Genomic DNA, 142,041 nt, shown 5'->3' with positions numbered 1-142,041 from the left:
TAGTTGACATCATTTGAAAATTAATTTAAATTAAAAATGTAATTAAAAAAATAAGGCCTTTCCTGTTCTGCCAGGCTTTAGGGATACCTGTCCGGCTTGATTCACTTTTTTTAAATATGGTCCCTTCTGTTTTTCCGTACTTTCCTTAGCCAATGGCTTGCTTCATTCTTTGCATAACAGAAACTTTACTCCACCCTTGGCAACCCCATTCCAGGGCACTTAGGAAGTGCAATACATTGTTGTCATGCCAAATCTTTTACTAACAAATCTCCCAGACTGTCTCGAGAAGACAGTGAGTCAACACCACAACACCACAACAAAAAGCTCACCTACGGGGAATTCCCCCTGCTCTGATTTACATCCCGATGTTGATCACTGACAGATTTGTTACACTTGCCACTGAGTTTCAGACTCAATTCTGAAGGAATGAACAAATTCAGATAAAATGAATTCAATGCTGTAGAATGTCTAATAAGATCACTGTGTAAAGCTGGACTCCAGTGGCGGTCAGGCTGATGTTCTTTTAGATCAATTGCATTTATCCAAGATGCAGTTCATGCCCTTAAATGTGAGATAAATACTGTATGTTTACATATACATATATAAGCATTTCATGGCTTTCTTTTTCTCAAACCTAGGAGCTACGGGTTTCCAGTCCAAACCATCTTCCTACCGCTACCATATCTGACTGTTCTTATGCGTGGTTTCATTTGACACCTATGATGACATCATTAAGTGAATGACAAGATTTTATAAAAAATGTATTTTTTAATTGTGTCTCAAAAACTAATGTTGGACCTTCTATGTATAATTAAATTTTGATACTGTTTATCTTCATGGATACACCTTTTGTGATTTCACAGTAATAAACACTTTCATTCAGAGCAAATTTTAAAATAAACTTTTCTGAAAACTGCTTTGCAGTTGGTGCAGTTGGGCTCTCTGGATCTATCTAATCCCTAAATCCCTTGCTGCTGTAAAAAAAGAAAACATTCACCGAAAGACACCCTTCCCATGTTCTCTGCTAGTGAAACAGGAGTCAGACGTCAGAATTCAGCTTAGACTGAGCCGAGCACCAGCCGCTTCTGCCCCAGTGTATTGACATAACCTGTGCTCTGCATGGCAAAAAAAAAAAAAAAACTTGTGTAAGTTTGTGTGCTAGCTTTGTGTCAGGGTCACAGCCTTACTGACCCACCTCTCTATGTCCTCATTGGTTAGATTAGACAAATCCAGCAGCTTATCTGGGACCTGGACGCCCAGTTTACTTTGACCTTCACCTCTCTGCCCCACCCTGACTCATCATCAACACACACACACCGAGGTGTGTTTAGAAACTTAACACAACGACCACGCCCCCGTGACACACCTGTAGGGTACAGGCAGCACAAAAGAAAAACAATGCCTCTGAAAAACCACAAAACCAAATCTGTCACAGAAAATGATGAAGACTTCAGGGATTATTCACGTGCAGGTGTCAAGCCATCAGTGAAGAGCATTAAATGATCTTCTCCTGCCCTAGCTCCACCCACCACACTTTTGGTCACGCAACAGGGATTACACTTTAAGTAACCCAAAATACCCCTGTTTTCACCAGGGCTCATCAAACTTCTAGGAAAACACAATTAACTGCAAAACGTTTTTTTCTTTTTAACGTCCTGCAGCAGTTCTGGACTGCAAGGACCAGGTTTTTACAATTCTTCTTTCTTATTGCACCTTTTGGACAAAACATATTCAAAAACTCACCAAAATTTGCATGCACCTGGTACCCAGTGAAAATGAATTTTGGGCAAAGTCAATGACACCCCCCCCCCAATAAAAGGTGACATCACAGCGAGTGAAACCATCCCAAAAAAAGGATGGTGATTTCATTTTTATCAAAATGTTTCAACTTTCATTTCTTTATGATTTTTAATGTTAATAACACATTTACATTTTCTAAGTATTTTCATTGATGTTATTTTCTTTTGTTAGGATACAGGATTACAGTATTCAGATACGCTACAGTAACACCAGAATTTCTTACAGTAAGATTTAGGCTGACAATTTAGGCTTCAAAAAGGGAACTATAGAAGTCAATGGGTGACGTCAGAGATGCTCAGTCCAGTAATATATTTGTCTATATGTATACCTATGATGACAATTGCAGGCCCCTCTCATCTTTTTAAATGGGACCACTTGCACAATTGTTTGCTGACTAAATACTTTTTTGCCCCACTGTAGACCTGTATGTCATCCCCAGGTGACCAAAAAAATAAAACAGTTGCTATGGAGATGAAACCACCATAAAAGTTGCCATTTTGAAAAAAGTACATGACCAGGCTGGGAGAGGCAGAGGGGCCTGTAGCATTAGGGGCAGATAGAAAGGGAGTAATGGAAGGGGAAGTGAGTGCTCATAGCGCCTGCGGGCCATACAGCATCATTCGTGGCTTGAATTTTTTATCATCTCTTTGGATGATGTACAAAGCATGTGACATCTCCTCTTCTCTAGGATGAATAAGATTGAGAACAAATGGCTATGAAGCAAACAGCAGTGTATTTGTGTAACATTTTCCTGAAGTTCTATTGCTACACACTGTAAGTCACATGACTGACTAAGAAGAAAATTTCCATCCAAGCTGCTCGACTTCATCTCAGCTTCCTTTGATTTCATTGCCAGCCTGCTGCAGCACGACTCTGAGATCTGAGTGACACGATCGTCTCCCATCACAGCTGATGGATTAGATCAAGGGATGAAGATTGGAGCACGAGTATGTGCGAGTCTGTGCGGACAGATGGAGATCTCTGTGTGAGGGAGGGAGGCCTCCGAGGAGGCCAGAGTGAAGAGAGCCCACCACTAAGGGGAACTGTAGACAGAACAAAAGCAAGGGAGCCGAGCCGCCAGGAGCAGAGTGGCGAAGCTCTTCTCACTGCCCCCTCATGAGTAACAGCTGGCATATCAAAGCACCAAAGAGAAGCAGTTTCAAAGCAGCAGGGCTAATGGAGAGAGCATTTTGATTCTGTGCTTCCATGGAGATCTGGGATTTCAGAGTCAAAGAAAGCCATGAAATGCACAAAGCACCACCAAACCATTTAGTTCAAAATATTGCCTTGATCAGAGGGTGATTTACACAGGTTAAGCAGGCCTCTAGACTTACTCTTTGCACTGGTTGCACCGGTGCGCCTAACTTTTTTTCTGAAGTTTGGTGCACCCACTTTCTTGACCATATTGCATCAGTAATTTCACATAGGCATTTGCCTTTTTATTCGCTGTCAATAGTGGCAGTCAGACTTCTACCATCTTCTAACATCTACTCAGGGACTGCAGATGAAAAATAGCCCTTTGGCTAACTCTTGCATATTGACAGAAAAGTGTATTAATATGCGCTGTCCCCTATATTAAATATTAAATAAAAGACTTAAATATGGTTTACTTACAAAACAAAACGTCCTTCATTTGAAAAAAAGTTCTACAATAATGAAATATACCATACCATACCATACCATACCATACCATACCATACCATACTATACCATACCATAACTGAAGTGGCTGATATCAAGAAGTCCTACCAATGGTTAGAAAGGGCTGACCTACAGGACAGTACTGAAGCGCTCATCCTGGCAGCTCAGGAACAAGCCCTGAGCACCAGAGCAATAGAAGCTCAGATCTACCACACCAGACAAGACCCAAAGTGTAGGCTGTGCAGAGAGGCGCCTGAAACAATCCAGCACATAACTGCAGGGTGTAAGATGCTGGCAGGTAAAGCATACATGGAGCACCACAATCACATGGCTGGAATAATATACAGGAACATGTGTGCAGAAAATGAACTGGAAACCCCAATGTCAAAATGGGAAACACCTCCGAAGGTGGTAGAGAATGAGAGGGCAAAGATCCTGTGGGACTTCCAGATCCAGACTGATCGGATGGTAATGGCGAACCAACCATTGTAACCATGGAACAGAGGAAAGCCGTTGTGGTGGATGTGGCAGTGCCAAGCGATGGGAACATCAGGAAGAAGGAACATGAGAAACTGGAGAAATACCAGGGACTCAGAGAAGAACTGGTGAAAACCTGGAAAGTGAAGGTGACAGTGGTGCCTGTGGTAATTGGAGCACTCGGGGCAGCAACCCCCAAGCTGGAGGAGTGGCTACAACTGATACCTGGAAAGACCTCAGACCTCTCAGTCCAGAAAAGCGCAGTGCTACGAACAGCTAAGATACTGCACAGGATACTCAAGCCCCAGGCCTCTGGTAGAGGACCCGAGCTTGTGTGAGTGACCACCCGTGGAAGGGTGAGAGGGGCGTTTTTGTTTTTAATATATGAATTTACAATTAAGATATGGAATGTAAGTCAGTTCCTCTTAAAAGGCATTTTTAAATAGTTCAGTAAACCCAATAATGTAGCCTATGTTCATTTCAATAACAAAAAATACATATATTCGTGTTTTTTGTTTTTTTTAAACTGTTATTTATTTTGGGCACCCCCTACGAGATTGCCCGTACATCTGGCTCCAACTGTCGGGCACGTGCGCATGGTCCCAAACTGAGCGACTCAAATGTAATTCTCATAAATTCTCAGAATGACTGGGTGCACCATTGTGACCATGGATTTTTTAGGCACACCATTAAAAAATCCAGTCGCACATCCTGACAAATTGGTCGCGCTCTAGAACCCTGTTAAGTGGTTTTTTTTTTGTGTTTTAAAGGACATTTCTTTTTAAAGGCATGCAGTCCTAATGTTTGAAGAAGTGATTAATTGGATTGTTTGTGTTCTCAGAGTAAAAGCCATTTTTTGCAGATTTAAACCGTTTTAGGTGATTATTTAACTTAAATTTGCATACCAGGACAGTGGTACACAGACCCAGAACACAACCCTAACATTTATTTGGATTTTTGTTTCACCACAAACATTGTATAGACACATGTACATTTATTTATAGAAATATTTTAAACCATCCTTCAGACACAAATGATGCAGACATGCATATTTTTTATTCCTCTAGAGGTTGGCAACAATAGTAACAATGAGACTTCAGGAAACTGAGGAGCAGGGCAGCAAGCCAAGGCCTGACAGCATAGGTCTTTGATCCTTCAGCTTATGCTACATCACAAACCATCATCATGATTAACTGGCACTAATTGAGCTTCATCTGGGTGAAGTTCATACCAATGACAATGTTCTCCACCTCTCTCCTTGTCCTCCAGAGATTATATATAGTGTAAATATAAATCCTCAACCCTTCCCCGGGTGGTTTCTCATACCAAGCTCGGGTCCTCTACTAGAGGCCTGGGAGCTTGAGGGTCCTGTGCAGTATCTCAGCTGTTCCTGCCACTGCGCTTTTCTGGTTAAATGTGATCATTTTTCTTTGGTGTCAATTCAGCGCCTAAAGTATTGCGCATCAAAACCGTAAATCCGCGAATCAAAATGCATAAATTGAGAACCAAAACCCACAATTTGCAACCTAAAGCTATAACACAAAGCACAATCCTATTTCTCTCACCATACTTTTCTCTTTAGCTATGGACACAAATCCTGCAAGCTGAGTTTTTCATGGTAAAACAGCGCCCTCTTTTGGATTTTCTTTACACCAACCACATCCGTTGTCCTTTTTTTCTGTCTGGAGAATGTTTGGGATGGCCTCGTAGAACCAAACAGTTGTTTGTTTGTGAGGCTTCTGTGAAGTTTGTTAGGGCTGTTAGATTCACAGAGGATTTCTATGACACAGGTCTTTTCTAAAGCTCTAAAGATGTAGTATTTCCATGATTTTAGCTGCCTCTTCCCTTTTTTCTTTTTTGTAACTTGTGATGCTCTCTTCAATTCTTTGGTTTGGCTTCCTTTTTGCAATGTTTTTACCTTACGTCTGCAGCTCTCCATGTTTGTCCTTCTTTGCCCCACCCACTCCTCCTCCCCTCCACCTTATGAAGCAAGCAGACTCATATTCAACACTGCAGCAAATCTCCTGCTTTGTGTGGAGCTGCTATTCCTTGTGTTTTTTAACAAGAGTAATGTCTAACGTGTTTGCTTGGGTGGAAAGTTGGTCTGTAAGGCTCCAATCTGGTGTTACACTGATGGGATCGAGTAAATGCAGGTTTGTGCTCGCAGATGCCACCCTTGACAGGATGCTCCCAAAAAAAGCAAATGAAACAAAAGAGGAAGGGTAATTGTTGCTTCATTCAGCTGTTGTATGCAGCGGGTGAAGAGGCTGAACTGAACGCTTGATGATGGGAATCAGACGCTTCTGGGTACCTATTATTTCACACTGAACTTCCTCCCCAAAAGGGTCTTATTAATGCAATCAAATGCAGACATGCATTGAAAACAAAACTGTGTTTGTGTTTAATTTACCTGTGTGTTTTAGTTTTACTTTTCCTGATTGTAATGGGTTTTGGTGTAAGACAAGACACCATGTTCCCTTCTTCACATGTATCACCATCAGCTCAGCTGGTGTATTACTGGTGTTTTAGCGCCCTCTGGTGGTTGTAAAGAGTTCTGTCTGCATGTGTTCGTTCGTCTTAAGCAGAACAACTTGAAAAAAAAACCATATACCATACACTAGGGCTGCACGATATGAGGAAAACTCACAATTTGTGATTTTACTGATCAACATTGCGATGATGATGTTGATATCACTTATGATACATAAACAAATAGCAAAAAGCAAAAACATAATTTCATTTCACTGCAACAGTTTTATTTCAATAAGTCAACATAACTTAAATTACACACCAAATGACCCTAGTCCTCATGGGAGGTGAGCATCTAGCATTAAAGGTTGACAAACCCCTAAAGGGATATACCTAACGGTAAACAACAACAGACATTTTAAAGCTAGATTTTCAAAGTTTTTCCTTTTGTTTTGCCCTTAGCAAGGGGTTTTGGTGGAAAATGTGTGCAGCTGTTCACTCTTTGGTTTTTGGATTTTGTCTAAATGAGTACAACAAAAAACAATACTAGTAATACTATTAACAATAAGACAAAGACCAACTTGGGTCAAATGTTTTTTTTTACATTTGATAGAGTGATTGATAGTAGTGATAGAAAGGTAGTAATAGTAATAGTAAAAGTGATAGATAAGTTAACATAGAAACCAATCAATAAAAGCTTGAACTTCAATATGCTATCAGATTTAACACATTCTGATATGTTGCCTGAAAAGCTGCTTAAACTATTCTGCAGGCCTCTTTTTCTTCTGACTGTCACTTAAGTTACATGTATATTACAAGATTTATCAGTTATTTTTATCTAATTACTAACAGTTTTGTTTTATTTTGATAATGCTTCAAAAAAAAAAGAAATACATTTTATGTATATAATGTTTTTGATCATTAGAGAAAGTCTCATGTGTGCCGTTACTGTTTATGCTGTGCTAACAGACAACGCAGGGCAATAAAAGACGCCCTGGTTTCTCATGAGGCCATAAGCTTTATTAAGTATGCCTTGGTGGAGGCGGTGCAGCAGTTGTTTACTGTGTGGGCTGCATTCCAGACATGCCCCGTGTTTTACAGCGGTGGAGGCGCCTTGTGTGGTGTTGGGAGGGGGAGAGGCTGCAGCCCACTGAGCCTGAGAGGCCTCTGCTCAGAGGCGTGGTCCTGAACCCGGATCAGCACCAAGGCCAGCGACACGTTGAATGCTGCAGAATCACAGCTGATTCGTGTTTGTTTTTTAGTGCATGGGGATTTGGACTGCATTAATCTCCATAGAGAATCCAACTTTTGCTTGTTAAATGATGTGCAGATTTGAGCCATAATCATTAACTTCATTTTTTTGTGAGGCAAAATCCTCCTTTCCTTTGTGGTCCGTTCGTGCAGAGTCACGACCCATCATGTGCTCACACAATGCGGAGCTAAGGGAAACGAGAGCGTCTGGATGCAGACTGCAGCACCAGCTCCGCACATCGATCCCATTGACCATTCTGCTTGCACAGCAGAGACAGCTGCAGTGACACAGACAGCGCGCACACGAAAGTTTTGATCCGTACAATCTGGAAAAAAGTCCTATGATCGGTGCGCAAATGTATTAAGATGTGGGATTCATCAAATGTGCACCTTAGGAGCAGTGAAGGTGAAACAAAACTCCAAACACAGCCGTGTTCGGCACTGGAATGCAGGACAGAGATGAGCTGCATGAGTGAAGCCGTGTCTCCCCAGAGGGTGGAGGCTTTTTTTTTTTTTGCAAAAGCTTGCAGGTTTCCCCTGATCTTGTGTTGTTGCTGCGTCAAATGATGCGCCTCGGCGCCCTAGCTATAAAAGCACCTGTCTTGGCCAGACATCATTCGCATCTCACTTTTCTCTCTGTCACGCACTTTCACCCTCACGCACACCTAAACTCCACACTGTCCCTCAGACGGGTTCCACCAGCGCAAGAACAACCATGAGTTTCTCCAGCGATGTTTACAGCAGCAGCTCCTATCGGAGGCTCTTCGGAGAGGCTCCCCGGTCCGGACGCGTGGCTCTGGGCAGCAGCGGCGGGAGCAGCCCGTCCCGTCTGCACTCCGCAGGGTACCGCAGCGGGCCCCGCACCTACGGCTCCCCCTCCATGATCTCCTCCTCCACCTACAGGAGGACAGCGGCACCCGGCCGCGTCTTCTCCTCCATCCCAGACCCCTCCATGGACCTGACCCAGTCCACCGCCGTCACCAACGAGCTCAAGATCATCCGCACCAACGAGAAGGAGCAGCTCCAGGGCCTCAACGACCGCTTCGTGTCCTTCATCGAGAAGGTTCACAACCTGGAGCAGCACAACAAAGTCCTGGAAGCTGAGGTGACGCTGCTGCGGCAGCGCCACAGCGAGCCGTCGCGCCTGCACGAGCTGTACGAGCAGGAGATCCGCGAGCTGCGGGCGCGCGTGGAAGAGCTGACGCACGAGAAGAGCCAGATGCACCTGGACTGCGTGCAGATGAACGACACGCTGGAGCGAGTGAGGGAGAAGCTGGAGGAGGAGACCAGGCTGCGGGAAGAGGCGGAGAACGCTCTCAAGGGCTACCGGAAAGACGTGGACGACGCCACCCTGGCGCGCCTGGAGCTGGAAAAGAAAGTGGAGTCTCTGCTGGATGAGATCGCTTTCCTCAGGAAAGTTCATGAAGAGGAGCTGCAGGAGCTGCAGACGTCGCTGCAGGCCACGCAGGTAACGTTTGACAGGTTTATGAACCCTTAAGCAACATTTGCAAAGTTCAAACAACAACGAAAAGTCCTAAATATCACACAAAATACGTACGCACGTGACCAAAATAACAGATTTGGCTTTTGGGGTTTTTCTCCTTACACTTGTTAAAGTTTCCCCAAAAGATCAACTACAAAAAAACACATTTTAAAGAGTTTTTGTCCCACTTTTTTGTTTTTTTCTGCACCATACCCAAATCCACAGTGGCAGAACCGAACACTGCGTCTGGAAAATTGATGGCACTGCAGTTCCGTCTGCGCCTCGGTCCCTCCCTCCTCTCTGCAGCTACCGCGCAACTACAACGTTTATAGTGCAATATTTCACAAGTCATTTAAAAAAAATGTTGTAAGATATTTCACAATCTCCCCTAATCCTTAAAAATCTTTCTGTGTGTTGTTTGAAAATACTTAAAGGTTCTTGTGAATGCATTTCTGGGGAGTTTTCTTGAATGGCGCCCTAAAAAGAAGGTCAGAGGGAAGGGCAGAGGAGGGAGAGAGATGCGGAGTACTGACGCATATTGGTGATTCAGGGTGTGGTCGTCCCGTAGCAGGAAAGACTTTACCACTTTGTACAATAACTCACATTTTTAGTTTTTTAAATGCAGCAGGACTTTGGAAACATGATTATCAGTTTAACTTATCTATTTACATTTGAAAATGTATGTTTTTATTTAAATATCAAATTGTAACATTTCTTGAGGAAATTTGTAAGGCTGGATTTCCTGTACAAAGTGATAACATTTTATAGTTGCCAGGTAGATTTCTCCAAGGTCCACCTACTATCCTGCAGGGAATCTTCCCGACACGCAGGTATTGACAGCACGGCTTTCTGCATCAAAAAATCCAGAGACAGCAGTCCATTCATTAGCCTCTCGGGCATACGTTAACTTATGCATTAGTTTATACCAACTGTAGCTCAGCAAGGACAACAGTGTTATTGAAAGGGCCTGCAGCTGATATGTATATTTGTACAATCCTCCTTCAGGGTTTCAATTGCATATCAAAACGCTTGCATTTTTTTTCCAGATAAGTTCATCCAAAGTGGACAGAAAAGTCCAAAAGTCACCAAAATTGCATCTCACTTTTGTGTCAATAAGGTGTCCAAGTACTAAAATCCCTAAATGCCTTTCACTTCCTTAATTAAGGTATCAGTGGAGATGGACTTAAGCAAACCTGACCTGGCCGCAGCCCTGAAGGACATCCGGGCCCAGTATGAGAACCTGTCTGCCAGAAACCAGGCCCAGGCAGAGGACTGGTACCGCTCCAAGTTCGTCACTGTTACTGAGGCTGCTGCCCGCAACCAGGATGCCATCAAGCACTCGAAGGAGGAACTGAGCGAGTACCGCCGGCAGGTGCAGGCCCGCACGCTGGAGATCGAAGCCCTCAGGGGCCACAACGAGGCCTTGGAAAGGCAGATTGCTGAGATGGAGGAACGTCACAACAATGAGACTGGAGACATGCAAGTAAGAAAGAGAAACTTTTCTCATTAAAAAAGAGCATTTAAGGAAAGTTTCATAATTAATGATGTATTCTGTGTTTTAGGACACCATTCAGCAGCTGGAGGCCGCCCTGCGCAGCACCAAAGGGGAGATGTCCCGTCACCTGCGTGAATATCAAGATCTGCTCAACGTCAAGATGGCTCTGGACATTGAAATTGCTGCCTACAGGTCTGTTTTATCAGAATCAACACAGTCAGAATCACCAGTATGTATTAAACTTACCTGAAGTTATGATAAAAAGTTATCCGTTTTAACAACAACCAACTGATAAAGCAATGTTATATTGCCTTAATTTGATTTTTAAAAGTTAGAATTTGTATACCTGATATAATGCAGTGACATGTTGGGATTTAAAGTTGAATTCAATAATTTAAGAGCGATTTAGAAAGACATGCATGAACGCCAGCAAAGTGTTTAAAAATGACATGTTTCGTGCTGAAGAAAATACATTTATTGCACAGTTTAGAGTAGCCATTGTTGGGCAAAATCATGGGAAGTGTTAAAACCTAAAGGAGAAGATTGCCAGCCTCTGTCAATAGTTCTATATTGGAATCTCATCAACTTCATTTATTGATATTAACACAGATTTTATTTTAAATGAAATAGACAAGTGATCGTTATACTACAGAAAAGTAATTTATTTAAACAATATATTTGTAGCCTATTTCTTGGAATAGATGGTGTGACCCTGTAGTGACCTAAAGCTGATAGTCTTTGTTTTGCTGTCCCTAGTTAAGCAGATTAAAACTTAAATTACATGAAGCAAAACTGGATCTTTTTGGAAGCTTTAGGAAAATAATCATTAATTCACAAGAACTTGGTCACTGATCTGAAAAAATCCTTGTATTGTGGATGCAATAAAATTATTAGTTTCACGAATCCAAAAAAGGAAAAAACGCACATTGCTAAAACAGCAGTTAACCACAGAAAATATATTTTCAATATGGATTTTGCTCGCTATTGTCCAGTTTTCTTAAATATTGTTTTAATTTTTGTCAACGTTTTCTTTCTAGATGTGTATATTTTTCAGGAATGCTTCATCTCAATTATTTAAAGGCAACAAAATAGATAAAGCTAGTTATTTTAACATGAACTAAGTACTAGGAGCACTAAAAAGTTGTAGAGCTAGTTCACTGCCCTGAATTAAATTAAACTTTCATTAATTTGATGACCTGAGAACTCATGAATTATAATAAATAAGCTTCAAGGTCAAACAACTGTTGATGATGTTTTTGGTCACTTTGTTTCCTGCTAATGGTTCCTGATCACTGTGCTAACAGCTAACATGGCTAACTGCTTACATTGTAGGCATGCTTCAAAAGATATGACTGACACATTTTTAAAACAGTCTTAAACATTGAATCTTTAGACCTAATCAACCTCAGACAGAGGAAGAAATTCACCTAAAAAATTAGATATCACAGTGTATAAGCAACCAAAAAAAGATTTACTGGTAAAAGAAATAACCCCATACAACCAAACACTAGCCTTAGAATGCTAGTTTACTCTCTTCTGCCACTTTCTAGTGTTTACTGGAGGTATGCTACCAAACACTGGCGTCAACCACTAAGAGCAATGTGGGGTTCAGTATTTTGCCCAAGAACACCTCAAACACATGGGCAGACAAGGCGTGAACTGGACCAGAAATCTTCTGATCAGAGATTGACCGCTCTACCTCTGCACCATGGTCACCACTCTGTGGTTTTAAAGGGCCTATACCATGCAAAATCAATTTAAGCTTTTGAGTGTATTATTATGTTAATTCCTCACACAAAAAAAATCCCAAAGTGGTATTTTGATCCATTCACGCATTTCTGGGCATTCCTCTGAAACCCTGCGCTTTGAGCACCAGCCCCTCCTAATCCACGAAAACTAGCAGGTTTTCTGATGTAGGTCAGTGAGAACAGCCCCTTCCAGGAAAAGTCTGTGCTGCCAGCACCGCCCCCAGGCTAACACACACACACACAACATTCTCCACGGGGCTAGCGGTGACTGTCAAAAACGCTCTCATCTTTGCAAAAGTTTGGATGTTGCTTGTTTTTGTGGGGGAAACACAGACATGCTGCCAACTGTAGGTTGACAGGCGGCACCCACAAGGAGAAAAAGCCAATGCCTCAGATATCAAGTCGTCTCACTTCCTAGTAGGAAAATAAGCACCTGGAAATAACTAATATTTCATAAAATATTGTTCTTTAGTGTGCCAAAGGTAATATATGATCATATGCGTGAATATAGTTTACTCTGAAAGGCTTAAGAATAGCATGATATTGGCCCTTTAACATAGCAAAGCAGCCAAAAATTGAATGTTTTCAGAAGTAATATACTTCTAATGATAAACATTAACTTGAAATGGCTCCACCAAGCTGAAACTCCAGTACAGAAACTTTATTTTAGTATTTTTAAAACAAAGGCTTTTTGGAAGGATCTACTTTTGTGCCCCTCTTCTTCTGTCTGTTTAGGAAGCTGCTGGAAGGAGAGGAATGTCGCCTCAGCTCTATTGGTAGCGCCATGGTCCAGTCTGGCTACCCGGGATTCTCCTATATGTCACCCCGCACCTACTCCCTGGGAGCTTACAGGAAGGCCAAGCCCGAAGAAGAGGAGGAGGAGGCAGAGGAGGAGAAGGAGGAAGATGGAGAAGAAGAAGGAGAGGAGGAGGGTGAAGATGGAGGAGAGGAAGCAGAGGAGGGAGAGGAAGATGAAGACCAGGAGAATGGTGAGGGTGAGGGAGAGGAAGAGGAGGAGGAAGAAAAAGAGGAGGAAGAGGAAAAGCCAAAGAAAAAAGAGGAGAAGGGAAATGAGAAGGAGAAAGAGAAGGAGAGCTCCACCGGGAAGACCAGCAAGAGCTAAACCACCTGCATCATCATCATCACTATCTTCATCAGAAACTCATCCCACCAATCATCGACAGTTCTGGTTCCTGTTCACGTCACCCATGTGTCTCACACACACTCTAACACACATCTGCACACTCCAGATGCATCACCCCTGTTTTTTTTTTGTCTCTGCAAATCAGATTACTCAAAGTTTTCTTAGACAAGGAACTCCAGACAGGAACAGACACAGCAGCGGAGGAACGTTTCGGAACTCTGTCATCTTGTCTGTACATGTAAAAGATGCAGAGGGGGAACGTAAGCACGGTGCCACAAAGTATAATGAGCCTCGAGTTATGATGAAGCTAAGTTGAATGATTCTTTCTCACCCTGAGCAAATGTGCCATCAGTGATTGACATTCTCAGCAAGAGCAATCCAAACCCAGAAAGTTACAATTCTGTCAGCACACGGACTTCCAAACAAACGCACAGAACCTGGAGCATGAGAAACGGCCAGACCAACTTTTACGGTGCTATTTGATTTTTACATATAAAAGTTGGGCATCCCTGCAAGTTGAATGTTTTATCGCAAAGCAAAGACACACTAGCTTAAGTAGCCAGAAAGAAAACTGTCCACCACCCTGTTTTGCACAGCAGGTGAATGCCTCCTCTGCTTTGCATTTTGCTCTGTTTATTTTGACACTTCCTCCCCTTTTATGCAACCCTGCAACACAAACAATGACAAAAAGATTCTGGAAAGATGGAGAAACGTGGCTTAGTGAATGAAAACTGTCGAGCTGAAATTGCTGCTATGTGTAATTTTGGGCTTATTATCAACCCTTTCCTTTGATTCATTTGTCAAAGAATTTTTCTTTCATTTTAGAACCTTTTCAGCTTTTTTTTAAATCCCGTATTTAGTCATGATGGCCTTTTTTTAAATTTCGTTTAAAACAAGAAAGTAGGTAATAATGAACTCTATTGTAAGCATTTCCAAGTTTCTGGACATACGGCGGGTTCTGAATTATTATGCAAATTATATTTTTCTATATTTTTTTAAATACTCCATGCAAATGACATTCAACATAGTTTTGAAGTCACTAACAATTAGAGTATCTATTACTGTATCTGTCAGGGCCTCCTAAAGATAACAGTACTTTAAAAAAAAACAACCTTCAAATGTACTGGTCCACATTAGTACCCAGAACAGAGTTTCACAATATTTGATAGATTCTAAAGACCTGAAAATGGTCATTTGTTGAATTTGCGGCATTAGGAGGTCATATTTACTGAAAACATAAGCTATTCCAATCAAAAACATTGTAATAGGTCAAGTTACATTTTAAAAAAGGACCCCTTATTTTGTTGAAGCTTCAGAATTCTTTCATCCATTGAACTTGTGAGTTTTTGGAGTTTTTTTTTATTTGCAGGAAGTCAGAATAGCCTCCCAGAGCTGCTCTTTGGATGTAATCTGCCTACCACCCTCATAGATATTTTGCTTGAGGATGCTCCGGTTCTCAATGAGGTTGAGGTCAGTCGAGGATGGGGGCCACACCATCAGTTTATCTCCTTTTATGCCCGTAGCAGCCAATGATGCAGCGGTTTTCCTTGCAGCATGAGATGGTGCATTGTCATGCATGAAGAACATTTTCTTACAGAACACAACGTTCTTTTTGTACCACGGAAGAAAGTGGTCAGTCAGAAATTCCACATACTTTTCAGACGTCATTTTGTGAAGTATCCAAAGTATTTCATACCGTGTCCAAGGCATTGAACTAGTTCATGCTCTTCAGCAGCAGAGATATCTTTTTTTTTCCTTTCCTATATTAGTTGAAAACGTGGAGTGTCCTTCTTTAGTAGTTTTTTCTTAAATTGAACTCACCTGGCAAACTAATCATCACAGGTGTCTGAGATTGATCTGATTGATCCAAAGAGCTTCGAGACACAATATCATTCATACGTTTATTTGAAAAACAAAGAATGTTATCTTAAATATACTTTGCATAGTAATTTGGAACACTGTAAACGGTGAAGGGTAACATAAGGGCTGTTTAAGGACATATTTACTCTTTTGCCCTGAAGAGTCTCATTTCCTCCTGGTGCTTCACTCATCACTCCCTTTGGCCTTGGAGTTTTGACCAATGAATCAAACAATGGAGAAGAATGCATGGCCTGATACCTGAAGCTTGAATATTTGCTGGATGGGATAGATTTGTGCTTGCTGTGTGTTCAAAAGAGAAAATGTAAAAAAAAAAAAAAAAAAAAAAAAAAAAAAACTTGCCTTAATTATGAATGAAAAAAAAAACATGTTTCCATCCGCTACCCACTTGTTCCGGAGAGACAGAGGAGAACCGCCACTTTCCACATTTTTCTGCTTTAAAGCTGTGACTTTATGTGCTGCTGTCTCATGCAGTGATGTTCCTCTCAAAGCCAAATAAATACATTTATTAACCAAACATTTACTGTGTTTCTGCTTCCATCAATTCTAACCCTGAAACTTGTTCCCCATTCGGCATATCCCTTCACAGGTCGCCACAGCAACCGCTCAGCTTTCACTGATTCGGACATGTGGTTTGGCTGAGAGTTTCATGCCGGATGCCCTTCCTGACACAACCTTGTATTTTATCTGGGCTGGGGACCAGCACAGGGGGACCCAGATCCCCTGTGGCTACATGGGCAGTAGTGGTCTTGCCCAAGGGCCCACACTGGATGAAGCTCATATCGCCCTCTGGGAAACAAACCTTGATTTCCCAAGTGGCAGTCCTACATGCAGCCAACTGAGCCATCCAGCTGAGTGTATGACTGAAACAGTTTCAACAAAATCAGAAGAATTGCATGCCTAAAAAAAGGTGTGTTTTCCAGAAACGTTAGGGGAATAATAAAACCTGGTTTCTTATTTGTGGCATTTTTGGGGAATGAGGGAAAAGACTGGTGGTTGAGTTTTCATCGCTGCATTTTCAAATTAGGAAGGTTCTGTTGGATTAGATATTTTAAAAATACAGAAATTACCAAAAGATTTGCAATTCTGCTCATCATAGACTGACAAGTAACTCCAAATTGTCCCTCAGGGGCATACAAAATCTTGCTCTACGCATTCAAAGCCTTTCACAACCTTGCACCTCCATATCTTTCTGACCTCCTTCATATCGCCATACCTGCTTGCTCCCTCCGCTCCTCTTCCTCTATCCAGTTTTCTGTCCCTTCCGCCCGTCTTGTCACCATGGAGAGCCGGGCATTCAGTTGCTCTGATCCCCGGCTTTCGAACTCACTCCCCCCTGACCTCCGCAACACTGACACACTCCCACATTTCAAATCAAAGCTAAAAACTCATCTTTTCCAAATGGTCTATTCACTTTAACAGTGACCTTTTTATGTTTTTATATACATTTTATGTATTTAAATTGTTGTTGGTGTTTTAACTGTTTTTTGTATTTTTTTTATACTGTATACATGATGTGCGGCGACCTTGAGTGCCCAGAAAGGCACCTCCTATGGTTGCCGTATGGAGTGGGCCCCCCCTCTTTCGGTTTTATTTGCACCTTAGACATGTAGGGTCCTTGGTAGGGGGGGTGCTTGGACATCACTGCCAGCAAGCAGCAGATGTCCTCCTAGCACCCTACCCGCCAATTTTAACCGCACCTTAGACATTTAGGGCCCCTTGGTGGGGAGGGTGAGGGGACGTCACTGTGAGTAATCAGGAGATGTCCCCTTAGTGCCCTACCCGCCAATTTTAACTGCACCCCCCTTAGTACATACACCCCTCCCCCCTCAATATATACATCCCAACATAAACACACACACATGCACACACACACTCTCTCAAACACACATACACGCACACACATTTTGCAAGGAAGGTGGGACCTAGGACCATCTGTCCCCTGCCTCTTCCCTGGTGGGGGGTACGGGCCCCTTTGCAACGGCGGCTGTGTCCCCGGGGTGCCGGCTTCCTGGGCCCGGCGGTGCTCTCTCCGCGCGGTGGGGGGTTTCACATTACATCTGAGCCGGGGGTGTTGGTGTCCCTGGGGAGTGGGTTCTGGTCCTTGCTCCTGAGTGCTGGGCCCCGCCAAATTTCCAACTGTGGCCGAGCCTGGTCGGGCCATATTTACAACACCCCTTGTGGGCCCTCTTTTTTCCCCGGGGTTCCCCCCTCCTGGGCGGGGGCGGCGGGCCCCTGCCTCGCTCCTCCCTGGACCAACCGTGGGCCGGGCGGATGGCTGCCTGGAGTGCGGAGTGGGTCTCCCTTGGGGGGTCCTGGTTCGTACCTGGGGTTGGGGCGGGGGGATGCCCGGAACTCCTGGGTGGTGGTGGGGTGCTCGTCTGGGGCTGTGGGCGTCCTTCTCCGGTGGGGCCCTGCGTTGGGTTCTCCCGGCGCGGCGGGGGGAGGCTCTCCTGGTTGGGCTGGGGCGGCGCCCTCTTTCCCTCCGTGCCTCCCTGCTCTCTGGCTCTGGGGGCCTTGCGGCGGCCCTGCTGGCCCTGGCCTGGGTGGCGGGCTTGGTCGCCCGGGCGGCGGTTGTTCCCTGCCGGTTCCCGTGTGGCGTTGGGGGGATTCCGGCTGCCGCTGCTGGTGCGGTGGGGGTCTTGGGGTGGGGATGGCTGGGCACTCTCCCTCCTTCTTTTCACGTTCCACCATCCATTTTAGAAGAACATAAACACTCACCTGAGCACAGGTGTTAGCTCAACAGACTGAATGACTGAAATATTTCACACTAGTTGGTTTTAAGGCATAAGTATGCGTGTGAACACTATCTGTTTTGTGTACATGTCGACAGGTGGACATTTTTGCAACTAACAGGTGTGTTTATAACATTTGAGTGTGTGTGTGGACAGGCTCCGCCCTTTTGTTTTTTTTTTTACATTTAAACCTTACCATAATGATTAACAACCAGTAAACTTGTTGCTTTATGCTGCTTCATGGTCTTATCCCCCTTCCCCTCCTATTATCACCCCCTACCCCCCCTCTCTCTAACGTCCCTCTCTCTTCTTCCCCTCTTTCCTTTTCCGTCCGGTCCAACACCAAAGATTTTCAGACATGTTTGAAATTAATAAAGTTTGGCCTCAATTACAAAAGGGGTTTATTCATACATACCTTTGGTTTGTCTGAAGATTAATAACCCCTCTTGTTAAAGTAAAATATGTCCAACCCAAGAGGCCCTCAGCTCTCATCTGACTGCCCAGCTGTTGGACAGGACAAGTTAGAAAAAAAAATTAAAAAAAAAAAAATAAATAAATAAATAAAAATAAAATGTAATATTATTTATTATTAACCCTTTGATGGACAAGTAAACTGGGCCCACCCTGATGTCACGATGGCTTCAGGAGCCATGTGGGAACAGAACACGAATGGATAAAATATTACTTGAAATGGAAGGGAGAGCACAGTCTATCCACAACACACAAAGTGCTGTACAGAAAAGAGAACTAATTAAAAGCACATACACAAAAATTATAATTAAAACACTAAACTTGTAATCATCAGCAAAAATCCCTGTTAAACAAGAGTAATGTTAGTAAGAATGAGTATTTTTCTATAATCAGAAAGGCATTTTCAGATTTTAGCTCAATGAAACTGAGACGCTGCTTCAACATGTTTAGTTCTGGCTCTGGGCACCAGCAAAAGGCATTTCCTTACTATGGGACCAACATACCAGACATGTACTTTAGTTCTAAGCCACGAAAAGAGTTGTACTCTTTTACGCAAGCAGAACTATTTTGAAGCATGTTGTTTTTCTGTATTCTGAGGAACGGGAAACTAGTGCAAAAACTGAAGGACAGTACTGTTGTGATCTAACTTTCTCTGTCAGGACCTGGATGAACTACTACAGCCTCTCATCTGAGTCCAGGGTGCAGACCATTACAAAAGCCTAACATGCTTGAGATAAATGAGTGATTAGAGCTTCTATAGGTCTTGGGGCGGCCGTGGTGCAGCGGTAGGGCGGTCAACCCATGATCGTAAGATTGCAGGTTCAATTCCCGCCTTGCACGCCCATGAGTCGAAGTGTCCTTGGGCAAGACACTGAACCCCACCTTGCCTCTGGTGGTAGGCGGGCGCCTGTGTTTGGCAGCGGAGCGACCACCAGTGTGTGAATGTGTGAGTGAATGTGTGTGTGACTGGGTGAATGGGTCTGTGACTGTAAAGCGCCTTGTCCTTGTAGGAAGAAAGGCACTATATAAGTATACGCCATTTGGTAGAACAGCTTGCCTTTGCTTCTGGCAATTTTCAAATGTTGATCCTGTAATAGATTTGATGTGAGTATTGAAGTTGAAGTGTTAGTCCATAATAACCCTTTTACTTCTAATCTGATTTGCAGATTTTATAGACATTGAATGTTAACATTGTTAACATTTCTCTTCGTTTCTCAGTCAAAGATGATCTTCTCAGTCTGTTCTGTGTTTAGCCAAAAAAGGCATTGCACCAAAGCATACCTGTGCCTAATTGTGGTATGGTAGGACTGCACAGTGGTGTAGTGGTTAATGCTCTTGGCTTACATCGAGAAGACTGGTACTTTCTGTGTGGAGTTAGTATGTTCTCCTTGTACATGTTTTAGTTTTCTCTGGGCACTCCAGCTTCCTCCTACAGTCCAAAAATATGCATTTTAAGTCAGTTGGTCACTCTATATTTCTACTATACTTAGTCCCCTAGGTGTCAATGTGCATGTGTGTTGTTGTGCTCCTGCAATTGACTGGAAACAGGGTGTACTTCCCCTGCACCCAACAGTGGTAGGCTCCAGTTTGACCCCAAAAGGGATTTAGCAGATTTAAAAAATAGATGTAGTATCATATACTAAAAAAAATCATATTAAAGACAACAGGTCCGAAGATGCACCCCTGGGGGACACCACAGGTTAAGGTCATTTGGTAAAACCATTGGATTTTAATAAAGTACTTTCTGTCAGGATGGATCTGAATGGAGCAAAGCAGGGAGCGTGTGGCTGTCAGTCGTAGTTTCTACATAACGTCACAGCTACATTTTTCAAATGGCATTTTGTCTGTTCCTGATTCCAACATTTTTAAATAAAAATACTCACAAATTCAATTTTTTGTTTAATTTTCTTTATATATTTCTTCCATCATGAGAAAAATGACACAAGAACATAGTTAAAACACCATTTTCATTGGAGTGGGTCTTTGAAGAACACAAAATGATTTTAAAGTTCATGAAAGTCATGGAACAACATTGTTACAACTACAGGCCTCATAATTCATTCACAGTCAGAGTTCATGAATTAACAATGAGAAATAGACTGAACCAAAGTAGTCCACAGAAAAGTAAGCAAAGACTCAGCTCATGATGAATCATTTTAACAATAAAACACAGTGGTGGTGTTGTGACAGTCCATGCTGCTTCTGTTCTTCTCCAGCTCAAAGTGATTTGAGTTTTGCAGATGATTCAAACTAACCAGTGATTCATATGGAATCAAAAGAAATCATTTAGATCTGGCTGCAGACATCAACGGCCAGAGCCAAAAGTCGTTGACCGGAACTGAAAGTCTGCTCTAAAAAACCTTTATTTTAACTGGTAATGATAACAGTTACAATTTTTCCCAATTTTAAGCTCAATCAATGTTATTTTTATTTTTATTTTTTTATTTTTTTACAATTCTGAATATTTTGGGGTTAGGGTTTAGGTGTAAACAGTAACAGTTTACCTCAGGTACCATTTTGTCTGCAGCCAAGTCCCTCTCAACGAAATCCAGAAATGGTTTTAGGTGGTCAATCATAGCCTGGACAGAAGATAGACTGACAGGCTTTGTCATGGCTTTATATACATTAATACTGATGGTGCTATTGAATCATTTCTTGTGGTGGATTTCAAACGTTTCTACACTCCCCTTGGGTTTCTGTTGGGTTAGGAAAATATATTTTAAAGGTCTGAAGGAAGGAAAAAGACGAGTTTTTTATCATTACTCTGCCTGCTTCAACAGTCTAATAAGCCTCTCTGCTGCAGTCGATTTCTCCTGGGGAAGCTGGATGAAGTCTTTAAGGTGTTACTTTGGATTCCACATCACATGCCTGAAGCCAGAGGAGAAAGATGTCTTTGGCTGGGATGGATGCCAGGTGCCGTGCAGGTCCATCTGTTTGCTTCCCTACTTGCTGACTGCGGTATTTTTCGAGTCCCAGAGCTGCCTCGGGGCAAATGTGATGTCTGAACTCCCGGCCAAGGATTAAGAGAGTGTAGATTGAGGATAGGATGTGGCCATTTACAATCAATAATACACTAAATAAGGCATGGTGGTGTCCATGTGTGAATGTGTGGGAAAGGAAAATATTGGCAAAAGTAATATCAGTACTGAGAGACAATCAATATAAACTGTCAAGAGTCACACATTGCTGCAGAAAGCTTTAAAGGATTTTTGTAAGAAAGAAGTTTTAATATCCACATTTCTTATTTCCACATTTTGCAGTAATTCTACAAACGTTGAGTGAAATAAACCTCTGATTTTTTTCTAAACTCCAGGCAGTATATTTTATTACATTTTTGTCATATGAACGTTTTCTTAACTGTTAGTTATAAAACTGTGAGGTTCCAGAGTGAAACCTGATCATGGTCTTTCCCTGTGGAGGGTTTTCTCCGTGCACTTCTTCCAACAGTCCAGAAACATGCATGCTTGAGGGATTTGTAATGGTTGTTTATCTTGTTTGACTCTGTGTGGGCCTGGGATAGATTGATGACCTGTGTGTGATATCACCACCCCTCTGGGTTATATTGAACCCGGCACGATTGATGATCATTTGTCCTCAGAGGCTTGCGGAGTTATAACTCAGCATATTTGCTCTGAGGTGAGGAGTGGGGTGGAGAGCGGGTCACGTGCTGGATTTGTTGTAAATTTTTAAAGTGTGATCCATCAGCAGCAGCTCTGTGGGTCAGCGGACGGTGGACCCTGCCCTTCATTTGGCCGTGAGGCTGCTACCTGCCTGTGTGCTGAGCTGTGCTGTCAGCAGATTCTGTTGTTGTGGAGATGCATACATAATTTAACCGCTCCTCTCCACCTCCCTGGCTTGCGGCTCTCTTGGGAGCTTGTGTGATAAAGCAATAAATCTTAAACTACAGCATTTAACAACCACTCTGTCCTTTTCTGGTTATGTATGGTTTGCAAACATGTAAAAGTTAAACACAAATAGTTCTGGTAAAGACTTTTCTAAGGGCCCTTGTTCCAAGTACCTTCTTCCTATGAGTACTTTCAATGGTAGATTGTTGATTTTAGTGGCTTTTAATGAGAATTTTTTTTCATTTAGTCCAAAATAAAAGTTCACTGCTGTGACATAACTTATTTTCAGCCTGTGGACAACTCTTTCATTGATTGTTTTTTTTTTGTCCTCCCTCCATCCTTCCGTCTGTCTGTGTCTCCCACCCTCTCCCTAAAACTCCACTGCTATATATAGACTTCTGCATTGCAGATGTCCCAGAGCCCTGCAGCTCTGGAGCAGCCACTGAAGAGTCCCAGCCAAAATTTGGGCTGCCTGCCTCAAGAGCAGGCGAGCATAAACAGCATAGCAGACTCAGGACGGTGGAGTCACAGATAGCATGATGGGGCTGATGGCAGTGTCTGTGTCCCTGCTGGCAGCGTCTGCACTGCAGCAAGGATGAACCACTCACATCTACTGCAGTCCTAATCCTTGGGTGGGTGGCTGTGTAAGTGCACAGTGCCATGATAACTTTATGAGCTGTTTCACCTGCAACTCTGCATTAAAAAATACACTCAACAGACTCAGCTTGTAAATAAAGTTCATTTCTGGCCATAATGAAAGAAAGAAAAGCAGAAAGTGCTTTCTTTAGCCGATTTGATTTAAAAGTCATGTAATATGACTCATTCTTATTTATGAGGGCGTGGCTACTTTTTTGAGGGGGGTTAGAAGGAAGCAACAGTGCAAAATATATAAAATAAATTAAAATAAAATCTAATACTTAGTTATTCAGGGAATATTTCAGGAACAACAGAAGGTAGATTACTTTAAAGGTTAATTGAGAAAAAAAATGTGGAATGAAAAACAAGACATACCAGGTAGCCTATTTTAAAAAAGAGAAATAAAAAAGATAGAAAGAAAACTTAAAAGAATAGAAAATGATCAATAAAAATTAACAAAAAGAAAATAAAATTAAACAAAACAAATAAAGAGAAAAGAAAAGACCAGAAAAAAAGAAGAAATTAAGAAAACTAGTGAAAGAAAAAAAAAGGGGGGGGGTTAACAAAACCAAATCCAAAACGCCCCCCATCACCGTGGCAGAAAATTCTACAAAACTCTTACATTTGGGCTGCAATACTAACCGTTTTTCTATGCTTGCTGCAACAACTGGGTTTCATTAAATATTTAGAAACTGGATGCTGGCAGAACTGGAGCTGACTATGCAAATGCAGGCCACAGTAAAATGGGCTTTTGCTGACATCTACTGGTGGAAATGCAAACTGCAAAAGCATTTGAAGCTTCACTCTTTGGTTAAAAAACACTTATCCTGCATTTAAGAAAAAGCTGGACATTTGTAACCATTGTGCTATCCTAGGCACTTTAACATTGGGAGTTGGGTCATCTAGACCCACTAGACAGGGCGCTGAACCTTTTTTCTTCAATAATTTGTGATTTTCATTGGTCTCCAAGGACATGAAATCTTTCCACCTTTATCCACCTTTGTCATGGTAGGGAGAACACGTCAATGTAAGGGTGGGGTCATCTAAGATAGCACATGGGTTAACATAAAAATAAAATAGTTACACTATTATCTATATTGATTTAAATGATATGTGAATTTTGGGTATATTAGTCTATGTGGGAGTGAAAGACAAGGACCAAAGTATGCCTTCACTCCAAATGAATTGAGTTCATGTGATCAAAAATTTCCTTAGAGACAGATAAGACATGTATGAAGATTACAAGCATGTGCCCGATGTGGTTAAATGTAAATCAATTGTAGATCAAAGAGAACTGTTGTCAGCATCTTGTAACCTGTAATTCAAGCGAGATCCATATGGAAAAAATAAAAAGCTCTGTTTATCTACACAGAGCATTCGTTGAAGTTGTTCACATTTCTGAATCAGCTGTTTCTATCTTTATTGGTAGGGTGTGGCTGCGGCTCAGCTGCAGTGGAGGGAGGAGAAGCAGCAGGGAACCAACCTGCTGATCACAAACAAACCTCATCCTCTTATCATCAGCTGTGTTGCTAAGATCCTGGTCTAACAGACAAATGAACAGGATGTTTCCTCATCTACAGTAACAATTCTTTCTGCTTTCATGTTAAAGAGCCTGATGTTTCTACTTCCTGCTGATCTTTAAGTTGTTAGGATGTCCAGAGTGTAAATTCTATGCCTATAAAAAGCCAGATATACAGTACCAGAAAACAAAAAACAATAGCTTCACTAAAATTATTTTGAATATCTTACTGTGGCAATCAAAACTTCGTAACCCAGTAAACAGGAATGTAAAAAGGGACATTGTTTGACCCTGGAAGTAATTTTTATCAATATAATTTTGTTTTTTTTACAGATATCCACCTCAACTTACTTAACCAGGAAATGTTTGAGTTTGTTTACCTGTTCCTCTGGGCTGATTAGTCTAAACATTTCGGCTTCTAGTTGGGGTTACAGATGCAACCAGGTTAGATTAAGGTTAAAGTGGGTCTGGAAATGTTGTTAGCTAATATTTCCTGTGCTAGTCTTGCCCTCTAGGGTTGTTTACCCTGTAAAGTTTACTACATAAAAGAATTGACGGAAAAATCTAAGTTTTTGAAATTAAGATGAAATCTACACAATGTGTTGATATACCATTTTTTATTAGTAATAGATAGTATCAATTATGATGATTTGTTACATTTTTGCTGACAATAATGTTAGTTTAAGATGCAAAAATATTGACATGAGTGTCTAGGAAAAAATACCATATTTACCCACTGTCCCAAATTTGATTTTCACAGTTGTAACATGGTGTGACTGTATTTGAAATGATTAGATATCAACAAAATTTGCATTCTTGCAATACAAAAAGGAGTAATTTAAAATTATGATGAACAATAGAGAAATTCTTCTCACCATAAAGTTTTTCAATTTACCAAAAGTGTTTCCTCTAAAAGTTTTTTTCAGATTTCATGGAATCAGACATTTTAAAATGAGCAGGAAAAGGCCTTCTGCTGTCTCTGGAATGATAATCCACTGCAGGGCATATAAACATGGAACAACAATGGGTTTATAAGGAAAGTTTTGATCATGCTGATGAAAGAGAGGTCTCAAAAATGTGTGTACCAAACATGATATAAAAGGATAAAGGGTTAATCTAAACTCTAATTCTGTTCCTATACCCGGTTAGATATGCAGCTGTGCCCAAGCAAAGAGAAGATAAAAACCCAAACTCCAGACTTAGTGGTTAAATAAACAAACTTGTTTCAGTGGTTACTCCTATCAGCTCAGGATGTAACCTGTTTCTGTTTGACCTGTAAATACAAGTAACCTATCATGCAAAGTTAAATCAACAAAATGATGTAAATAAAGGTAATTGTGTAGACTGCTTTGGCTTAGGTTAGAAGCCAAGATCTCTGAAAGTCATAATACTGATAGCTCAAACTGGACTATGGATGAATAGGACACAGTCTTAAAGCCTGTGTTTCATAGTTATGAGTGGGAAAAAAGTGACATATTTAGTGTTACCGAGTTTTTCCCTCTGCAAATTCTGCATAATCTTAAAGTTGAAGAATAATAAACTTTACAATTTGGAAATTAAAGGAATCAGTTGAATTTGTCTTTTGTCATTGCCTTTATATTGATGTACAGTATAGTGAAACATTAGGGGGATGTCTCAGCTTTTATTTATCCTCCCTGACCTCTCACATTTGTTGATGACCTCCAGAAACCTAAGAATGAGAAAGTGCATCCAGGTAGCTACACCTTTCCATCAAAAAGTTAACAAGAACTTTCTTAACCCAAAGGGTCTTGAAGTCCTCACTTGAGTTTTTTTGAAAAACAGTTAAATAGGGTTTGTACTTGAGATGCCGGAATGTGTTTTGGAGACACAGGGAGCTTCAGGACTCACAGATTGCCAGAAAATGCCTTGAGGAAAATGATGACTGGACATACAGGAATGGGATTTGTCTATTGGATGGTCTCTACCTTTTGGACTTCAGCCAAAATCAATATTGATCAAACACTTGTTGCTCTTTCTGTTGAGGAAGTATGTTTGTTGGGGCCAGTTCTAAAGATGTACCCTCTTAATCTGCAAGGGTTTGTTCAATGATTGCATGTTGTTGTGAAAGATGCAGTTTGTAAAAATAAAACAAGGTTTCTACTTTAGTAATTCTCTCTGAAATAAATACTTTTGTATAGTTACAAAAAAGGACCACATGTTTGACTCAGAGCAAACATGCAGCATTTTGAAGGTTTTGAACTAATTTAAAATAAAAATTACTTTTTCAGATTATATCGTTATTTCAATAGAATAAAAGTATAATGAGCAACAGATAAAACGATTTAGTAATTTTGTAAGGATATTAGTTGTATTAAGACACTTATTTTTTCGGGGTGGCACGTGATCAACTGTTTTATTTTGAAAAGCGGAAGTCCTCCGTATAGTTGATTGCTGCGAGACACTGTCTGGTCTGTCATCGATTTGATATTGGAAGTAGGGTAAAAAAAAGTGTTGCTTTCAACATCTAGCTCAGCTGAAGATTACCCATCCCGGTTGGAGCCTTGTAGACACTTCCGTTGTTCTTGTCGGGCTTCCATCCGCTAAGATGTCGGAGCTCAGGCACCGCGTAGCCAAAGAAACCGAGTCAACGTTACAGCAGCAGCCGTCAGAGGACAAGGTAACGTTAGCCAGACGTGGTCCTGACATCCTAAGACGATGCTAACGCTAACAGAAACGGAGCAGTCCGTATTAGCTGTAGATCAAATAATTCACCCCTCGGTCTTGTTCTAACAGTTGTTTTGAAGGTTGTGTCATAAGTCACAAAAAGGGTCTGTTGATTTTTATTTTACCACCACACGAATCGGACGGATGCTCAGTCTGTTCTGACGGGCTGTTGCATAAAAGTATAGCGAAAATCGATTTTTAGAACCATGATGTTTCATGGAGACAAAACTATTTTCCTTGTAAATATTATAATATGTTCTTTATTGTCCGTTTAGCCAGGTAAATAAGAAAATGGGTTTTCCATGATGAGTTGTGACGCGTGTTTGTTTCTCATAGAAAACGTTGAAAAAGTCCATCATGATAATCGATTTAATTTGTCACTTAGTTCATAATTTTCTATCCTTTTTTGTGTCGCTGCAAACCCGTTAGCCTGCAGATGTCGTTCCCGCCTGTGAAGCAGCATTAGCTTGATTTTGGTTAATGCTACAACAACAACAATAACAACAACAACGACGACACTAGTGTGGGAAAAATTGGGGCAGCAACAGTGTTTTGTGTTTCGTCCACTGGAGGGAAGAGAAGCCCCTGGCTAAAACAAAAATGGAGTCTCGTTCATTCAGGATGATCCAAATTACCCATAAAGCACTGGACTAATTTGTTTAAAGCAAAGCCTTTTGATTTATGTTGATTGATTACTCTCTCTTTCAGATTGAAGGAATACGTTTGGTATTTAGCAGGTACTTTGCAGTAAATGAAAAGCACAACTTTTTGTTGTTAGTCTTAGTGTAGCTACTCATACACAACAGTTATTCCATTATATTGTTTTTTCTTTACCTGAATTTCAAATCCATTTAATTCCTAAACTCCTTTATGCAATGCATAAAAAAGAAATGACAATAATCAGTATTTGTACAATGATTTTAGGAGAACATACTGCTGATGCTCAAAAATGTTCTTTTCTTAATTATACTTTTCAGTCCATACTAAGGGATGCCACAATTCTGGGTTTAATACTGAGCTGTTTGTTGCATAATTGTGGGGAATGTGAATCGTTGTATCTCTACTGTATACCACTTTGGTCACAATCAAAGTGTCAAACAATTGGTTTGCTTATTTTAAGAAGGATTTATTATTTATTGTTTTATTATATTACACAAGGCTTAGTATGAGCCCACCGAAAGTTTTTTTGGTCATTATTTGCTTATTAGCAAATAAAATAAAATAAAAATAAAAAGATTTTCTAAATTCATAGTTTTTTTTTAGTATACACATCATATATTGAACCAAAACAGAACCATGACCCTAAAACTGAGGTCTGAACTGAATTGAAAAGAGAATGGTTGCATCCCTACTGCATACATGCTAAATCCTTTCAACACACATACTGAATGTGAAGGGCGATCACTGGTGAACCTCTGTCCCCCTATTGGTTTTAGAGAGTGATGGTTATTGTAGGTGTGTTGGATCCATGAACAAAGCGTCTCCTTGTTCATTTGGATTAGGACGGAAACCCACAACTGATTGGGGATCATATTACATCTGAGCTAGAAGGGTGTTTCTGCACCATTGAGGGGCTGTTTTCAGATCCCTACATCTGCATGACGTGCCACGGTGCCACTCAGTTTTTCTGCCAACAGCGTGATGACTGGAGTTCGACCGGTCTTGGTTTGTCGCTCTTTCTTCCTTCTGAGGACTTCTGGGTGCTGCCAGGGCCCTCTTCCTTGGGGCAGGGGTTTGGCTCTTGCCTCTACTCTAGGCTAGATGGGGCTGGATGGTGAACTGCCTGGCGGATGCCTTTGATGTGGCCCCAGAACACTTTTGAAGGGAGTGATGAGAGATGCTCAGGATTATTTGTTGGTTGCGGGTAGGCGCCTGCACAATATACCGCAAATTTATCGTTATCGCAATATCAAACAGTGCTATATCCATATTGCAAAAGTCAGCTAAAATCGCAATAAATAGTCACCTTAAATGTGCTAAAACAATCCTATGGCAACTTGAAGCATATAACAAATCAAATAAATCCCTTTATACATTTGACCATTCGGTTGGCCCCGTTTACGTTGTTGATCAATCAGATGAGCCCTTTTATGTTAGATGTTTGCCTCCTACGTCAATGAGGATCATTTGTGATTTGTTTGTATACCGCAAATTATATTGTTATCGCAATATTGATCACTAATATCGCGTATCACAAGTTTTGCTCATATCGTGCAGCCCTAGTTGTTGGCCTTTTGTTGAGGGTTAGTGGGGCTTTGGACAAGACCTCCGGCATCTGGGGGCAATGGTATCATTGGTTACAGTTTAAGTTTACTGTTGAAGTTGTAGGGAGGGAACTCCCACTTCTTTAAAGTGATGTCTCCTGTTTTATTTTGTAGTTTTTTTAAATCAATGAAGTTGGGTAAAAGTGCTTACTGCTTGGTTATTTCCCCCCCCTTTTTTTACAGTAGTGTAAGTGGCACTTGTGAGTATAGGTAGTTTATTTTATATACTGTTTTGGTCTCAAACCCCAGCATAAATTGGGGGCTTGTCTAGGAATAAAAAAGACTCAATCTCAGATTCTCTAAATCAGGAAGGTCTAAGGGCAGGGATGCCCAGTTTAGCTTAGTCTGTTTGGTTTAGTTTAGAAATCAGCTATTGTATTTTATGACTGATTTTAGATTTCTGTATAATTTTCACTTTGTGATATTAGGCTATATAAATACAATTGAATTAAATTGAATCAACTTGTCTTTTGCTAATGGTACTTATTTGCTGAAAATCAAAAGCCTGCAAAGCTGGAAAGCTGTTCAGAGTGAAGCCTCTGGCCCCAGCTTTCAGGACTAGTGGAAGTGATTTCCGAGATGTGCCCAAGTTTTGACCACAAATGGGTGTGGTGACGGTTTGATGGATGCGTGGCTCTGTCTGGGGTGAGACGACTTCTCATTACCGCAGAGTAGCTTAAAGCAGATTGAAGAGCAGTGAACGCATCATCTAAAACACATCGCTGCAAGACTGAACACATCCCCCAGAGACTGCCGGTATATTCCTTCCAGTTTATTTGATTGATGTTTGTGTGTTGTAATCCCTGTGATTCACAACACAAACTCAAACACTAGTACTACCACTGAGGGTTTGACTCACCCATTCTGAAGGGATTTGATCACATTTGCATGTAGACTGAGAGATTGCTGAAACCTGATCTTTGTTTCATGGTGTTAGCAGGTGAAGTAAATCAGAAACTGTAGATCAGTGACAATAGAGTGTTAATAAGGTTAATAGGCGATCGACACCTAAAGTATCTGAAGAGGTCTGAAACTTTTTCTAAAAGTAAAATGTTATTAAATTTGCTGAGAAAGAATACAAACGCGGAAAATAAGACCTAAATGAATCAATGTTTGTCCTTGTCATATGTTTTTTGATGTGATCGCTGTTGTTATCACTCAGTCTAGCTTTAAACTTGCAATATTTGTTGTGTAAAACATCTCAGTTGTCACTACTTGACTACGGTAGATTAGTTTGGTTTAATCTGTGAATGTCTCTCCCTCTGAGTGTCAGAGCAGAGTCTGGTGTCAGACTGATCCCGTCAAGGCCTGTTGATATTGTGTCTGTTCAGAAACCCACAGGAGATGGTAAAGTTGCAGCTGGTGTACAACGCAACACGAAGAGGGAGGAGCCTAGAAGTGAAAAGCGCGCCTATTTTTAACCCAAGCATCCTGGATGACGGAAACTGTTTCCATAGATACCAGCTGACAGAAAAAGGCTTTGTGTGTGTGTGTGCTTCTGGATTCCTCCTGATAGTGTTTCATGTAGAAAAAAGTAAATATGTTTTGGAAAATACAGTTTTGTATCTTAAATACAATTTGGCTCATCAAAGATTTCTTGTTTTACAAATTAAAAGGTTCTTAGCACAAACTCCATTAGCTGATAATAAATATGTTTGCTGGGACTGATTTTTCATGTCTCGCTATAGATCTTATAATTCAAAAGTAGCATATTTTTCACATGGAAACGGTATCAATCTTTGTAAACATTAAAGGTTGAGCACCATATACTTTTATTTTGTTACTAATGTTATGTGGACAAATAAAGCACAGGCCATAACTGAAGACAGGGTGTTTTTATTTGTTGGAAATCTGCAGCACATGTTAAGGTTTGTTAACCTCTCCGCGTGAGAGTCATAAAACCACATGTCAGCCATCTGCTGGATGAATGCAAGCCGACAACTCCAAGCCTTATTTGGTCACAAGGACTAAAGGGACCAGAAGGGGAGGCAATAGGTGAAAAGGGGGGAGATGGAAACCGTTTTGTAACAGTAGATGTAGCTGCCACCATCTGATGAGACCTGCTTGTCCTCGTTACCATAGAGATCAAGCTATTTCAGGAAATCCCTCAATTAGTTAACCTTTGCTTGTGAGAAAGTAAAGAGGTAATCAGAAGTAGTGCTCTGCCTCCCACGCACATCCCAGCATGCGCTGTCACTTTTGTTCCAGTCTGCTTCACATGTAGTACTAAACCTGATGTTTGTGCAACACATCCAATCACTGTTAGTGATTGTCTTTCATACCATGTTCACAAAAATTTTGTCTTTTGAGTTTAATTGTTTCACAAACAATTACCATTTAAATTAAAACATCTTTTCGGTTGTTGTCATTGACTTATTATTTATCTTCTTGCTTTGCCCATTTTTGAACAAAAATCCTCTTAGTCACATCTGCCCTACGGATACAGGCTTTTTAATACAGGCATGCAGCAGGCGTAAGGTTGTAGTGAACATTTAAGCAACACGTAAAGATGAGTAGGCGAGATGCAGGCATGCATACGGACTTTAAATAAATAAATCAGAAAGAAAGCAAATGAAGAGACATTAGGATTTTTTTGGTCAGAGCTACACTTGTTAATTCACTTTGATCTTTACAGGTTTGTAGAGGTTGTGTGTTTTTGTACTTACCGGTACTAATTTAATGCTGAGTTTATATGTTGCAGCTGTTACTCATTTACAGACCAGAAATCTTTATTTTGAGCACTGCTTGCTTATGAAGTTGATGAACAGAAACAACCATCACACATCAGAGTTGGTCTGGGCATCCCTACCAAATTCACATCTCAAATGTGCAATGCAAATTTTGTTAGGTTAGGAAAATGTTTTTCACAGAAGGGATTTAAACTAAACAAATATAGATCCCTTAAAAATTAACCTGCTGCATTTTTGCATTTTTTTCTGCTTGTGGCGTTTAGACTTCAGACAGCGAGCTGAAGGCCGAAAAAGATGGAGTGTCAGACAGCGAGTCCAAGGTGGACTCGGGAATCCCAGAAGTGCCGGTCTCTGCTGATGACACACCCGAAGTTCTGAACAAGGCTCTTTCTGGACTCTCCTCTAGGTAGGCCAACGATCCAAGAACAGTTTAAATGTGGGTTATCGATCCACACAAACACGTCTTTGCCTCCAGACTACTGGATTTACGTAATACTTAATTTAATGCCTTCTCTGCTAACGGCCGCAACTGTCAACACATCCAAAAATATGAAGAAAAAAAACCCCATCTTGAATTCTTCAATACTTTTTATCTGTACAATTCTAAAAAGAAATGTAAAAACCAATGTAGTTGTTTAAAGGAAACAGATCTTGTTAGTGCTAGCGGCAAAATAAGTTTATAATGGTAAACAATAGTGTTTAAGAAGAAAGACTGAGATAAAAGGAGGGAAGAAAGATGAAATGAGATACATTTCAGCAAATGGTTGTAAATTTATTAAAACTAAAATTTGGGACAATTAGATAAAAACGTTGTTTTGACATTGTGCAGGAAAAGATTAGCATTTTATTGTGTTCAGAGGGTTATGTGGGGGTCAACTAAAGCCACAGCAACCTCTAGTGCAACTGAGGCACTGAAATGGTTCTGATGTCAAGTCAGACTGTCAGAAGACAGAGTTTGGCCATTATTAATATTACTGGTTTTATTTTGATAATTACTGCTGAATAATTATTACAACATTATTATAAATTAAAATGGATTACACCCTTGTTTTAAGGTAGTTTAGGCTGGTTCATACTCATAATTAACAGCGATGCTGACAAACTTGCCAGAACATCCAAAAACCAAATTAAAAAAAACCTAAAGATGAACCTTTAAAAAAAACGAGAGAGATTTTTCTGCTGCAGTGTTGAGACTCCTGCTGTTTAAAGGAACTCAGAAACATTTTGGTTTTTTATTTGGCACCAAAATTCTGAAGCTGGAACAGATGCCACCAAAGTAATTTTGATTTATCTGAATATTCAAAAACAATATTCAATAGATATTTTCTTAAGCAAAAAAAGAACTTCACCCCTGTCTGAAATGGACGTTTAGCCAGTAGCTGCTTTTATTGTTTATGGTGGCCTTCCTTACTTGTACAGCTGCCTACACTAGCCCAAATCTCACATAGTGGCTGCATCCCGTAGTTTGAGAACCCTACAGCTAAATGTAAATTCTAAAGAGAAAAGTAGATATTCTTCTGTTCTCAAGGACTAAACATTCTTTGTACAATATGTGCAGTATCTATAGAGATTTTCTTACATCCAGAGGTACTGTTCCGAGTTGTGCAGCAGGTTTTCTCTATTCAAAACCAAGAAAAATGGCCTTTCTTTTCTTTTAAGCAACATGAGAGCTCTGCTGCAGATGTGGAAGAGATGTGAGTCACACAAATGCATCGCTCCTGCTTCCTTAAAAAGCTAATATGACTCACACACATCTAGATCTGAATGTGTAGACTGTCGATATCAGATGTTTTGTGTGTATGGCCTCGGGTACTACTGCAGCATGAATAAACGCCTGTGTGAAAAACAGATGCAGAGCATTAGCAAAAATAAAAAAAACTGCTGTAAAGACATGTTAAAAAAATCAATGGATGTGAGAGACATTTTTTAGAATTCATTATTGACTGATTTAAATTTCAAATATCGGGTAGTATTCTACTGATTCCTGTGGTTACTTTGGGCTTTCTTTAGATGGAAGAACTGGTGGGTGAGAGGCCTATTCACCCTCGCCATGATCACTTTCTTCTTCTTCATCATCTACCTGGGCCCCATGGTGCTTATGATGATTGTGAGTACAAACGGAGCCCATCAGGCAGCACAAACACTTCCTGAGTAACTGCTACACAATCCCTAAGGAATAAAATCCAGCTGGAAAATGTGATCAAAAACAGCAATGAAGTAATTGGTTTAACAAATGAACAGTAAATTCTGCACCTAGTGCTGCTGTCTCGCCTTTTACAGGTGTATTAATCGTTGACTGTATATGAAAACTGGACTGAGTGATCCCTCTCCTCTGGCTTTCCAAACTGGAAGTTCCCGCTGGCTCCAAGAAACCAAAATCCCATAGACTTCTGTTGAGAAATAAACCGCTGTTATTCAGTCAATAGATTTGTCAGAGTAACCATTCTTGCTACTACCCTAGGAGTACCTTTACCCCTAAGGTAGTAGTAGGGTACTACCTTTTTCAACATATTCTTGCTTATCCTAAATTTTTTTCATTATATTTTTTTCTGTCGTGCAAGTTATTCAAGTTACAAACTGACCAATCAGATGCCTCAATAAAAGTATGTTGTCTCACGTCAAACGATTGAAAAGTTTGATTCTTCAGAGCTCGCTTTCAAGCTCACTTCTCGTTGATGAGATTGGTTGCCACTGAAACGCTGACTTAGACCGATTTGGACCAATTACTGCTTACTTGCTCACTTCCAATGTGGACGTGTCCATATTGTGAAAAATGGCAAGTTAATTGATTTCATTTGGTTGGAGCCGGAAGTAAGTCATTTCCCACGGTCCAGTTCTCGTATCCAGTCAATGGCATGTCCACCTAAACATACCTCCTTTTCTTAAAACCTCTACCAAGACTTTTACGTTTGTAGTTTGAAATGTTTTCATAGTTTTATCCTGTGCTAATGTTGTTTGTTTCTCGCTGTAGGTCCTCTGCGTTCAGATCAAGTGCTTCCATGAAATTATCATGATTGGTTACAGTGTGTACCACTCTTACGACCTGCCCTGGTTCAGGACGCTGAGCTGGTAAGGCCACGCAAATCTGCGTTGTTGTCTCATGACTCCAGCATGCGCGTCTGATGCTGCAAATGTTCATGGTGGCTTGGCTCTCACAGTGTTTCATGTTTGTTTCGTTGCAGACGTCCTGAGGTTTGTTTTCTGGTCTGTCTTAGTTTAGCCTGCATAGTTTTGTAGATTATTTCTCTAATCAGCAGATGAATGCAGGAATCGTCAAAGCTCTTTGAGTTTCAGCTGCTGTAGTCTTGATTGTAGCGTGAAGCATAGAGTCCTGATTTAAACCGTCCTGTGAGACTAGAAATCCTGATAAACACAAACTGTGTCTATAAACACGGAAATTACTCTTTAACTCTTTGGTTTTCTCTCAATCAGTTTTCCAGGATTTCTATAGCCATGTTCATTCAGTCTGTTCCAGTGAGGACTTTTCCTTCAACCCTGCAGGTACTTTCTGCTGTGCGTGAACTACTTCTTCTACGGAGAGACGGTGACGGATTACTTTTTCACGTTGGTACAAAGAGAAGAACCGCTCCGCATCCTCAGCAAATATCATCGATTCATTTCCTTCGCCCTCTACCTCACAGGTAAACGCAGTAAACATATTGTGAAATGTGGGGTGCATGTAAACATGGAGAAGTTCTTCACTCTTGATCGTTTCGTCATTTTCTTTCTGATTTATCGACAAAAATTTAACACAACTTTGCGGCCTATATGCAGAGGTAGGGCGGTCCATCTCTGGTCGGAAGTTTTCAGGTTTGGTTCCTGCCTTGCCCGCCCATGAGTCGAAATTGTTACGTCGTGAGGTTGGTGAAGGACCCAAATGCAGGTGGTTCCAAGAAACCAGGGATTTTTAATATAACAAAAGGAGCTGCCAAGCAGAAACAACGGGGTACAGAGAGAAACGGGGTAGCAGACAGTAAGGACCAGCACAAGAGGAGGGTAGTGACAAGACATATATACTCACAGGACTGACTAGACACAGGTGCAAACAATCCGGGGAGAATGGGAAAGGGAAGGCAAACTCAAACTAAGTATGGCAGGGAGAACTTTCAAAATAAGACAGGAAGTTGAATTAAAGGAAAACAGAACCCAAACCACAACAGAAATGTCTTTGGGCAAGAAGCTGAACCCCACATTTCTCCTGGTGGTTATAGGTTGGTGCCAGTGTTTGGCAGTGGAGCTGCCATCAGTGTGTGAATGTGTGTGTGAATCGGTACATAGGACTGTGACTGTAAAGCAATTTGGGCCTTCTAGGAAAGTAGTAAATAGCTATACAAGTATACGCCATTTACTATTTATTATGTCTTCACTACAATGTGTTAAGCAAAAGTATCAGTAGGTGCAAAGACTAAAGTAAAAAAACCTTCATCCCAAGAACATTTTTAGAATGCAAATAAAAATACAAGGAGTTTGAGAGTCTTCTGTAACACCGTAAAGTTATCTAATGTAATAGTCTGTCTGAACTGTGAGGTCGAATTGGATTAGAGCTGGCTGTGCTGTGTTATCTGCTTGGAACATCAGTGGTTTCATTGTTCCTTTTGCCCACATAGATCTAACTAAATGCAGCTGTTTTATAGAAATATTAGACACAGCTTCTTTTTCCAAGTTAATCTAACTTTTGAGTTGGCTTGGTTAAAATTGGAAAATGTAACTTTATAATAAGTTCAACTGCAGTTTACAACTAAAGGCTAGAAAAGTCTTCACTCACCTGGACCATTTAAAGTATAACTTGTTGAAGCTATAGTAATGTTAGTCTGTTAAGATTGTTTTACCTGTTTTCCTAGCTGTTTACTAGTACTTTTATGTGCCTGTTTAAACAGTTATGTCTCACTTCCTGAGTGGCAGGATGTCAGTTGTAATGTAAAACTATTTTAACTTTTGAGTGAAGTCAAACAGGATGTGGGGAGGAAGACTCCTACAAATTCTCTGTCTCTTTCCTCTTGACTAGGCCCCGCTTTCTTATTTCTCTTCAGCTTAAAAGAAACTCATTTAAAAGTCTTCAGCCCTCCTATTTTTCCACTTGGCTGTCTTTATTAAAGCAAAAACAAAAAAATTCTCCATCTGAATTTTCCATTTCCTCACCGTCTCCAGTCATCTGTGCTGCACTCTAACCTGAGCTTTGTTTAAAATAGGTTGAGCTATATTTAATCAGTTTGACCAAAGATGACCCACTTTCTGAATGATTCCACCTTCCTATTTCAACCGATATGACGGACCTCAAAGTGCTCTCCTCTTGCAGGTTTCTGCATGTTCGTGTTGAGTTTGGTGAAGAAGCACTACCGTCTTCAGTTTTACATGGTAAGCGGCTGCCTGCTTCCTCCTGGCTTCCTGCCTCGAGGCTGAGTTATGAATGAGAGGAGCAGATTCTTTAGGAAATGGAAAAGTAGGACATTCACAGTTCTAATATGTCTTCTATTCTAAATAACATTCTAAATAATAATTAAAAAGACCTACAAAAACCATATTTTTCGAAGCAGAAGTCTCACTTATTTTTGTATAATTAGGCTACGGGTGCGACTTATACTCAGGTGTGACCTATATGTAATATTTTTGAAAGATAAATAAGCTCATGTTTGTGTTCCCACTAACAACCACTAGAGGGCACTGTAGGTCTATGTAGCAGGTATGCTACTGACAGCAGCACAGAAGACGCAGCGCCGGCCCGGGGGAGTTGTTGAAAAGCAAAGAAAATGAAGACCTCAATGGATTTAGTGTTTTGAAGTGATTATAAAGAGTTTAGTTGACTTGTTAGCATGTTTTTATTCTATGATTGTCTGAACCATTGTTGGTGTGCATATATATTAGATCTCTCTGATGTTTTATCAAGCTAAATAAACATTGATGTGTCTGTAGTGAAGCGTGCATATATTTAGTCTATTATTGTTATCAATTCTATTATTATGATTTGCCTTTCAACGTGAAATGTCCGCTCTTGTTCCATTGTTTTGTTAAATACATTTCTTCCAAAGGTGCAACTTAGACACCAGTGCAATTTAGAGTCTGAAAAGTTTGCTAAATCCCACAGAATCCAGGATTTTATTGCAATTACTGTAATGTTTCCACCACGGAGGTTTTATCAAGAGTCTAAACTTCATGTCACTGCGTCATTTAATTCATGATGTTTCATTTACTTTTTGTGCTTCTTCTGAATTACTATAAAGCTCTGCTCTGAACAGAGGTTCTAAACTTAATGGTTGATCTTCATGTCTGCAGTTCGGTTGGACCCATGTGACTCTGCTGATTGTTGTCACTCAGTCTCATCTAATCATCCACAACCTGTTTGAAGGAATGATCTGGTGAGTGAGGCGTCCTCTGGGATTCCACATTGAAATCCAGTCATTTTGAAATGAGATCATCTTGAATTTTTTCCCAGCAGTAACAGGGTTATAAAATCTGACTTTTTTTCCCCTCTGAAAGGTTTATTGTCCCCATATCCTGTGTGATCTGTAATGACATCATGGCTTACATGTTTGGCTTCTTCTTCGGCCGTACCCCCCTCATCAAGGTTGGGTTCCTCTCTTTAAAACATGCAGATTCTGTCAAGTTTTTCTATTTTCTTTTCAATCTCATTGAATGGAAAGTGGTAAATAGCAGTTTAAGAAGCAATCAGATGTAACACATTTTTTATTAGAGATCCATTTGTAGAGGAACTACAGCTTTGCTTAGTGGGTCAAAGTACCACTCAAGAAAATCCAGACCTTCAAAAGTCAATGAAGGATGGATTTTTCACCAATTGCTTCTGCATTCTGCTAACTTTAGTTGGGTAAATTGGCTATGAAAATGGCTTACTAACAGTAAGATCTTGGAAAAATATCACATTTTAGGAACAATTTAGTCTACACCATTTTTTCATTAGTTATCCAAGAATGAACACACTGAGCTGCGTGTCATAATGTAGAATCTTGCTTTTACAGCTCTCGCCTAAGAAGACGTGGGAGGGCTTCATTGGGGGTTTCTTCGCTACTATAGTGTTTGGCATCGTGGTAAGAAGCACAGAGTTTGTCTGAGGAAGAACAGAAAAATGAGTGAAAGGGCTGTGACTGACAGAGACTTTCTCTCGTAGCTCTCCTACTTCATGTCTGGGTACCGCTACTTTGTGTGTCCAGTGGAGTTCAACAACGACTCCAACAGCTTCCAGGTGGACTGTCAGCCTCCGGAGCTCTTCCAGCTGCAGGAGTACACGCTTCCCAGCGTCCTGGAGTCTGTCACCGGATGGGTGAGACTCGCCTAAAGTGTTTTTTTTATTCACAGACTAAAACAAATGTTATATTTTTGGTCAAATCCATTTTAGAAGCACAATTAAATGATGCTGGTAATCATGTCACACAAAGTTTAACAGTTCCAGAATTGTTCTCCGTTGAAACAACATTTTCAGAGGTCCTTTAAAAGGAACATGAGAGGAAGATCAAATTTGTTAGTAAAAGCAGTCCTGATTTTATTTAGGAAAAGCTTTTACATGTTCAAATCATTAATAATACCTTTACCTATAGAACACTTTATCACTTAAGAGGCTAGTAAATGATAAATGGCGTGTACTTGTAGAGCCGTTTTTTGTTTCGATTAAGGCCCAAGCTGCTTTACAGAAACTGCTTGAATACAACTGCAGTAGTTTAACAATTTAGGATCCATAATATTTCTATTTCCAAAGTTATTTGTCATAAAATGCCACCTCTGAAGATGGTTAAACTGAGAAGCACAACATGATGCACATCTGTTATCTCAGCTTCACAGCAGTCAAAATGACACCAAAAAGTTTGCAAGAGTCAACGATGTCCAGGTTTTTTTTTTTTGGCCTTTTGGGGATTTGGTTGCTGTTGAAATGCAAAGTCTGTTGGCACAAGAATATTTTTATCCATCATTGACTTATGCAGTTTAGACTTGACTGACAGTAACGCAGATGTTCACTGGTGGAATAAGTGACTAAAGGAACTCTACCATGGAGTTCCTTTAGAGTTTAAAAAGAGTTTAATGCTGTTATAAGATGGAATGTGAAGCACTGCTCCTGTCTAAAATACAGTTTGCAGATGTGCTGATGGATTGACTGTCTCCACAGACCACGGTGCACCTGTATCCCTTCCAGATCCACAGTGTGGCGCTCTCCTCCTTTGCCTCCATCATGGGACCATTTGGTGGATTTTTTGCCAGCGGCTTCAAGAGAGCCTTCAAGATTAAGGTACTTTTTTTAAACAATGATAGATTTTCCTAAGTTTATTTTTTAACCACAATCGCTCCAAGTGAAGTCTTGAAATCAGTAGCTTAATATACCTTTATGACAATCTACAAAAAACTCCATCGCTCATTCACAGGTAAACATTGTGAATGAGAAGTGTTATCTACTGGCCATTTTTTTTGGCTTTACTTTAAACAAAAATGTTGAGAGTCCACAGAAAAGGTTGTTTCAACAACTGAATAAAAAAAAATAATCTGTGCTAATCCTGCCTTTTTGCACCTCCTCCAATAAAAGCCCATCTCTAAGAGTTGATTGACAAAGGCGAATGTCGTGTTTGTGAAAACATTCAGTTCACTCTGTGTTGCTCACTAACATCCTATACCATGTTTTGTAGAAATTCTTGTTTTGATTTGGTTTTTAAACTGTTGCTTTTGTAATCTACTTTTGTAGTAATTAATTAAAAAAAGCAGAAATCTATCCCATTACAGACACTTTAGTATGTATTTAGTTTGCGCTAACTTTTACAAGTTAGATGGAAAGAACAAGATGTCAGTTCGATCTTTTAAATGACTGAACTCAAAATCTAATAAAAAGGATCAATTTGGAGGATTAACACTTTTTACCACTTTTTTTTTACCATAAAGAACTATTATTATTTAAGTAAGATGACTGTATTTGTTTACATTATTTTATGAATGCAGTGCAGATATCAATGGCTTGTTTTCCTTTGCAGGATTTTGCCAACACTATTCCCGGCCACGGCGGCATCATGGACAGATTTGACTGCCAGTACCTAATGGCCACATTTGTCAATGTTTACATCGCGAGTTTCATCAGGTGAACCCACACGTTTCATTTATGGGGTTGTGAGAATCGGCTTCGGTTTGCAAGCTCCTTAAGAATCAGATGATTTCAGATATTTAACCATTTTTTTTGTATTTTTATTTTATACATGCATGGACCTTTCTGTTAGTGACAGTTGTCTGGTGTGACCTATTATCATTTGTCAACAATTGTCATTTAACCCTTGTGCTATCTTGTGGGGTCCAGATGACCCCACTCCCAAACGTTAACGTGCCTCCGAGGCACGTTAACGTTTGGGAGTGGGGTCATCTGGACCCCACAAGATAGCACAAGGGTTAAGAAACTGGCAACAGTAAAAAAGAAAGAATTACTAAGAAATAACAGAACCAAATATTGCTTTTGCATACGATACTCGTTCAGAAGAATCACTTTAAGAAACAAACAAATGAAACGGACAGAAAGATAGTCCCTAGAGAAAAGATTGACACTGATTTAATCATTGACACACCAAAAGTCACAGTTTTAAGTTCAAAATGTCGTCAGTTGCATACAAAATGTTCAGTTTTAAAACCGAAACTTTCAAAGTTGCAAATAAAAATATTAAAAGTTTGCTTTTAAAATCCTTTTCTCTGCTTTCAGACCACATTTTTGCGATTGCATGGGCGTTGTCCCTCATGTCACTTTCTTCCATCTTTGATTTTGGATTTCGGTTTAGTGTGACGTATGGCCACCAAACAGCCTGCTGACTGGTCTAGGTTCTATCCAATCAAATCGCTGTATTTTTATAACATGGTGTCTGCTACCAAGGCTCAGAAGCCGAACCTTCTGTTAGCATTGATTACATTTTATTTAGTCAGAGTTATGAATTTATGGCTGAGGATCTCCGGAAACCTTAAAATAAAGTGTATAAAGTTTATCTGCTGACATTACACTAAACAGGCCTGCGTGATCTTTAAATCCCCCTGAGCAAAATATTGGTAAAAAGTTTGGTTTTCTTTAAGATCTTAAAAAAAAAAAAGATTTAAAGCATCTCATGCTGGTGTGCTCATGTTTGCTTTTGACTAAAGTAAAAAAACGAAATTATTCATACAAAATGCTATTTTTTCTTTGTATTTCAACATTTTAATCATAAAGAAACCTATAGTTCAGATATAAATCATAATCTTAACATAATGGAATGTCCGGATGGACAGAGCTGAGACGGGTTTTTGTCTGCTGCAGAGATTTTAAACACGCTGGTCGCTACGATAACATAAATAAACACAGAACCCTGTTTTATTCTGGCTTCGCCGCTCCTTCTGGGATTTACTCAGAGAAACGGGCCAGAATGATTGAAGACTGTAGAACTGAAAAAAAGTCTAAAGTCCGTGTCTACCTCCAGGCACCGGCAATGTGAAGCTAAGACATTTGATTGGATAGAACTTAGACTAATCAGCAGGCTATTTGGTGACACATCTGTCACACTAAACCGAAACAAAATGCAAAAATGTAGTTTTAAAACAAAACAAAAAATGTTGAAAACAAAAATTTAATATTTTTATTTGCAACTTGAAATTTTGGTTTTAAAACTGAACATTTTGTTTGCAATTGACAAAATTTTCTTCTCATACATTTGACTTTTGTTTGTTATGTGGTGGAAGAAAAATGTTATGAATCAGATTTTTGAGGTTTGGATGTACTCAATGTTTTAGGGTTGAAGTTCTTCACAGTTTTAGTTTTTGGAATGTAAAACCAAGATTTAGCAATGCTGACCTTAATGACCGACTCCCATCAACTTTTGATGGATGTTAAAAGCATTCCCAGTGGTCTTTTAGATATGATTATGCTGTTTCTGGACAGAGCGGCAGGAGTTCATCAGAAATTCTCCTCTAAATTGTGGGGGGGACTAGCGTGGAGTAAGCCCGCTCCCACTTCCCAGCAGCCACCTGTTTACCTACCTGTTTGCTTTCCCACTAGCTTACAGCCCCTCACACTCCCAAGCTAATATTACTGTAACAACAAAAACAGCGAGCAATGTTGGAGCCATGCAGCCGTGCAGTTTTGATCCAGATTCCAGTTCAGACGTACATGGACCTATTTGTCTATAAGTGGATGCGTCAGAATGAAGCGGACTGGGGAGCTTGTGGCTCATCCTGCATATTTTCTGTGTCACATCGACATTTTTCGTCTGCTATTGATTCACAACGATTTGAATAAAGAAATACTCAGAAATGTAATTTTAAGCTTCATTTGCCTCATATTTGTCATCCATAATGGGGAAAAATGACACAATAACATTTTAAAACTCACTTCTGCTCATCCTACAAGATCTGTGACAGATTAACTTCCCTTTCTTTTGTTTGTTTGCTTGTTTGTGTGTGTTTAGGGGCCCGAACCCCAGCAAGGTGATCCAGCAACTCCTGGCTCTCCGCCCTGATCAGCAGCTGCACATCTTCAACTCCCTGAAGGCTCACCTGGTAGAGAAAGGTCTGCTGCCGGCTCTGGAGGGAGCGGCTGCCTAGAGTCTCTGCTTGAGAGGGTGGGGAGGGCAGCACCAAACAGCTGGGATGGGTTCGGTGCTCCATGTTTTCACATGAAGAACAGAACCAAGAGGGTCATTCCATTTTCTTTTGGGTCATGTGTGTTTGTGTTCCTGCCGTCTGTGAATTTGTTTCTGAGTTGATGTTTCGGAGACGAGTTTGTGGATCACTGTGGTCACACACACGCCAAACACGCCGAAACTAAATGTTGGTCAGATGTACATTTTTACCTGTTTACAGATTATCTTCTATATATATAGATATATATATATATGAAATATTATTGTGTCAAACTTTTATTGTACATTTTTAAATGTAATGCACTGCTCTCAGCCTCGTCAACATTGTATTGTTACATCAACAACTTTCAGTTTCCGTTTGTGATTGTATTTATACAGAAATGGTTTTTATATTTGGTTTATTCCCTGTGTTCTTACGGCTTCATTGGAGCCGTCATTCATTCTCGTCTGTTTTTTTTTAAATTCATCATTTCAAAGCCTCTTGGTCAATAAGATTATCAATCAGAAGATGTGGACTCCCTTTTAAAGGAAATCCACAGTCGCAGCTAAATAATTATTTCTTCAAAAACATCCAATACCCACTGAAAAGACATTTTGAAGTCTTCATTAGGGTGACTTATTAACTTCTCATCGGTTTGTAGAGAGCTCTCAAATGCTTTCCTTTCACATTTTGTGATTTTTGGAATATTTGTTGCAGTAGACATCAGTGTGTTCAGCTGTGGCTTTGTAACGCTCACGTCACCACTGTTTCAGCTGCACCTTGGTAATAAAATGGGACATTTCTTATCCGTTCATGTGGGAATTTGCAAAAGCTTTCACCTTCTGTTCACCCAACATAAAGTTTCATACTTTAATATTTATTTATGTGTTTAGTTTATTAGTAAAAATGTAGCTTTTTTTATTTTTGAGGTAACTTTATTGTTTTGCATGTTAGCAAAATCCCATCACTATGTTTAGTTTTTCCACCATGTTTTTAGAATCCGTAACATGAAATACAATCAAACATAAATGACAGTAAATGTAAACAGATTTTGGAAAGTTCTGACTGTGATGTAGCAGATGATCAGGTGTTGTGTTTCTGTCAAATCAAAGATTTCCCATCTAAACCCGTAAACTGACATCTATTTGTGCTGTTTTTGTTTTGTTTTTCCTTATGAGGTTTTTAAGGAATCATTTCGTAAATCGTTTGCCGCATGTCTCTTTAGAAAAACCTTTTATCTGCTGTATAAACCAGACGTTGACTTGCTCTTTAACATCTCACCATTCATATGTATCGTTTTCATTCATAATTGCTTCACTTACAGTTTAATCTATTCTTATGATTTTTTTTTCTGTTTTCAGTTTCAATATTTTTAAATGACTATTGAACATTTACTGAGATATTTAGGAGCCTGTTATATAGTTTATTTAAAGTATTATCATTGCCATATAGGACAGAGTGTTGAAGTAGCAGTATTTTCCTGCTGTGACTGTGGTGCGTTCAGGGGTTTTCCTGAGCCTGTTTTTTGTGCTTTGTACTGCCATTCTTCTGCCTGATGTCGTGGGCGGCCACTAGAGAGCGCCGCAGCCTGTGTGATAGGATGCTCTGAAACACTGACGCTCTACATGACTGGAGAGCTTTTGACACCTCTGTTGGTACATTCCAGCTCCCCTACAGGTGAGATCATAGAGACAGAGTGGAAGACATGCATTTAAAGCACTGTGCTTTTGTGCACCTCAAGGAGCCTATCAAAGGAATGTATGGGAGGCGCGTCTGTCACACATACTGTATATTTTCCTTTTTATGGCCATTATTTTGTGGTTCTAGATTCCTACAAATCTGTAAAATCTCAGTGAATATTCTTAAATCGTGCAATTCTTTTTAATTTGTACATGTTTTAGATAAAAGCTGTATTCTTTTATGCTAAAATGTGCTTTGCTTTGGTTCAGAGATTAATAAAAGTATTTGAAAAACACGCTGTCAGCTGCTGTGTGACTGTATTCTTCCTATTTACTTCTCTTCCTCATTTTGGATGAATATCTTTTGTTTTTCTACATCTTTCTGAATTTTTTGTTTTGCAGTGATGGGGGTTGGTTTGTTCTGTTGTATGGTGATGATTTTTCATCTTAATGTGAGTTTTGCTTTGTGAGTTGTGGGGCAGCATGCTCACCAAGTCAAGGAGGTGAAACCCATTTCCTTTAAGAAGAAGCTGGTGGTTTCTTTTTTTCTCATGACACGAGTGAGCAATCATCACTTGAAGGTTTCTCACTTACATGACACTCTGGAGTCTTTGAGCAAGCTTTCTTTAGAACTTCATCAGAGCAAGTACGAACATGGAAGTAGAGGCAACATGAAAGAATGCGTTGTGAAGGACTGCAAAAAAGAAGAAGAAAAGTAACACACAGGAAGTAGTCATTGGCGCTGTCAACAGTGTGCGCTTGCGTGTCTCTTCTGGGAAAAGTGCATGAGGTGAAGCACTGACCTGTGCTGCTGGACCATGTCTCTGAAACTGCGGAACTGGGACTTCAGCACCTTCAAGGGTGAGCCTCGAATAGGTGAGTTTGTGATGCGTTTACTAACAGCATGGGTGGATGGAGAACTTCCTCATTGCTATTCTTACACACATGAATGGATCATTTGAATCAACTTTTTTTTTTAAAACAGGGACTGAATGAGGGTGGAGTGATTGTTTCTTTTCATTTGTTTCCTTTTCACTATTATTGTTTTTTTGTATGTGTGTGTGTATGTGTGTAGTGGTTATAGTTGAGCTCACTGGCGGTTGAGCGGTCCATGGTGACAACCAGAATTTATTTTAGATGCCTTAGACACAAATCACTGCTGTATGGAACTATTTTTATGTTTACACATTTTGTCGTCATTAAAATGGAAAATCGTTTCTCTAAGAATTGCGTTCACATATCCTCCAGTTGTGAACCAATAGGTTCAAGTGGGCCTTCATACCTTTTGAAATTTTTGTGAAGCTGCAGGCTCTTTAGCATGAATTTTCTGAGGGTGGACTTGCCTTGTTTCCTTACCACCTTGAATGGCAAGGCTTTAGCAACTTTCATAAAAAATGTACACATATTGCAAAAATCTCCCACCAACACCCACACACATTCAGCCATTTGCGTATTGTCTCACAGCATGCTTCATTTGTACTTAATCAGTTTCTGCAATCGGCCTCACTGGTTGTTTGAAAGGAAGTAGTTGAGTTCATAGGTTTCAGTGCACACATGTGCAACCTGATGTCCCCAACTTTTATTACAATGTTTGTGCACTTGTGAAAATGTAAATCTCTCAAAGCTGCAGTCTCACCATGATTGATGTTTTGTGGACCATGACAGGTTAGTGAGCTGCTGTGTTGAAAGCGCAGCGATAGAAGGTTTATGCAGGAAACTGACGCAAGAGCACAGTTTCTGCAAACCTTTGACGCTGTGGCTGCTTCTTTATGCAACTGTTTGTGTACTCATGCCAAGCAGAAGGTTCACCTTCTCTCAGTTCTCACGGTTTATATGTCAAGACGTGGAAAGAAATAAGTACGCTCAGTTTAGTCCCATCTGATCAATGAGTTAGACAAATATGTGATGACAACCTGTCACAACCACAATTTCCAAGCATGTAATATTTAGTTTTTTTGGGGGGTAAATTGCAAAGGCAGTTCATTAAAAATCGAATCCTCCTTCTAGAAGATCTAAGAAGATGATGACGAGTCTGCAGGTGTGTTTTAGCCCAAAACAGAAATACATCTGTGGAGTCTGGCTGCAGCATTGGCTGCAGCATTCTATAGCAAGTAACACGATCGATAACAGTGGTATTTAATCATGACAATCTTTAATCTGGGCTTCTTTTTGCAGTAAGACAAACTGAAAAGTAAAAAAGGCCTTGGATAGCATGATAAATGTAGAAGTTGATAACCCCATATAACCATTTGTATCATATTTGATACACACATTCCTGAGACCCCTTTCCTAAAAAAGACTTTCTTAAAAAACCCATTGTATATAACTTGTCCATGTTTTCTGCCCTGTAATGCCTCATCATTCCACTAGGGGCAGTAGAATGGCTTTTCCTGCTCATTTCAAAATGGCTGCTTCCATGAGTGGTGGGACTATAAGGAAAAACAGTGTTTTTTGTTCCATGTATTCTGTTTCGTTCTGATCCTGTTCTTGTCTTTCTTTCAGCACTTTTGGAACTATGTCAACAAATTACTTCTTTTCTCTTTGCATTTTCCACTTTTTACAGCCGCTCAGATGACTGTGCTTTATTTGGCCAGTTTTTAAAAAAAATCTCTTCGAATCAACGTTTAATCTCTGTATGAGGCCAGAACAGTCTCATAATTCAGAATTGCACACACTCCGAGTCACAAATCCAGTGTTGCAAGATAAAATCAAAGTTTTCCTGCCCAAAAGTCATGGAAAGACATCAACCCAAATGTATAAAGAAAGAAAGGGGAAAAACACAAAAAAATAAAACACTTATTTTGTCTTTTCAGTGCAGCTGCACATCAGATAAACACAAACTAAATGGTAAATACTTATATAGCGCTTTATTACCTTCCTCGTAGGCCCAAAGCCCTTTACAGTCAGTTTCATTCACCCATGCACAATTGCACACACATGGCATGGGTGAATGAAACCACATGATTGCTGAATGGTCCACATGATGGCAGTTCTGCTGCTGAACACTCATTTGTCCTTGTAAGTCTCATTCTACATTTTTATTGCAACCACTCTCCCCAATCAGTAGTGAGAGTTTTGGAAGGCCAGAGCTTTAGGCACCACATACTGCATGTTGGCACCACACACGCAGCAAACACACTCACACAAAGGGACCTCCCATTTTACCTGCAGCACACACAGCGCACACCCACACCACAATACAGAGGTGGGATTGGGCAGGGGCAGCCGGTCTTCACCCGCCTGGTCCTCTCGGCTTGGTGTGTGGGGACCCTGTTAGCCGAAGTGGTGGCCGGGTGTGTGGTGCTGGGGGATCGGTGGGCTGGAGGGGGTTACTGTGTAGCTAACCTGCGGAGACGAGGCTCTGGCTGGGTGGTGGGCGGCTCCTCGGTCCTCTGGGTCCTGGTTTCGCCCTCGGCCCACGTCTTGGTGTCCAGCACCCAGTGGCCCCAATGGCTGGGCACCTGTCCTGTGGCCTGGGCTTGCCTATGCCTCCCGGTGCAGGGGCTAGCTGGCAAGGTGGGTGTCCCCCCCCCCCCCCCCCCCGCTTGGGTTTCAAGAGAATCTGTGAAACGCTTCAAACTTTTTACGCAAAGCCACCTACTTTTATTGAGGCATCAGATTGGTCAGTTCATAACAGCATCACGGAGGTCGATGCAGCCATTTATGCGCAGGAGACAATTACATCATTGGTTGAAAAATTTGAAAGAAGCACAGTGGAACTTGCAGAGACAACCCAAACCGAGGCTTGAGATCAATGTGACTCGTGAACTGTGAGACTGCAGTGAGATGGAAAATTTCTGGACTAAAATGGGGCTAGAAAAACACATGGTAAATAATATGTCCTGTCTACCAAGATCTAAACGTAAAAGGTTTTTTTAACAGTCATTGTTGTGTGTTTTTACATTTTGAGTTATTATAATTATAATAGCCTTGAGCCATGTTTCAAGTGAGAGCCATCCTCTAAAATTCTCAAACCTTCAAAAAAGGCCAAAAATCATTACTAAAATGGGCAGTTTTAAAATTGTTTCTAAACGCATTGTGTCTTGTCTCAGTGAGTAATTTAGTTTGTTTGTTTCTCATGTTTTTGAGGTTAGTAATTTTTGTGTGGCTCTTTAAAAAGTTTTTTTTATCATATTACTTTTCAGTTCATCTTTTTTTTTAAGTTGTGGTGGTTTATTTTACAATTAAACTTTCGCAAAACTACTCTTGCTTCGTCTTGTGACTTGCCGCCATGACGAGTGACTTCTTGGAGTCTCACTCCAAGCTTTTATGAAAATTTTGCAGTCCTACAAAGACAGCAAAACACTACAAACAGGCTGGATTACCAGCTCATGAAAACTATAAGATGAACTGCAGTTAAAAGCTTAAAGCCACAGTTTGTCCGTGTCATGTACATGACCCAAATCCATTTAGTTTATGTGCTCCTCATGATATTGCTGGTCTGTTTTGTTCTTCCTGCTAACTCTATTCACACACATTACAGAGCAAAACGTTGGGGAAGTACATTGAATAGTATGAACTGTTTATTTTTGTTTGCGATGACGCATAAAACGAGTTACAGTCTGAGTTTTTCAGTAAATACAATCTGCCTGTTCTGAGCTTTGAGGTTTGCCTTGATATTGATGGATTAGTGTTACATCTCAGAGAAAAAAGAAAAAAACATCTTGAACATTGGATTTTGGTGAGATGACAGCAAAACATTGATGAAAGCAAACACTGTCAAGTTGGTGTTACCTTAAATCATCTCCCAGAAACTCCCCCCGTGCAGTTCTGATCTTCTGTTTGCCTGCCGCCTGCCCCGACTCTCACCTGGATCCTGACTACCCCTGTCTCTTCTCTGATGCTCTCATGCCTAGGGGCCAAAGAAGTGGCTTGTTATTGAGATTGTCATCTAGAGCTGCACACTGGTTCTGAAGATGCCAATGACATGGGGATTTCAGGATGACTCAAATCCCCAAACATTTTCAGATATAGGGCTAAAATGAATTAGGAAGAAATAGTGAGTAGGTAGAATGTGAGTCAGTAAGGCAGACTGCAGCATGGTAGATATTCAATGCAAAATTCTAAAGAGAGCTGTTCTATGAACATTTACTGGCTGAGGTAACTTCTTGATTCAAGATAATTTTCCAGAAAGTGAGTGACTGATTTTGAAAGAGGAACCAGTATTAATATTGATGTACAAGCTGTTCAGTTGTGGGCTATTCGTAGTTTTTCCACAGTCTGTTACTAAAACGGTCAATTTTCTAAGTTTTAAATACATTTTTGTGCTTTCTATCACTTTTGACTGTTTTGTTTGTGAAAGCTACGACAGTGGAAAAGATTTGATGTTAAAATATGAGAGCAAACTCTCGTTTCAAGCCATGACCCTATTGCCATGTTTTTTTCTGACATTTTCAACCCATTACATGATTCAGGGAGTATTGTATCATTTGGAAAATACACTTTATCCGTAAAGGTTAAGATGTTGGTGTATCTTTGTGTATTTTTCTCTGGTTTCCCCTTTCTGAGTGTAGGACTCAGGGAAAGAATGTTTTGTGGTTCTGTGGGTGACTGCTGATCTATTTAATTTGTCCAGGATGCAGGCTTGGTTTTTTTTGTTTTGTTTTTTTCCCCATGATGACACTGTGCTGTCAGGCAAGGATGCGCAAAAAATGTGTAAGAATGAATACTGAATAATTTAAAGGTTCTACAAATAAGAATTTTTTGAAGTTACATTTTTTTATGCTCTGGATTTTATTTAACTAATGAGATCAAAGTCAGAGTTTGAGGTCAACGACGAGTAAACTATGAAAAACCATGTTCTCCGGTGAATTAAACCAGTTCTACATGATTGCATTTTTTCCAATGTCAACATGTATTTTAGTTGTAATAAATAAAAACACGAGAATATTTCATAGGCCTAATGCAACAAGAGTAACTGTTCTGAACCACCAGAATAATACACAGACTCATGTGATTATCAGCAGTCACAGTGTCTGATGGTTCAATGAACACCAGTGAGGATGATGTGAGGATGATGCACTATGTTGGTCTACTATTGTCCACATGTCTGCATCATGACTGGAGAAACAGAACCAGAGGGTCTGAGCAACACACAGCTGTGGTTTCACAAAGGTAAACCTTGATACAGGAAGGTTTGTGATAGCATGAAGTTAGCAGCTGCAGTAGTGTGAAAGGTTATAATGATTCAATTCTCTGAGCCAAAAAAGGTTATTGCTAAACAAGCTGGTTGTTCATGGTGTGCTGTATTCAAGCCTATTTAAAGAATGTTGAGTGGAAGAAAAAAGTATGGTTGTAAAAGGATCTCTAGCACCAGGAATAACCAGAGCCATGAGAGGACTGCCAAGAGAAATACAGTCCCAAGGACTGGACTGAGGATGGAGTCAGTACATGAAGAACAACTGCACAGATGTTTGCAAGACATGGGCTACAAGTGCCACATTTCTTGTGTCAGAAGTGTCCTACCTGAGCTAAGGAGAAAAGGAGCTGGACTTCTTCTTTATCGTTAATAATCACCTTTTTTTTTAAATAAGATTTTGCATTTCATCTGTACACCAAAGAAAGACTGTAACAGGACAGAATCCAGATTGCTTGACGTTCAGTATGAATTACAGCTGGTGATAGTTTGGGGTGCCATGTCTACCGTCTTCTGTTTTCTAATGCTTGCGGACAATCCAACCAATTACCAGGAAATTCACGTGCACATCAAGCTGCAAACTGACAATCTGTGTGAAGTTGCTTGATTTACTTTCCAGCAGGACAAAACACGCTAGCCACAAATGCAAAATGATTCAAAAGCTGGTTCAATGACAGCTGCTTGACATGAACCTGACAGAAAGTCTGGACTGTTGTCAAGAGGAAGATAGGAGATACCAGATGCAACAATCCAGAGGTTCTGAATTAAGCTGTCAAAGCCGTCTGAGCTTCTATAACACCTAGTGTACATTTAATGTCACAAACTAATTAATACCCTTCATTTCACAGAGCACTGATGCATTTGTTCAAGCAAAAGGAGGTCCAGGCACATATAGAGAACAAAGCAATGAACAGTTTTAAAGAACCACTCCGATCACAGTTTGAGTTTTTCCAGGTTTTCCAGTGGTCTCTTAATTATGATTATGCCTTTTTTGGTACAGAACAACCATACTCCCTCTTCCCCTCCCCGTTGCTGAGAACTCTCTGTTTACACTATCTCCTGCTAGCTTACAGCCCCTCACTCCCCCAGCAAAAATGACGAACAAAATTGGAGCTATCGAGCTGAATAGTTTTAAGGCAGATGCCAGCTCGGATGAGGAAAATTAAGGCATATGTATTTGTCTGCAAGTGGATGCATCAGAATGAAGTGGAGCAGGGAGCTTGTTTCCTGTTGTTGTAGATTCTACGTTACGACTATAATAATTTTCAAGAGGCCTTTTTTAACTCATTTGAATAAAGAAATACTCAGAAATGCAATTTTTAGCTTAATTTCACTTATTTATGTCCTCTATCATCAGTAATATGCCACAAGAACATCATTAAAACACCAATAACACAGCTTTCATTGGAGTGGGTCTTTAAAAAAACCTCATATCTGTACTACATACACCCTTTTTTGATTTGACAAAAATTGTATGTTTTCACAATTTTAAATATTACAATAAATACAGTCTTACAATATTTAAATCTATGTGTAATATTTCTAGATAACATACACGTTTAACTTTTGAGTCGACTGACAGACAAGTAGAACTTTTAGATGATCCTTCAGTTATTTTATGCTCATCTGGGACTGCGTGTAAGGACAGCAGTCTAGGGAAAAGTGCCCAGACTTTTGTCTCTCCGGGCACTTCCTCCGGATCCTCTGGGGGAATCCCAAGGCGTTTCCAGTTCCCAGTCCAGCTGAGAGAAGTAGTCCTTCTGCTTCTCCTTGGTTTTACCATGGGTCTCTAACTGGTGGGACATAAATAGAACACTTCCCCAGAAAGGTGTCTAATTATGTATATGTGTCTATGTCTGCATATAGGACAGATGCAGAGTGACTTCAACTAATATTCCAGGTTTTAGTTTTTGTTACAATCTGAATAAAAGTGTCCAAAGTCTTAATCTTGCGGGCAATAACAAAATCCAGCCTTGGACGCACTTAAAATATGTGCGGGCAACACAGCAATGGGCCTCTTCTATTTCATTGCAACTGAGTCTGTGCACGCTGGACAGGGCAGATCAGGGAGCTTGTGCAATGCACATGTGCTACTGAGCTGTTTCAAACTGAGCGTTTGTGCGACAGTTTGATTGACAGTGATTTAAAAGGATAAATATTCAAAAAGGCAAAAATGAAAGGATTTTTTTATGACATTTACTAAAATGCCACAAGTACATGTCAAAAACTCACAAAACACGCTTTTCACTGGAGGCGGACATTTCTAAGGTAAAATCTTCATCACAAACTCTAAGTTTAAGCCCTTAGACTACCCCCCCGTATGTATGTTTTTGTTATTGTGTATAAATATGTATGAATATATATTCATCTGTTTCAGTCTAGATAAATTCTGGACATACTGTATAAATAACCTTTGTGTAACCCTTGTGCTGTCCTAGGCACTTTAACGTTGGGAGTTGGGTCATCTAGACCCACTAGACAGTGCTCTGAACCTTTTCTCTTCAATGATTTGTGAACCTCACTGGTGTCCATGGATTACATGAAATCTTTCCACCTTCATCCAGATAGCACAAGGGTTAAAAATGCACCCTCATGATTTTCAAAATGAATGATCAAATTGCATTTTCATTATGACATCAAAAACCTATGACAATTTAGTTTATATTTAATACTTTATTTTTTAAATTCTCATAATGATTTTTGAATTTTGATAGTGAATTCTAAACTGCCAATTTTCATATTGCAAGGTCGGATTTCACATCGAATTGTCAATTGAGAATTGCAATTTCATATTGCATGATTAAATTGCAAATTGTATTGTCAATTGGGAATTGCATCATCTTTCTCTTTCGGCTTTTCCCATCAGGGGTCGCCACAGCGAATCATCCTTTTCCACCTCACTCTATCATGAACATCTTCTACCTTAACATTAGCCAACTTCATGTCCTCTGTTAAGACATCCATATATCTCCTCTTTGGCCGTCCTCTTGCCCTCCTGCCAGGCAGCTCCATCTCCAACATCCTTCTACCAATATATCCAGTATTTCTCCTCTGAACATGTCCAAACCATCTCAGTCTGGCTTCTCTGACTTTGTCGCTAACACAGGCAACATGAGCCGTCCCTCTGATGTACTCGTTCCTTATCCTGTCTAACCTGGTCACTCCTAAGGAGAACTTTAACATCTTCATCTCCGCTACCTCCATCTCAGCCTCTTGTCTCTGTCTCACTGCTACCGTCTCTAACCCATAGAGCAGAGCTGGTCTCACCACTGTCTTGTACACCTTTCCTTTGAGTCTTGCTGGCACTCTTCTGTCACACAACACTCCTGACACTTTCCTCCACCCGCTCCAACCTGCCTGCACTCGCCTCTTCACCTCTTTTCCACACTCCCCATCACACTGAACTGTTGACCCCAAGTACTTAAACTCCTGCACCTTCTTCACCTCAGCCCCCTGTAACCTAACGCTTCTACCTTGATCCCTCTCGTTCAGACACATGTATTCTGTCTTACTACGACTGACCTTCATGCCTCTTCTTTCCAGAGCAAACCTCCACCTCTCTTGCTGTTCCTCCACCTGCTTTCTACTCTCACTGCAAATTACAATGTCATCCGCAAACATCATTATCCAGGGAGATTCCTGTCTCACCTCGTCTGTCAGCCTGTCCATCAGCATAGCAAACAAAAAGGGACTCAAAGCTGATCCTTGGTGTAGTCCCACCTCCACCTTGAACTCCTCTGTCTGACCTACAGCACATCTCACCACCGTCTTCTCTCATCCATGTCCTGAACTACTCTGACATACTTCTCTGCCACTCCAGACGACCTCTTACAGTACCACAGCTCCTCCCTGTCATACGCCTTCTCTAAATCTACGAACACACAATGCAGCTCCTTCTGACCATCTCTGTACTTTTCCATCAACATTCTCAAAGCAAAAATGGCATCAGTGGTGCTCTTACGGGGCATGAAACCATACTGCTGCTCACAAATCTCCACCTTCTTCCTAAGCCTGGCTTCCACTACTCTTTCCCACAGCTTCATTGTGTGGCTCATCAACTTTATTTCTCTATAGTTACTGCAGTTCTGCGTGTCACCCTTGTTCTTAAAGATTGGGACCAGAACGCTTCTCCTCCATTCCTCAGGCATCTTCTCACTCTCTAGAATCCTATTGAACAAACTCGTTAGAAATTCCACTGCTGTCTCTCCTAAGCACTTCCATACCTCCACAGGTACGTCATCAGGACCAACGGCCTTTCCACTCTTCATCCTTTTCAGAGCCTTCCTAACCTCATCATTTCCAATCTCTGCTACTTCCTGCTCCTTTTGCCACCTTCACTCTACGCTTTTAGGTGCAGGATTGAAAAAGATTTGTAGGGCTTAGTGGGATATTTAGGCCTAAACTTTTAGAAATCGTACAATTCTCCTGATCCACACTCCAGACCAGGTGGTGGCGGTATATGCACCAACCAGTTTAACCCAACCAGCAATTAACCCACAAAGAAGAACAAGATGACTTGACAAGGAAGAACTGAAAAGCAGACAAAATACACTGAGGGGAAGTTAACTGAAATGAAGACGACTGTGAATTCTGACAAACCTGAAACTGGTGTGACTGTCATTTACAAATCGACTCGCGTTATTGGGCCACATCAACCCAAATTTCGGGCGTCCGCTTTAAGAACGCTCGCATTCACACATCGCTTTCCAGGTTTTGAAGTCCAGTCGGGGGCTCTAATGTTTGGTTCAAGCGATTGAACTTTTTGACGCTAAATTGCGAAAATGCTGAACTTTGACCAATCAGGGACTCAGTTTTGGTAGTGATGTGTAGGCAGCATCCTTTTCAAAACACAAAAGTGCCAACCATTTTACACATGATCATGAGAAATTGCGCTTTTTCTGTATTCTATGACACCAAGACTTTCATATATCAGAACAGAGCTGTGAAAGAAAAAGACTAAAGCAAGATTTTCGGGATTAACATCACTCTGACATTTCACATCAAACCTCATCCCTCTCTCGGTGATGGAAAGCACTAGTAAACAGTAAATAAACAAAAGAAGAAGCTCTGCCAAATCTGCTTTTCTGCTGTGTAAACACCACCGATTGAATGTCCGTTAACGGAACTGTGTATAGCTCATTCTTGAATGTGCCAAACGCGGCTGGTGTGAACCTAGCATCACTCTGACATTTTAACAATGCCTTTCTTGCTGTAAATAGTCTCATCAACCCTGCAGCTTGAAGTCTTCTTAAAGACCCACTTTAATCATCAATCTATTGATCTATTTTAAAAGCATTCCCAGTGGTCTTTACATTTTATGCAGTTTTTAGCCAATGAGATGTGCTGCACTGCATGAGGCAAATGGTGGTCACACCAGATACTGACCGGTTTTCTGTGTCACCAGGTCCCCCAGTAAAACAAAATGGCACATTTCAGAGTGGCCTTTTATGGTGGCAGTCTAAGGCACACCTGTGCAATAATCATCTTTTTGATTAGCATCTTGATTTGGCATACCTGAGAGGTGGGGTGGATTATCTCAAAGGAGTCATGTTCACTCTCACAGATTTAGACAGATATGTAAACAAAATTTGAATGAAATGCTTACTTAGTGCTTGTAGAAAATGTTTCAGATCTTTGAGTTAATCTGATGGCAAATGGAAACAAAATAAAAGAGATGCGTTTGTCATGATGTGTATGACCTGGGAGACCCAGATGCTGGAACCCGGAAGAAAACTCAGATTGAGTAGTAGATTAACAAGACATAACTTGGCGACCAGACATAAACACCACTAGGAGCAACGACCTGGCGACGAATGCTGGGGCTGGATCTCCTTATGACGGCTGGATGTAGGTGAGGTGAGTGTCCACAGCTGGTTCCAATCAGAAGAGCAAAGCAGAGAGGGGAGGGGGAGAGTTGGCTGCCAGAGGCACCATGACAGTGTTTTTATTGTTGTTCATTATACCATGGTCCGGGTGAACAACTGATGAAGTGATATACCACAGGATAACCGCACGGTGAAAAAAGAAGTTCCGATCACCTAGCTTAAATGTTTTGTATCACTGCGCCGTCTTCTTTAAAACAACCTTTTGCTTCATCATTTGGACAAAAACAAGCAGTAAGAGGTGAACTTTCTCTCTGAACCGATGCTATATTCAACCCATCGGAAAGATCAGCATATATATATATCCCTTTATATCGCGTAGTCTTGACTGCAGCGGTGGTGCGGCGCGACGCGGACTATTTGTTATGTGGTACGGCGACACGTAACAAATAGACCACTTTTTGTGAGAAAAGCAACCCAAATCAGAAAAAAACAAGAATTAAGGACTAAAAACTGGTTAATATTTATTGCTCTTGTAAGTGACCATGGTATGAGCTGGTTAATGGCCTTCGAAATGTGCATTATCACTTTTTAACGCACTTCGCGGAAGCAACCGGCGTGCGTTAAAAAGTGATAATCCACACTTCGTTGGCCATAAACCCTTACGTATATCATCAGAAAAATGCCACAAGAACATGTTAAAAACAACAAAAACAAAATTTTTATCTGAGTGGGTCTTTAAAACTAAAAGGTTACAACTCAGACTGTCTGACAACAACAGTTAAGCTATTCTTGAAGCTGTTGTCCTGTGAGCCGCCGACCATGTTAATAATGTACCAATGCACCAATGTTAATAATGAATTAACATTTTCAGATTTCTGTTTAGTACAAGATGCACAAATACCAAGACAAGTTAGGACGAAAGGGTTGGTCAGAAGCAAATATGTGGCTGGATGCGGTGGAAATTGGGGGTGCAGGGGTTTTTTGGGTGTGCGCTGCCGCGAGCTCGCACTCCCGCCACACTGAACTCCTGTCAGAACCGCTGTATGAGAAATTATGTACAAGAAATGCAAAACTATGATGTCACAGCACGATTCCTGAGAACTAGATGGCTGTAGGACTTCAGAAAAAGTTTTTTTGAGCCGTTTAATTCACTATTTTCAATGCCTTCAAGACTTGTTAGGACCACGATAAACCCTGTTTAAAAGCAAAAGTCTAGCTAGCTAGCACTATCCATCACCCTTGTAATTATTTAGACATATAAAAATGAGCAGAAAACCAGAACTTAAATGTTAAACTGACGATACTGACGATTTCATGTCTTCATCTTCTGAAAATCCCACTTCTTGCAAAATGCGCATAATTTAATAAGGAACTCCCGCCTCCATCCTCCAACTTAACTACTCTTAGTAGGACCCAACGTTTGAGGTACTCTGTGCGTAACTGATTAAAAATTTTTTCACAGCTAGTTATTTTTTATTATATTATATCATATTTTGAAAGATTTTGACTTTTAAAAATAAAAAGACCACTGGACTGTGTTATCAGTACACAAATATTGTTTAAAAAAAATGGTGGAATTTTTTATCAGGGGTGGCCACTAGGATGGCTAGCTTTTTTTTAGGGTGGCCAGGGGTGGCACTGGCCACGCGAAGACGTGCCTGCATGCAACTGGTAATGATTTAGCTGTAACTACGGGCCTGCCAGACCTCTTCCTGTAAATTTCTCACAAATTCTGAGAACCTTTTGATGGTAAAAAAAAAAAGAGCTAAGCTTGATCTAATTTTGATTTTCTCTGTAAGAAAGACATACAGTACAAATCTCTGTGTTATTTTGGTCTGTTTTTCTTGGTTGCCTTTTTCCTGGTATTTATGGAACAACATACTACTTGTTCTACTTGTGATCAAGTAAAGCTCATGAGAATGTGTTCCTGTACTGGATACAGACAGGTGTTTCAACTTTTTTGATTACTTTCAACCCTGTAAGTAACTTTTCTTGGTGGTGGAAAGTAACCTTTCCTGGTGGTCAACTGGTGAAAAACAGGCTGCACTCTGGACTCTTTGTACAGGTCACCAAAGGGTCTGAAATACACAAGTAACCACACAACACTTAAAATCCGTTGTCAGTATCATCATTTCTGGACCATCAGAGAATAATACACACACATCCACAGAGAGAACAAACTACTTTAAAGAGGCTTCTAAACATTTCCATGTTTTCAACTTGTTTTAGCCTGCTCCTCAGCTCTGCAGTTCTCTGTCACTTACTGTAAATACTCAGAAACACAGTGTTTGTATTTGAAGTTAAACTACTAAATGGTACCATCCAGGGAGTTGTGCCCTTATGTGCATCTGACAAAAAACCTTTTCTAAATCACACATGTGAATAGTTTTTTGGTTCGGACATCTCCACAGGAAGAATAGGGACAGTAATTGGAAAAGCCCTTCCGTCAGGGCTTCAAACTGCCAGGCAAAAGACCTGAGGGAATACTAAAGAGGAGACTTGTGAAATGTGTTTGAAAAGAAGTTTGGTGACAGCAGATCATTTGTTGACCCAAAAAAGATCAGCTATAACACAAAAGAACTAAACTACTTTTTTTAAATTGTTTTTTAATGCAAAAAGAAAACTATGCTAATGCTTTTCTGCAGTCTTAAAAAAGTTCCATAGATAAGAACAAAATGCTTTTGGAAGTCCAGTTGACATGACCAAAGCATTAGTCACATGCAACTCGTTGACCCATATGGGTGCTGCAAGTTTTTGTCCGGGCCCATGAAGATGTAGACAGAAGCGGCCGCATCTTGAGGGGAGGTGTGTCTTGCAGTTCAGAGGCTTGAGCCTCTTTATCTTAAGAGATCATAAAAATGGTATTTCACGTCTGTGGTATTTATATTGTGGAGTAATCGTAAAGCTAAAGTGAGTTTTATGCACCTGTGACGTATGGGCCATGCTGTCGTACGGTGGCTTCACGCCACACTCTAGCAAGGTGAGCACACTGGCTCCCTAGTCACAGCATGCAAGTGTGCAGGTAATACCAAGTGGTCTGAAATCTTCAAATATCCCGTGGGCCACCTGTGTTTCCACTCGTAAGGGCATTTGTGACTAAGGCATAAGCTTTCAAATAACTTCACATAGACAATTGAGAACCTTCATCGTGAATGTTAATAATTGCAAACTTTATTTAAAAAAAATGAAGGATTGTCTGCAGCCAAGTGAAACATGTTTGTGTTGAACATGACTCAGCTTCTTTGGTGGATTTCACTTTGTAGGATGTCCCTCTTGACAAATCTGCAGCTGACCTTTCAGTGGTACACAGAGAGTTTCCAGTTTGTCAGCAGAGGGTGTGGTGTGAGTGCACATGTGGGGTCAGAGCTCTTCAGCACTTCAAATTCTCTTTATACAAGCCAGGGAGGCACCATTGAAATTAGACCAAAGGACATCCGGGCTTGAAGGTGGAGACCTTCAAAGTATCGCGGTCCCCGACCGGCAAAGATGTGACAACTTCCTGTTTACTCCAGTGCAGTTCTTGTTCTTCTCTTCTTTGCTGTCATAGGAAGACAGAGTGAATCCTTTTATCTCTGAGCCTTGTTCCTCCGTTCAACCTTCTCTGAGCCACGTACACCTCAACTTCTCCCCTTTCATCCCTCCTTTAAACCCTCACAGCATAACCTCTCTCTGTAAATGAAATAGAAAAAAGTAAACAGAATCGAAACTGCTTGTCTATTTTTCACAAATGACTGCCATTGCAATGAGCAGTCTGTTTAAATCACAGACTCTTAACCGGAAGTTTTTCAGCTAAGAGCAGCAGTTTCCTTTCAGGGTGAAGATATGGGGAACAAAAATAGTCCAAACCTCTGATAGGCTGATACATATTCATACTAAAAAGAGGAAGAGCTGTGCAGCTGCGCAAAGCAGCGTGTGTTTTTCACCTTGGGCTGTGATGCTACATGTTGTGTGGGGGATGTAAGGGACGGTTTCTGATACCTCCACCAACTTCTTTCTTGTGGTGTTTCATAGCACGATCCAGGAGTGTGAATCCTACGGAGGGAGGCCAGTGCCCGGCCTCGCCGCGTTCCTCCAGATCCATGGAGAGGCCACTGAAGGCCGGCTGGCTGAAGAAACAACAGAGGTCTCTGGTGAAAAACTGGCAGCAGCGCTACTTTGTGCTGAGAGGAAGCACTTTGACCTACCACAAAGATGACAAGGAGACGACCGTGCAGGTGAGGAAATTTGGAGGGAGAACGTTTTCTGATTTCTACATAAAATCAATCAAAAGATGGATTTAAAGTTGCTGAAACCTACAGGCAGAACATAAAAATGATTTCAGTATTCCTGATAATTTGTTTAAAGCATATTTTAATCGACAGGGGTCAGCCCCTAACATCAGTGTTATGACAAACACACATTTATAAGTTAAATGCAAAGTTTACTCATCTGTCCTGTGTCTTCTTTATAAGAATTCATAGATTGCTACAAACTTCACACTTCCTACACAGAGTTTGGCCTTAAAAGAGAGGTGTCACTATTTTTTTCTTTTTTTGTCATCAAGATGTATATTTCTGTGGCAAAAGGCCAAATGTGGTAGGAAAAATCCTGCGACAGTTTAAGATGTTAATGTCACTTTGGAAACATTACTTTAATTATAAGGATCTATTAAAGAATAAAGACATAAATATTCATAGATCTTTAAAATTTAGCTTTAAATTTAACCATTTTATAAAATCCTTCTGAAAGTTCTATCAATGTTTTGTACTTGTACTTTGTCTCTTAGATTGTTTAGTCTTAAATTTACCATGAATTGGTAAATGTCTTGTACAGTGGCATCATACATTCAAGAAGCTGTAATGCATAGCTGTCCGGTCATCTTTAAAACTTGCTTCATCTGTTTGCCCTGGTTGAGCTCTAGTTTTTAGAAAAAGCTAAAAACGAAAATAGCTTTTAAAAAACTTAAAAAACTTTAAAACTTACACTTTGCTTTAGTTTTTTTTTTACCCTGATTCCGCACAAACAAGGGAGCAAAGTTGTTTTATAACTAACTCTTGTCAAGACATCATTACATAAAAAAGAAGCTAAATTCTTAAAAAAAAAAAAAAATCAACAACCTTTCTCCTTCTGCAGTACTAATTTAGACACATATCATTACCTTACTCTATTGTGCTTTACAGGTAAATTGAGTTTTTATGTTCCTTGCTACATTACAAGTTTGGATGTTTCCATAGCTTAACATATATGTTGGACTGTTTTGACCTTCGTCCACTATTAACAAATGCTAACGATCAATCCAGAAGCTAAAAAAAGAAAAGCTAAATGCTTACAGTGTATGATTTAAAGTAAAATAAAACACATTCTTTGTGATGTGGTCAGTGTGTGGCAAGCTTTCTTTGATGGTTACGGGGTTCTTTAGGGTCAATTTCACATTTAGTCCCAATTTATGCACACATTATGCTGTTCTTTACAGCTAGAATGAGTTTTGATGTTCCTTCCTGTGTCACAAGCCAGGATGTTTTCCTAGTTTTACAGATATGTTGGACAGTTTTGTACTTGGTTTTGGTTTGTTGGAAAAAAACAAACTCAATCCTAAAGCTGAGAAACAAGTAAAAAACTAAACAGTGAAATTTACCATAGAAACCCTGTAACCATTAAATGGAGCTTCCCACAGACTGACCACAGCTCTATGATTGTTTTTCTACTTATAAAATGGTCAAGTTAAGATTCAGTCCTTCGCTGTGACTCTTTTCTTCTCCGTTTCTTATATTTTAAAGTAGAGTTTAAATACAATTTATTAGCAACAATGACCATGTTCCTGATTTACTGATTTCAGATCTCTTTTAGTCTGCTGTGAAGCTAATTTTTTAGTTTCTATTAATGGTCTACCTTGAGGGGCCCTACTTTGTGCCTGTGGTTGGGGTGGGAGGATGCTCAGAACTCCTAGGTGGTGAGCTCCTCTTCTTTGTGGCTGGGGGTGCTCTCCGGGGTCGAGGCCCCGCGCTGGGCCTTTGGAAGAAGTTGAAGAGGGAGTTGTGGGAAGTATAGATGTACTGTTACTAACTGAACTCTGGCAAATTTTCAATATGAATAGATTGAACTGTGTTTTTTCTGCCCACGTGGGTCCAAGGCAAAAATATACAATAGATTTACATTTTTGTGGTATAAATGATGTTAGACAAATAAATGCTTTTTGCAAATGTACTAATATGCATAATGACATGTATTTTTTAGAAGAATGTAAATCCTCTGTAAAATACATATCCTCCTGTACATATAGTACTACTATAGGTATATTATGAAGGTAATATACCTATAGTATAATGGGAGTCAACCAATCAGAGTGCAGGACTCAGAAGACTGGCAAAGTTAGAAAGGTCTTCACAGATTCTCAGACTTCCTGCTTCAATAACTCTCTGGGAATGCTTTGAAAATGTATCAAAAGATGATCGGAATAGGACTTTTAAAAAAAATTGGCTTAGGTGATTTTTATTATTCTTAAGTTGTATGTGAAAGCTATTTATAAACTAGCTAATTGTACGGGTTGCACTGTGGTGTAGTGGTTAGCACTCTCGCTGTATAGCTGAGTTCTTTCTGTGTGGAGTTTGCACAAACTTCCTCCCTCATGCCAAAAACATGCCTGACAGGGTAATAGTTGACTTTGAGTGATTCATTAGATTTGTGTGGTTGTTTGTCTCTGTGCGGCCCTACAATGGACGCAACCTTTTCAGGGTGTACTCTGCCTTCGCCCATACAGCACCTTGGTAGTCTCCAGCAACCTCATGATCCTTACCAGGACCGTGTGGGTTTAGAAAATGGAATGATGTTTTTACAGCTGCTGCTGAAACTAAAGTGGAAAACGCTGATTTTGTTTTAATGAAAAATTAAAAATTATTATATTACATTTATTGTAAAGTATGGCCTTCAAATTAACTTTCATAAAAAATAGACTTTTAGAGCCACCAAATGTCTTAGAACCCCCATCTCAAAATACTTATCCAAATAGATGTCTTGTTGGTGCAGTGGTAAGCGCTCTGACTCAAAGGCAGTGGGCACTGGTTCAAATCCCAGCTGGGATTATACTGAGTAGAGTTTGCAAGTTCTCTTTGGGAATGTGTGGGGTTTCTCTGGGCTCTCTGGCTTCCTCCCACAGTCCAAAAACATGCTACATAGGTTAATTGGTTCCTTTAAACAAAGTGTTCCTAGGTGGGAGTGACAGACTAGCAAACCTGTCCAGGGTGTACCCCACCTTCACCCAAAAGTCACCAGAACAGGCTCTGGCAACCCCATAACCCCAAAAGGGATTCAATGGGTTAATAAAAGGAATTGATAGAACTCTTGAGAAGACAGCTGGAGATGCTCACGATAATGAACATTTAACACACATATTATATTAATGAATTATATTAATATTGTGAAATAATAAAGAATTTTACTTCTAGTAAAAATGTTATTTTCCTTACTGAGAGACAAAGCTTTACATTTTATTTACAGAATCTAGTTTTATTGATGTTTATTCCTTTACATGTGATTTAGAGAGTCTTTTAGGTAAACTAATAATAACTGGTGTTTGGTAAAACAACGTAGGTAATGATCGTCTAATATCATCTCTTGAGGGATGCCTGGTTACATTTTTACACTAATAATTGTGTTTTCATTCTGCAGGGAGTCATCCAGCTGCGATTCAGTAAAGTTAATGAACTTCCCCCGAGCTCCGATGACCCGGGGAAACATCTTTTTGAGATCATTCCACGTAAGTATTTGATCAACTCTAAACTTGATGTGGTGAAACATTCTATTTTTTTTGTCCTTCCAGCAGCTGAGCAGGTGAACAACAGCTAAGGGCCTTTTGTGTTAGATATAGATCAAGGTGGGGTTTTTTTGGTGTTCCTTGTAAAAATCAGGTGCATCGAGATTTGTAAACATGCTTTGTATTTGGAGCTATATTTTATCTTAGTGAATTATTTTATATTTTTTGCCTATTAAAGGTTTGGTCAGAACACATGAGGGAGAGAATGATGAAGATTTAGGAGGAGAAGTTAGGAAACAAAGTATTGAAACATCAAAATAGCTTGACGATTGCTTGAAGCTTATTGTTGTCAGTATAAGTGTTTATAGAAGGCTGTATTTTTTGTGTAAAACCACAGACACACACATGAATGCAAATCACATTTGTCTTTTGGCTGCTCCTTGTATGGGTCACTTTAGCAAATCACACACCTCTATCTAATCCTGCCCTCTGCATTCTCCTCACACACACCAGCCAACCTCACATCCTCCTTGAATTTAACCCTCCTGTTATCCTTGGGGTCGATTTGACCCCAATTCAATGTTTGTCATTAAAAAATAATAGTTAACCTTTTTCTTTATACTTCATGACTTTTCCTAATTTGATGGGGACAACTGATTAACCGTTGTGCTATCTTAGATGACCCCACCCTTACATTGACGTGTTCTCCCTACCATGACAAAGGTGGATAAAGGTGGAAAAATTTCATGTAATCCATGGACACCAGTGAGGTTCACAAATCATTGAAGAAAAAAGGTTCAGTGCACTGTTTAGTGGGTCTAGATGACCCAACTCCCAAATGATAAAGTCCCTAGGATAGCACAAGGGTTAAAATTACCTCCTTGATCATGGAAGAGGACTCGAACTGTCAGCAGAAGCAGTGGTCAACAAGGTGTCTCCCAAAACATTAGCCACACATTCTAACAAAAGCAAGTGGTCAGCAAAACAACAGTCCAATAACCGCTGCAGGAATTGTGAAGGTAAATATCCTCACACAGGAGAGTGTGAGTGTCCAGCCAAAAACAAACAATGCAAGGCCTGTGGCAAACAGGCTGCGGCTGCAGCAGGTAAAGACTGGGATAATTCTTCCAGCAGTGATGATTGCATATGTTTTTGGAGTTGATGCTGATAAACTTTCAGACTTGCCACAAACTCAGATGAAACTGAATGGATTCATATTCGTTCTGATAGATTCAGGAGCCTCAGCAAACTGCCTCAGTCAAACAAGTTTTGAGCAACTGAAACCACGCCCACAACTTTGCACCACTGAAACGAAAATTTATCCTTCCGTTCCACTGTTTCCTTACCTGTCAGTGGTGTTTTAAGTGCTGCGTAGCAAAGCGAAGCAAAAAGATTACTTGTGATTAAAGGTGAAGGATGTAATATTCTCAGTTACAATACATCCACAGTGCTTGGACTAATCAGTGTAGTCATTGCAGTTTCAACTTCAGGACCAGGTGGCTCAGTTGCACATGCACTTGCGGCTAGTCACCCAGAACTGTTCAAAGGGATCGGACACTGAAAAAAATTTCAGGGGAAGCTTCACATAAATCCAGATATCAGACCCACGATACAACCACATTGACGTGTACCCTTTCATATTCAAAAGAAAATTGGAGGAAGAGCTCCACAAACTTGAGGCAGATGACAACATCGAGGCTGTTACTGGACCGACACCATGGGTCTCACCTATTGTCACACCACCAAAGCCCAAAGGTTCAGTGCACTGTCTAGTGGGTCTAGATGACCCAACTCCGAATGTTAAAGTGCCTAGGATAGCACAAGGGTTACGCAAAAAATTATCACAAAGATATTTTTTTTAATGTGCTAAACACATATTTTGCATACATTGGTGTTCCTTGGGGGACAATTTGACCCCAGGCTGTTTTAGCTTTGTAAAACTTGTCTGTCTGTGTGTCTGACCTAACATCCCCACACCTGCAGGTGCAGAGTTATATTTCTACAAGGAGCCTGCACAAATCTCTGCATGTCCTGAGTACATAGTGAAGACTTAAAGCTTGACTCTGGGCATAAAGAACTGTTCCATGTTCTGACTATCTGACTTATATTATCATTATGATTTTCTGATTCCCACAAAAACATTAAAAAAAGGAAAAAAAAGGGGGTTAAAAACTCTAACTCTGCCACTCTCCCAAGCTCGGATAACAAAAGAAGAGGGGTAAGTGGGACTTTATAGTGATTAACCACAAATATGTCACAAAAAAGGAGATAAAATTAAGTAAATAAATATGTTCATAAAAGGAAAGGGGGTCACTAACAAGCCAATATGCTTTATTCTGTGAGAGTCATGAATGTGCACCCAAACTAGAAAAGATTTGGATCAAAATTTTTTAAGATACACTAACTCTAAAACTGAAAGTTTAACCTGATGGTGGCACTACAGCAAATGTCACATAATCACCAAAAGCAATAGGGTTCAAACTCTTGTGGTCATTAATGTTGTCAGTAAATTTGAGAAGATTTGTACGAAATCTTTTCAAGATACATTCATTCTAATGTAAAAGTTTGGCCTGATGGTGGCGCTAGAGAACAGGTCAACCCACTGATCTGTTTCATTATCACGGGGTCATTTATGTATTCAACCAATAAACAATGTGCCTCACATCAAAAACTTGGTTAACAATTTTATGTAAATAATTTTCTGAAGGCAAATATCCCTGGGGTCAAATTGACCCCAAGGGTGAAATGTGTGAGTAATATTTGAGGATAATACGAGGGTTAAACACATACACTTTCTCCAGGCCTCTCTCCTGGTAGCTCCATCCTCAGATCCTTTTACCAACAGATTCACTGTCCCTAAGCTCTGATGGATTCATTCTGGATCAATTCAATTCAATTCAATTCAATTCAAATCAATTCAATTCAATTCAATTAATTTCAATTTAATTGTATTTTTATGGCCCAACATTACAACAATAATCGTCTCAATGCGCTTCAAACCGGTAACTGCATAATGAACATTAAGTCATACAATTCAATGGGTAATTGCTAAACTAAACTAAACTAAACTAAACTAAACTAAACTAAACTAAACTAAACTAAACTAAACTAAACAGACTAAGCTAAACTAGGCATCCCTGCCCTTAGACCCTCCTTCTCTGTACCAACCTTCTTGATCCCAACCATCCATGTCACTCTCAAAGAGAAACTCAACATTGTCATATTGTCTGCCTCCAGCTCTGCCTCCTGTCTCTTTGTCAGAGTCTCTAAAACCATCAAATGGATGCTCTCACCACAGTCTTCTACACCTTTTCTTTCTTGCTGACACTCTTTAGTCACACATCTCATATGACATTGTCCTCCACCCACTACAACCTGCTTTCACACGCCTCTTAACATCTTTCCCACACTCTGTTACCTTTAATCACTTAAAGTTCTCCACCTTCTTTGCCTCTGCTCTGGGTAACATCATTGTTCCACTTCAGGTCCTCTCATTTGCACACACAGGTGGAATCTGAATTCTTCCCCTAACCCTACGGTTTCTCCTTACCCCTACTTTGAGCCGTCCAACCGGAGAGTTATGTAATTAAATGCTATGTCCTAATTCCTTCACTACTCACTACATAGTGCACTATATAGTGTGTTTGCTATTTTGTAGTGCTGTCAGAACCCACAATTCCAAAAACCAGTGTACATTGATCCTTACTAGATTGACGAATATAGACTGCAATGCATTGCATTTGAACAATTTTTGTGGAAAAAAACAACGTCCAGAAATCTGCTGGATGTGTCAAAGTTTGGCAGATGTTTTTTTTTTTTTTTCTGGCTGTATTTTTCCAACTGTGAAATTAGGTGGAGAGGGTATAATAAAGTGGAGTGAAGTTTTTTTTTTGTTGAGAATCTGAGCTTTTTAAAAGTTCCAGTGAAAGGAACTCCAAATGTTTTAGTATACCAATAGTTCTGTGACAATGCTATGCCAAACTTAGTGGAAACGGTTTGGGAGTGGTCACCTAATGTTTGAACATGACAGCACATCAGTGCACAGTGTTTTTTTAATGTTTTTTTAGACCGAGAGACATTTATTTCGGTTATGTTAAACACACAGGCTTCAAACATCAACATAAACATTGACACTGAACAATGTCAACAATAACATTGAACAAAATTAACCGAAAAAAGTGTTGGGTGATGCCAAGACTTATTTCCCCAAACTCTGATCTGTTTGATAAAAACATGGAAAAGGGAGCGTGGTGTGGAAGAACTTGACTGACCGCACCTGTATTAAGTCTTAAACATAATGGAAGACCATGGGATGAAATTGATCAAAGAATGTGAGCCTGGCTTTCTCTTCTCTCCTTCTGAAAGAACGGTCAAACGTTTCCTGTAGTCAGAGTTTTGTTTTAGTAATGCTTCTGCTCCAGTTCTTTTCTTTGATTAACACATTTCTAGATGGCCATCATTGTTTGTTCTCAAATAATGACTTATGCACTAACAATAACTGCCCTGGCTGTCTGATGTGTGTAAGATCTCAAAATTTTGTACCATCAGTGATGCTTCTCAGCATCATAGGTGTTTAAAAATAGCTTGATGGATGTTGAGTACTCTTTATGCTGCTTCTAACCACTTCTTCTGTTGTTGTCGTCGCTGCTGCTTCCACTGTTTCACGTTTACCAGTTTTGCTCCAGGTTGGACCGCAGCACCATTGTCCAAACTGGTAACCCAACTACACGCTATAGAGTTGAAAAGCGATGTTGAAAAGAGTAACATAACTGAAAGATAACGGAATTAGTTCAGGAAAGCCTTGTTTATAATCAATGAAGGGTTATTTAATTGGTACATTTTCTATACTCATGTCATTTTCAGCTTGTATGCTATAAAAGTTTCAAACTGATGTGACCTTCATTCAAATTTCTGATTCTTTTGGTCCAATTTTTTTCAGGTTCAGGTGGAGACAGAGAGCGATGTCCGTTTGTGTTCATGGCAAACTCCCAGAGTGACCTGGATGACTGGGTCCGTACACTGCGCAAAGTCATTGGAGTACCAGCAAGCGGAGGTTGGTTTATTAGTACACATCTTTTACTGTATACATCAAGGATCTTCCTCTGGGTAGGTTGTATTCGTGCAAAAGAAAAGAAACATAACCATGTTTTTGTCCACAAGGAGACCTAAAACATGACCACACGCATCCAATCACTGAGAAACCTGAAAACATTTCTCTTTAAGGGACTCTGTTGATTTATGTTTGGGTAATTGGTGAATTAATAGATTCTGTCTTTCAGTTTTGGCATTTGTTTTGAGTTAATTTTGTACAGATAGTAGCTTTGCCATAGCATAATGTTGTACAATACACTTTAACATTGTGAATTAAAAAGGCAACAAAAACTATAAAAATATATGTGAAAAAAACATTTAAAAAGTGTCAATAAAACAACAGATATTAACAGGTATATAACTCAGAAAGAGAGGACTTCTGGGTCACTTGGCAGAGCAAGCTTCAGATTAAAAGCTACTGATTTCTTGCAAAATACAAAAATGATATTTAAAGTCCACTTTCTTTGTTAGGTCAGCCAATTAAAAACAATGTTGATGTCAAACATTCGGTTAAGTAAGACTTAAGACCTCTTATCATTTGCCCAAAGGTCCAACCACAGATAGGTTTACTTTTTTTTAAATTTCCAACCATTTTTACCTCTTTTTAAAGCAGTTAGTTTTTAAAATAGATGACTGTCGTCCGCTTTTGCCTCATCAGCTTTGTTTAGAATCCCTTCTATAATATTAAACATGAACATAAACTCTCAACCGAAACTCACTCAAACACTTGATGCACACGTTTTCAAAATGAATAAACGAATAGGACGTAAATTGAAATTACAAATCTGTCCGATTTTTTTAATTTAAAAATACAGAGGTTTTAAGTACAGCTCGTTGATTATTCTTGAGCTATTTATGGCCTAATGCAAAGACTTGTTCACCCTTTAAATTATTGCAATTAACCTAATTGCACACAAGTTGTTAAATTTAGACCCAAAAAAAGGCTTTTCAAGGTAAAGTTATCTGCTGATGCAATTAGGACAGCAAAACCCCTCACTTCTAAAAGAGCTGCTACAATTTTTGTCTTTCTTCTCTATGCAGTATTTGGAAAGAGTCTCATTGACACTATGATGTATGAAAAGCGCTTTGGGCCTAACACGGTGCCGATCCTGGTGCAGAAATGTGTGGAGTTTATCAAACAGCATGGGCTGGACGAGGAGGGCATCTTCCGCCTCCCTGGTCAGGACAATGCTGTAAAACAGTTCAGAGATGCCTTTGATGCAGGAGAGAGGCCCTCCTTCCCCAGGTAAAAGCCTTCACATTCACGCTCATTGTGTGATATTAATGTGATGCAAACCGCAAATGTAGTCTTGTCACTAACAAACAGACACAATGATGTTTTGATGTTTACATCAACAGAAAAGTCTGGTTCAAATATGAATTTAAAGCTACAGGTGACTGTTTCCATAAAAGGAGAAAATCAATTAACAGCTTTAGCTTATTTCCTTTAGTGAAAAGAGAGGTGAAAGGCATGTAGAGAGAAGCTGATGGCTCTGCTACACAGAGTTGAGGGTGAAGCCACATCCTGTTCTGACAGGCAGCATAAAAACATCAAGATCTCCTGACAACGCTTATTCACAGCAGGCAGCCTGCTCTGAATCCGTCCCCTTAAAGCCAGAAAGCACAAGGCTGTAGTCAACCAAGAAACTACACCTTACAAAACAACATCAAACTAAAAACATGGTCTTGAGCAGATCTAGACAACGTAACTACAAAATGAGTAAAATAAGTGCAATACATCTGACTCAGTTTTCTTGTTTCACAAATCGTTTCTCAAGACACTTTTAAAGCCAGAAAATTCCACTTTTTCTAAGACACTACTTTATAGACTAAGATGGGAATTATGACTCATTTGAAACCAGTTTTACACTGTAGTCCTCCATATATGTGAACATCTGTTAAGATTCATTTTGAGTACATTCACTTTAAAATAACAATCAAATAAAAGATCATCAATGAATTATGAGGTGAAATTGATGCAGCATCCATTGAATTTTGTTGACATTTTGAGTCTTTGACGAGTGAGTGCTGTGTCCGCAGTGACACGGATGTCCACACGGTGGCGTCACTGCTCAAACTCTACCTGAGGGAGCTTCCTGAACCTGTGGTGCCCTGGACTCAATACCAGGACTTTCTGGACTGCACCAACATGCTGGACTCAAACAGCAAAGAGGTTTGTTGGTTTTTATAAAAAAGAAACAATTCAACCCAATGGAGTGAAACGTTGTGAGTGTAAAGAGGAAGTGTTTTTGTTTTTTCCAGATGTATACTTGGCCTTTAAGATGTGATTTCTGTGTTTTTTAAAGGGGTGGGCGAGGCTGGAGCAACAAATCGTTCTACTGCCCAGACTCAACTACAACCTTCTTGGATACGTTTGTCAGTGAGTAGAAACTACAAATGTTTGAGGAAAATCCTACTGAACCAAAAGACCTCAGTGGTCCTCGTATGGCACTGAAAAACAAGCAGCAAAAAATAGAAAATTTGACAAGAAATAATAAGCTGATTAAAAATGACAGAGACATCCAATGTGGGGTGAAAATTGTGCTTTAATTTTGAAATTTCCAGATGTTCAGAATCAAATGCCTGGGCCCATTTTGACATCTGTTACTGTTTATCTCATCAGATTCTGTTTATCTCATCATTATATCAAACCACAACTATTGAAGTGAAATATCTTTATGTTTATGGCAAAAATGCAAAGAAGCAAAACTATCTAACTAATAAGCACTTTTTTTCCAAATGTAAAAATACACAAACACTTGTTTACCCTTCCAAAGAAGTGATCCAGGTGTTCGTATGATTATGTACCGGTACAAGGATTTTAAGAATAACTCAGGGTATATAACAAAATCTAACAGGTTTTAATTAATACAATTTTCTTTTTTAACTCAAACATCATCACCCATCATAAACAGCTTACAGTTGTGTAGGTTCGAGGACTGCGGGGTCCATCCATTCATCACCTTTTCTTCCTCCATGAGTGTTTGTGCAGGACGGTGTGGTTCTGCTCACACTGTAAAAACTGAATCTTAAGTAAAATTACTCTTGTTTTAAAGAAAAATATCTTATTTTCTGTCTTGCAAGAAAAATAATCTTATCAAGAAAGCTTTTGCATAGCAAAATATTCTCAGTTTAAAAACATGTCTTAGTGACTTGAATTTTTTCTTAAAATAAGAATTTTTGGACCAATTGGCAGATTTTTTGGCTTATTTCAATAAAACCTGTCAATGGAATAATAATTTTTTACCTTTTTCTAAGGGGCATGATTTTGCAATGCATCATTTCAAATGTGCAGCTTTGAGATCAGTTTCCAGGTTTTTGCTCATAAAACCTTTTTGTCGACAGGTTTTTGTTTGAAGTGCAGCTCCACTCCAGCGTCAACAAGATGAATGTAGAAAACTTAGCTACTGTGATGGGGATAAACCTGCTCAAACCTCAGATAGAAGATCCCTTCAGCGTGATGAAGGGTAAGAACTCAGTCAACTACCACAATGATGTACTTTTTTGTCTTCTGTGAAAAACACAAACATCTGTATTCACCATTAGATGAACTCCAGTGACTTTTCATAAGTCTGAGGATGGCGAATCATCATTTTGATAGTAATCTTCAAACATTTGTGTTTGTTTTTCTTCACAGCCACTCCTCAGATCCAGAAGCTGATGACAGTGATGATCAGACAGCATGAGAGTCTGTTTCCTCCCTCCAAAGACCCTCCTCCCTCCTCTCCCCCTGCTAAGTCTGCAAACCAGAATAACAGTCCTCGTAGTTTTGTGGGCTGGGAGTCTGCAGAGGTACAGTACATTGAGCAGTCTTTGAAAAGGCATTCTTTTGAGCACATTTTTTGTTTAAGTGTGATGCTTATTATTGTTTCAAATTTAATCTTATTGTTTTAATATTTTGGAGCAAATGGATTGTTAGTCTAAGTTGTCAGATAAAGAGGCACACCACTTGCTAACTATTGCTTTTGCAAAACTAAGTCATTTGTTCATTTGAAATGAAAATGTCTTTTGACGTAAATAAATTTGTTGGACTAAAAAACAAAAACAAAAAGAAACAAAACAAAGCAATTGCCTTTAATTAAACAGTTATATGTCATTAAATCCTAAATGTTTCATTCAAACAGCCACATTAGAAAATTACGAGGATCCAAAAATTACAAATAGATACATATATATATATTTGACAAAGAGAAAGCTAACATCCTCATATATCTAAAGCCAATCTTCACCTGATCAAGGAGAATCCTGGTTTTGGTTCATAAATGTTGCTTGGTATTTGTTCAGCTGACTTGTAGAGGCCATGCAGAAACCATTGTTGAAGCAGTTACAGGCAACATTTTATTCAATTTTTCTGTGTTTGTTTGTCTTAGATGGGTGATGCCTTTATGTCCGAGTCTCTCAAAGAAGAGGAAGATGATGACAGTCCAGATCCACCTACAGGGAAAATCTGCCCACGGACAGATGGTCAGGAGCCTTTCTCCCCCAACACAGATGAGGGTCAAGGAAGTCCCCGCAAGCGCACTCAGACCCTTCCCACCTTCGTTTGCCCCCTCACCGGGATGGCTGCCAAGGCAGACGCCCTCAACAAATGGAGCAAGATTCAGGAGAGCGGGGAAGAGAGGAGCGGGACTTTGTCGGAAGACATTTTTAAAATACTAGACCTGCGAGGCCCATTTTTAGGAGGCTCCCAGTTCAGCAAAAAGGAAGAGGATGACAGGTCTGTGACCCGGAGAAGCAGCGATGGCACCGTGTCTTCTAATGCTGGCCCCCAGGCACCTGAAAGTGACTCCCAACCTACACGGGGGCTGTCTGATCAGAAAAGTGCAGACGTCTCAAAGGAGGGCAACACAGGGGTGCAGGTCAACAGCAGACCACAACAGAAGGAAAAGCAGCTGCATCTTGCAGAGAGGTGAGGTCAGCTGAGGAGGTGAAGACAAACTTGATCATAATTAGGAATTTTCCTGCAGAAGCAGAGACATTTTTGAGGTAAAGTTACCTGTTTTTAACTGGCCTGGTTGTGTCAAACGTCTTTTGCAGCTTGCAGAAGGAGAACATGGAGCTGAAGGCCAACGTGTTGGAGCTCCAGGCTGCTTTGGAGGCAGAGCGCCGCCGTGTGGCTGCTCTGGAGATCTGCCTTAAAAATGCAGAACGCAGTCGGGACGAGGCTCAGAAGCGCAACAACGAGCTGCAAAGAGACATTCAGCAGTTTCTTATCACACAGAAACAAGCTCCAACTTAAGCCAATCTTTCCCCCATCTATTTTAACGACTCAGATCATTTCAACAGACTGGAGCTGCTCATCCATCGTCCTCTTCCTGATGTTGGGTTTTCTCTCCATTTGTTTGTACTCCCTTTAGGGGTCGCCACAGCGAACTGAGCTACAATTCGCGCTCATGGTTTTAACGTTTTAGACTGATGGCCTTACTTACCCAACCCTCTGAATTTACTGTACCCAGGCTTGGGTCCAGCAAATGGAAATGCTGGAAAGTGCCCCTATATGGTGGTTGTAAATTACAGCACCTGGACGTCTTCCATCCAAGAACTAACCAGGCCCAGATAGGATGAGGGTCAAGCTTGTCCAGAGTGGCGCAGTCAGGTTTTTTTTTTTGGCTTCTGTTTTATCTTGAACATAAGTTATTGGGATCTATTTTTTGTGCATGTGAAAAAAAAAATCTGTGAAGTAGAGATTTAAATTGGGTCAAGAATGAGACAAGAAATGTCATGATGTACAAGAATAAAAATGAAAAACAATAAACAAAATTAGGGTCAGCAAACTGGATATAAAGAATACCCCTAAAAAATATGATAAATGTCTTTTTTTTACTGAAGGAAAGCTAAAATAATTAAGCATCATGAAAAAATTATTACACTTGTGAAGACCTTTAGAAAAACCACCAAGCAGTTGTTTTATTCCTATTGACCCCTTGACGCATGAATTTATTTCCAGCTATGACAAAATAAATTCACTTATGTTTTTGCTGTCATGACGGCTACGTTCACACTGCAGGCTGAAACGACCCAATTCCGATTTTTTGCCCCTATGTGACCTGTATCTGATGTTTTCATGACAGTCTGAACGACACAGATCCGATCTTTTCAAATGCGACCCAGGCCACTTGGGTATGTGGTCCTGAATCCGATACGTATCCGATCTTTTGAAATGCGACCTCCGTCTGACCGGCCAGGCCACATGAATCCGACCCGTACGTCTTTGATATGCTACAAACGTCATAATTCAGTAGGCGGGAACGAGAGCATAAACATCAACCATTGCGGACGATGCTGCTGAGACCAGTCAGTGGAAAAGAAGCGAGGTCACCGATTTGATACATATTTGGGGTGACAACTCTATTCAGGCCAAACTCCAGGGCTCTTATCCCAACCGGGTGGTTTTTGAAAAACTTTCCAGCAAAATGGCTGAGCCTGGTGTTGAACCTTTCCCGCGATTACTTTTTTTTCTTTCCGACCGTGGTCAGAATTGCGGGGGAGCGAAGGTGGATCCTCCTTCGGGGTTCCCTTCCCTCAGATCCTCCAGAGTGGGTTAATGAAGAGTCAATAGCAGTTCTGCTGGGGGGGGCCGTCTTTTATTATCGTTCTCCTTCCTCCGTAACATACAACATGAATGCGCCCCCAACACACTTCCGCTGCCACCTCTCACTCCCTCCTGCGCTGCACGCGCTCTCTCCTCTCTCTTAAACACGCGTGCGCGGCCGCAGCACATACACATCCCCATTCCACAACAGTGGATACAGACCATTCTGGCTCCAATGCCTTCTTAAAATGAGAAGATGGTAATTCTGCTAGCTCCTTTGTGAAAATAAATGTAACAATGCAAAAAGAGCTCCGCTGTTGACAACACGGTTGTTGGCATCCATTGAGTATGGTACTCTTCTGCGCATGCGGGTCAGTTCTGGGTCATTTCACGTTCACACAGGAGATCACAAAAGTTTGCATTTAATTGGAAATGTGAACAGCCTTGCAAAAAAAAAAAAAAATCGTTTTTTTTTCTCCAAAATATCGGAAATGAGCATTAAGCCGCCCTGCACTGTTAACGTAGTCGTAGATTCTAAATGAAGATAATTCTGGAGCCAAAGTGGTTTGATTCCTTTTTGCAGATATTCGGGTTATCATTCTCTCACATGCTTGTAAAGACAAAAAACAAATCATCACACATCACAGTTTCTTTTCGAACCATCCTAGTTTTAAGAAGTATGTTTTGCACAATTTCTTTAAGACTTCATTGCTTCTTCTGAGTTGGGCTGAGAGACCAGAACAATATGCTGGGCAGAGCAATTATTGCTAACGTGGATACCAGACTGTGGTCCAGATCAGACCACAGCCCAATTTGTGCTGCCTTTTCCAACATGTCATTATAATTTTGAGTGCAGTAGCTGAAACCAAATCATCACACATTCACCAACATGTCTAAAGGCTACCTAAACTTTTTTTGTTCAGGTAACCCTTGTGCTTTCCTATGGGGTCCAGATTACCCCACCCTTACATTGATGTGTTCTCCCTACCATGACAAAGGTAGATAAAGGTGTAAGATTTCATGTAATCCATGGACACCAGTGAAGATCACAAATCATTGAAGAAAAAAGTTCAGCGCACTGTCTAGTGGGGTCTAAATGACCCAACTCCCAATGTCAAAACGTCTAGGATAGCACAAGGGATAAACTGAAAGCACCTTGAGCCTGACAGGCATTGACTTTTATGTTCTTTAGTTACCTGAATGTTTTCTGGCTCTGCAGAAGTCTGTTCTCTGCTCTGCTGCCTTCAGAAACTGCCTCCAGAAACAGAGGAGGCAGTTTTGTTCACACAGCTGTAGGCTATGTAAAATGACTCAGGGATTACACTATTGTGAAGGCAACAGTGTGTTTGCCTTCTGTGGCTGTTTGACAAAGGAAGAAAAAAATAAATGATTAACGTGGTATTGTGTGGCTGGATATTATTAGCTCAGCTTATGTATTCGTATAGTGGTATAATTTATAAGATAATGTTTGTGTCTTTAGTTCAAATTACACACACATATAAATTAATAAAACAGCACTAATGTAAAGGCTGTTTGTTTTATTGCAAAAGTTAATTGTCATTGACTCAAAGACAAAATGAACAAATGCATGATATAAAAACAATTTTTGTTATTAAAATCCACAGGTTTAAAAAAATTCTAAATAAATAAAAAAACTACTTTTTCTTTTTTTTATTGAATTCAAGATTTTAAACTACAAAGACTGTTTTAATCACTGAGTTTTTTAGGAAAAAACCTATGAAAACAAAAAAAAAGCACGATTTTCATGGAGTACTGTCTAATAGTAGTGTCACTCCAAAAATAGCAACTGTTGTCTCCACAAATCCACGTTTGTTATGCCCTTAGGCCCCTAATGGAGACCAGATAGAGGGGCCTGACTGAGTGTTCAAAAGAACATTGCCTCTATCGAGTTTTCTTAGGCCCATCAGGAAGATGTGATGGTCTGTTGCAGCAACGGTTCAACAAATATATGATAAGAGCACGTCTGTCAGTTGTCAGCCTGGCAGATGAGTGGCAGAAGCAGGAAAAGCTCATTCCTTCCAATCACTGTGACGCACTGACAACAGGAGTGTATCTGTGGGTCACACGAAGAAGCTCTGGAATGAAGGACAACTGTGTGGTGTGATGAGGGATCAGGTGACAAACATTCCCATCAGTGGAGGAACCGGTGACGGTTACTTTCAACGTCATCAGATTGTCCAATCGTCATAAAGACTATGGTCACACAGTCATCTGAAAAGAAAAACATCCTGATTAAACTTCAAGCTGCGCAATGTATGAGAATCACATTTTTTTATAAATAAGGTTTGTTTTGATTTGATCATAATTTATGGTTGCTGCTAGTTGATATTGTTTCATTTTAATTGAATCGGTTAGTTCAAAAGGGGCCCAAGTCCAAGAGGTTTGTTTTTCCAGGACATAATTTAATTGCATATAGCTTAAAGGGAGGCTACACCAAATGATTAAAACTTTACCTAGATTTAGCACCAGTTCATAGCTTACAAATGCCATAATATGAAGCACCTCACTTTTATAATTTCAGAGGACTAGAAAACTAAAGTCTATGGACTTGGGCCCTTCTTGAATTAAACAGGGGCGCTGCCATATTAAATAACTAGTGCTGCCATCTATGGGATAAAGCAAAACCCATGCAAGAGAGGCCCAAGTCCAGGAATTTTGCACTTAATGCATTTTAAATGTCAAGCATAGTCAACACAGTACCACGGGCTTGGGACTTTTTTGCACATAATCAGATAGCTTTTCCCTTGAAGACCATTGAACATATTATATCTCTATTTTGAAAAATTTTGGACTTGCACTCCTTTTAAACTAACCAATTCAATTGATCAGATTCAACCTACAATCGTTTCAGGACCTTTAGTCAAAAATTCAATCAGTGTGACTCAGAGCTGAATACCTGGTACTGAACAGTGCTGGGGAAGTTTTCTAGATTCCTTGTACTTGTTTCATAAAGTTCAGACCATTGTTGTTGTTCTACATCAAAATAATACAAATATAACATTATTAGAACATGTATTGTCACATGTCTTTGTAAAATTCAAAGTTTTTCCACACATTGTACTGTAATTATGGATTGATCATTTTTTGCTGCCATCCCATGTGTGTGATTTTGCAATGGTTTAGATTGATTTCATTAACAATTTACCTCAGACAGATCGATCTGGTTGAATCGCAGTAATATAAACCAATTCGTTGTTTAATAATCGTTACATCCCTAGTTTGCACCAAAATGTGCAGTTTGGCAGAACAAACCAACCTGAGGCTGACCATTCAGATGTCACCAGTCAATTAAAAAAACATCCGTCAAACTTGACAATCAAATATAAGTGCACTATTCATGAACATGCAACCCAACATATGTTGAAGATATGACCTGTTTCACTCAAAATACATGGCAAATTGCTAGCTTGCAGACAAATGGCATTAGCAGCTGCTTATTAACTGCGCTTGCTACTGATTACTTTTCAGATATGCTTCAATCATGTTGTCAAAGATAAAAATGAAAATTGTGTAACTTATATCCAAATTTACCAAGTCAAGTTCATGAGAACAGTTTCTGGGCAACACATGAGGCATGGTGGTGACAGGGTAGTGATATGGGAATGTTTTTCAGCCTCAGGACCGTGGCGCTCTTAGTGGACTGGAATCTTCTTTGTATGCCACCAGAGTTCAGTGTCTGTGCTGAGTCAGACTGGTTTAATAGCTTGGTCATCATTAATTATTCTCACACCACAACATGTGAAGTTAAGCCCCAGTAAGGAAGAAACATCTCAATTTTAATCAACCAAGCAGAAATTAAGGTAGTAAATCAGTGAATTCAAAGATGATTTTTATTCTTTCCATACTGCTTGTGCGTTTTACCTGAGTTCAAAATGCAGAAATCCAATCTCCTTTATTTTACATTTCCTAGTTTTCAAAAAAGCCATAGGTCTGGTGTGTTTTTTATTATGGCTTGATAAATAAAACATCAGAAGTGAAAAAAGGTAAACTACTTTTTTTTACATGTCAAACATTGTTAGGTGGTGAAAATCTTCTTGTTTCGCAGGCTTTCTGTAGGCTTCACCTTTGACTTCTTGCTGTTTCTGAAATTGAGAGGAATGTCTCCTGGAAGCTTTGTCTGCTCTACGATGAAAGCTTGTGAAGGTGCCTCATGTCTTGCATTACACATCCTCGCCTCTCCTCATTTCTGCGAAGAGGTCTGCTGTGGCAGAAAATTCTGTTTCCAACACAGTGATTATAACTAGCTGGAGAAGGTTTCAAACCAAAACTTTGCAGACTTTGCACTCTCCTTAACATCTCATACGCACCTCTAAATGTTGTACAGACTCAAGGCCTTACACCTCAATGGCTCTGATTCTAGTTGCCAGAAAAATGTGTCCTGCGACATTCTAGAAAATCAACAAACCAGAAGTGTGTTTTTTTTTGTTTTTTTTTTCAAAAAGGGATGCTCAATTATGCCTAGAAAGCGCTGGCATAACTTCCCCATTTCCAAAGCAAATAAACAAATGAAAAGTAACCCACCCAAACAAAATAACCCGTCCACAAGGAAGAGGCTGCAGGACAGTGTTTACAAAATCCTCATTAAGGAAGTTGTGAGATAACGCACATGCTCATGCGCATCACAGAGAGTTAAAAAGAAGGCACGCACGCACGCACACACATACACACCCCAAGGAGACCATAAGCACTGAGCAATGCAGAGCCCACCATATCATAGATAAGGGACAGAAAGACAAGGCTGGGAAGAAAGAGCAGACCACAGAGAGACTGACTGAGGAGAGGACACAAGAGAGATGAGTCGAACAGACAAAGACAAGCCTCGGCCACCCTGCCACCGGAATCGCTGCCCTGCTGCAAATAACTTCAAAAAGTGTGCATGAAAATAAATGCTGTGAGATCTGGAGGAGGGCACCAGGACACTACACGCCTGGAGAGGAGCTTACATCGCTTGGGTCAACAGGAATGCAGCCGCTTCCACATAAACTGACCTACAGCTCACAAAACTTTTGGATTTTAGCAAACAAAAAGTCAGTACTTCTTCTTGTTGCATGAGCTCACCCATCCACCACCCCAGAGGGCATAAACTAGACTGCTGCGGATTGTTTCTCCCATGGCGAGCATTTGGGGCTCTGAACTGGGAACCATTTGCACCTCCAAGATTGTGTTCTTGCTGATTTGCCTCCTGCTGCTCCAGGTGCCTCTCCGTGGACATAGCAGCCCTATTTCGCCGACTCATCAGAGGATTCGTCCTGCTCCGGGTCTGGGGGACGGGCATGGAGGAGTGGTGGACCCGTCCATTTTGGAGCAGGAAAACAACGTTGACATGCAAAACCTGCTGCAGAACCTGAAGACACAGTTTTTGCGCACTTTCAACCTGTCGGGTTTGGGCCCCCCGGCTTTGCCTCCAGGGAGTACACGAGAAGAACCACCTGAATATATGATGGAACTTTATAACCGTTTTGCTAATGACCATAGTGCCATGCCCACCGCCAACATCATCCGCAGCTTTAAGAACGAAGGTATAGCTCACCTCAAACCTATACTGCCCCAGATAAGCACAGACAGATGATAAAACTTCTTTGTCTTGTTTCATATTCATTATTTAACATTTTGAGTCCTGAAATATAGAAGTAATTGCTCCACAAAATTCTATCAGATGTTAATTTTTGACTTTTGACATAGTTTGTGGATGCTGAATGGTAGAATTCACACTCTTTTGTTTGCAATATATTGAATTTAAAAAAAAAAAGGTTTGTCTAACACTCTGTTTGTCTCTGATCAGATTCAAACCCAAGCATCGTGGGTGTCGAGGGAGTGAGGCGCCACCCACTCCTTTTCAATGTATCAGTCCCCCATCATGAGCACGTTATAGCGGCTGAACTTCGTCTCTACACTCTTGTCCAGACTGACCGTCACCTCTATGCCGGTGTTGACCGAAAGGTCACCATCTATGAGGTGGAGTCGCAGGATTGGACGGAGAACATGACTGATGTGAAGGCCACACGAGGAGATGCGTTCGGACTGGTGCAGGAAAGGACAGAGCGGGTGGAGCTGGTGGAGCTAGCTTCCCGACAGGTTTATGGGACAGATAATGGCTGGGAGGCCTTCGACCTAACTACTGCTGTTCAGCGTTGGCGCAAGTCTGAAAGTGGCACTACACACCGGTTGGAGGTGCACATTTCCAGCATAGCCAACAGTGAGAATGATAAAAGTGTGATGAATAGCAAAGATGGGAGTGTGCCTGAAGGAGACATGGAGATTGAAAACAGTCCCGAGGAAAAACACAAGCCTTTATTGATTGTTTTCTCCGATGACCAAAGCAGGGATCATCGAGAAGATAAACGTGAACTGAATGAGATGATAAACCATGAGACTTCCAATGTGGTCGAGCAGAGCGATGACCAATGGGGAGCTCTTGAAGGAGACGAGGATGAGGAAGCTATAGATGAGGAAGACCTGATACAGATGCGCTCAAACCTGATTTATGACACTGCATCTCGCATTCGCAGGAACGCCAAAGGGAACCACTGCAAGAAACAGTCCCTGTATGTGGAGTTCAAGGACATTGGCTGGGACAGTTGGATTCTGGCACCTCCCGGTTATGATGCCTTTGAGTGCACAGGTGTTTGTTCATACCCACTGACAAAGCATCTCACCCCTACAAAGCATGCCATTGTTCAGACACTGGTCAGCATTAACAGTCCGCAGAGGGCAGCGCGAGCATGCTGTGTGCCCACCAAACTGGACCCCATCTCCCTGCTGTATCTAGACGAAACAGGGGTGGTCACCTACAAGTACAAGTATGAAGGCATGGTGGTGGCTGAGTGTGGCTGCAGATAGTCCACGGACTCAAAGAGTTGAACGCTGTCAGTCTTACCCCCAATAGGAAAGACACAAAACTATATATAAGCTCCAATGAACTAAGCAGACAAAAGAAGGGAAAACAGTTGGAATCCATGATGCTGCGTTCACACTGGGATCGAGTGTTCAAGCGAGCGCTTCCAATAAAAAAGTCTATGTAAACACATGCATGTGTGGGTTTTAGGCTCCAGTGTTCAAAACTCTTGGGTTCACATGTAGCCACGCAAGATTTTGAGTGTGTCTTTGGGCTCTACATACAAAATGTGGGGTAATTGAAAGTATGCTGAAAGTTAACCCAGTTGAACTTTGACCTTTTCAATACATGGAGGTGTCAGCCATTTGGAAATCAATCACAAAAGAGAAATTAATAACTGCAGTTTGTGCCTGGCCGAAAATCTATGACTCCAAGTCTTTCATATATCAGAATAGAGCTGTAAAAAAAAGACAGGAGCAAGATTTGCGAGATTTTCCCCGCTTCGACATTTCGCACCAAGCCTCCTCCAGCTGTAAAAATAGATGCGCTTGTATCGGGTAGCAACAGTCCAGTGTGAATTCTGTATGCTAAAAGCACATTCTTCAGCAAGCCACACACACCTAGTGTGTATTTAGCTTCAGAGTTAACCCAACCAAACATCACTACAAAGCAGAGTCCCTGATTGGTCAAAGTTCAACTTGTTTAGCTTTCAGCGCGCATTCAATGACAGCACCTTATATATGTAAAGCCTGAGAACTGACTCAAAAACTAGTGTAGCGACGTGTGAATGTGAGAGTTTTAAATGTGGAAGCCCAAAACGCACAGATACTTGCGTTTACAAAGACTTTTCATTGGAAGTGTTCGCTTGAACGCCCAGTGTGAGCGTAGCATTATTCACGATTGACAAAACTGTATGCACTTCAAGTTGTGTAATTTAGAATGAAAAACTGATGGAAGCATTTAACTCTAAAAGGCAAAGAGCTTTCTGTGAAAATGTTGAGGATTAGTTGTAATTTGGGGAAAAGTTGAGCTAAACAGCATATTTGATAAAAAAAAATGATCTCAAGATGATGTCGTGCCAACAGGACAAGAAAGACAAGATTTTCTGAAAAACAGATTTGTCCATTTGTGCAGCCTGATGGGAACTGTGGATCCTCCCCGTCTCTTTTCCCCTTCCTCTTCTCTTATCTCTGGCCTGCCCGCTCAATGCAAACACTAATCAGCACTGCATGTGCCTCAGTGCAGTGAAATGACCTCCCTAAGGCAACCTGAAAAAGCCATGAACTCTCCAGGCCCGGCTCCTGCAACCCCCTGATACGTGAGCGCTGTGCATGGGCCCTGGAGCACGGGTTATCTGACTCAACCCTGTTTCCCACTTCACATGCCTCTTCTCCACTCCCCTGAGTTACAGAGATAGAGAGGTGTTGGGGGTTGAGAAACATGTATGCCACCATTCATGCTTGGAGGACTTGAAGTCATTCAGGACACGTTTTGATGTGGCTGGATGGGGGTGTGGGGAGAGGAGACAGGAGTTGTCCACATTCTTGGGCAAGTGTTTCAGTTGGCTGACCTTGCACTTTCTGCCCCCACCGTTTCTTCAACAAAGTCATCCATCAATGCTATGGAATAACATTGGCTTTTTGGAACATTTTTGTCTATAGGGCTGAAAAAGGGCCGCAGAGTTGCCTTACAAATACATTGAGGAAATATTCTCCTTGGTTATAAGCCTTTTGATACCTCTGCTGCTTGTGTCAAATAAAAGACTATTTATTGTTCTAATTTATTACTTTTTACAACAGAGTAAAAGACTAAATATACATATGTAGATGTGTAAGTTAGCATAGAGTTAGTTTTGTAACAATGACAATGCTTTTGCAGCATAAAGATTATTTTGTTGGGAAAAAAATTAGCAATGGTTTTTGAAATCAATTAAAAGCAAAAATGATGAGGAAATAAATCTGATTGTCCTTTTTTAAGTGTGAAGGTTTGGTCATGTGAGTTGAGTTGGGAATTATCTCAACTATTTACATCTGAAGGCACACTTTCAGCTCCAATGCTTCACTGATTTTTGCATATTCAAAAATTGCATGCATTGTATTGCATTTTTTAGAAAGCCATCGGTAAAATTTTCATTTGTCGTCAGTTTTGATTTCCGCTTGTTGGAAAAGCCATCAGAGTTGTGACATAACGCACTGCTTCCATTCTGATCCTTCATTCCATTGCTATCAGCTCAAGGGTCAGACTTTACGCACAAACAGAAAACCATGGGAAAAAGCAGAGGAATGCCCCCTAGTGAGCAAAGAATGACCTGATGATAAATTAGGTGCAGGGATTTTTTTTTTTTTTTTTTACAAAATGCCTGTTTGTCAAGAGGAAGCATAAAAAAATCAAGGAGTAAGCATACTGATTAACATTATTCTGCCATCAATTCTTCTTTTTATTGTTTGGAATTTCATAAGTTATTATTTATTTTACAGCTGAAAAAAGTAGGGTGAGAGATTCTAGAACCAGAGGTGAAGACCAAAAACCCCAAAACCCAAAAGCCACAAACAAAACATTGATAGTTATTAGTTGATAGTTCACGTTCACGTTATTTGGCTGTAAAACAAATGTTTGGTATGACTTTCCATGCACTTACTTCTCTTGTTTACAAATGCTCCGTAATTTACGGGAAACGTGTTTACGGCGACTTCATAAATCTGCCTTTTTTATGTAAATCTGAGTGAATTGATTTTAGCCTCCAATACATTAATTTTCAGAGCTCAGCACTTTTTTTCTAAAATGCTTCCATTTTTTAATTAAAAAAAGGGGGTTCAAATTTTGATTTATTAGCACTTTGCATTTTAAGAATGAAGTTAAAATACAAAAAGTATAAACTTGGAAGGATTTTCTCATGGTAAAGCTGCTGTACTGGATTACATCAGATGTTGTTAAGAGTTGCAAAAGGTAACGAAAAAAAAGTAAAAACTGTGTTTTTTTTACTATTTTCTGCCAACAGAACACAAAACTGTTGGCAATGATTTTTTTTAAATAAAGTAAATTTAACCTCATTAAGGTTTTCAGTGTCAATCTGAGGCTCAGCCAGGCGACTGCGCAGTTACACCATACTTCTATTGCATTTCAGTGTGTTTATAAACAGATTCTTTTTTTTTCTTCTCATAATTCTTCAAAAAAAAAGAAGAAGAATATTTGGAAAGAGTCCTGCAGTGACAAGTGCACTGAGATGTTTCAGTTCTCCAACAGATCTGTGACCTCCCCTATAAGAAATAACAGAGTTGGTCTAAAAATAGTAACTGACTAGAGTGCAAAGACCATGGTGCTTTAAACAGCACCCCAACTCAGCTATGTAAAGCTCACTAATTGGTTATTTACAGAAAGTCACAGGAAAAATGTATCTGGCCTTTGTCAAATATGTAAAAGAAAAAATGACCTTTTTTGTGCGTGCTTGGATGGTAATGACAACTGGAAGGCTTCAGCTTTTGTTTTTTTACATGCCAAAAGGATCTTAATGAAAGCATTTACTGCTACAATTATGAGCGTTCATTAAATTTCTAAAGTACACAACAAGAGGACTTCATGTGGAGATCATTCAAAGCTTTTCAAAGTTTTAATAGAGAGATGTGCGCTGGGTGGTGGAGAGATGGAAATGATAAACAATGTGACCAAAAGCGGAAACAATCAGGCCTTATTACAGACCCCACGTCAGAGGTTGGGCGAGTGCACGCCAAAGCACACGTTCACAGACAGAGGCTTGGCGGTGTCACGTCAGGTACTGGAGTTTTACAAATCCCTTAGCAACCCATGAAGCACAGTTTCCTGTTTTACATTCATGCTCAGGGTCACAACACTCCCCCTAAGAGGAGTGTTGAGCAATTCTCATGTGGTCCTGTGAAACGTTTCTCCAAAATAGCCCATAATAGAAAGCATCTGTATGTCTAAATGGTGCATATTACGTAACGAAAGAACTAAAAAAAAGAAAGGCTTTAAAAAAAGCCAGCAAAACGTTTCAGCCTTCCTTATTGTAATTGTGCTCAACCGTGAATAAGCCATTAGTTGTTCCAGGCAGGCACCTACCTGTCAGATATCTGCTGCTTCTAGGGTTATGCGGGGAAATTAATCTCTCTGAGAAACTGTTCACAGGAAGCCGAGTGCCCTATTTGTCCTCTGACTTTCTCTTTTTCAGCACAGATGTTTTTCATAAGGATTCCGTCCAGGAAGGACTGATCTCCTCTGTCCGTGTTTCCTGTTCCTTTTGTGAGCTGGTCCTTCATCGTAACAGGAAGAACTCTGGGTTTTCCCGTCATATAATAATAATAGTAGGGAAAAAGTAACCCAGTTATTATCTGGTCCTGAATGTGAGTATGCCCTCTTATGAACTAAAACACCAGTTGTCTCATCTTTTGTGTCTGCAAAAGATAAATTCCTCCTTCTGGAGGTATTTTTGTGGGCTGTGAATTTTCTCCTCAACACTAAATCTCTCCTTTATGAATCTGGCCCCTGTAGGCCAGTTTGTGACATACGATCTGCGGGAAACCAGGAGTCTGAGATGAAACTTGAGCAACTCCATGCTCTTATTTAACGCTTTTGCAAGCAATGAGAGCAGCTTGTAGTTCAGATGCTGCTACAAAGTTTCTGGCACCATCTTCACTCACTCATGCTGCAGGTGACAATCAGTAGTAAACAAGACTTCAGCATCAAAAAACCAAACCAGAAGAGCCTCATTTTTGCAAACATGTGGTGCTGATCGCTCAGTACAATGACCCGTGGAGCCAGTTCGCAATGTAACAGAGGTGGCCGGAGGCCCAGGCCTGACAAATTACTGACGACAGCAGAGAGGCACAGACAATAAAACTCTAGGTCTGTGTCCTGCTTTTGTTTATTTTCCCATGGAAGTCAAAAACACACACACATACACAAGAAAAGTGCAGCAAATGCAACAGAAAGTACACTGAACTGTATACAGGGCAACATTTGTTGGTCAGAGAGAATGTTTGGATATGTAAAACCTGTATGTGTTGCTTCATGAGGTAATGTTGAATGTTGAAGAAATAATCTGACAGTCTTCTTTGTCCAATTTAAATCAGCATTTCTGAGAAGTTTTTCTACGGTTATCATTTTACAAATGCAAGAAAGCAAAGCTAAAAAAGTAAGTACATCTGTTCATATGCAAATGATAAAAATATCTCTTTGTGTGCAAACAGCGGATTCCACATGTAATTAGGCAATGTTGGTTGTTTTTTATTATGTTTTGATCGCAACTCTCCGCATTTTGGATTCATTAGGATTCATTAGCATTTTGGATTCATTAGCCATAGCTAAGAACAAGTCAGAGTCTCCGGAGTGCTGACTCTGATGTTTAAAACCTTTTTTTTTGTTCTATCTCTGTTCAGATTTTGTCATTTTAAATGTTGCTCTCCGACCTACCAGACCACCATCTTTGCTTCTCTGGTACCTAGATGGTTCACAGAGCTAATGTTATAAACACTGAACAAGGATGGTTTGGTGTTTCACAGTTAACCCAGACAAGTGTAGTGTTTACTGAACTGGCTGTTTTCATTTTGGCTTCCATCCTTTGCTTATGTCTCTTCTGAACCCTCTCCTGAATCCAGGATGGCAGGAGCTGGTTGTTTAAGTTCAGGACTTGGACTGTGCTGGATCTGCTGTCACATTTGTTGACTTGTGATGTGAGATCAAACTTTTGGCAACCACACACACACAAAGTTTATAAAGAGTTTATCAGCTGCTCAAATGTGGGTAGTTTTCCACGTATCGCTGCACTGTAATTCGGTGCTGTTAGGAAAACAAGCAGCCGAGACTTGGAATCACTCCTCCTAAAAGACTACTGGGTTCTACCTTTGAGTTTCCTATTCCAATAATTCAGTTAGATGGAGAGAACCTCTTAAAAGTGTCTTGATGCAGTCAGACAGAGTACAGGAAAAACATGCGACCTGCAGCAAATGCACTTCATCTTATCCAGAAAGTAGGAATCTTTCCTTTACTGTGCGCGACATTCCCGACTTTCTCTGGGATCCAGCACGGGTGGACGGTAAGTGCCAAAGAGATGATCCCAATGAGTGAAGTAGGGAGCGTAGTTAAAGCATTTGATTTTATGATGGGTTTGGTGATGGGGGGCACCGCCGAGAAAGGGAAACAGTCTGTGTGAAGCCAAGGGCAAGTTGTACCCACAGTGGTCCTCCACTGCCAGCCAGCTGTTGAGCAGGTGGAAGATGACTTCGCTGAGAGGATGGCAGCCCAGCAGCCAGGCACAGCTCAGCGACAGCAGCAGCAGCGACAGCAGCTCTGCTGAGCTGGCGTCCTGCGCTGCGAGCGCAAAGGGGTTGCGATGCTGATGATGCGCCTTGTGGATGCTGCGGTACAACCAGGGAATCCTGAGGAGATACGCACAGGTATGACAGCTGAAACTGTGACAGCTCACCACAACACAGATTTATTTTAACTTTAGGTACAATTGTAATGTTGGTAAATGGGGTATACTTCAATCTTCTTAGAAGGTCCAAAGTGCTTCCCGGGGCTGAATTCAAAGTCGCATTTACCCATGCTAACACAGATTCAAGGACTGACAGCTCCACTGCCTTACACTGACAGCACCCTAGAACACTAGGAGCAATGTGGAGTTCAGTGTCCTGCCCAAAGACACTTTGACACATGGGCCGGCAAGGGAGGAACCAAGCCGCTTTACCTCTGCGCCACAGCTAATGTTATTTGAAAAAACTAAAACAATTTTGAAGAAAATGAGCAGATAAAACAATTACACTGACTTCTATATAGTTAAGAATATGGTTTAAAATTTGTGCAACAGTTTTGACATAATTTACCCTCAAAAATGAAATCTGTGACTACGCTTATTTTATTTTAAAGAACAGCAACAAAAAGAATAATCAGTTAACCCTTGTGCTATCTTAGATGACCCCCCCTTTAAACTGACGTGTTATCCCTACCATGACAAAGGTGGACAAAGGTGGAAAGATTTCATGTAATCCATGGACACCAGTGAAGATTACAAATCATTGAAGAAAAAAGGTTCAGCGCACTGTCTAGTGGGTCTAGATGACCCAACTCCCAATGTCAAAGTGCCTAGGATAGCACAAGAGTTAATCAAATACTTTTTTGTGTTTTCTTTTAGAGGAGATGAAAATGATTAAGTGAATAAAGTTAAGAAAAAAATAATATGTAGAAATTATTTCAGAAAAAAATAAAAACAAAAAGCAGAAATTCATCAGAAAAAAAGGAACCATTTTTTTTTTATAACAAAAGTAATGGATTTTAACTCTTTTATGTTTTTAAACCTTTTTATTCATTTATTTTTATCTTCAAGAATCTTTAGATCCTGTCATGATAATAACTGATTTTATGGCAGTTTCTGTTTTCCCTCAGGGAAGAAGAACTGGTTTAACTTTAAGTAAAAAAAAAAAAAAGGACATATAACAAATCATCAAAATGTAAAAGTACTGACTGGATGAAGCTGCTCTCACCTGTGAATGTAGTAGTGCCATACAAAGAAAAAGGCATCAAAGAGCAGCACGCATGCCAACACTTCCACAAAGAGCTGCCAGCATGACGGAGCCAGCTCCGGTAACCTGGGGCTCCGCAGCCGCTGGAAGAGCGCAGAGGCCGGCAGGACGACAGTCACGTATCTGCACAAAATCCTGCAAAAGCAGTCCAACCACTGCCGGGGGGTCGGTGGGGGGTCCGAGCCTGCAGTTATCCTCCAAGAGCGCACGCGCTGGCACACGCTCCCCAGCGCGTCAAGAGCGAGGAAGGGTGCGCAGAGCAGCACGTGCATCAGGAGGGCGCAGGATGCAGGCAGGTAAGGGGAGAGCAGGATCTCCTCCTGACCCGCTCTCACGTACTCCCACAGCCCCTGAAGGAGCGGCGCAGGAGCCGCCCCTGTCCCCGCAAAAGTTGCGTCCATCGCTGCGCTCGCTCACCTACATCTCCACGCAAATCACGCGGTACTGGTGCGCGCAGGCTGAGCGGTGTGCCGTTTACACCGCTGGGAGCCACTCCGCGCGCAGTTGAAGGGCCTGCGGTGGGAGGGGCTCTGGATTCCATCCTCCTCCGTAAGCGCAGGATTTTAGGTGACAGCAGCCATCATCCGGACTCAAGTCTGTGTGCTCCATCCCACAGACCAGCCAGCAAGATGGATTTTATGAAACGGTCGAAGTTTTGATACCAAAGGTCAAAGATTTTTTTGCAGAAAATATAAAGCTAAACATGTTGAAACTGACCAACCCAAAGGTGTTATTTAAAGCTGGCAGCTAGGGTGGAAAAACTTAAAAAAAAAAAAAAAAAAAAAAAACTTTGTGTTGAGAAACTTTAATTCAGATTTGAACACACCTAAAACTCCAGTTAAAAATAAGCCAACTGTTTTTAAAGTCCCAATCCGATAAAAATCCTGTTTTGGATGTTTTGAGCTTATTTTTGTCATAATGAAGGACATGTATAATTAATTAAATATATAATTAAAAACACTACTTTGTAGTTTATTGTGTAATTTGGGTCTAACATGTGTGGGGAATTATTTCCCTTTAACAAGACCAGTGCCAAGACCAGTGCCAAACTCCTGCCCGCACTTTTTATTAACACAGTCAATGCATTGGTGGGTTTTAGGTGCTATGTGTTTGAAACACACTTATAGAGTCTTAAAAAGAAGAAATCCTCAAACTTTCAGTGGGATTGAAAATAGGAGCCTCTCAAGTCACAGAAGTTTCACAGAACATAACATTAACGCTTCATCTAAAGAGCCTTTTCCTCCACAATTTATTTATTGTTTAATTCAGTGCAATAACATTTCACCCATAAAGTCAGTCTTTCTGTATCCAAATTTAAAAAGAAGCAGATGCCAGAACTGTGACACTGTGAACTGTAGGTCTTTGAAATGTGCATCACTTTTGTACGAACCAGACATTCAGAGAAAGCTTCTGTTGAAACAGCATTTCAGATGTCAGGATCTTTCAACAGTCCCACGATGCCAAAAACTCCCGATTGACTCATCCTCAGCTTTTTATGGGGTACTCCCCAAACTAACCAGAAAAAAGGAGAAAGCAATTTGACTATGATAGGATTGACACAAGCTCGTTTGAAAATGGCGTTTGGCCGAGTCACACGGGAGAATTCCTTCAACGAAAGAAGAAAATGTCATTAAATCCACAAGGAGCTTGAAAATAATGTTGACCTGTTTCTGAATAAAATTACACAGAAATATCTTAGAATAAACTCTTTTTAGGAGCTGTGAAAAAAAACCTTCTTGTAGTTTCTGAACTTGGTTTAGTCTTGACCCCGGCACACAAACCCAATCCAGATGAATGACGTCATGATCAACTTTAACGGTAACGTTTGAATGACGCTTCCTTTGATTCAGTCAAAATAATCCTGGGTTTCATCATAGCTTCTGTGACCACACGGATTAAAATTCAAATGATGAGCGAACAGGTGTTTCATAGTAACCGTAACATTATTAAAAGCACGTTTAGAAGATCATCTCGTATTTTACCGAGCTGACATGTCAATGTATAAAGCCGCTCGGCGCTGTTTAACATTGTTTTGTATTGAATTGTTACATTCAATAAAGTTTGAAAAAAAAAGGCCGCTCGGCGGAATCTATATCCTTCCGGTTTTCAAACCCTACTGCGCATGTGCGAATGATTTATTCCGACAGAAAGTGTGACCTTAGTGAACGTTTTTATATTCTGAAAACATTTTTCTGGGCCCATCTACACGGTTGGATTCTAATCCGACCATTGATCCCATCAAGATATTTTGTACATGTAACCGCGGCTTATGGTGTCGACGCGCAACGTGGCGGGGGCGTGGCATCACGATGGTGGTCTCTCCATCGGGATGTCAGTCACCCATCACGATGGACGATGATATCGTCCATCGGCACAACCCTACTTCTGACATATTCTCTTTTGTGTCTTTGAAATGTTTTTTTTTCCCATTACTTTAAAGTTTGACAAACTCACAACAAACATTAAGAAATGATATTTTGTTTTGGAATTATTAGGTGAACGTTGTAACTCAGCCTTATCTGCTCAGATCTTCACTCCGTCTGCTGTAGATTTCTGCGTGAAGACAAGATGAGCTGGGGCACTAAAAACTGTAAATGAATGGGAGTGTTTTCACCAATGCACAGAACGGACACCACTTCACATCCAAGAAACAGCAGAAAACTAACATGAAACAAAGCTACATAGCTCTGGTAAATCTAACCAACATTTTCTGCTTTTGAAAGCCACCCCAGTGGAATGCACTTCATTTGATGTCATTATGGTCACCGAGTCAATTAGAACGATTTTTGTGGAAAAATGTTAATGGTGTTGGAACAAAAGGTTTCTTAGGACCCAAAATGGTTGATCAAGTTTACCAGTTACTGCAAAGATTGACATGTTTTGACATTCTCATGCAACAAAAAGCTTAACCCAGAGCAAAAACTGCCCTGAAATGTGTCATCTTTGGTTCTATGGTTGATTCAGCTGGATGTTTAGGAGCCAAGTCCTCCAAAATTATACATCTGAAGTCTGTGTGAACATTTATTGCACAAATACAAGTGCTGCAATTTTTTTCTTAAGTTCAGTTCATAACAATCCTGAAAGGCAGACTAAAAACCGAGGTTTGGTCCTGTGAAGGTTGTGCGTCCTTTTCAGACAAACAGGTTCTGGATAGCAGAACTTAAGTGGACAGACAGCTACTGTCCAAACCAGCTAGCTTGAATGTCTGATTTCAAAAAAAGTTCTCCTCTGGCCCCCCCTTCTTTCCTGATTAATCCAGGTCCAGAATCTGCTCACTGATGATGTCCAAGGCAGCCGTGGCCTTGATGGAGCTCCCTGCAGAACCAGAGTCCACAAACATCTGAGGTATTTCATTCCCAAAGTAGATCTTGCTGTTGGCTGCGATGGCCTTGTACTTCATCAGCTGCAGGTACTCCGGGGTTAACTTCAGCTGTGAGAGGAGCAGCACAGGACAGAGGTTAGCATTGGCTGGACTCCCTGCACATATATGTGGGAGCTGCTCTCTTTACCTTATTGGCCTCTGCGGCTCTCTCTGCTGTGTAGAACTCTGCGTCTGCCTTGGCCCTCTGTCGCGCCAGGAAAGCTTGGTCTATGAAACGGAGAGACGAGTTGGGGCCAAAAAGATTGGGAAGGCATGCAGAAGCAAATGTCGTTTTCTGTTTACATCACTGCAGACAAACATCCATTTGCTTCTCTTTTCCAGAATTTACCTTTTCACTTCATCAATTGAAACACATCTTTATCGTTTAACATTCAGACTTCCATTGAGAACAGTCTGTACTTCAGAAAAAAGCTGCATGTTTCCTCTGGACCTCAGAGCTTTGACATTAATCATTTGGTGGATTCTCCTGACTTCTATTAATCCCTTTTTACAAAATAAGGCTGAAATTATTATAGAGTTAAATGATGAAGAAATGACACGTTTTCAGGTTTGTTTACAGTATAGACCCTGTTTGCAATTTTTACAAGCTTCAGTAAAAAAGAACAGCCTGTTTTTCTAATGCATGGCTATAAAATAGTTTTGCAGTTAAATGTTTTGTAATCCTTTTAACTTAAGTAGTAATCACATCAAGAATTCTCAGATGTTTGCATTGAGATGTGAGAAAGTCTTATTAATCCCTTTTTTTTTAATTTGAGGACATGCAGCTGTGCCCCTCATGTTTGAGGGAAATGGATCATCTTCCACCAAATCCATCCAAGTTTTTTTAAGTGATTTTTTGTCACAGCTTGGTAGATGAGTGGTCACTCAATACAGACTGGAAGAGCTTTCTCATCAGTACTTGGCTTGACAGTTTGCATGTTTTAACACAGGATTTAGACGAGCTGGCTGTCACATAAAGCAGTGGTCCCCAACCTTCAAACATGTCAAGGCACGCAGTCACCTATGGAAAATACATCAAAGCAGCTGGGTCAACTGCCAAACTGAATCCCAGAGCTTACAAGGTTAGCAAGAAAAAAACATATTTGGAAGGTTTCTTTTGGTAGAAAAGAGTTAGTAAGGAAACAGAAGCCTTCGACTTCAAAATAAAAGAAATCAACATTTATCAGACAAAAATCAAGAGTCTATCCTCAAAGTCTGGATTTATTCGGGCAGATGTTCCCACACACCATAATAATATTGCAGAATATACAGCAACTGGCTGTCTAAAATCACGGGGATGGAGCTAATAAAGTTGCTGAAACAGTGGATGCATGTATATTATTATATATAAAAAAATATCTGTTTTTAGTGACAGTTTTTTTGTATTTATCCTCTAAAAAATTATTTCACATTTTAATGGTTCCTACACAAAATCTATTGTAAGAAATAAAGTTTAAACCAGCTGTAGATATATGTTACAGAGGATGAAGATCAACTTTACCCTCAAAAAAAAACAAAAAAAAAAAAAAAAAAAACTTTACCCTCAAAAGTTAAGGGAAGCTGGCAGCTAGTCTAACGTTACACCGGTCTGTGGCCTAATTAAAGTTTGGAGACCATGCAGGAAATGTAACAATACCCCCCCCCCCCCCCCCCCCCCCGGAAAAAAACAAACAAACAAAAAAACTACCGGCAGTGTTAAAGGTAAATGCAAATGATATATTTTGGATTTGATTAGGTATAATGAAACCTACCTGTAATATTGATACTGTTGTGCAGCTTAGGAATTACTAAAAGGGATCAGTGTTTGAAGTGGAACAGGACACAAATACAGCAATCTTACAACAGCTTCTCATCTGTGTTGCATGAAAAGCATTTTGCACCTTTTTTTGTTTGATGCTTTAATAATATAAGATAACGGATGCCTTTGGAAAAAAAAAATTTGTATAAGCCAAAAGTCATAGGTTTTTGTTGGGGCTTAAATGCATTGCATATTAGAGAGAGGGGTAAAACTCCTCAATACATCCAAAGCATTTGCTGCACATTCGGTGTGAATATGGAGGATTATGCGCGCAGATCTGACTTGTTGGTTTTTCTTTGCAGGTCCTTAGATTCACATTTACAAAAGTTATGAAATGGTTTCCAATTTTCATTAAAATAAATAGTTTCTAAAACTAATTTAAATTAAAAAAAGCGTTCTGTTAAAACAGCCATGGCTAGTCATTGCAAAATATTTAAACCAAACTACAGGAAGCAGAGTATGTTTTTGTGTGTTTTATTTGTACAGGCATAAAGGCTGTTACGAAATCAAAAGGTAGGTGTGGATGTGCTCAAGAATTTTTTTATTGAGACCACACAAGGTGTCCTCAACCCACGTTACATCACAGCCCCTTTGTTTGGTTGAAGGCAGGTTTTAGATTGCTAGTGCTGACCCAGAAAGATTAAAATCTGAGACGTTTCAAACGTGAGACCAAATGCAAAAACAGATTCAAACACCAACATACAAACCAAATCTGTTGAGAAATTACTGGAAAGTCATCAAAAAGCAAAAAGATTAGATTGAATCAAGCAGAAAGCTTCCTGAGATTGTAGTTATTTTAGTTCAATATACAGTTAGGCAAAAAAGTATTTGTCAGTCCATTTCAGCGAGTTGTCCTACTTAAAAAGATTAGAGCAGTCTGTAGTGCACATCATAGACAAACTTCTACTATGAGAAACATAAAGTAAAAAAATAATAATGTTGTCTTATTTTAAATACTTTATTTGTAAAATGATGCAGAAAATAGTTATTTAGTCTCTAAAAACAAGCAAGAATTCTGTCCCTCATACACCTGTTCCTTCTTCAAGAAGTTATTCTATCCTCCAATTGTTACTTGTATTAATGTCATCTGCTTCATGATAGAGACCAAAGAGCTGTCAAAGGACACCAGGGACAAGATTGTTTACCTGAACTAGAATGGGATGAACCAATCTACAATAAGCAAGCAGCATGATGAGAAAAGATCTACTGATGGAGCAATTATTAATAAATGGAATAAATGTAAGGTCAATGACTATCTTTCATTTGGAGCTCCATGTAAGATTTCACCTGATAGAGTACACCTTGACCTTGACAGGGGTGAGAAAACAGCTCATAATTACACAGAGGAACTGGTCAATGACCCAAAGAAATCTGGGATCACAGTCACAAAGTTTAGTATTTTCAACACACAGCATGGTCATGGATTCAGATCTGGCAGTTCTCCAAGGGTTAAACCAGACATGTCCAAGCTCATCTATAGTTTACCATAAGCCATTTGGATGATAAATAGATGATCCAGAGGAAGGTTGGGAGAATGCCATATGGTCAGATGAGACAAAAATGGAACTCTTTGATATAAACATCACTTTTGTGATTGGAATGGGAAGAATGCTGAGCTGCATCTAAAGAACACTATGTCTGCTGTGAAGCATGGAGGTGGAATCATCATGCTTTGGTAGTGGTTTTCTGCAAAGGGGGCAGGACGACTGATCCATGTTAAGGACAAGTTTAATGGAGCCTTGTATGGTGAGATTTGGGGCAAAACTAACTGGTCTGAGCAACAAAGAAAAAGCTGTCAAAAAGCATTTCAATGTTCTGGAGTGGTCTAGCTAGTCTCTGGACCCCAATCCAACAGATAATCCATGGAGTAAATTTAAAGTCTGTGTTGCTCAGCAACAGCCCCAAAATATCAGAGCTCTTGAGAAGATCTGCATGGAAGAAGCCAATCACATGGCAGCAACTCACTACACTTAGAAATGCAAATGGTCAAGATGATCTTCTGTATTTCAAAGCAAGCATCAGAGTGGGGAAGAAAGGTGATTGAAGTGACTTTGAACGTATCATGGTTGTTGGAGCCAGACAGGCTGGTCTGAGTATTTCAGAAACTGCTGATCTACTGGGATTGTCACCCACAACCATCTCTAGGGCTTACAGAGAATGGTCTGAAAAAGATAAACTATCAAGTGAGCACAAATTTCATGGGCAGAAATGCATTGTTGATGCCAGAGGTCAGAGGAGAATGGTCAGACTGGTTGGAGCTGACAAAAAGCAACAGTCACTGAAATAACCACTTGCTACAACTGAGGTCTGCAGAAGAGCATCTCTAAATGCACAACACATCCAACCTTGAGGCAGATGGGCTACAGCAGCAGAAGACCACACCGGGTGCCACTCCTGTCAGTTAAGAACAGGAAAGTGAGGCTACAATTCACACAGGCTCACCAAAACTGGACAATAGAAGGTTGGAAAACCTGTATGGTCTGATGAGTCTCCACTTCTGCTGCAACGTTCGGATGGTTGGATCAGAATTTGGCCTCAACAACATGAAAGCATGGATTCATCCTGCCTTCTATCAACGGTTCAGGCTGGTGGTATAATGAAGTGAGGTATATTTTCTTGGCACACTTAGTACCAATTGAGCATGGTTACAATGCCGGAGCCTACCTGGCTATTGTTGCTGATTGTGTCCATCCCTTTATGACCACATTCATTCCAGCAGAGTGATAAAGCTGGAATCATCTTAGGCTACGTTCACACCGCAGGCTGAAACAAAGATAATTCCAGCTAAATGGCCGAGCGTGGTGTTCAACCTTTCCCGCGATTACTTTTTTTCCCTCTTTTCGACCGTGGTCATAAACGCAGGGGACCAAAGGCGGATCCTACTTCGGGGTTCACTTCCCCGTTCGGACCCTAGATTCTCCAAAGTGGGTTAATAAAGAGTCCATAGCATTTATTCTGGGGGAAACCTTCTTTTATTACCGTTCTCCTTCCTCCATAACACACAACACGAATGCGCCCCCCCCCCCCACACACACACGCACGCGCGGCCCCAGCACCTACACATCCCCATTCCACAACAGTGGGTACGACGATCCCGGCTCTATTGCCTTCTCAAAATGAGAAGAGATTCATTGTGCTGGCTCCTTTGTGAAAATAATTATATTAATGCAAAAAGAGCTCCACCGTTGACAACACTGTTGTTGGCATCCATTGTTAACGTTAGCTACTTCAGCAAACAACGAGTGAAGTTGTTCACCGTTGAGTGCTCTTCTGCGCATGTGGGTCACTACTGGGTCATTTCACGGTCCCACAGGAGATCACAAAAATTCGCATTTAATTGGAAATGTGAACGGCCTTGCAAAAAGAAATCGGATTTTTTCAATAAATCGGAATTGAGCATTAAGCCCTGCAGTGTGAACGTAGCCTTAGACTGGTTTCTCGAACATGACAATAAGTTCATTGAATTCAAATATCCTCCACAGTCACCAGATCTCAACCCATTAGATCACCTTTGGGATGTGGTGGGCCGGGAGATTTGCATCATGGATGTTCAGCCGACAAAGCTGCAGCAACTGCGTGATGCTTTCATGTCAATATGGACCAAACTCTCTGAGGAATGTTTCCAGTACCTTGTTGAATCTATGCCACAGAAGACGAAGGCAGTTTTGAAGGCAATAGGGATTTAGTTAGGCGTCTAATAAGGTAACCGGTGAATGTAATGTATGATCAACATTACAGACCAAGCTTATCTTTTTCAATAGAAGTTGCAGCATTAATGACTGCCAAATAAAACACTTTTTCACTTTATCGTATTCTATCCTCTTGTTAAGACCTGTTTGAAAGGTGCCATCTAATATGTTCAGAGAGTATTACTAACCCCTACTTGAATCTGAGTTAAAGCTAAAGGTTTTAGGTTTAAAAAGAAAAAAAAGGTCAAGGTTTTAGAAAAGAAAAATCTTGCATTACTGTAACTTCTTCATGTTATCTTTAAGTTTGAGCCATTTTCCACTTAAAAATGTATCCTTTATTTTGTATGACAATGTTATTACTAAAAAAACCTACTTTGTCGCTTGAAGAAAAATAAAAACTCAGCTTTTATAGACATAGACTGTTGTAAAGTAATCCATGTTTACTTAGAATGAACAAACCGTCAATCTCGGAGATCTTCTTTTCCGTTTCCTTCTCCATGATTTGCTGTGCAAACTTGATTTCTGCGACCTGTGCCATTTTCTCAGCCTCTACAAAAAAGCACTATTTATTATCAAAGTTAAATTAAGCGGAGTTCGGAAACTTGTGTTTATTTTTCGTTGTTTTACCAATAATGGCTTTGATCCTCTCTGTCTCCGCCTCCTTCTCCACAACCTTTTGAGTCTGCTGGGAGATCAGCAGCTTGGTCTTCTCACTCTCCCTGAAGAAACACAAAAACATTCAGAGTAGAGCTTCTCAATTCTACTTTACAATTTCCTGTCAGACAGTCCCTGCAGAGCAGCAGCACTTTCTGCCCCAGAGATGAGTGCTTAATCAACAGATGTCAGAGTGGATGTCATCAAAGATGAATGTTGCTTGACCATTTTTATTTGCTAATATTTTTACAGGAGGCTGCTGTCAAGTCTCTCCATCACTGTGGCTTTTAAGAGCTTCCTTCAGAAAAAACCCTCAAAGTCAGATTAAGGTTGAAGCACAATCACTCAGAAATAAACTCTGCAAGTGGTTTGTCTGATGATACCCAACTGTGGATCCTGGTGACAGAAAGGAAATAGGAGAAAGGAGAGACCATAACTGAGCGTTCTCAGAAAACCCAAATATCTTATAATTGCTCTCGAACAGAAAAAACAACGCCTTGGTTTTTTCAATGCTCCACTTCACAACCACAACTTACCTGGAGTTGGTCAACCATACTTTTATCTCCTCTAGTTTGGACTATTGGAACTCTCTTTTTATCTGCCTTAACAAATTTGCAGTCTCCCGTCTCCAGCTTGTTCAGAATGCTGCAGTAAAGCTTTTAACAGGAACCATCAGAAGGGCAGACATTACACCACTTTTATTCTCATTACATTTGCTACCGCTTAAATTTAGAATTGATTTTAAAATCTTGTGTTAACTGTTAATGCTCTGAAAGGACAGGCTCTGATCTGTTGACTCCTTACTTACACCTGCAATCGATCGCTACGGTCCTCGAACCCAAACCTCCGATAAGTCCCTAAAACAAGTCAAAACTCATGGAGACCCATCATTTTAAGCTGTAGCCCCTTCTCTGGAATGCCCAGCCTTTGACCTTTGTTTGGCTGAATCTGTTGTTTTTTTTAAAAAACTTCTAAAGACATTTTTATTTGGATAGACTTTAAAGTAACCTTTGCTTCCGACTGCCTTTTACATGTTTTTCACCAGTATTGTATTTGTAAAACACACAAGTTATTTTTTTATTTAAATTCAAGTGTCAAAAGGTTTATCTTTATCTCCTAGAAGCTTTGTTAAGAAGATTTTTGAAGAAAAAAATGTTTATGGTTCAATTTCTACCATGGTGTCCTGGTTTAGTCATCTCCCATTACGTCCACTTTGGCTCTGACAAAACCTAAAAACGTGATCTGAAACTGATGTGCCATGACCATGGGGTTCACCTTGAATGTCTTTGGAGGTTTTTCTGCGTTCTAGTTATAATTCATAGTATTTGCCTCTTTAGTTTCGATATTTCACTCCTTCAGACACGTCCTGGGAGCTTGGCTTTGGTCCTGTGGAAATAAAACCTATAAATAACATTGAGCAGTTGCAGTCACAGGACCATCAAGCTGCTAAGGGATACTCTTCTAGCATTTGCCTTTTAGCACGTTTGTCTATGATTACATGTATAGTTTTTTTTCTTTCATTATCGAGGAAACTACAACCATTTTGTTGTGTTTGCTTTTTAACATGTATTTTAACTTTTTGAAAAATGTATGATTTTGTCCGATTCATTTTTAAGCTGACTTTGGGTGCTTTCATAAATGAAAGCATTGTCTTTAATCAAAGCACAATGACCACAGTTAGACGGGGTGCAAAATGCCACGGGGCAGTTCTGTGGCTTCATGCACAGGAAAGTTTTAGGGAAAAAAAACAAAGTATTCATGTGGAAACCGAGTTTAAAATCATTGATTTAAGTTTAGTATGAGAACAGCCCCAAAAAAGGTCAAAATCAGTTCCAGATATCTTTAAGGGTGATAAAATGAAAGCTGTAGAGTAATTCCAACAGATCTCTGTTTTACTTTGAAGTAACTTCTATGAACGACTTCAAGGCTCAGAAAACATTTATTTTGGATGAGAAGGACATTTTTTTCACAGTGGAATAAGCTACAGTCCCACAAGTGATGCAACAGTGTAGAGACGCAAACAAATGGTTTCGTTTTTGAAAGTAACTATAACACAGTTTTAGTAGCTTTTTAAATCCCTCTCAAAATCAAACTGGCACGAAGCTTTAATCATAAATGTCATTTATTGAAAAGAAAAAAGAAAACGACCAAAATGAATGCTGGGTTTACACAATTTCATAAAGTTTTTTTTATTTTTCCGGTCAGAAAGTATGAGCTGTGGAAAGTTTTCCGAGAAACGGTTGCTGTGTCATCGACACAGAAAAAGGTCCAACAGTAAACTCAGCCTAGTTTGTAAATGACATCCAAGCAAAACCGCTGATGAGGTGCAATCAGATTTTATTACTAAACTCAACAGCAGTTGGACTCCGATGGGCATTTCTCCATCTAAATAAAAGCCAGATGTTGACAGAACTGTAGAGTTTTCACACCTTCCAATAGATTTGAACCAACACTTATTAGTGTCATTAAGCCTGAAAAGCTGTAAAAAATGAAAACCTTTAGTTAAAAGGCCATTGTTCATAACGTTTTTGTTTCTGGGGTTTTGGGAAGAGCTGAACAGCTCAGAGAGACTTCTATCAGTTTGATGATCAAAACTCAAAAGGGGTTCGGGACACAAATCTGTATATAATCTGCCCCTGATCACAATACTACAAAAGTGTTACATAATAACAAAATAAACATTTACAAATGTTTTCTTGGTTTTGCAAAGTCATTAACAATGTGCTTTCCATATGCTCATATACACACTCTTGTATTGTTCACATATCAGACCGACGCTAAAACTCTGGTTCACTTCCATAAAATTAAAAACAACATTAGCTCCATCCATCTGGACAGCGGATGTAAGATGAGAGCCGGGTAACAGATAAAAGTAGCTTTCATGCCTGTGAGAGAAGACTGCTCGGGTGGATTTTCATCCAAATTGCAGACAAAGGTTTTAGCCTGCCTACAGACATTAGAGGGAAACACAAGAGAAATAGTACTCTGACAAACACGCAAAAAGACCCTTTTTCTTTTTTTTAGGTTTTTGGAAAAGTCAAAATGTACAGTAACAGACTAAATTACCCTGATGGTCTGAAAGTATTAAAATAATTTGGACACTAAACCACTTATAAAAATAACACTGACTAGGCAATATTAGTTAATAAATGCAACAGTCTTTGATCTGGGATCAGCTTTAAAGAGGATGAGGTTTGGTGGATTCTTAGTTAAATAGACAGGCAAGTTTAGTTTTAATTTTCTAAGATGGAGTTTGTTTTTGTGTTTAAAATCCTAATTTCTTAATTCTTGACTGATTTTGGCAGATACTTGTTTGTGCTTTTTTTTAAATCTGCATTCACAACTCTCAGGAAAAGGAATTGGACCCGTTACATTTCTAAGTTGTTTTTGATACATTTTAATATCTGCATAGAAGATAAAAGCAGGGAAAAAAAAGAATTGGGCTGTTTCTATGTCCCAAATGTTAACTTTTTCTCCACTAATACATGGAAGTATTCAAATATATATGTATGTTTCTCCCTTGTGAGCATTTTTCCTCCATACAACATCATAAGTGTCAATACCTAAATGAGAAAAGCTAAACCTGCCTTCCTCTGCAAACTTGATTCTACGCTTAGGTCCTTAGAGTTAGGGGTGCTGTTATGACATCACCTCTCCTGAACCAGAACTGCTGCTTTGCCAAATAAAGCAGTAATTAGAGTTATGCCCTGCATATAGTAAAACCCAGCACAAGATTTAGAAATAGATGCATGTAACACACACTGAAGAGAGAAAAAAAAATTACAGTCCTTGAATAATATAGCTTGATTTACAGTAAATTAACTAAACTAACAGCAGTTTTCTTCCAACAAGTACTGGGATTGGATGCAGAAAATGTCTCCATGTGGGAGGCAAAAACAAACATATCTGGGTAGCGAGCCACAGAACAATATTATTCTGAGGATAATAATGGAAAGCACTTACATTAGCTCATAGTTCCTGCGGATGCTCTCTGGGATGTTGGGTTTGGTGACACGCACCGCCTGAAAGAGACACATATTTATTTTGGAAAAAGGACACAAACACAGCATGAGGGATCAAGCTGTTATATTACTAAAAACACATCAAAGAAAACACAAAAATCTGTCCTGCTAATCAGACTTAGACTCAGAGTCAAAAAATGTACTATTTGTTAGTCTGCTCTGCTTCCTGTCTCTTTCTCAGTCTCTAAACCACATGTGTCAAATGTGGCCCGCCATGTCATTTTATGTGGCCCACGAGAGCATAAAAGTTTTTAATTTCTTAAAATAAAAAATAAAAATCGGTGTGTATTTATTCATATCTAGGGGGAATCTGACTTGAAATATCAGATTGGACAACTATACATTATACAGAATCAAATTTAAAAGGATTTATGCTAGAGTAACAAGCAAACTTATGTTTTCTATGCAACTTTAATTGTCACTTTAAAAAGTTATAGTAAATAAATAATAAGTTATTTAACATTAAGGAGTTGTTACATTTATTTTTCATTACATTTAGTTACATGTATAAGTTATATCTGGCCCTTTGTGGACAGCCACTATGCTGATGTGGCCCTCAGTGAAAATGAGATCGACACCCCTGCTCTCAACCAACAACATGGCTGCTCTCTCCACAGCATTTTACATCGTTCCTTTCATGCTTGCTGACACATTTGTCACACATCACACCCCAAACTTTGCTCCACCTCCTGTTCCAACCTGCTAGCACACACCTCTTCACCTCTTACCCACACTCAGTTGCCTTTAATTGCTGAAAGTCCTCCACCTTTTTCACTTTTACTTCCTGTTACCTCACTGTTCCACTTCAGTTCCTCTCATTTACACGCACATTCTCTGTCTTGATGCAGATGACCTTCATTGCTCTCCTTTCCAGAGCAAACCTCCACCTCTATTAAATGTTCCTTCACCTGGTCCCTGCTTTCAATACAGATCAGAATGTCATCTGCAAACATCATGGTTCTGTCTAACCATTCCTTTATAACCTCATGTGTCAGTCTGTCCATCACCATAGCAACCCATAACGAGCTGAACGATGATCTATCTTTCAAAAATGTTCCCCTCTGATGTTAGTCTAGCTCCCTCTACTCTTTCCACTAACTTCATTGTATGACTCATCAGCTTTATTCTTCTATAGTTTTCAAAACACTGCTCATCCCATTTCTTCTTAAAAATGGAACCAAAACACTTTCCTCCTTTTCTCAGGGATCCTATCACTTTCCAAGATCTTGTTAAACATTCCAGATACTTCAAACTATTTGCTTTGAAACACAACTGTGAATTCCCTTGGAATAAATCATTGGAACAATGTGAATAAAGTGATAAAATTTATCTCTCAGAATAAGAAATGCTTGTACAATTTCAAGGTTCTTTTGGAATTACTGTGTAATATAGTGGAAAAAAATATCACACAAAAAAGGAGCTGGTGTTGCGCTAAAAATATAGATATCAAGTACTGCCACAAAAAAGTTTTAAAGCTAAATGATAAGAGCAAATTGTTAAGTAGTAAAAATGCTCAAAAAGGTGTACAGGAGTACAAAAGACTGTTAATGCAAAACACCCTGATATTTATGTGCCTACCGTGCTTTAAGAATATTAAAAACATGATCACAAATGTCGCATCCGCCAATTCTGATTTACATTTTTACCTCCCGTTCTATAAATGGTCTCATGCTGGAAGAAAACAATGAACATTGTTCATCAAAGTGTTTCTAACAAATGTTTACATTTCTTCAAACAACAAAACTCTATCCTAAATTCATGGAGTGTCCTGCAGTTGCCGCTTTTGTTTGTATAATTGTTGGATACCAACTCTTTTTTTTTCCAATCAGTACCAGTTGTTTCTAAATAGAAAATGGAAATAATAAAGGCTGTAGGGCTGTTAGCACAGAAAGCTGGATGTAGCTTCTGTCACAAAAGAGAGCGACTATGAAGGATCAGCAGCACCAGAAACATTGAAAAAAGTAAATGAAACCTGAGTAACTTTTAAACAGACGTTTGTCATCAGGAGGTTTCTGCTGACATAACGTATAGACTGAAACTGACCAGGACACAGGTACTTTCTAATGCCAGGTCATAGTCTTCAGGTCAGCATCAAAGAAACCAGAAAGCAGAAATACTGAAGAAAAGTCACCTTACTACAGACAGAATCACTAAAAACCCCTTTCCCTCAACATAGTTTTTTTCTTTTAAAAGGTATTTTCAATGCAGTCTGAAAAGAGAAGGGTTTGAATTAAATTAAATGTACTAATGCGTTTATGTTCAAAGATGACTGAAGTTCCATAATAAAAGAAGCAGTCAGTCTACAAAGTATGTGTGCCACCAACTCAACTAAGGTTGAAATGCTTTATATTTTTAAATCGTGCATTTTTTTCATCACAAATCTTTATAACAAAAATAATTTAACATTTTCAGACACTGGTCTTGATGGTCCAGTCAAGACCAAAGAGCTGTCAAAGTACACCATGGACAAGATTGTTCACCCTGAACAAGACTGGGATGAACCAGTCTTCAATAAACAATCAGCTTGATGAGAAGAGAGCAAATGTTGGAGCAATTTAATAATAAATCGGGGAAATACAAGTTTACTAATAATCTCCCTCCACCTGGTGCTCCATGCAAAAACCTTTTTGCCCTGCTGTATCTATGAATGGTGACCCCTGTGACTTTTCTCTGAATGTACCTGTATGATGAGTCCTGGTGCCATGGAGGTTAGATCCTCTTGTAGAGTCAGCTTTAGGTTTTCATCAATCTGGTCTGTGGAAAGGAAAGAGCATATTTAAAAAAAATAATTTTTGCTTATCAACGAACATTTGTCGCTTTTTTACTCAGTGTTTTCATATTCCAATTTTAAAATACAGTCTTCTCAGTCTCAAAATACATGAAGCATTGAATTCTGTTCATGGAATAAAACAAAAGGCAGTAAAAGGATGACTATGTGCTAATGTTTATAAAAAGCAACTCAGACATTTATTTGGCTGCAGAGAGATAAGTAAGGGAACATTTACACAGAAGTATACTCTCGTTGGAAAAGTTTTGTTTTTGACTGGTTTCAGGTTTGGTGAGTCACAGAGCTGCGCTGTGAAACTGTCCGTACAACGATAACAGGGCTGAGCACTGCAGATACATAAAACAATGAAGCACTCATGGACCAAAAAAGACCCCCTCCCGCCATTTCACTAAGGTACAGTGAGAATAAAACAAAAAAAAAATCCCAAGGTTATAGGAAAATACAACAAGCAAAAAAAGTAAAAGTGATCCCCACTGGTTTCACTGTTTACCACAATGACAAGATTGTGTTGACAGTCTAAACGTGCTGCATTACTGATTTCCCCTCCAATCCTCAGGCTGTTTGACAGAACTGACAAATGATCTCGCTGCAGTTATCTTCCCTTCAAGGTGCAGAGTGAGGCTGTGCACGCAAAGCCGCACATCAAAGCCTGCAGCGGCAACTGTTTCAACGTTGATCCAGCAAACACAGGTCAACTGGGCCTCTGGACCCGGAGACTCCGCAGACTTTTTCACTGTTTGATGTGATGGGTGACACTGCATGGCGTGGCTCTGGCATCAGGGCTTTTTTTTTTTTTTTATAAAATAGGAAGGTTGCCCAGTTAAGGCCCCAGTTCCTGTAGGTGGCCAGGATAACTGTTGGGTAGGGATGGGTACCGAGCCCCGGTACTGAACGAGCCCCGGGGCAACATTCTTCAAGACCGGATTATCGTTTAGATCTGATCTCAACGGTTCTGCTATTGGTACTGGAGAAGTCGCTTTTTTTGGGTGTCCCACAAGATATAAACATTAGCTGCCATATTTTACTAACAAAGTCAGTCAATTTTCCGTTACTCAATGATGATATTAATTTCGCTATTCTCGCTGAAGAGGAGAGCCGGTTTAGCTCGTGCTGGTTTGCAGCGCCTTCCGTCTGTGAAACCAGGGTTCGACTCCGGGCTGCTCCCTGTTCCCTTCTCTACCCCTGTGCCGGTTCCAAGCCCGGTTTGAGAAGGTTGCGTCAGGAAGGGCATCCGGCGTAAAACATTGCCAAGTTTACCATGCGACTTGTTCGCTGTGGCGACCCCTGATGGGAGAAGCCGAAAGAGGAAGATTCTCGCTGAAGAGGAGAGGTCTGTCTGGCTATTAGTGTGCACGGGGGGGCGGGGCTGTTGTTCAGACAGTACGCGGCGCGGGCGTAAAATTAATTAAATCTGCACTAGAGCGCCCTGACTATTGTGTCAACCTGCTGCTATGATGACCGTATTTTGGGCTCTCTGTGTCGAACACACTGGAGGGGCGCGGGCGTAAAAAAAACTTGCTGCTGCAGAGGATGTGAACAGGTGAACAGGTAGAGAGGAAAAGCAGGTAGAGAGGAGGCGGAGGGGCTTTGGCTTCAAACTGTCAGAGAGATGGAAACACGGGCGTCAGATTTAGACACAGCTTTCACTGCGGGAGTTGAAGCCAAGACTCTCTCTGGGATGATTTTATGAACTCAAACATTTATTTAATTTGTTTTATATTTACATCATGACAGCAATATGTCAAAAACATTGATGTTTATTTTTCTTTGAATAACTTATTTTTTCATGTATTTTACTTTTCAAGTTGGAAAAATGTATAAAGTAAAATGTTTTGTTCAGTAGCGGTTCTAGGCACGGGCCGTCCGGGCGGTGGCCTGGGGCGGAAAACTGAAGGGGGGCGGCACCGGCGGCTCAGCCCTTGTAAAATATTATATGCACCACTATTGGTTTACTTATGTCACAGTTTGTGAGTTTGTAACAGCCTGAACCTGGCCGCGCCGCCGCCCTCGCCCCGCAGCTGTGCGCTCTCCTGTCTTTGAGAAGTAGACACAAATGTGTGTGAAGAAGAAGGGAGGGGGCGCGGGGGGAGCACGGAGCACCACCGCGTTTGCGCATGCGCAAAACCTGGCGGGCTCATCTTTCAGGGGAGGCGACGGTCGCGGGCTTGATGAAAAAAATAAAAGTAAAAACTGCGACTGCGCCGTCATGTAGCGAATCAGCGCCCCTGGCTATAGCTGCACGCGCTCCTGCTGGAAATGTGTGAAGAAAGGGGGGGGGGGGGGGGGGGCTGCGGGGAATCAGTTCAATTGTGGGACGCTTCCAAATTAAGTGGCTAGGTGGGGACAAGGGCGGGGGTTTGAATCTACTTCATAAAACCTTTTTATAAGTCAGTCATAAGGTGACATTCTATAACCTACACTTTAATAAAGGTATAGAAAATATATTCTGCTTTTTTTGGGTTAATTTTGTGTTAAATGCCCAAATGAAAAAATGGCAACACAAAACAATGCTGTCAGGTGACAGTTGGTTCAGTCGACGGACTTGATGTCTTCTTCGTGACGTGAGGACATTTATGCCAAACAAACGCCAAAAACATCTAAAATATGGAGAAAAAAAGGTCAAAGCCATCTGGTGCCCAATTTAGAAAAAATAAGAAAAGAAGAAGAGGAGAAAAGAGATAAAGAAAAGGGTAAGTCCTCACAGCTTGATGCATGTCTTTTCTAAATTCTAATGCTACCTGCCCTACAACAACGTTGCCGATGAAAACTTTATCTTGGTTGATGACCAACACTGAAGTAGGCCCAAATGTTGCAAATAGCGTCATTTTTTTTTTTTTTTTTAGATTTTATTCTTAAAAATTTGCTCTGCCTTAACTTGTAACATTAGTTATGATTCATGAGTCTGTCTGCTCTGCTGTAACACAAAGGTTTTGTTGGGTTTTGCTGTTGTATACTAGTTCATAATGTTAAAAAAGCTGTGATGGTTACACAGCATGCTGCTGCTGCCATAAGATGCTAATGGGGCAAATAATTTGAGATTGGTCTTAAATTTAATAATCGTTTGTGGCAGCCTAAACGTTTTCCCAATGTTTTTTTGACATTTAACTGGGGATTTAGGGGTTAATTTTGAGCCTGCATATGAAGTTTATTTTTTATTTGTTTTACAAATGTGGGATTATATTTTTAGCCAATAGAATTTCTATAAATCTGTAGGTAGTTTTAAAAATGAATATTTACCATTTACTGCAAATCTATGGGGACAAAACATAATTCAACAGGTCATAACTGAAAATTTTCCAATCAAAGGATTGAAGACGGAAAACATGAGCTAATTTTTCTTCTCTGAAGTAGAGATCGATATAGAACATGACAATTTAAATTTCCAATTCATAAATGTTTTTAAAATATTTATTTTATATTATTTATTTAATATTGATTTAATATTTCTTAGCTAACTGTATTTTTGCCATGCTTATGGTCTTTTATTTTTTGTGTTCTGATAACTATTATAATGCTGTTCAGAATTCTGACATCTTTTGTATCCACTTCTTAATTTCAATGACAATATAACATGTCAGTTGACAAAGACAAACAAAGTTCTGTTGTGACTATGGGGGGGGGGGGGGGGGGGGGGGCGCGCCTGGGGAGGGTCTCGCCCGGGGAGTAATTCAGGGTAGAACCGCCACTGGTTTTGTTAAAAAAACATTGTTGCATAATGAGGAAATAAAACACTTTATGTTCTTAATTTGTTATTTATTTATACATTTTTTATTTTAATGTGTTGTGTTTGTTGACAGTTTTTCACATTGAGCTACCTGCCGTCCTTAGTCACATGCACCATACGGGGGGTTAAACCATATGGGTTTTTTCCATAGGGACCCTACCTATGAATCATCGCTAGACTATTTAGGCATGTAGTTGCAGAGTTAGATAAGCTAATTCTTCACTTAGAGACAGACGGACGGACGGACAGATAAACTTCATTAATCTCCCAAGGGAGAAATTCAGCTGACTATTGTAATATTGGGCTGAAATTTAATTGAATTTTCTATTTTCCTTATTTCTAAAACCCAGGGAGCACTCTAGGAACGTGCACTTATAACATTAACAGCAATAATGGGCCCCTCGTGCAGTCTTCATTATTTTGGAAGGGGTGAAGAAAAAATAAAGATCCGTACAAGTCCACACACCTTAGACTCACCTACTTCACCCTAATTTAGCCATGTGTGTTGTTTATTCACTACAACCGGTCGCCCGCATCATACCCATTAAAAAAAATGGGCATTTATGAGTTTACTGAGCGGTCTGCAACTTTGATATTTCCTGTGGGCCACCTGTGTGCCCCGTACAGGTTTACACATTTTTTGCCCACAGGCAGGCCGTCTCTAACCGTAAGGGTGGCTGTGAATAAGGTCTTAGATGTTGTTTTTTTGGATTCACTTAGGCTTTTAAGTGTACAGCAGACTAATTACTGGAAACTTTTTTGTTTGTCTTGTTTATTGCTTTGAGTCACTTTCCATATTTTCTTTTAGTTTGGTATAAGGCTCCGTTCAGATACAATAAAACAAGATCTCCATAGAAAACTTTGGGTAATAAACTACCCCTAACGGAGCTCACAGGTGGAAGCCGGGCAGGAGGGTGGGGAGGCAAATGCAGCGCTCGTGGAAATGGAGGAAGAGACTGTAGGGCGCACAACTGGTTCTTAAGTAGGACGCAGAACAGGTGAGTTAATTTGGCGGAACCGCCCACAGGAAGGTGTAAACAGGTAAACGCACTGCTGAGCTGCCTGCCTGAAATTTTCCCAAGGTCGTTCATTAAGTTTGTAGCTTGTTTTCCTTCTTAAAACTTCTCACTTTTTAAAGTTGCAAAATAAAATAAAAATACAGAGACTGAACCTCAAATGCTACTTTGAAGAAAAGGCATCAGATGCAAAAGAGGATGAGAGGATGTCATTTATTACACATTTGCTGAATGCCAGGTTTCAATTTACTCCAGGACAATGATCACTTTTAAAAAGGTCAAATAGAGTCAGCATTAAAGCAGCCTGCTCTGATTACATCAGCAGATGGTCTCCCTAAAGATGTCTGGCCCTGTTGGAGGTTTATTCCTCCAAAGATTCCCCTGAAAATCTCTAATCTGGTGGTCAATAAATATACTTTTATCAAAATACATTTTTAATTATTTGGCTTTACTGCAATGATTTGGGGAGAGTTGCACAACAGCAATTATTTGGAATGAACTGAATCATGACGTCAAATGTTTTTTTGTGCTCGGTTTGACGTATGGCTTTTGTTCTTTCTGCAGCCCTTTCAGAAAAATGAAGCTGTGACTTGTTCTGTAAGTACATGGAGCTTCTCTAAAGATCAACATCATTAAAAGTAAAACAAGCTGCAACAACACATGAAGTTTCCTCAATCAAGGTTGGGTAAGGGAAAGTGCCGTTTAGATAAAATACCCCATTATACAACTGATGTTAGATTTAAAAAAAGTACACAGCCATAAATGTACCATGTGCACAGCAGCTGGTTTCCAAAGAAAACATCTGTAAACACTCAGTTGGAATTATACTTGTTCTATGGGAGTCGGTGCATGTAAATTAGCAAGTACTTGAAACTCACCGAATAGGCCGATGTAGACCTCCTGCAGGGAGTGAACGCTGCAGAACTGGTTGAGCTCGTGGTGCACTTTATTAAAAATCAAAGCTTTGTCATAGTCTGCAGTGAAGTTCCTCACTATATCGTACACTGCAGAGAAGAAAAACAAGAGCTTGAGTTTCATTAGAGCAAAACAACGGACGGCTCTGGTAACATATAGATTTTAAATCTAAAATGCTCCATACCTGCAGATGGAACGAGGAAGTTCACCACTTCTATCCGGTCAAAGTAAATCATCACCCCCCCACTGAAAGACAACATCACATGAATATGAACATGTAAAAACACTTGTCTTTGTCTACCACCTCTTTGGACAACACCATGAATGCTGAATTCATAAGTCTGCAGAGAAGATTTCACCTTGTTCCACACGGTACATTTTTCACCTCATCCGTCTGTATCGTCGTCTGCAAGACAAAAGCAGGTGGTTTTTACAATCTGGTGTTCTGAATCTGCTCAGACCTTTGACAGGAAAGCACCCAGCAGAGGGGCTGAGAACAACACAGCATGGCATCCAGTAAGGAACCAGAAAGATGGATCCCAGCTGTGTGCAAAGAATAAACATGAGAAAGGTTTTAGTTTAAAAAGAGATGAGCACAGCTTCTGCACTCTGTCAGATTGGCACAAGTTCAGCGGCTTACCCATTACAGCAGCAGCACCAGGATGATGTGGCTAAAATCTCAGCTTCGTTTCTCAGTAAGTGGGATTTATATCTAAACAGTTTATTCTTTTCCTTCATGCAGAAGCAAAAATTAGAAAGAGAAAAAGTATTTTCTTTTCTTTCCCTCAAATCTGACCTCCTTTTTTCTTAATGTCATCAGAGTTTAAATAATTTTTAATGCGGTTATGAAATTGAAATTTGAAATTGCAAATGTACTTTTTTATAAAAGATAGCTCACTACAACTTATTACAACTGTGGTAGATACAGCAATGGCAAAATTAATTTGTAACAAGAAGAGAATCCCTGAAATAAAGCATCTGATTAGAAAGACTGATACACTGACATATCACATACACATCCCTGACATAAGTCTTGTCGCTTATCCATTTTGTAGAAACAAAAGCGTATCACCTCACTTTTAATGAATCCATTGGTTTTAGAAATGTCTCATATAAAGCTAAAACACTCCCAAATTATGTTCAATATACTAAAATAAAATTGCTTCACTGAAGAAAGATTGATCGTTTAATGAACACAGAAAGGTTAGCCCTTTTCTTTGTTTTTTTTAACAATTTTTATTGATTTCTACATTAATTCCACGACTTCTTGTTGTAACTCCAGCTCCTTATTTGCGATAGCTTTTCATTTCAACGAGCATCGACATAACACTTAATACTTCTCTAAACAAATAAATAAAACTGGAAACACTAGAGTGTTCTAAATCTACTGATCGATCGTGTATACAGAGAACGCTCATCTCTGATGTGACCAATAAGAGCTAAAATGAAGCTTGAAGCGTGGCTCAACAATGTTCTAAAAGTGGACAACTTGTCAAGTAATGTGAATTCTGCTTCATTTTAAAAACCAGCCTCCAGTGGTCGTTTGAGGAACTACATCCTTTGGCACTTCTGGGTTTGTGCCAAACTCTAGAAAGTAACGTGGGGGCTTTCCTAAATCTCTGAGTCATTTCAGCAAAATTTAAAAAAATATATATCGTCCTGACAGCATTTTGAATCTATACAAATATCGCCAAATGAATTATCGCGATATCTCGCCTGAATGATTTTTTCCAACACCCGTAGTAATTACTGATCACATGGATCAGGTGTGTTGAGCAGCTGGGCTCACTCAATCCAGCTAATCAGGAATTACTGAAGCAACGCTGCAAAACAAGCAGGGCAGTAGTTCACGAGGAACAGGGTAGGAGACCACTGAGGTAGCACTGAAAAGCAGTGAAGGAGCGAGGATGGCGCGCAGCCAGACTCTGGCGGACTCACCTGGACAGACTTGTAGGTGGTGATGAACGGCAGCATCAGATGGAAACCAGGACCACTGGTGGCCGTCAACAGAGCCCCTCCCCTGTGTCAAACATAAACACAGCTGATTGTTTGACAATATAACTTGCGGTATATGAACAAATGGCAAAACAACCAAACACAATTTCCATTTCACTGCAACAGATTAAAAATTGTACTCCAAATGACCATCATCTAGATAGGAGGCGAACATCTAAGATAAAAAGGCTCTATCGATTAGTCAACAATGTCAAGGGGTCCATCTGATTGGTGAAATGCATCAATGGATTTATTTGCTTCGTTAAATACTTCAAACTGCCATAAGATTGTTTTGGTACATTTAAGGTAACCATTTATTGCAATTTTCTGCGTCTTTTGCGATATGCATATCGCACAGCTTGATCTCGCGATAAAGATAAATTTGCGATATATTTTGCAGGCCTAGTAGTTTTACTTGTAGGCAATGCTCAAATGCAAAAAAAAAAAGATTTAAAGCTTTAAATAAAGACACTTTTTTTAAATAGCAGAAACCAAAGCCAGTTGCATTAAAAAAATGCCTTTACAAGACAAAGACAGAAATGACTAAATTAATTTACAGACAAAATTCTTAATGATGTCAATTCTGTGAGTAATTTGGGAGAGGAAGATAAAAAAGAAAAACAAAATCAGAGCCATTTGCTAACCCGATGTGTAATAAAACATCTTATGTGGTCCTGAACTGCTAATATGCAGCAGAAAGTTGGCTTACATTTTAAAAGTTACTGCATTTGCTTCACGCATGTTTCAGGATTAATTCTACGTCTCTTTTTGTGTTTCTGAGACTTTTATTAGTCCAATTTCCTCTTTTATTGAAATATTTACTTTCATGTTGGTGCAGAAGTGGCCTTTTAAAATGTGTTTAAAGTGGAAGCCATAACCTATGCGTCATTTTATGGAAACAGCTCTCTGGTCAGTCAAGGAGGCGTCATCGTTACGCTGCTGGTGTTCAGAGAGCCTGAGGGCTGCAGACACATGTGAAAAGCTTTAAAGCGTCAGCTGTAGACCCACTTTTGTATTCAACTTTCAACAAGTGGCCTTTTTTGTATTTAGTCATTTGTTTAATGTATATTTTTCTGTTAAGAGCAATTACATGTGTATGTATTTTAATATATTTATTGCTTTAAATGTATTTTATCATCCAGATTTGTACTAATCTATTTATTTTTGTCCTAAATCAGAGACGTCTGGACCGGCTTGCTTTTGGATCTGGTCCATGTTTATGATGCTGCCTTCACCCACAACTTGCTGAGAATTGCTTTTTCTGAGGGCAGCATCCTTTTTACCATGTTGCATTTTTATGGTGAAAGTGGCAGAACTAGTAAGTTGTTTATTTTTATTGAAAGTGCTTAGTAAATAAATAACTGATTTTTTTGATTTTGTTTCAGAGAGGTAAGGACGTTATTGGGAAAGTAAGTCAAACATCTCAAACAATAGGAGTCATCCACCACAGCTGGAAGCATCAGAGCTATAACTTCTGGAGATAAAACAACCAAATAAAACACAAGTAAGCCTGTAGTTACAGAAAGAAGAACACTTCCCTGGGATATTGAAAACATGTAATAGTTTAAACAGGAAACTCCAGAAAGAAGTTTCAGTATCGTAAAGACATGATTCATCTTGTTCAAGTAGCTAAAGACTTCTCAGGAACTCTAGCGGCCCTCCCCAAACAAATAATGTAAAATGGAATTTCTTTCAGAGTCCCAAAGAAACTAAATGTTTCCAGCTTTAACATTTCAAGGGTATTAAGTTTAAGAAACTAGTTTCTTCAAGTTCACCAGAAGAAGCTGGTGGAATTACCGTCTAAAGTACTGCCAGCAGCACCAGCGTGACATTGAAAATGTTTTTAAGTTCTTGGATTCACATGCAACAAATCTTCATTCATCAGAATTTCATATGAAAATGTTGTATTTCTTAAGAAGGCTTTTTTTTTGTTGTTTTTTTTAAACAAACAGATGAGTTATTAGCTTTAAAGGCGCATTCACACTCTGGTTTGATTTGCATCAGTGTTCGTTTCCTCAGATAGTCCACTTTGTTTGACAGGTATGAAAGCTCACCTGAGCTCCAACGCAGATCAAACACACAAACCCTGATTTGCTTGAGAAGAAAAGGTCAGCGTTCTCTTGCTAATGAATTCTTGTGTGGTTCACTACAGCATGAATGCCCCACTGACTAACCTACAGACTTCTGATCAGATGAGTCACATTAAATTAGGATGCGCTGTGGGTAAACAAAAGAATCGGAAAATTGTAAACTTAAATCTGGATTACAGACCTCAGTATTTGAGGGTGGGGAGTTGCAGATTGGACACATTGACTGTATATAAGAACTGGACTGAGCGACTCCCCCTGGTGTTCCAAATAGGAAGTACCTGCTGGCTCCAAGAAGCCAAAATCCCAAAGACTTCTTTTGAGAAATAAACAGCTATCACTCAGTCATTCTATTTGTCAGGATAACCATTCTTGCTCTGATACCTTTTTTAACCTTGTTCTTGTTAATCTTAATTTTTTCCATGATATTTTTTCTGTAGTGCAAGTTATTCAAGTTATAAACTGACTGATCAGATGCCTCGATAAAAGTATGTGGTTTCATGTCGAACATTCGAAACGTTTGACAGATTCTCCCCAACCACGCTATTAAGTGGAAGGGGTGTGGCCTTCCAACAAGCTCACTCCTGGTTTGTGAGAGTGGTTGCCATAGAAATGATGACTCAGACCTGCTCAGACCAATCACAGCTTACTTACGACTTCAAAGTTCCAACATGGCAACGTCCATACTACGGAAAATAGCAACTGGATTGAATTAATTATGGCTGGAGTCGGAAGTAAGCCATTTTCTATGGATAACGTGAAACTCACTCCGTCCCGTTCTCGTGTCAATAGTTGGATATAATGGTAAAAACCACAAGAACACTGCTAACTTCAGTTCTGTTCAACAGAACTGACTTAAAGCCTAACTCCTGGAGCTGTGGAGTTCCATCGTGTGCAGAATGTTGTGGATGACATGGCTATCATGGGCTGAATCAGTAGTGAACAGGAGAAGGAGGGCAAAGACCTGATTCACAACTTTGTCAGATGGGGCGAACCTAACTACCTGCACCTCGATGCAGCCATGAAAAAATTGGACTTCAGGATGCCCGGGCCTCAACTGAAGCCAGTGACAATGTAAGGGCAAATATGTGAAGCATATGAAAACCTCTGCAAACATAGACCCCCTGTGTTTGTATTTCTTGGGAAGGCTGGTGTCCTCCCACATCGACAAAAACTGCTGCAGAGGGTATATTTGTCACATCACAAGTCAACTGTTTAGAAAGCTGTTTAGAGAAAGTCCAGACTTAGTGACTGGTTGCTGCCTCTGTCCTGATCCATGGACAAATGGGGAAGACATTTCTCCCCTATGGCATGTGGTTCTTTAACACTATGCAAGGCAGTGCTATGGCTAGGACAAGGTGGGAAAAAACCTGAATGAATCGAACTGCTGTGTTCTGTGTTTCCTAACCTAAGAACATTGATTTTGGAGCTAAACTTTTAAAAATGGATCAAACGGTGGAACAGAGTTTAGCGCTCTCGCCTCACAGCAAGAAGGCCCTGGTTCAAATCCCTGCTGGGTCCTCTGTGTGGAGTTTGAATGTTTGCCCTGTGCATGCAAGGGTTTTCCCAAACCCATCCGGCTTCCTCTCACAGTTCAAAATGTGTCCATATGTTAATTGGTGTCTCTAAATTGACTTTAGGTGTGCGTGCGTGCATTTGTGTGGGCCTGCAGACTGGCAAACTGTCCAGGATGTACCCCGCCTTCACCCAACATTAGCCAGGTTGGGCTCCGGCAGCCTAGCGATCCCAAAAGGGATACAGCGGGTTAAGAAAATGGATAGATGAATTGAAATTTATCCAAACTGAGTAAAATATAATTAGATTTAAATTTGGAAATTGTGATAAAGCTTGAATTTGCTTATTTTCTTAGTAGGATGACAGATTGATACATTTACAGCTGCTTATTTTATTATCTGTTAAACAACATCATGCAGGCTCACCTGTAGTACACGCCAGTGTGTCCTTCTTCAATCTTGTGGACAGATGCTAAGAGCGCCGCTCCTCCAAGAGCAGCAATTACGGAGAAAACGACCCCCCACTGTGCCATCCTGACAAGGAGACAGGGAACAGGAGCAGGTGAGAGGAAGAAGCTGGAGGATCAAGACGCTCTTCTTGCAATATGTGACTATGAAACTGTCACTGGAACCCGTCAGCGCTCTGGACAATAACAGTGGACTCACTCGTTTATCTCCTCTCAGCTCAGGCTTAGCCAGGCATCAGCAGCAGCTCTGACCCTGTCACATACAGAAGATCGAGGCTGGAGTTCAGAAAAACAACTTCTCCGCCGATAGTGATGGCGCTCACATCAATCCATCGCACGTTCAACACAAACACAAATACTGGAGGACGGCTTGTTGTTCAGTCACATTGCTCTGAGAGTCAGATGAGCTGCCACAGCTTTGGGGGGGACGGATTTGCAAACACAATCTGCTGAACCTTATGGCTCCACTAAAGCCCCGCCCACAATCAGAGTGATCAGCCCGTCAATTTCTTCACACTCCTGCCGGAGGCCTCAAATATACATTTCTGTAAGTGTTTATTGGTCATTTAGCTTGATTACAGGATCAATCAGGTGAGGGACATACATACATATAAATGTTACCAAGCATCATTCGAATTTGACCCAAACAAACTAAAATAAATACATAAATAAAACAAAAAATTTTGTGTAAAAAATGTTATGTAATGACAACACAAATTAGAACTAAAGAAACGTTCAGCATTGTGGACTTCACAGCTAACGAAATTAGCAAAGTGGGACCCACTGTGCCCTTTATATCCCAAAATAAACCGCTTATTTTAGGAGTCTGGTCTTTCAAACACATCTCAATATGTCACGTCTCCCATTCATTTTGGAATGATTGGGCAACTGAACTTGGCGTGTGTTTTCTCTTAATACAATCCAATTTGTCCATACCTTTGCACGTGTACTCAGCTTCGAATTACATTACTTTGATGTTAAAGAGCAAAGCAAAGAGCGTGTAACCACAAAATCACACGTGTATGTCTCAATATCTCTGAGCTTACCTGAAAATTGTATTCAGAAAAAACAAAACAGGAAACAAACGACCTACAGCTTCTTCTTCTGCTTTGATCCCATGTAGTGTTCCTTGTCTACAGCACTGCAAGCGCGCCCCCTGGTGGACACTGGGATTTTTATCTTCAAGGCCAGATCCGTGAGACACAGGTTTCATATGAATTATCTAAAATAATGTACACATTGAAAAGAAAAGAAAACGTCATAACCTACAATATCCCCAAAACTGCTGAAAAGATTTTCCTAAACCATAGGAAATTATGATTATTTATATTATGTGTTTTTTTCTTTTTTAATGAAAATCCTGTCTCTGAATTTGTTATTCAAAGCATTCCTCTGAGCTGTTTAATTTGCTTTTCTTTGCCATTGTATAGACTTCCTATCTGAAACAAGTGCAGCAACAAGGGGTGAATGAGAATGAGTCACCAGATGCTCAGGAGTTAATCTGTTACCAGACTGACCACGGACAAAGCAAGTATTAACAAAGCTTTCCACGTCTGAGATGTGAGATCTATCACATGAAATTCCTGTCCATCTTCAAGGAACACCACCTTCTGCAGGTTTTATGTGTTTTTGCCTCTTAAACACACCTGATTCTCTTTTGAGGTCTTCGCACATGTGATCTTCAAGACTGAGTTTTCCAAGTCTTATATACGTTTTAAAAGGTCTTTGCTCTCAGACCACTTAGAGTTTTTGTGATATTTTATGAACAATTTCTTCTGTGAGAGTTAACATCCAGTGTTAGGTCACATTTCACTATCATGTCCCTCACCTTTGGAATGGCTTTTCTGAGGACCTAAGAGCTTTTGCTTTGTGATTTAACTAGCATGGCATTCTATGGGTTTTGCTTATCTTTTTTGTGTGTTTTCATTATATGGACCTCTAAAGGATTTCTTGCCGTTGATTTACACAACTTTACTTCATAACATGATTTCACTCGGCTCATCCAGAGTGATCAGCAGATTTACCATCTCTAAATGAGACTCAAAAGAGAAAAGATCATGTTCTCTTCCCCCACTAGGTGGTGTAATGACTTTGAAAAAGAATTTCAGTATGTTCAGTATTTTCTTTCACCAACCAAAGTGAATAAACACTAGTAGAAAGATGCGGAGTCTAGAGCTACCAGACCAGAGGTCCAGAGGAAGACCAAAGAGGAGATTTATGGATGCAGTGAATGAAGGTAGCTGGTGTTAGAGGAGATTGTGCAGAACACAAGGTTAGATGGAGGAAGCTGATTCACTGTGGCTGGTATCAAGCATCATCCTTTCGGCTTTTCAAAAGGAAAAGAAGAAGAAAAAAGTGGAAAAAAAACCAGAAACTGCACACTCTTGTGGCTTCTAGAACTTGCTGTGTCATTGTTAACCATGCATTTCTCCACACTAAATCCGAGTAATCATATCCTGGTTTTATCAGCCTGTGAAGAATTTCCTGACCCATCAGCTTGATCTGGACAAAATGAGCCAGCAAAGGGGGAGGAGGCCAAAATGGAGAAGATGTCATTTCCTGTTGACCACAGATGCCTGGCACTGTGGCATGCTGTAGATAGAGTAGAGGGGTGAGTGTATGGTTCTTTGTGAGACCACAGAAAAAAACATAGATTGTCAAAAGTGTGTGCTTAAAAAAATCTGACACTCTTTGTATTAATAAAGACTTTTTAAACAGATGCTATTATAGCAATTATTGGATGCTTTTAATAATAAGCATTGGTAAGTTTTACCAATAGTTAAAGAAGCAGCCATTTTAACCAAACAACACTTCCATTTAACACATTACACTTTTCCTCAATAAAACTTGCATCCACCCCATCGTTTTTACAATATGGTTCATTATTACCCTTAGAAAGTGATCATTTGAAGTGATATTGATATCGATTGTGGTTAAAACAGCTCAATATAGCTGTTTTGTGTTTCAGAGTACTTTAGTGTAGATTGGGATACCAGTTAAATAAAAAGATCACAACAAATAATGGTAAGTATAAAATAAAAAAACTTAAATGGTGGAAAGCACAAATGCACACATTAGAAAGCTCTGAGGTTTACTTTAGAGAACTTAAAAATGAAGTCTAATCCATCCATCCTTGCTGAACCTCTGTTGCTGGAGCCAACCCAGCGACTGTTGGGTGAAGGTAAAGTACACACCGAACAGGTCACCAGTCTGTTGCAGGACCACACACTCACATTCACATCTAGGGGCACTTTAGAGTCTCCAAAATAACCTATGAAGCATGTTTTTGGACTGTGGGAGGAAGCTGGAGTGCCCACAGAAACCCACACATGCTGGAGGAGAACATGCAAACTCCACACAGAAAGTTCCCAGCTGGAATTTGAAACAGGGCCTTCTTGCTGTGAGGTAAGAGCAATGGCCACTCTATAGTTTGTTAAGACTAATATTGATTCAAATACATGAAAAGATTGAATCTTTTTTCCCTTTATATGACTTTGAAGAAAACATCAATAAATTCTAACTTTTCTCTCATTTGTCCCAAAATAAATTAAAACTTGCTTTACCCCTGTTCAGGGTCTTGAGGTCGCTGATCGCTTCTCAGCTACTGGTGAGCGATGGCAGGATGCAGCTTGGAGAGTTCACCAACCCATCACAGGGGCACTAAAACCTGTTGGCTACATAAAATGTGACATTTCACTTGTGTTGTTTCATGGAACAGCAGGTGGGGACAGAGACCGTGTTGGAGTTCTGCCTTATTTCCATTCATGGTTTCTGTTAGCTCAAAATGAAACGACTTTTCTCCCAAACAATTCAAAGCCTCTCCGACTCCTTTCTGTTTTGCAAATGTTCTCCTTAGTGCTTAGTGGGTGAGGTTGTCAAATAGCAAAACACAAACACAAATCTTAGAAAGTAAGAAGTGATACAATATTCAAACTGGAAAAAAAGTTGAAAATAGCAGCCTCCTTCCAGGATGCTGTAGTATAAGTGAAACATCTGCAGTGTTTCACTTTGGCTGCAGAATTCGATGCTGCTCATTTGTCTGGTGATCCAGGCTAACAAGACACATAAATGGCTGCGGTGCTTTATTTTTAGACATGGGCTCTTGAGAAACTTACGGGAGACCAAAGCTAACCCCTAGGTGCTGCAGTGGCAGCTCTGTGTCATGCATTTTAAACATGGTTGGGGGGGGGGGTTGTAAAGGGAACAACGGAGTAAGAGAAAAAAGAAGTTTGTCAGAGTTCATTAAGTATCAAGGGAACATCGCTGGAGCTGGCAGCGCGAGCCGCACTGGGGCCCTAGTGCCATTAATCACGACTGACATGAAACCAGGGCTGAGGGAGGGAGGGAAGGAGGGGGGGGGGTGCTCTGCCACACACTCTGCTAGTGATTATTCAATGTGGCCCACGCAGCTTGAGCCAGAAGTGTTAAAGGTAACGCACACCACAGTCCTGGCTGCAGAGTTCACGTAACCTCACACAAATCACATGATCACAGATGGACTGAGAGCAGACGGGAAGGCTTTCAAAAGATGTCAGAGGGATTGAAGAAGAGGCTCTGCTGGGCATACAGGTCTTTTACAAAACAGAAAATCATGTTTACAAGCCTACCCTCTGGATTAATATGAGAGGAAGGGACTGGAAGTGAGGTAGCAACAAAGTGCTGCTCATACATCTCTGTCGACCTGCCTTATTTTATCGCCGCACCTCCAGAAATCTTGTGGTAGCTCGCCACCCTGGAAGAAAAAATAAATGAGAGTAAGAAAGAGAGGGGAGAAAAGAAAGAGGGAAGCTCATGACTCGTGAAGATGGAGGCCTCTGTTAAGTGCAGTGCTTGAAAGCCCGTCCAGCCTCATTAGCTGTCAGTTGTAACAATACTGAGCTGGCAGCAAAGACTGCTCCCAGTCTCGGTGCCATAAATCACAGGCTGACAGGGCCCAGACAGAGCTGGGAACCAGCACACATGCAGGACTGGCTTGCTTATGACTCTCTACTGTTCTCCGTTCTTTCACCCCATTCCTTCTTTTTCCACAGCTCTTTCCTTTTCCTAGTTCTCCATCTTTTCCTTTTTCATTTCTCTCCATGGCAGCATGTCGTCACAGAACCCAGGACACATGACATTCTTTGCTTCTTTTCTTTTTACCTTTAAAACATGCAGTTGTGCTTTCAAGTTGATACTCTAACCAAATGCATAAATGTTAGTCATAAAACCATTGTTAAAAAACAAGAAACTCATTTTAAATTTTGCATTGGAGTTCATAGAAAAAAATCCAAGTAATATCGCAAATTTCTTTTTTTTTAATGGCAACATTTTGCAAAGTTATTGGTGGTATGAAAAAGTTTTTCTATTAGAACCATGTGTGGGTAGGTCTTGCCCATTACTGCCCTGAGAACTACCCAGGAAAAAACAAAATACCCCGGCCCCATCAGACCACTCCCCCAACCCTCTAAAGCAAAATTACAAAAACTACCACTTCCCTTTAGAGACCTGCATAGATGAGCTTCTGAACCAAAAAAAAAAATCATCCATATATATTATTTATTAACTTCAGCAGGCAAATATAACTTACCGCAATTGTTTTCACAGCAGCTTAATGTCAAATGAATCTTTTTTTTTAAACATGGATGCTATTTGTCACTCTGTACACACCAAACCACCCTGTTCAGATTGATGTGGCGTTCCTCCCTTCCCTTAAAGCATATATGTCCCGACTCTTTATCATGGTTTCCATATGTGTGGTTTAGTCTGACAGACTCAAATAGAAGTCAGTCATCATGAAGAAATGTACACCAGACTCAAAGGCCGTCCCTCTCTGTCAGCCTCTTCATCATGTTCTCGTTTTACATCCAATTTGTTGCTTTTATTTTGACAGCTTTTTCTTGATCTTTCGTGTATTCTTTGCTTCACTGCCATTCTGCTCACTGGTCTCACTCTCTGTGAACCACAAGCTATATTTGCTACACCCACCAGTAAAAGTCACTTTCTGAGCAGCTTACCTGCTTTTAGAGTTTGTTGTTTGGATTTCCTCTTGGATGGTGCCATTGGATCATTTGCTCTCGCACAGGATTTCATATGACACCTGCTACTAACCTGGAATCTTTTCTGCCATCTCACAGATTTTCGTCACCACAGGCAGGAGGGCTGCCACACTACTGCTTACTTTTCTATCCTCAAATAAGTCACATTGTAAAAGAAACAGTATTAGCCTCCAGACATTCATGCTAACTTGACTGGCTTCTCTGCAAAAATACCCCATTCTTTCAATCTATGAGGTTCATTCTTTCAGACATTCATTCAGGAAGAATAAACATAGGCCACAGGAAGAAAATCCTTCAGATTTCCATGCTACAAGCTTAAATTACCCATGGTTCCCGTGCTCCTGGTGGTGAGGAGGTTGCTCAGCAGTTTAAATGTTGAATATCCAATGAAAAGCCATCTGTGCTCAATGGGTTGTTGCATTTACCTTATATATGTGTCAAAATTATTGACTGTATAAGAGAATTGGACTGAGTGACCTCTCTGCCTCACGTTCCAAAGTACCAGCTGGCTACAAGACGCCAAAATCCTAAAGACTTCTATTGAGAAATAAACAGCTATTACTCAATCATTCTATTTATCAGAGTAATGCTTTTTGCTTTAATGCTTTAAAAAAATACATTTTCTTGCAAATCATAATTTTCATGATATTTTTTCTGTAGCGCAAGTTATTCATATTATAAACTGACTAATCAATAAAAGCATGGGGTGTCTGCTGGCCCCCAACCCTGGCTCCGACATCCAACGATTCTCCAGAGCCTGCTTTCAGGAAAAGGGGTGTGGCCTTCCAACATGCTCACTCTTGATTGGCGACAGTAGTTACCATTAAAACCTTGACTCAGACCGACTCGGACCAATCACTGCCTATTGTCATCGTCCGGCTCCAAATGGCAGCGTCCGTATCACGGAAAAATGGCAACTAAATTTACTTCATTTCGTGTGAGCCGGAAGTAAATTGTTTTCTATGGATGAAATTACACTCACTCAGTCCAGTTCGCATAGACAGTTAATATCTTGTGTAACAAATCGGTTTCATCCTGAAATCTTGGTGACCTGTTGTTGCGTTAGTTTTCACTAAAAAATATAAAAACACATAAAGAAAGTTGCTATCTAGCACTGAAGTCCTTGCATAAATAAACAATTGTTCAAATACATTCATTGTAGTGAAGAAGCTGGCAATGAGCGGTATGCCACCTGTTAAACTCCATTCACACTGCCCCTTGGCAACATACATTTTAGCGACCGCTTCCTACGAAAAGAAAGGAATTAATTAGAACAGCTGATCATGTTTTATTAAACCAGGAGTGAAACTATAACAAACCTGATAAAGAAATGCAGTGGAGTAAAAGATCAACATGAACTTTATAAGAATAATTCAAAGGAATATTAAAAACAAAGCGATGAAGCCAGACTAGATAACTAAATGACACAGAAACAAAGTCACAGATTCTAGCTTCAAACACTCCACACCCTAAAAATGTCTATTTGTTTTCAGTCTCGTACATATAACTGTCACTCCTCTTTACATTTTAGTTGTTCATTAAAAGATAAAGCTCAGAGGATGTCAGATGTCAAATGTCTTTCTGAGTTCCCAAACAATGTCATCATCTATAAACACAAGTGTGCAACTACTTTAAGGGAATTACTGTTTTTGCTAAGCTGAAGAATATGCTTTTGGTGCATTTATGCAGCAATTTTTTTAAGTTAAAATATTCTCGTAAAGGCGGAAGCATACATGCAAATAACTGCGAGAAGGAAGTTATGTAGGCCGAGCAGGAGCAGCTTCAGCCGTCTGCCCACATCACTTAGGGTGACGTGTGATGATGTATGTGACACGTCTGCAGAGGAAGGAAGTTAAAGAAAGCAGGGCTGTGGGTCATTAATCACTGTTCTTTGACACATGGACACACACACAAACATACACACAGTTAATGGTCTTGTGGTGCACTGGTGCTGAGCTTGCAGTGTTTGTGTTCATGTGAACATATTACCTTATTCTGATTACGTTGGACTCCTTTTCCAACATCCATTCTTCCTCATCCTCCTGTGAATTTAAGTAAAGCAGCTTGGAGATTTAAAATATCTCTGAATAAATGTTTTCTTCACAAGAATTTGACATAAAGGAATGTGGCCAATTTTTGTTTTGGCTTTTGCAGAAGCTCAATCAGAGCGCTGTGTAAAGCTGAATAAACTTACAGCTGTGAGCTAAAGTCACCGACCAAATCCCAGAGGTAGGAAAGTCACGTTCCGCTGCTCCTGAATGTTAATAACTCAGTCTGGGCTCCTTTTTGTGTGTTTTAGGGCTCTTTATGATTAACGCAAAGTCTGCTGCGATTCCTGACAAAGATAGGTTTGAAAAAACTTTGACAGCAGAGCCTGAAGTGACGCTGATGAAAAACCTCTGAGGCCTGCAGGGAAATGGAGCGTGAGACCATTACTTTTCCCCCAGTTTCTTTAGTGCATTTAATTTTTTGATCCATTGACATTATAGAAACATTTATTATAGCAGCTTTCAAACAAAGTGAGAAATTCAACCCATCTGTTACATCCTGTTGGATACCAACATGGATGTCATAACAGTCGTAAGTCATGATTTAGCTTCAAAGGTCTGGACAGATTCTCCTCTCTTCTTCTCTTCGCTGCCATCTGCAGAGCTTCCATATGTGCTAAAAAACAAGGAAAGGCTTTGAAAGTTAAAAATGTCCTATTCCTCTCCATGCTGGAGCTCCAGAAGAGGTCCTGGCACGGATAACTGCTCTCCCACTGTGACACAACACAAATCATTTCCTCCTTTTAAGATCTCCTTTCGTGTAAAAATTATTTCTGCACAATTTCTTCATGACGGCGCATTGAACAGGACAAGTGTGTGCTTTTGTGCATGCGTGTTTGTGTGTAGTGTGCATGCACGTGTGGGTGGACAGGGTAATTGGTTCTGTGAAGGTCCTGCTCGATGCTGCGGCAAGCACACGGTCTAATACAGGCCGAGATGAGGGGGTGTGGGAAAACGATCACAGCGGACTTCAGAGGGAGCTGAAGAAGAATGAGGAAATTGCAGACAGATAGGCTTAATGGTTGTGCTGAGGGAAAAGGTTGCAGGGCCAACAGCTGCTAGCCATCCATCTGGACCAGCCTGGATCGCAGGGCAGTGACGTATTTAGCTTCAGGGATGAGTGTGCAAGGACTTTCCATCAGAGCCATGCAATTCCCAACACATTTCTTAATTCAGGGAAAATAATAAACTCCCTTCTAATTCTAATATTGCCTATAGTCCAATAAATTTTACTGTTCTCAACATGGTTATTGTAATTTTGTCAGCTAAATAGTACAAAGTAGCCCTTTGCTTTTCTGTCTTGACTCAACACAGTGAATATAAGGTGCTGAAAAGGGTCCCCACAATCCAAACAGACCATCGTATTTTAACTGTCAAAAGGAGTGTAAGAGAATGCAGCAGGTGAAAACATAATGTTGTTTTGTTTTTTGCTTTTTTGCCATTGCAGCAGAGTAAAGTTCAAACAACTTACAGCTGCACTCAGAATATTCTGCATCTTTTTCAAATTTACTTTTGAGCAATTTTGAGGGCCAGCATTTCAAAGTATGGATGTGGACACTATAGAAAACAAAGAGCTACTTGTATTTTACTTACAATATAAAATATCCCTAAAGATATGTTTTGCAAGCATCTATTAATGATAAACTGGAATTAGCTTAAGTTTATATGGATATAAATATATGGGACTGAGTGATGAGTTAGGATAAGTCTGAATGATGCAAATATGTGAATTTCAAGAAAACAAATTTTAAATTTTGAAAGTGTTTTTCATCCTCTTAGTTAATTTTCTTAACCACATTGGTTCAGTATTTTCTAAACCAACAACGTTACCTGCATTGGTAACTAAATGACTGCTTAACAATCAAAGTATTCATCTTTTCTTCTACATATTAAAACAGCACATGACAGTTTTCCTTTAAAAAAAACACTCCAATCACCCTTAGCTGACCACAGTCCTGCATAAAGATGTCAATTTAGTTACAGTTAAGCAATGAAAGAAATATTATCCATCCAGTTCTTATCTCGTCCATGTGAAGGGATTTTGGGAAAAGACTAATGAAAACCTTTGTACCTCTGAACGGATTTTGATTAATTTTGGAATTAACATCGATTCTGCTGTTGATGTTCAATCATGGAGCCATGAAGTAAATAGAAACAGAGCTCCTCTCCTCGTGTCTGGTTTGTGTAACTGATTTCTCAGAGTGAATGGTGAAAGCTGATGAGGTGAGACCTGCTTACTAGTTCCTCTGTGCTCTGATCCTCACCTCCACCTGACATGTGAGCAGACACCCACTGCTTTGCCTCTCCTTGACTTGCGTGCGTGTGCAGAAACGTGGGGTTTGCAGTGGTGCGTATGCGCAGAACTCCCGCTTGACTCACGCTCCATAACCTCACTGTGGTCTTACACAGCAAGCCTGCCATAAATCAATGGCCAGGATCATGTCTGCCAGTTAGACTAAACAAGAGCATTTGTGAGGATTTGCTCTCAGTCATTAATCATCTTGACAGCTTGAAAAACACATTTCCCCTTTAATGACTGTATTTGGATAATCAGCTGTTTCCCTTCCTGCCCTCTCTGCGGCTCTCCTTTCCCTCATATCCCCAACCAATTTTCCTTTTTTGCCCCCAAGCACTCTCTTAGGCTATCTTATTCGAACAAGAGGACAATGCAGAGACAGACAACTTTTTGGGGTTCGGCTTAGTTGTAAGGGGAAGGTGTCTCCCGTCATGGGGAAAGAAGTAAAAATAATCATTCTGCCCTTGGAAACTTTTTTTCCACCGTCGCTCGAAAAACCACAAGGCTTGTGCTAATAAAAAACCTGAGTCCTAACACTGTTACAGAGATGCAAATACAAACAGAGAAGCTGCTGTAGGCAGCCAAGATTAAGCTGAGACCGTACGCAGGATTTCAAATTACTCAACATCTTGCACTTGATGAGTTCTGGTAAATTAACCTCCAAAAAGGAAGAATAAATAAATGAACCAAGCTGTAGCATAAGTTCAATTCATCTGCATGAGACTGGATGTTATTGTTGAAAAGAACTCAAGCCTTCACCACTGAATCAGCCGTGTCCACAGGACATGGAAAGCTGATGTAGGAGGAAGATGATGATAACCAGACCGGCTAGTTAAGACTGTTGTAAGTGAAATTTTTTTGTCATTCATTGTTTTCCTACTTAGGTATAAAAACACAAGCTGTGTCCAAACGTGCTTTCTTGTTTTGCTGTGTAGGCTGGAGTCTGTCTTTAGAATGTTCACACTGGCCTACAGGGAAACCTGCTGACATAAGGAGGGAGTAAAGGGTTGGATCTGCAGTCCAGTATGAACAGAGACATCACGGCTGTGGCAGCATCTGAGTCTCCCCGCTGACACAGGGAAGGAATAAAACAGACATTAGTGCCACAATGCTGAAATTGAGAACCCCATTCCCAGAGGAGATTCCAAACTGGGAAACATAAGTCAGTTGTCAGCTGGAGCATGAACCGTGATCGTCACTGATGCTGCTTTTTCCATGCCAAGGCATGTTTGTTGAAAGTGACATCTCCGTCATGATCTCCCAGCTTGGCATTAAATTAAATCCAGATGGACGTGCGGTCCAGGCGCTATTAGTAGAGCGTTATAATATAACTGAAATGTTCGTTTCTCTATTGATGATTATGGGGACCATGTGGCTTAAAACACTCAACCCTGGAGAGACCACAGTCCATCTGAGGGCTGCCAAGGTCAGGGGGCACAACAATGAAATAATTGGCACAATTTTTGGCAAAGCTTTTCTTCGTTACATGATGATTTTCAAAAAATAGGTTATAGAAACAATTTAAGGGACGTCATCCCATTTTTTTTATTAGATCCAGTATTCCTCCAAAGACCTAATATGATCTTCCTGTTTCTGTCCAAAACATCTTTGCTGTACTGTTATCAATGTCATTCCAAACCCCCGATGACAGAAAAATTGAGCTCCCAACTTCCATTCCCGAAATCAAAGCAAACTTAAAAAATGTTATAGTTCCTCAGTTGACCAAAAAAAGAACTAACATTATATAATCACCTCTTTGGATTTTTCTTGGAATTTGTGCATTGGGCGTATGTTCCTTATGCATTATTGTCTGTGTATTGTTTTCTGTCTCTTATAGGTCTTATAGTAACCCACATTTTGACATCACCATTCAAGTGAAGCAAAATCTTTTCTGATAAGGATTAAAATATCAATATGTGTTTGTTTAAGTTAAAGGGTCAAAGGCAAATATTGAAGTAAAATATGAGAGCTGCAATCCAATAACTAAATTTCACAAAAAACCTGATCTGACATGTAAATAATTCTGAAGGATTTGTAAAAGAAAACCAAATTACCCCACATGTTTGGGAGTTTTTTGTCTTTAAATTGTTAAAGTTTCTCATAAAGAATGATTTAAAATGACCGGACTTCAAGCTTTTAGCTTATTAAACCAGTTACAATAGTTTAAAAATCTGTTGCACAATAAATCTGATATCAATAAAAAGTTAAACCCATGAAAATATAATTACTATAACTCCCTAGATTCATCACTACAAAAAGGAACACAATAAAGTTAAACTTCTCCAGCCAGAGGCCCAGTAATGCCTCACACTACTTATACACCGTTATTATGTTACCCTCAAGTACTTTTGGGAAAAGCTGAAATCGGTTCCAATCAGCATGGTTTTTATCTGCAGTATTCTCCAAGGATGTCAGCCGTGTTGCCATATATTCATCAAGCAAAGGTAAAATGAAGTTTGAAATTATGCAGAAAATAAAAAAAAGAAAGCATTGTGCTCTCATTAGATAGCATAAAATAAAAAACATTGATAGAAAAAGATCATTTAGAGGGGATGCGTGCTTAAAATGAAAACGAAAACAGGTCCAAGAAATGTAAATTGGTTAAAAACACAATTTCTTTTGAGCAGCCACTTTATTCATAGCAAGTGGGATGGAATGGAGGAACTTTAAAATTAATAAAACATTTTTTTTAAATACCTCAAAACATTGTTGGAAAAACCAGCATGATAGTTAAATATTTCTAAAGTGACCCCTCTTTTTGGTCCTCATTATAGTTTTCATCTTTGTTAAAATAATGTTAAATTAAACCAGAGCAGCTGGAGTTGGGGAATCCATTTCATGGGAAGCCAAAAAAGTAGACCATATCAGTTGTGAAGGCAAAGAAGTTTGTTGAAGAACTTTTGTCTTTCAGTCTTTCATTTATGTATTCATTAATTTATGTATTTATTCAACTTTTTTACATTTAAATTAGGATTTGAGCCAAAGGGGTGCTCTAAAAGTTAAGTTATGTTTCTGCTTCTTTGCCCCTGACAGTGTTGTAAAAGACTGCTCCATCCTGTACTCGTGATCAGCTGAAGCAAAAAGCAGTCCACAGTGCTTAACGGAGGCCAGAATTTTGTGTCCTCTGCGTTTAGTATGAAGACTATGAAAATTGATCTAGAAACAAACCCACACAAAGCACTGGTAATAATTTAATAGCTGTTAGATAAAAGAGTATTCCACTTTTTGAAATTGTATTATTATTATTACTTTGAAAAAAGACACAAAGATTTTGGTATAAAGCTGTATTCAAGTCAATTGTTAAAAGGAAAGATCTTTTAAATCTGTTTTTTGTGTTGTTTTAAAAAAAAAAACAATGTTTTTTCCCACGAAAACGAACTGTTTAGGTGAAGTTTTATTTCTTCAACTTAAATTAGAAGTTGTTGGTTTTACTTTAACCCTTGTGCTATCCTAGGCACTCTAACATTGGGAGTTGGGTCATCTAGACCCACTAGACAGTGCGCTGAACCTTTTTTCTTCAATGATTTGTGAACCTAACTGGTGTCCATGGATTACATGAAATCTTTCCACCTTTATCCACCTTTGTCATGGTAGGGAGAACACGTCAATGCAAGGGTGGGGTCATCTAAGATAGCACAAGGGTTAACATCGGGAGTTGGGTCATCCAAACCCCACTAGACAGTCCGCTGAACCTTTTTTCTTCAATGATTTGTGAACCTCACTGGTGTCCATGGATTACATGAAATCCTCTTCACCTTTGTCATGGTAGGAAGAACACGTCAATGTAAGGGTGGGGTCATAGGATAACACAAGGGTTCAATTGCATTTAAAACATTAATTTTGAACTGAGGTGGACTCAAAAAGATCTGATTCAAGTGACTTTTGAAAAATTACAGATACAATTTTTTTTTTTTTTTATCTTTTAGAACTTCTTTTTTTAATTCATGCACACGTAATCAGTTCTGGCAACTGTCTGAGATCATTTCATTGTTGAAGGTTTAATTTCCTTCTTTCAAACAAACACTACTGTACATGGAGGTTTGGAATGGAGCTTTCTCCACAGAGAGCTTTTCAGCATGGCTGCCTGGCCTGCAGACATGAATGTAAGAGGACTTTAAACAGACATGTAAAAGAGTCAGTTTATGTGGAGAAATGAAGCAGATTGTGTGACAGGCCCTGATGAGGGATGTGTTCACGCCATCTGAGTTGCTTTAACACTGCGGTCACTGTTGGATGCCGAAGGCTCTGTATTGTGTCCTAATGTTAAACACAGAGGTGGTAGTCATGGAGTTGAGGTTAATGTTTTGTGTTCAGAAGACACGGCGAGCAAAAGAGAGAAAGGCTGAGGAGCCTTCCTCTCCGTCCAATCTGTCATCAGCGATGGCGAGGCCGGGCAGAGCTGGCGTCTAATTGAAGAGCAGCTCCACACCCTGTCGTCATTAATCACCCAGCCTGTCAGCCGCTGCTCTGGACCTCACAGTGGCACTCTGCACTGTCTCTGCTCTGACGCACAGAGGGGAGAATATTAGACCCTCCATCACCAGCACCACTAATGCTGCTACAACTACTCTGATTACTTCTGTCACTCTGGCACCATCACTGTGGAAACCAAAACCAGGATTAAAGCTATTATTTCCCCTAAAAAAAATGCTAAATGTGTACTATTAAATTGTATCTTTGTGAAAAACAAACATGCATTTATGCTTGGTACAAAAATTGATCAACGATCAGTTAGACCTTTTTCTTTTTTTTTAGATGCAATTGCTAATTCACTGATAATATTTAAAACTGTTTTTAACAAAAGGAGGACTACAAGCCGAAGTACCTAAAAAGGTTATGTTAATATGAAGTGAAATACTGGATTCAGGTTGTATCCAAATTCCTTTGCTACTCAGTACTAAGCGTACATATAGTTCATTCGCCATTTTGTTCACCGATGCCTGAGATATTTTCTAGAAGTCTCTGTGAAAAACCAGTGTGCATCGATGCTCACTTGATGGGTAAATTTGAACGATTTTTCTTTTAAAAAAAAAAGTATTTTAATTCCCTTTTTGTAAACCATCCAAGTTTTCATCATCACAACACAGTGGTTTCAGCAAGTTTTTACTTCTGGAAATCTCTGACATCATACTTGTCATTAAAAAAAAAAAGAAAATAAAAAAAAAGTAGGGAGCATGGTGTTTGAATTGCTTTTAAAATCCAGGGCACTAGATAGTACCGCACCATATGATTTTTTAGTATTTAGAGAGTAGGGAGAGAATTCAAGCATAGAGTTGGAATATGCTCTGTAATGCTTAAAAGTCCAACCACACATTTGTGTTGTAGAATCTAAAGGTTTTAATTTCCTTTGAAGTGCATTTATGAATTACTCCTAAGGTTATTTCTTCATATACACACTTATATTTACACTGTACTTAAGTAGGATCACACTTTGAAAATGCAAAAACTCAGTATGAACTGGAGCCAAAAGGTCCAGTTTTCTTTGAATTTATCATTTGTATTGCCACAGACCCATTGAGCCTTTCTCCCCGTGTAATGCTGCGAGGACAAAAGATCGAGGCAGAGCAAACACACACGCAAACACAGGTGACATAAATAAAGAGTGAGTGTCTATTTGTGTGTGTATTGACTCAGCTGCAAGAGAGTGGGGGAAGAAGATAGATGGAGGAGATTGATGAGTGCCAGGATAGGGAGAATAGTGAGACTTTTGATGAACGAGTGTAAACTGGCAACAGTGGAATTAATTCCACCTCCTCGGCAAGATTAAAAGTCCTCCCCTCTGCGTGACCTCCAGTTCATCATCATCTTCACATCCACGCCAGAGTTACCACTTCTAAGATTTCAAAGAAAAGACTATGGAAAGGTCTTTGCTCCTCTTTCAACCTGTAGTTCACCAACTCAGCTTTAGGGGGCAACATAAGCCATGAGAATATCAGTGAAAAAGATACAGAATGTCACACTGGAAAGTGAGTACAGCACCCACATACCCTTGACCTATTTTGTCTACTTCAAAAATTCCACCACAGATGAAGCAGTAGGAGAGTGAGTCCACCCTTTTTTGAGAAAAGAGCTTGATGAAAAAAAAAGAAACAAAAATAAGTGCCTCCAAAGAAGTAGCCAGTGATCAGGGCACAGTGACCTTGCTGGTGGGGCCCATGCTGGATGTGGTTAAGGAGGGTCATCCATTTTCTTAATGGTCCTGTCAAGTGACACCTGTGCTTGCCTTTCCTCTGTCTGAAGTGCTAATGAACCGCGATGGTGGAGGAGTCTGGGAGTCGGGGTCAATAGCTGCCCTGGAGACTTGTGTTTCGATGCTCTGCGCCTCCTACACCCTGTCAGCCAAACAGAGCACAGAGACAGCCGAAACACTCCTAATATCAGAGGTGAGATTTTGAGAAAGGCCACCTCCTTCAGTGTAATTTCACAGCTCTATGTTTACACTGCTGACTTCTTTAAATTAAAGTGCAATGTAGAGCAGAAGAATAATTAGTCTTAGCAGGACAGCAGTTCCACATTCCCTGTAAAAAAAAAAAAAAAACTTGCTCTCCTCGGGGGATGTGTCAGTGCTTTGATTAATATTTCTGTATTAACTTCCTCCCATTGTCAGCTATGGCCTTTGTTTTGCAGGCCAATCCGTCAGACCGTGAGGGGATTCTGGGCCGACACCTCCCTCAGGTCATCATTGTAGTTCCAGTGACCCAAGTGGCCTCTCCACACCACCATCCACTTTGCTGAGGAAGCCATTTTTCACCTCACAAACCGGCATCATCAGAGAAAAGCTGCACTCTCAACAACAAAACCAGTGAGTGGGTGAGGGAAGGAGAGGAGGAAGAGGAGGAGGCATAAATGTCCTCAGAGACTAGCTAACAGGGCTAATGTGACCCAGGCTGCCCTCTGTGGGACAGCCCTGTCAACTGAAATGAGCCATGAAATATTAGGCAGAGCTGCATATAGAGGGTCTGTAAGAGCCGTAATGATAGATAGCCTTTGATAAGTGCAGCGCTGCTCTCAGGAACGATTTACTGCATCTGCAGAGGACAAACAAGCTACTTAAATATAGAGCTCAAAGAGGAAAAAACAAGGTACAATGCAGTCATGTATCATTTATTTAACAAAATAAGATGGGTTTTTTTGTTGGTCGGACAGCACAGCCATCATTTTGTTTTATTAATGTCAGTTTTTTTTCTTATCTCTGAACCTTTTGCATAAATCAAATTGCTAACCCCTTGCAGGCTTGAAAAAATATTACATCTTTGCATATTTACAAATAAAAATATTTGCAATGTTCAAGATAATTCTCAAGGACATGCAATCCTCCAGAATCTGAGTCGAGGAGGAGAAACAAAACAGCCGAGAGGGAAGAAGATCAAAAGAAGTCCCCAGAATAAATCCTCACAATCCATCCACATCGTGGTGCAACATTTTTATTTATAGAGTGTATGATAGGCATAATGGTAATATACTAAAATCATCTTCCCCAGTCTGAATACTTCAGAAAACATTTATGTGGATAGCAAACATTTCAACTCAAACCCCCCATTCCAAAAACAAGCGCTTGAGTGAAAAAATAAATACACTTTTTTTGGGGGGGACGGAAACTAAAAACAGATTTTAAAAAAATGAAGACTGTTTTGATAATCCCTCAACTCTATAAAATTCAAACTCTTGTCTCTTGCTGTTGAAGTCTGATGGTCCTCTGCTACCATCCATCACAGGCTTTGCCTTTGGAGCACCAGTCACAATCCTGAGGCAAACAGGTGGTATTCCTGGCAGGCAGGCCAGCAGGCGTGACGCCCTGCACTGAAGATGACCTCAGTCTCAGGAGTCCATCTTCAGGGCTGCTCTACAGTCCAAACTGATGCCTGCAGTCTGTGGGTGTTAGCAGCATCTCAAATATCATTGGTATCCCAAGGCTGAGGCTGAGCCCAGTCTCTGACTGTAGATGGCATACGGAGAGTAATAAGGGGAGGAGGAGGAGAGGGATGGCATGGGGAGACCAGGAGCTCCAGGTAAGTGGGACTTGCTGTAGGGATGGTAGCGTGCCAGGCCCAAGCCAGGAGAACCTCTGAGTGAGAATGAACTTGGCAGGGCACTTGGGCTGTTGGGTGGGGGTAAATGAAGATGGCATGAGGCCGTTGATGATACTGATGATGGGTAAGTTGACAGCAGCTTGCTGTCCACCATTCCAGGCAAGGCTGTATGGGAACGCAGGTGGGACAGTAGCTCCTCTGATGTGGCAAAGCGCTTGTCGCAGGGACCAGTGACAGAAACCCAGTTACAGGCATGGGGCAGCGGCTCATTGGGAACCATAAAACCATATGTGTAAAGGGGGTGGGAAATAGAGGGGGTGGTGCTGGAGGACAATGGGCTGGAGTGCAGGGAGTGCAGGTGGTGTGAAGGGTAAACCAATGGGAAACCAGACTTGAGGCTTGATGGGTCATGAACACATGTGGAGCAGTTACTGCCACCCAAGTGGGGGGCACCGGGGTAACTTAGGCAATAAGGGTCCCGACATAAACCCTGCATCAGAGATGGAGGTGAAGCTCCAGTTAGCGGGCTAGAGCTGGGATGTTTTCCTGGAAGTCCTAAGCCTAAACTGGACTTTGTAGGATCCAAGCCGGAAACGAACTGTGATGGATAGCCAGCGTAAGCTCCGACAATGGAGGCATGGTAGCCCATGGTAACCGGGGGCAGAGGGAAGACAGAATGTCCGGGTTTGAAAGGTGAGACTGGTGCGATGTGTCCAGATCCCAGCCCTGACTGTGTAGAAGCCTGCAGATCTGTTTTGCTCTCCGGCCGTGGGCTGCTGGAAGAGCTGGCATTGCTGGAGTTTGCACTTGCCCGTACTTGGCTGGAGTTGGCTATCTGGGCCCCGTCCATCCCTGATTTAGCTGCATCTGAGTCTTTTTTGCCAGAGTTATTACTGTTACTGTCTGAGCTGGCATGCTCTGGACTTCCAGATTTGCTGTCCATGATTGGGGCCTGAGAATGTGTTGAGGGGTGTGTGGAAGGGGAATGGCTTTGTCTTTGGGACTGGTTCTGACTGTGCAGGGGGGGGGAGCTGGAGCTGGGCGACCGGGAATGGGACGGAAAAGATGAGCATGATGTACTGCCTCCATTGGAGCTCCCACTTGGCACCCTGAAAGCTGCTTTATCCCCTTTAGTTACCAGGGAATCCTTACGAGAGTCGCCTGATGATTTGGAGTAAGGCTTAAAGCTGGATTTGTCATCCGGAATTTGGTGCTGCTCTCCCGACTTAGATGATCTGCTGGACGATTCCTTTTCTCCAAGACTACTAGAGGAAAGAGAGGCCAACTTGGAGGAGGATGGTGGATCGGGTTTGCCAATTTGAGAGCAGGTCTGCGCCAGCAGAGCCAAAGGACTCTTTTTGGCATCCAGCTGAGGAGAACATGAAAGGGAAAGTGATGAACTTCATTTGATAAAATGATATTAATTGTCTTGATATATGTTAACAACCCTTAAAATCTGAATAACAAATTAGAAATTTGCAACAAAGAGAAAAAAAAAGTATATATTTATTTACCTGAAAAATCTTTTATTAAATCAGATAAAAGCCATGAGAAGCACACTGACATAAATAAAAGATGACAAACAAAGAACGGGAAAGTGGAGTTCAGGGGAAAAAAGAAAACATACAATACGCCCCATTCGACTCCCAAAAAAATCTAACTTGAATACGTTATTGATTTTTCTCTCTCTTTTTGTATAGAAAAAAAATATAGACAGCCAATCTGGGGTTAAGTTTTTACATATTATAGCCTAAATTTAAAATGTCATTGTGTGCGTAAAAATACCCAAAAGTAGCCTATTTCTCTAGAGTCTAGTTACTTTCAAAGCATTAACATATAAAAATGTTTAAATTGAGGTTTTGGAAAAGTAGACACAGATTGAGGATAAATCAGTTTCTCGAGCTTATTTCTTACTTCAATGCTGACCGGCGCAGACGTGAGGGGCTGGAGATACTCGGGGTGAAGCAAGTGGCCGCTGTGCGCCGTCAACATCTTTACTATCCGAATGGGAAGCCTTTTTGCTTGGCGTGAGGGGTCCGATGGAGATGGGAAGGACGCAGATGTGAAGGCAGGCAGACTCTTTGCGCCTCGTCGATCTCCGCTGGAGTCGGTGGCGCTGCGCTCCCGGGAATGGCTGCGTAAAAGCGGCTCAGCTCCAACGGGAGGATCTCTCATCTGGTTTTGAACACGCGCTGGATCGAAAGCAGGTGAGCGCAGGGTTCAGTTTCTTCTACCTTGACATTTCATGCCAAACAAACTTCAACAGTAGACAATGTAGTAATCCAAAACACCAGTGCGCAATGCGCGTCTTCGGGTCTGATCCAAGCTTTTCTCTGGAGGATCAAATCACCAAAACGTCATCCTTCGAGAAACAAAATCCACTAATGAATCCTAGAATTTTGTTTATCTCGTACATGAAACTCTAAGCACAAAAACTCCCCCCCAAAAAAACATCAATAGAAAAACGCTCTGAATAAACCCGCAGCGGAAAAGGGTGCGACAGTCCTCCGGAACGGTTGATGCTCTCTCACTGCTGCAGCCTTCCAGTTCCTCACTTCCTTCACATACTGAAGATCTAATGGGAGGGATTTCAAAGCCAGCAGCCGCCGTCCAATCACAAGTGTTGGCTTTTACAGACAGTGGAGGGGCAAGGAAGAGGGCGTGGCTTACTTCCAAACTTGCCCTGATGCTTAGGGGATGTAATGTGGCTGGAAATCTGTGTCAGTGACCTCCAACAGCTTCATGCAAGCTGAACGCTTAAGTAGCTATAAAACTTCACTTTACAGATCTGACAGCAGCTGAAGAAAACAGCACAGAGAACTGTAACAAGGCGTGCAAAAAACATTAAGGGAAGGGGAGGGTATGCATACATATAAAGTTAAGAACTGCATCAAAGGAATCTCCGACATTTTTTGCCAAGTTCTCCAAATAAAAACCTGAATTTTAATATTTGAGAATGGCTTCTTGCCTGTCAGCTTCTGGCCCAATGATAATAATTCTGTTTTGCTCATGATGACTTTAAGAAAATTATCTGCCATCCAATCTTATAGCTAAATACATTGAAGGAGTTTATCAATGGGACCTACGTCATCTGGAGACATGGACACATAGAGCTGAGTATCATCACCATAGCTGTGGAAGTGTATGACATTTACACTTCCACACTAATTTACACACTAATGACATTTCCGAGTGGCAGCATACACAAGTTAAAAAGAGTAGGGCCTAAAATGGATCCCTGAGGTATACCACAGGTCAATATGTGAGTTTCAGAATTTGCCTCATTAAAATGAATAAACCATGAGGTCATTGACCACCCTGACCAAGGCTGTTTTTCTGTACTATGATATGCCTTAAACCCAGACTGATTTTTTTCTCAGATGGCATTTTCACTTAAAAAGTCAGTTAAGAACAAGTTTTTCTAAAATTTTACTTAAAAAAAGCAAGTGCGAAACTGGTCTATAATTTTAAAAAAGCAGACAGATCCAGATTGCTTTTTTTTCAGGATGGGTCTCACCATGACTGTCTTTAAGGATGCTGGGAAGATACTATCTTGGAGACCGCAAGTGACAATGTCCAGGATACGTCTTGCACTAAACCCATAAATCTCTTTAAACAGTATAAATGAGATCAAGGGAACATGTGCTTGATTTTAATTGTAAAGTCACGTTCACACTTCTGCATTGAGACTCTTCTGCAAACTGCAAGCATATCAAGTTGTACAACCATAGACTGCTACTGTTTATCTGCAGCAGATCGACTATAAAGTCACTTCAGCTTCACTCAGCAGCATCACTGTTTGACCTGTCATCATTAGGCTTAGTCGTCACTCATCGTCCGCTCTGCCGCTCACGCTTCAATGATTCGCAGGGTTTTAAGTGTACGTGAACTGAAATGCCGCCGCTTTAAGTGCTGTACAGTTTTCCTTTGAATCAGTCTGTTTTCTTAAAACCGTCTGTCAACAGTTCAGCCTTACACGTAAACAGGTGACGCAAAACAACTGCTTTCTCAATGCAAGGTTTGAAGGTAAAACCTTGACTTTAAATGGGATTTGAATCCTTCCCCCCTTTTTTAATTATTGGGATTCTTTGGGTTGCACTTTTGCTTATCATGCAGTCAGCGACTTTTTGGGTGAGTGTCACTGCAGCGTAGGTGGGGTTGCATAAGGAAGGGGTGGCCAAAAGGAAACCAAAGAGGAGGGCTCTGGGAAAAGCCAGACAAAAGCGGTGAGAGAATGAAACAAGGGAGGGCTCAAACAACAGGGAGCAGCTCCTTTTATGTGTCCCCTTGATGTAGGCTGGTAACAGCTGTTTTGGCGTGTCGATGACTGATGGCTGTTTCCTGTTGTGGATATTTTAAAGGGACAGATTTGCAGTTTAAGAGGTTTCTCAGCATGCCCGGGACCTTCTGGCTCTGGAGCCATTTCCATACCTCTCTGTGG

The 142,041-nt window shown here is 40.3% G+C and overlaps 7 protein-coding genes across 10 annotated transcripts; 4 read left to right on the top strand and 3 right to left on the bottom strand.

Moving 5' to 3' along the window:
- The first annotated feature begins 8,227 nt into the window (after positions 1-8,227).
- neff1 (neuronal intermediate filament family member 1) lies at positions 8,228-15,903 on the top strand. Its single transcript, XM_011479546.4, has 4 exons — positions 8,228-9,106; positions 10,287-10,604; positions 10,684-10,808; positions 13,100-15,903. The coding sequence occupies exons 1-4, from the start codon at positions 8,354-8,356 to the stop codon at positions 13,485-13,487; spliced, it is 1,584 nt and encodes a 527-aa protein (XP_011477848.1). The 5' UTR covers positions 8,228-8,353; the 3' UTR covers positions 13,488-15,903.
- A 10,891-nt stretch (positions 15,904-26,794) lies between these two features.
- cds2 (CDP-diacylglycerol synthase (phosphatidate cytidylyltransferase) 2) lies at positions 26,795-45,756 on the top strand. Its single transcript, XM_004072754.5, has 13 exons — positions 26,795-27,230; positions 32,495-32,637; positions 34,242-34,338; positions 35,203-35,300; positions 35,733-35,872; positions 37,528-37,586; positions 38,502-38,584; positions 38,706-38,793; positions 39,203-39,271; positions 39,352-39,504; positions 40,342-40,461; positions 41,192-41,295; positions 43,628-45,756. Exons 1-13 carry the CDS (start codon positions 27,159-27,161, stop codon positions 43,761-43,763), a joined length of 1,362 nt encoding a protein of 453 aa, XP_004072802.1. The 5' UTR covers positions 26,795-27,158; the 3' UTR covers positions 43,764-45,756.
- Positions 45,757-46,039: 283 nt separating this feature from the next.
- On the top strand, positions 46,040-78,172 carry arhgap25 (Rho GTPase activating protein 25). 2 transcript variants are annotated; one of them, XM_004072870.5, is made up of 11 exons: positions 46,040-46,336; positions 61,433-61,635; positions 65,066-65,153; positions 70,090-70,203; positions 71,283-71,487; positions 72,282-72,414; positions 72,548-72,621; positions 73,587-73,708; positions 73,879-74,033; positions 74,612-75,150; positions 75,279-78,172. In XM_004072870.5, exons 1-11 carry the CDS (start codon positions 46,279-46,281, stop codon positions 75,478-75,480), a joined length of 1,893 nt encoding a protein of 630 aa, XP_004072918.2. In that variant the 5' UTR covers positions 46,040-46,278; the 3' UTR covers positions 75,481-78,172. The 2 variants fall into 2 exon arrangements, with proteins under 2 accessions (XP_004072918.2, XP_020561854.1); XM_020706195.3 differs by lacking the exon at positions 46,040-46,336 and having other exon boundaries at positions 61,277-61,635.
- Positions 78,173-81,459: 3,287 nt separating this feature from the next.
- Positions 81,460-85,586, top strand: bmp10 (bone morphogenetic protein 10). Its single transcript, XM_004072871.4, has 2 exons — positions 81,460-82,313; positions 82,577-85,586. The coding sequence occupies exons 1-2, from the start codon at positions 81,905-81,907 to the stop codon at positions 83,632-83,634; spliced, it is 1,467 nt and encodes a 488-aa protein (XP_004072919.1). The 5' UTR covers positions 81,460-81,904; the 3' UTR covers positions 83,635-85,586.
- Positions 85,587-88,487: 2,901 nt separating this feature from the next.
- ch25hl3 (cholesterol 25-hydroxylase like 3) lies at positions 88,488-91,673 on the bottom strand. The gene is made up of 2 exons (XM_004072755.5): positions 91,123-91,673; positions 88,488-90,018 (listed from the first exon to the last, which is right to left on the bottom strand). Exons 1-2 carry the CDS (start codon positions 91,560-91,562, stop codon positions 89,625-89,627), a joined length of 834 nt encoding a protein of 277 aa, XP_004072803.1. The 5' UTR covers positions 91,563-91,673; the 3' UTR covers positions 88,488-89,624.
- A 723-nt stretch (positions 91,674-92,396) lies between these two features.
- On the bottom strand, positions 92,397-120,419 carry erlin2 (ER lipid raft associated 2). 3 transcript variants are annotated; one of them, XM_004072756.5, is made up of 13 exons: positions 120,238-120,375; positions 119,391-119,444; positions 119,151-119,258; positions 115,067-115,148; positions 113,488-113,534; positions 113,313-113,374; positions 113,092-113,217; positions 107,366-107,439; positions 104,627-104,685; positions 100,637-100,728; positions 100,469-100,558; positions 94,671-94,750; positions 92,397-94,591 (listed from the first exon to the last, which is right to left on the bottom strand). In XM_004072756.5, exons 3-13 carry the CDS (start codon positions 119,255-119,257, stop codon positions 94,412-94,414), a joined length of 999 nt encoding a protein of 332 aa, XP_004072804.1. In that variant the 5' UTR covers position 119,258; positions 119,391-119,444; positions 120,238-120,375; the 3' UTR covers positions 92,397-94,411. The 3 variants fall into 3 exon arrangements, with proteins under 3 accessions (XP_004072804.1, XP_020561857.1, XP_020561856.1); XM_020706198.3 differs by having other exon boundaries at positions 120,128-120,297; XM_020706197.3 differs by lacking the exon at positions 119,391-119,444 and having other exon boundaries at positions 120,238-120,419.
- A 16,239-nt stretch (positions 120,420-136,658) lies between these two features.
- On the bottom strand, positions 136,659-140,170 carry znf703 (zinc finger protein 703). The gene is made up of 2 exons (XM_004072757.4): positions 139,515-140,170; positions 136,659-138,969 (listed from the first exon to the last, which is right to left on the bottom strand). The coding sequence occupies exons 1-2, from the start codon at positions 139,773-139,775 to the stop codon at positions 137,467-137,469; spliced, it is 1,764 nt and encodes a 587-aa protein (XP_004072805.1). The 5' UTR covers positions 139,776-140,170; the 3' UTR covers positions 136,659-137,466.
- Between the last annotated feature and the right edge of the window lie 1,871 nt (positions 140,171-142,041).

This window comes from Oryzias latipes, chromosome 9, assembly GCF_053564925.1.
Source record: "Oryzias latipes strain Hd-rR chromosome 9, Olatipes_Hd-rR_3.1".
Taxonomy (NCBI): domain Eukaryota; kingdom Metazoa; phylum Chordata; class Actinopteri; order Beloniformes; family Adrianichthyidae; genus Oryzias; species Oryzias latipes.
This window is presented reverse-complemented; position numbering and strand designations above follow the sequence as displayed.

Excerpts from the sequence above, each read along its gene's own strand:
- neff1 (XM_011479546.4), top strand. The coding sequence starts at position 8,354 with ATGAGTTTCTCCAGCGATGTTTACAGCAGCAGCTCCTATCGGAGGCTC. Across the intron at positions 10,605-10,683 it reads ATGAGACTGGAGACATGCAA|GACACCATTCAGCAGCTGGA; the intron begins GTAAGAAAGAGA and ends TCTGTGTTTTAG. Across the intron at positions 10,809-13,099 it reads ATTGAAATTGCTGCCTACAG|GAAGCTGCTGGAAGGAGAGG; the intron begins GTCTGTTTTATC and ends CTGTCTGTTTAG.
- cds2 (XM_004072754.5), top strand. The coding sequence starts at position 27,159 with ATGTCGGAGCTCAGGCACCGCGTAGCCAAAGAAACCGAGTCAACGTTA. Across the intron at positions 35,873-37,527 it reads CTTCGCCCTCTACCTCACAG|GTTTCTGCATGTTCGTGTTG; the intron begins GTAAACGCAGTA and ends CTCCTCTTGCAG. Across the intron at positions 38,585-38,705 it reads CTGTTTGAAGGAATGATCTG|GTTTATTGTCCCCATATCCT; the intron begins GTGAGTGAGGCG and ends CCCCTCTGAAAG.
- arhgap25 (XM_020706195.3), top strand. The coding sequence starts at position 61,363 with ATGTTGTGTGGGGGATGTAAGGGACGGTTTCTGATACCTCCACCAACT. Across the intron at positions 71,488-72,281 it reads GAGAGGCCCTCCTTCCCCAG|TGACACGGATGTCCACACGG; the intron begins GTAAAAGCCTTC and ends CTGTGTCCGCAG. Across the intron at positions 74,034-74,611 it reads TGGGCTGGGAGTCTGCAGAG|ATGGGTGATGCCTTTATGTC; the intron begins GTACAGTACATT and ends TGTTTGTCTTAG.
- bmp10 (XM_004072871.4), top strand. The coding sequence starts at position 81,905 with ATGGCGAGCATTTGGGGCTCTGAACTGGGAACCATTTGCACCTCCAAG. Across the intron at positions 82,314-82,576 it reads CCGCAGCTTTAAGAACGAAG|ATTCAAACCCAAGCATCGTG; the intron begins GTATAGCTCACC and ends GTCTCTGATCAG.
- ch25hl3 (XM_004072755.5), bottom strand. The coding sequence starts at position 91,562 with ATGGACGCAACTTTTGCGGGGACAGGGGCGGCTCCTGCGCCGCTCCTT. Across the intron at positions 90,019-91,122 it reads TGGCACTACTACATTCACAG|GATTCCCTGGTTGTACCGCA; the intron begins GTGAGAGCAGCT and ends GTATCTCCTCAG.
- erlin2 (XM_020706197.3), bottom strand. The coding sequence starts at position 120,404 with ATGAAACCTGTGTCTCACGGATCTGGCCTTGAAGATAAAAATCCCAGT. Across the intron at positions 113,375-113,487 it reads AATGTACCGTGTGGAACAAG|TGGGGGGGTGATGATTTACT; the intron begins GTGAAATCTTCT and ends GTTGTCTTTCAG. Across the intron at positions 100,559-100,636 it reads GAGGATCAAAGCCATTATTG|AGGCTGAGAAAATGGCACAG; the intron begins GTAAAACAACGA and ends GCTTTTTTGTAG.
- znf703 (XM_004072757.4), bottom strand. The coding sequence starts at position 139,775 with ATGAGAGATCCTCCCGTTGGAGCTGAGCCGCTTTTACGCAGCCATTCC. Across the intron at positions 138,970-139,514 it reads CTGCGCCGGTCAGCATTGAA|CTGGATGCCAAAAAGAGTCC; the intron begins GTAAGAAATAAG and ends TGTTCTCCTCAG.